The 127,586-nt window shown below is 51.8% G+C and overlaps 3 protein-coding genes and 1 pseudogene across 6 annotated transcripts; 1 reads left to right on the top strand and 3 right to left on the bottom strand.

Annotated features, from left to right (window-relative positions):
• Positions 1-11,186: 11,186 nt before the first annotated feature.
• Positions 11,187-88,949, top strand: TEX28 (testis expressed 28). 2 transcript variants are annotated; one of them, XM_017338568.3, is made up of 6 exons: positions 11,187-11,263; positions 14,305-14,443; positions 66,896-66,995; positions 71,678-72,366; positions 87,813-87,948; positions 88,521-88,949. In XM_017338568.3, exons 2-6 carry the CDS (start codon positions 14,379-14,381, stop codon positions 88,875-88,877), a joined length of 1,347 nt encoding a protein of 448 aa, XP_017194057.2. In that variant the 5' UTR covers positions 11,187-11,263; positions 14,305-14,378; the 3' UTR covers positions 88,878-88,949. The 2 variants fall into 2 exon arrangements, with proteins under 2 accessions (XP_017194057.2, XP_069922961.1); XM_070066860.1 differs by having other exon boundaries at positions 87,813-88,736.
• TKTL1 (transketolase like 1) lies at positions 14,235-51,828 on the bottom strand. The gene is made up of 13 exons (XM_008250299.4): positions 51,607-51,828; positions 46,298-46,415; positions 42,930-43,027; positions 41,187-41,378; positions 40,975-41,102; positions 37,404-37,597; positions 30,584-30,748; positions 22,995-23,151; positions 21,250-21,380; positions 19,215-19,298; positions 16,910-17,006; positions 16,043-16,162; positions 14,235-15,034 (listed from the first exon to the last, which is right to left on the bottom strand). The coding sequence occupies exons 1-13, from the start codon at positions 51,738-51,740 to the stop codon at positions 14,862-14,864; spliced, it is 1,791 nt and encodes a 596-aa protein (XP_008248521.4). The 5' UTR covers positions 51,741-51,828; the 3' UTR covers positions 14,235-14,861.
• LOC103345589 (protein mago nashi homolog pseudogene) lies at positions 72,898-75,912 on the bottom strand (annotated as a pseudogene).
• Positions 88,950-89,202: 253 nt separating the features above from the next.
• On the bottom strand, positions 89,203-99,440 carry OPN1MW (opsin 1, medium wave sensitive). 3 transcript variants are annotated; one of them, NM_001322264.1, is made up of 6 exons: positions 99,306-99,440; positions 95,507-95,803; positions 93,420-93,588; positions 92,515-92,680; positions 91,628-91,867; positions 89,203-89,399 (listed from the first exon to the last, which is right to left on the bottom strand). In NM_001322264.1, the coding sequence occupies exons 1-6, from the start codon at positions 99,415-99,417 to the stop codon at positions 89,289-89,291; spliced, it is 1,095 nt and encodes a 364-aa protein (NP_001309193.1). In that variant the 5' UTR covers positions 99,418-99,440; the 3' UTR covers positions 89,203-89,288. The 3 variants fall into 3 exon arrangements, with proteins under 3 accessions (NP_001309193.1, XP_069922406.1, XP_069922405.1); XM_070066305.1 differs by lacking the exon at positions 99,306-99,440 and adding an exon at positions 96,265-96,412 and having other exon boundaries at positions 89,262-89,399; XM_070066304.1 differs by lacking the exon at positions 99,306-99,440 and adding an exon at positions 95,930-96,235 and having other exon boundaries at positions 89,262-89,399.
• Between the last annotated feature and the right edge of the window lie 28,146 nt (positions 99,441-127,586).

Here is a 127,586-nt window from a genome sequence, read left to right as displayed (position 1 = left end):
CAACAGCCGCCTCTGCTTGCCCTGCCACGGGCTCCCACTCCCGCTCAGGCCACCTCCTGCCCTGAGAATGCACCCCAGATGCACAATGGCCAAGTCCTCCTGCAGGCAGGAGCCAGGAATCAGGGTTCCGGGCTCCAAGGTCGGCTCTGGGGTCAGCTCCTCCTCCTCCTCCCCCGCAGCCGGCCCCCTCGTCATGCCCCTTGCAGCCTTGGGTGGTCAGGAGCTGCACAGAGCAGGGGACAGAGAGGACCAGGCTCTGGACACACGGGCCAACCCCGGGCCTCAGCGAGGGCTCCCACCTCACCTCGCTGTCCCCGTGTTGCCAGGGAGGAGCCACACAGCCTGCCCTCACCTGTCCATCTGTCTGTCCTGGGCTGAACTGTTGCCTCAGGCTGGGCCGGCCTGTCCCAGGCAGACACAGCTGGATCCAGGCTCCCTCCGCCTCACCAGGCACCCAGCCGTTGCTAGGCTGCCGAGAAGGGGGGCACATTCCGGAAGCCCCTGAAGCTTCCCAGCTGGTACAGGGTGGGGGCGCAGGGCCAGGTCCTGAGGGCTCCTGAGGCTTTGCCCTCTCCTCATGACGCACCCAGGACTCTGTACCCTGGGGCACCCATGTCCTGTCCTGTCTCACCTGAGCCCCCTGCCCTCACCTAAAGGGGACATCCTGCCCCACATCTTCCCTGGCAGGACCCCTCACCTCACACTGCCCCGGGGAGGGGGGAACAGCCTCAGAGCTGAGTCCAGCCAAGCACCTGCCCCCGTCCCCTCCCTGCCCATAACACCCAGGTACCCAGGAGACCATGGGGCTTTGAGGGAAGAGGATGCCAACGTGGTGGGAGTGAGGGGGTGGTAGGAGCCAGGCCCAAGGGGTACCCTGGCAGAGGCTGCAGGACAGACCAAGTGAGGAGCTGGAGGCTACCAGGGAGTGGGCCAGGACGGGGTGACACTGGGACCTCGCCCTGGCCAGGGGCCTGCAGGCGAGGCTGGGACCCAGGCGAGGAGCACTGCAGTGTCTCCCACCCAGAGCTGCGGGGTGCGGGCTCAGTCCCACCTGGCCCCTCAAGGACCACCAGGTGGCCAGACCAAAGGGAGGTCCCCGCACCCCACCTCCCTGGTCTGGCCACACCTCGCCCACTGAGACCAGGGAGAGGATGGGCCGGTCGTCCCAGTGGGGAGCACTGCTCCCAAACTGGAAATTCAGCCTGCACCGAGTCCCAGGACCATGGGCAGGCAGTAGGGCCCCACTGCCCTCCCTCTGCACTGCCACCCCACTGCCTACATCCCAACCTCCCCATAGCCCCGTTCCCCTGACCCCACGGTGCTGGAAGGAGACCCAGGTGAGGAGAGGGGCCAGAGGCCCCTAGAGAGAGGTCCCACACACCCTGCAGGGTAGGAGCCCCAGCCACTGCAATCAGTGGTACCGGGCGCCCAGCACAGGAGACATGGGGCTCAGGGTACCTGCTCCCCAGACACGGCCTGCCACCCACTTACACCCAGGGCAGAGCGCTCACCAGCCAGGGCCCCCAGCCCTAGGTGACTGCAGCCAGAGGTGTGCGCAGGCCCCCAGGCAGCACTGTCAAAGCTGAAGAGAGTCCGTGGCGCACCGAGCCCTCAGGTCATCAGGTATTCCCGAGGGCAGGGCCAGCATCCTTAGAGTGGAGGCCCTGACTGGGCACAGCTGGGGAGGCCCTGGGGGCAAAGCAGCACAGGGCTGTGGAGGCCTGGCCTGGGCCCTCAGGGACAGGGCTACCCTGCCCTTCTTGGGCTCCCCCGCTCCCCCACTGGATCTGAGCTGTGCTCAGAGGGAGAGGCAGAGAATGCACAGCGAGTCCACCAGGCCTGAGCGAAGGCACAGGATTCCTAGGGCCCCTGGGTCAGACACACGGGTGCTGGCCATCCACCCCTAGGTGCCAACACACTGCTGGAGGGGAGGCCCAGCCACCTGCTCTCCTGCGGCTCCAGAGCTGGGAGACGGCCTTGGAGGGGCCGGCAGCTACCCCCAAGGCCCCTGGCATTCCCCGGTGTCCAGAGCCAAGAGCAACTGCGCTTGCCACCACAGCAGCTTGGGGCCGACGTAGAAGAGAGGGCAAGATCCTCGCTGGGAAGGGAGCTGCGGGACCCGCCCAGGAAGGCTGGGGCACATGTCCCAGAGAGGACATCCAATGTGCTCCCCTGCAGGAAGTGAGAAGCTCCTTCCCCACCCCACCGCCTCCTCCCTGGGGTGCCCCCCACCGCCCGAGCCCAGGCCCTGCTCACCTCGCAGGGTCCCCGTAGAACAGGGGCCTGTCAGCTGCACCCTGAGCACGAGGCCCCCACCTCTCCCAGCCCCGCCCTGCCCCTCCCGACTGCGTGGGGTGGGGGAGCTCCCGTGGGTGCAGAGGGGCGCCCGCACCCAGGGGCCGGGCTGTGGGGAAGGTGTGAGCCACGGGGTGGGGGCCCCAGAGGTGGGCAGGCTGCATAGGCTGCCCGGAGAGGAGGGCCCAGGGCCCTGTTCTGAGCAGGACTCCCCGGGCACGGCCCAGCTTCCGTCAAATGCCGGAGAGCACGCCAGGCCGGCCCCACGTCCACATGGTGTCTCTGGGCCCACTCTCCTTTCTGTGTGTGCGTTCTCTGCATTTCACCGTGCAACACCCTGAGGTCGGAAAGCCACTCCGCCGCCCAGGCCGGGCCACCAGGGTCCCAGAGTACCCGGCCGGGCAGCCTCGCTTGCACCCCAGGCCCATTCCTAAGGCCTGCTGCTCAGGACCAGGAGTGGACACGTAGGCAGCGGGCAGAGGAACCCCTCTGGCCTTCTTCCGATGGGTGGCACCCCACCCCCACCCCTCTCCCAGAGGTCTGCGCCTCATCCTCCCCTGCACTCTTCAGGGCTGACCCCAGAGACCAAGGTGGGTCACGCGGCGGACGGCGCGAGCCCTGGGAGATGAGGACACAGGGAGATGAGCTTGGCCCTGGGGCTCCCTCCTGCTCCCAGGCTTCCATGGGCGCTGGCGAAGCCCCGTCTCCTGAGCGCCCCGTGGAGAGGAGCTGGCACTCCTGCCAACAGCCCCGGAGCCCAGCTTGGAAGCGAGCAGCACCACCTGTGTCCGATCACAGGGCTGTGGCCTTGACCTAGGCGGGAAGAGAGAGGAGGACCCCGAGCAGGACGCCCGCTGCCCAGAGAACCCCTCGGGAGCCAAGGCTGGGCAAGTCGGCAGACACAGAGCGGAGCTTGCGTGAAAGGGGGCCGCTGGGCGGGACCTGTGATGCTGCCTTGGGCGCCAGGGCACCCCTGTGGACAGGGAAGGTCACTCTACACAAGCCCGGAGCAAACCAATCCCCAGAGACTGCAGAAAGCCTCGGGAAACGTCTGGAAGTTGCGATGACACGAAAAGCAGACCTTCTGCCTGACCAAACACAAGCCCCAAACCGCAACTCTGAGAGGCAAGTGACACCGTGGGGAGAAATTAGCAGCAGGATGTGACTCAGGGCTCAGCGCCTTAACTCACAGGGGGCAGGGACAAACCTCCAAGGAGAAGGCCGGGGCGGAGGGCGGAGGGCAGCACCAGGGGCCCAGGGGAGCCAGGGAAACCCAAGGCCAAGCCTTGCGCACCTGGAGCCGCGGGCGGACGGCACTGTTGGGAGGCGTCCCCACCCTCTGGGAAGGACGCTGGGTGCCCAGGCTGCGGCCCCAGCTGGAACAGGCCACCCTGGGGCCCAGCAGAGACCCAGGGGACAAACACTGGCCCCACGCAGCCCCTCCCCGGCTCTGCCCCCGTGCGGCAGCCTCCAGGGCCTGGGAGGCCCTCCCGGGCGGACAGGCAGGCCTGCAGCTTCCCCAGATCGTCTGGGCGGGGCCCAGAGCACCCATGCGGGTGAAGCAGCCTGGCACGTGCCGAGACGCACCTTGCAGCGTGCCAACGTCCAGCGGCATCCACGTCCAGGGACGCCACCTGCGGTCAGGCTGTGGGGGCAGCGGGCTCGCCAAGACCTACCTCCCCGAGGAGGAGACAGCTCGGCCCGACCCGAAAGCCCCCGCCGAGGCCCCGCTCCCGTCCTCCTGGAGAACCGGATGCCAGTGGGTGCAGGGCCACACCTGTCAAGGGACGCGGGGAAGCCTCGGTTACTTCCACGTCCCTGCCTCCGGAAGCAGCCAGACCCCCTGACAGACCCCAGGTCCCCGGGGTCCCCCGCGCTTGGTGCCAGCTGTGCGCCCACCACCCACGTCCCTGGAATCCGCCTGGCAGCAGGGGTGGGGTGGGGGGTGGGCTGCGGGCCTCCCTGAGAATCGGCCGCGGGCCACGCCCAGCCCTACTGTGTGCACTCACTGCCCGGGAGGGAGGGGGCGCTGGGAGGTGGCCAAGCCCCCGGGAGGAGGCGGGGAGGACCGGGCCGCGCCAGGGCCGGGGGCTGACAGACTCGCCAGCGCCACGGCGGCCCGCGGCGGGCGCCTTCTGCCTTCCCGTCACCCAGGGATGGGGACACCGCGTCTCTGCCGCAAATCCAGCCTGGACAGGCCTGAGCACGGGAGGGGAGAGAAAGGGACGCCCGCGGCGGGGCGGGTCCCACGCGGCCCGGATCCGCGCCCCGACTTCCCCGGAGGCTTCCACGTGGCCTCTGACCCAGGGGAGCACAGAGTGTTGGGGAAGGGGGACCCGACGCTTCTCCGGCTGGGCGGGGCCGAGGGGCCGGCGCAGCCCCTCGACCCCGCCTCAGCCTCAGCGGCCACCGCCTCCCGTCGCCTCAGCGCGCCCGCCGGAAACCAAGTCCCGCCCTCGCGCCCACCCCTTCCGGCGATCCTGGCCAATGATGACGCTCTGCCGGAGGAAATGGGGTGGGAGAGGGCGGAGTTCCGCTCGTCCCTCCTGACGGACGCTTCTGTTACCCAATGAAGCTTTCTCGGTCGCGTGCTCGTCAGAAGGTGCCAGGGGAGAGAGCGGGCCCGCCGCCACGGTCGCGCGAGAGGTTGCGGGGTCCGCGCTGAGCGCTGCGCGGTGTGTCGGGCGTGGCCTGGTCGTTGGTCCCGCCCGAGAGTCGCAGGGAGTCGGCGAGCGGGTTCAGGAGGCTGCGTCTCTGGCGGCGGGGTCTGGCCCAGTGACTGCGAGACCCTCGAGGCCGGCGCGGCCGCGGTGCCATCGACCTGCGCTGCGGGTGCCGCCGTCGGGCGGACTCTGGAGCGCGGCTCCCAGACGCCCGCACCGCAGCGCCTCCCCACAGCTACCGGGCAGCCCTCCTGCGTCACAGGAGCCGCCGCCGCTGACCTCAGGAGACGCGGCCTCCCCGCTGCTGCGCGCGCCCGGCCCGAGGCAGCTGCCTGCGCGCGTGTCCGTGCCTGTGATTCTGTCGTCAGGACGCGTCGCAGAGCATGGAACCTGGCCGCCCACCCCGCTGCGGGGGCGTCGGTCCGCGCAGCCTCACGCCCTGGTGACACACACACACACACACACACACACACACACGCCCGCCTCCTGGACCAGGGCTCTGCCCGGCTGCTGCTGCCCCTGCTTCACGGACCAGGCTCGGGAGAACCCAGCTGTCAGAGGGGACGTGGTGGCTCCTAGTTTTCCGCCTTACAATACACCGGCTGCAGCTGTGCCCTGCGGGCTGCCGTGGTCAAGTGTCCATTGCTGGCGTAAATGCCCAGGCGAGCAGGAGGGTCAAAGGGAAGTGGCTGCCTAGTTGGAAGGCCAGCCGCCCAGCCACCTTGCAGAGTAACTGAGCCCGCCAACACGGCCCCCCCCCCCCCCCGGGTGGTTTTTGGTTTTTGTTTTTTACTAAGAGGAGCTGAATGTGTTCTGTGGTCCCTTTGCGGCCATTTGGGGAGTGAACCAATGGAAGGAAGACGTTTCTCTCTCTCACTGTCTGTAACTACTTGTCTAATCAATAAATAAAATCTTAAAAAGCCTTTTGAATCCACAAACTGTCAGTATTTGGACAAGGCCATAAGCAAAGTGCAAGTTGTCTCCTCCCTTCAGAGAAAGGTACCTCCTTCTTAGATGGCGCCTTCTTTCCACTGGGTCTCATTCACAGAGATCCTTCATGTACAACATGTTTTACTACATTGTCTTGGCTTTCCGTGCCTGAAATGCTCCCGTGAGCTTTCCAGCCAGACCAGGATGCCTTAAGAGTTGATTCTGAGGTCAGAGTGCTACTTAAAGCACTTGTCATTCTGAGTGCTGTGTGGACTTCCATAGTTCTGAAGCAGGTCACTGGCAGGAGTTGAGGCTGGAAGTTGGACCCAATCACTCAGTTGGCTCCCCCTGATCCCAACACAGAATGCCTGTCTGCTTGTGACCCAGCCTCCTGTTAACGCCCTTGGAAAGGCAGCAAATGGTGGCCCAGCGGCTTGGGTCCCTGCGACCCGTGTGAGATAGCGGCTGGAGTTCTGGGATCTGGGCTTCAGCCTGGCCCAGCCCTGGCTCTTGTGACTTTTGGGAAGTGAGCCAGCAGATGGAAGCATTCTCTTTCTCCACTCTACCTTTTTTTTAAAAAGACTTATTTTATTTATTTGAAAGATAGAGTTACACAGGGAGAGGTTGAGAGAGAGAGAGAGAGGTCTTCCATCCGCTGGTTCACTCCGCATATGACCTCAACGGCCAGAGCTGCACCAGTCCGAAGCCAGGAGCCAGGAGCTTCTTCTGGGTCTCCCACGTGGGTGCAGGGGCCCAAGGACCTGGGGCATTTTCCACTGCTTTCCCAGGCCATGGCAGAGAACTGGACCGGAAGTGGATCAGCCGGGTGTCAGAGCGGTGCCCATATGGGATGCCGGCACTTGAGGCCAGGGTGTTAACCCGGTGTGCCACAGCACCGGCCCCTCAGCGAGGCATTTTCAAGACAAGGTGATCCGCAGCAATGCTGTGCATTTCGTTGCTGCCTGCTAACTTTCTGAGCAATCACCAACGTGGTCACTCAGTGGTCAGGGGACTCTGGCATCCATCTTTGTTGTGGCTTCCTTTGTCACATGCTACATTCCAGCGTCCCCCGTGTGCCTGCACCAACGTGCAGCCCCCTTTTCTCTGTGGGGTTTGCAGAGCATACCTGCACCATGGGTGCCATCTCGAGCCCCCACTGCTGTACGTTCACACTTTGTTGTTTTTGTCATTAGCAGCTGTCGCACGACTGGTGCAGCTAACAGCCTTGAACGCGTGTCTGCTCCGGGATAATTACGTCTGAGTGGAACTGCAGGGGGAAGTTCACAGGCCTTTCTAGTTCCCTCAGAGAGCCTGCGTCCCCAAAGACCCTGCCACTTTCCATCCTCCGTCCCCACAGCCTCCCCAGGACCAGGGCCGACAGTTTGCTACGTGTCACCAACACCCAGGGCTGACAGCTTGCTATGCGTCTGGAAGTGGGCTGGGAGCACGTCGCCTGTATCTGCCCAAAGGCACTGGTGCCTGCCTTGGTGCTGCTGGCTTTGGCCTTCAGTCCCCAGGTCCCTGGGTCAAGGGGGCACGTTGCTTGGAATTTCCGTGGGGGGGTGGTTCTTGTCGATGCACGTGCATTGGCCCACTGTGCAGGTCCTACTGCTGTAGTCTCGTTCTGCCTCTCCTTCCCTGTGGCCTCTGGGCCCCTTCCCTGCGGCCTCTGGGCAGTGCGAGGCTGGAGGCAGGCACACAGGAGGGATTTCAGCCCCAACCCTCCCGGGAAGGCATGGTTTTGTGGCGGGCAGCCCGCACCACCTCCCTGTGTCCCAAGTGGCTACAGAGAGTTCAGATCAACACCCAGTGGACAGTGCCAGGGCTCCCGGCAGAACTGCTGAGTGCTGTTGCCAATTCCCGGGTGACCCCGCCAGCTCAGTCAGCTGCAGCCAGGGCTGCGTGAGCCAGGGCTGTGGGGGCAGGGATTCAGGGTGGCAGCTCTCAGACCCCCAGCGCCTGTATCTGGGTGCAGTGCAGGGGCTTTCCTTGGAAAAGAAGCAAGCACGGGCCTGTCCTGCATCATGTTGGTGCACACTCGTCATCCCCGGGCACGCTCGCTCTAGGCGAGCCCAGGGCAGCTGCAGAGCCAGCGGGGCCAGCAGGCCTGAGGCCGGGGCTGGCACAGCAGGGCGCGGTGCCTGAGAGTCAGGGCTCCTGGCTCTCGCGGCCTTGTGACCTCAGCAGTGAGTGGGTGTGCGTGAGATCCCTCCCTATATCGGGAGCTCTTGCAGGGCTCTCTGGGGACAAAAGCAGGGTCGGGGTGGCAGGGACATAGGGGAGGCAGGGTCGTCCCGACCTGGGTCATTGCTGCTCCTGCGCGCAGGGGCTCCTTCCTCGGCCGCACGCGGAGGTCTCTGTGCACCCCTTGGTGAGGGAGCAAGTCGCCTTTCTGCCGAGGCTGCACTGCTGGGGTCCTGGTACAAGCTGCGCCCCCTTGGGAGATGACACTCTGTCCCTGGGGACTCCCAGAGGGGCGGGGCATGATGGGCCAACATTCTCACCTGGGTCATAGGTCATCAGTAGGGGGCTCCCAGCCCTAGAATGCTAAAGATCAGTTGTGGCTGGAGAGTCTCTAGCCCCAGGCCCTCGCAGAAGGGGAGCGGGGTGAACAGAGATCCAGCGGTCTCCTGCGTGCTCATCAGGGAGAACTTCCGTCCCCTTCCCATTCCCACGAGGCCAGAGAGCCGTTCCTGGGCATCCTTTCTCCCACCCCGGCACTGCTGTGCAGGTGCTCCGCCTCCTCTCTCCTTCCAGTCTCTGAGACTCGAGATAGGAAGGAAGGAATTCAGAAACTGCAGCAGCTTTCGCAAGCCCTGAACAAGAAGCAGACAGAACTTCGAGAAGTGCAGCAGCAGAGTCCCCGGAGTAAGCCTCTCGGCCGATGGAGGAAACACCACCTCGATGCGGCTGCAGGGAGCCGGGCACTGGGAGATGACGCCCGGGACACCTCCCCCTGCCCTGTCCTCCCCGTGAGCTGCCGACTCCGCTGCCTCCTCCTTCCCTGCGACCTCTAGCCCCTCCTCGGAGATCTGAGCCCTAGGTCCGTCTGCAGCGCCCCTCATGCTGGCCTGTGGGCTCTGGCAACCCCAGCTCTTTCTGCGCCCACCCCCCACCGCTCTGGGGGCAGTCGCCCCTTCCTGTGTCAGCTCTCACACTGCCCTGTCCCTCTCTGACCCTTCAGTCCTGGAGCCAACCCCGAGTGCCGCCTGCTGTTATTCAATTCCCTCTCCAGAGCTACTCTGCGGGTTTTCTCTGGGCTCCTGGCCGGCCCCAGACTCATACAGAATCGGCCCTGGGGGAGGGGGAGGCCCGGAACACAGGCCTGTGACCTGGCCCTGGGGGCCCCGAGGTGGCTGGGCCTGCGGGCTGCAGGCAGGGAGGTCTGAGCATGTTGCCAGCGGGGAACTGGGGTGCGAGACTGCGTGACCTGCGCTGCCTCACTGTTCACCTAGCTACCACCTCTGCTGGCTGCTAGGATGGCCATCTGAGCGCGGGCCCGGGTGGCTCAGGTCCGTGCTGCGCCCGGCAGCCACGGTGGTCATGATGGCCACGAGGATCGCGGTGTGGGCTGAGCGCTCCAGCCTCGTCCGGGGGAGGAATGAGGAGCTCAGAGTCCTGGGCTCTCCGCTCTGGCACGGTGAGCGGCCCAGAGGGCTCCCAGGACTCTCCACAATCCTTCCGCTTGTACGCACAGGACTGACTGTTCTGACCCTTAGACACAAAGTTTACTGGTGCAGGTTACAGAATCCCCAGTGTGGGGTGGGCGCTGTGGCATAGCAGCTTAAGCTGCCACCTGCAGTGCTGGCATCCCATCGGGCGCCGGTACAAGTCCCGGCTGCTCCACTTCAGATCAAGCTCTCTGCTATAGCCTGGGAGCGCGGTGGAAGATGGCCCAAGTGCTTGGGCCCCTGCACCCACATGGGAGACCAGGAAGAGGCTCCTGGCTCCTGGCTTTGGATCGGCCCTCCCCCTTTGGCCGTTGCTGCCATTTGGGGAGTGAAGCACTGGATGGAAGACCTTCCTCTCTGTATCTCTACCTCACAAGTAAATAAATAAAATCTTTTTTAAAAGGACACACGGAAGTTTCTATGATGCAAAACTCTCATTTAGGAGAGAAGTGAAATATACAGCAAGTGGAAACTAAAAAAAAAAAAAAAAAAAAAAAAAGGGAATCCCCAACGTGTGGGATTCCCAGCCTTGCCAGGTGTGTCATGGAAAACATAGGCAGTGGTTGGGGAGGGGTGGCCCCCTTCAACCTGGAATTGGGGCCTCTGGTTAGTCTCAGTAGCAGCCGAGTCTGGGGTGCCCCATGCTCACATTCCCGAGGTCGGGAGCGTTGACGGGGCCTGTCCTGCTCTCTGAGCCACCTACTGATTTGTCCATGATGGGGGCCACTGTCCTGCAGTCCTTGAGAGCCTCCCCTGCTAGTGGAATGGCCTGACCTCCTGTGGCCGGGGGACCGGGGTTCCTTTGTGCAATGTCTGTCCTGGGCTGTCCTGGGTAGCACCTTGCAGGGAGATGCTTGCCATCTGCGACACCCTCTGCAACTACCTCCTGTCACCTGACACCCATAGCTTGTGTGCAGTCAGTAGTTATGAGATAGGTACCCACTTAGGGGGGCAGGGAACATCTCCTCTCATCCCTAGATCACTAGGGCACACCTGGGTTCTTGCTTGCTTTTCTTCCTCAGCCCAATAGGGAATCACATCCCGGATGTAAAACGTCACAGCGTCCCTCATCCTATAATCAGCACAGGAGGCCTAGGCACACCATTGAGGGGTCTACGGAGCCTGTCCTGATTTCCTATGGGAAGGCAGTCCATCCCTGGTTGGTGCGTGCGTGGTGCGTGTGTCACGTTGTTAGAGCTCTGCCCAGACTCCACTGGCTTTGTTGGCCGTTGCAAATATTAATTCCCTACTTCCATAGCTTTCCTGCCCCTTTAGGAATCCAGGCAGGCGGGGCGGAATCTGCATTTCCAGCCCACTTAAACCTCTGCGCTATTCTCCACCCGACTGGTGTCCTTTGCCCTACCTCAGTTCTCCACAGCCATTCAGCTCGCTCTTTGAAGCAGTGCCAGCAAGGCAGCGCCCGGCTGCTTTCCGCGGGGACAGTGCGTCCAGGGTGCGGCTCCGCAGGTGAACAGCACCCTTGGCTCCCACTCCTGCTTCAGCCTCTGACCTCCCGGGCTTGCTCCTTGTGCTGCTGGTTACGGTGATTGGCTGGGGCTGATGACTGACGTGACAAAACCCAATGATGTGTCCAGAGACGCATCCCGCTTGCAAATGGGCGGGGCTTGCGGGCCGGAGGGCCACTGCGCGCAGGGTTGGCGGGGAGGGTGGGCGCGCGGGGCCGGCGCGAGGCAGTTTGAAATGGTGGGTAGAGGGCGTCCCAAGAGGGAACACGCGGTTCAGGGTTGGGGGTGGCAGAGCGGCGGAGAGGGAGGGTGGCAATTCAGAGGAAAATCGGGTCGGAGTGGTCAGTCTCAATACCATCTATCCCAGTGGGGCTGGAGAGGAGCCAGGGACCCATGGGGTTGGACAGCTGGGTTCCGCTAGAGCGGAGGGTGCGGCTAGGAAGTAGGAACACCAGGTAGCAGATCAGGGTGAAATGCGGACCTCTCCTAGCACTTTTAAAATCCTGTCTGCAGCCCTACTATGCCCTTCCTCAGCACCATCAGCGCCTTGCACAGATGAGCGCGCGGAGGCCAAAAGGTTACCTGCTGCCCGCGGACCTGCAGCCAACAGTGAGGCCTGAGGGCTGGTCAGGAAGCAGGCACCAGAGCCCACCCAGTCAGAGCGGCGAGCAGATTAGGGAAGCTCAAGGCTGCCTGCCTCCAGGCAGGGGCCGGGGCCGCTGCATCTTCCGGGGCGATTATGGGCCTTCATTACCAGGCTCCCAGTCACAGAACAGTGACACAGCATGCCTGCTTCCTGTACCTGGATTTATCACCTTGGCTACAGAAGCTCCAGCGCACCAAGCTCCTCCGCGTAGCCATGGCTGCTGAGCCCTTCATTGCAATTCCATTCTACTGCTTCTGCCCTGCACTTTCTAGGGAACTGGCCTGAAGCTTCTGGGTTCACTCTTGCCCAAAACTGTATTTTAGTTAGGCTGTCAGGGGATGTTTGTGTGCCCTGTTTTTGTTGTACATCTGGCACCGGCCACCTGAATGCAAGTAATCACAGCTACCCAGATTCTGTTTGTTTTTGACAGGCAGAGTGGACAGTGAGAGAGAGAGAGAGAGAGAGAGAGAAAGGTCTTCCTTTGCCGTTGGTTCACCCTCCAATGGCCGCCGCGGCCGGCGCACCGCGCTGATCTAAAGGCAGGAGCCAGGTGCTTCTCCTGGTCTCCCATGGGGTGCAGGGCCCAAGCACTTGGGCCATCCTCCACTGCACTCCCTGGCCACAGCAGAGGGCTGGCCTGGAAGAGGGGCAACCGGGACAGAATCCGGCGCCCCGACCGGGACCAGAACCCGGTGTGCCGGCGCCACAAGGCGGAGGATTAGCCTAGTAAGCTGCGGCGCCGGCCAGATTCTGGTTTTTGTAACTGCTTACCTCACAGGATGTATGCCTCCCAGATCGCACAGCACCTTGTCATCAGCTCATTTACTGCTCACACGCCATTCACACACACACACACACACACACACACACAGAGACACTCCCAAGGGTTAGCAGAATTACATGACCCAGCAGTCACTCTTGGATAGATGTACCTATGAGAAGTCAAAATACCCATCTACACACAAGTCTATATGTAACAACACTATTTACACTAGGCAAAAAGTGGCAACCACCCAAACGCCCATCAGCTTATAAATGGGTAAGATGTGGTCTGCCCATGTAGCATGGAATATCACAGGTCACCAAGAGGAATGAAGCTCTGGAAACAGGCTATGTGGCTGCATTACGCTAAGTGAAAGCAGACAGACACAAAGAGACTATTAGTGTTTGATCCCATTCATATGAAATATTCAGGACAAATCCATATAAACAAAGATCAGTGGTCTCCTGGGGCTGGCAGGGTGAGTGGGAAATGACACAATGGGTACAGCGTTTCTTTTGGGGGTGATAAAAATGCTCTAAAATTAACTGGTGATGGCTGCACTTTTCTTCAGAGTATATTAAAAACTGAATTATGAGGGTTTTTTTTAGAAACTTACTTGAAAGGCAGAGATAATTTATTTTCCATCCATGGCTTCACCCCCCAGATGCATTCAACAGCTGGATCGGAGCCAGGCCAAGAGCCCAAAACTAAAACCCTGCAATCTCCCCTGTGGGTGGCAGGGACCCAAGCACTTTACCAGTCACTACTTGCTATCTCAAGGAGCTGAACCAGGACTCAAACTCAGGCACTCTTAATATGGGATGCTGATGTCCCAAACTGCAGCGATCCCTAGCCAGATGCCCACCCCGGAATCGTTCTGTGTTGGAAACAGTGATGATAAGCGAGGTTTAACTAAGTTAGTTCAGAGGTGGGTGTTGGCACAGCATTAGGTTGCTGCTTGGGGCACCGGCACTCCTCACTGCCATCTTTAGATCTGAGTGTGGCCCTGCTTCCAATCCAGCTTCCTGTTACTGTGTACTCTGGGAGGCAGCAGGTGATGGCTCAAGTACTTAGTTTCCTGGCACACACAGAGACCCGAACTGAGTTCCTGGCTCTTGGCTTCAACCTGGCACAGCCCTTCTGGCTACTGTTGAGTTTTTGGAGCATATGCAAATAGATCTGTTTTTCAAAGCAAACAGCAATCTGGGGCCATTAAAAAAACAACTGCTCATGTACCATTTCTAAATGTTCTGATCACCCTACATCAGCTTATTTTTATAAAGTCATTTTGGAAATCTTATGGAATAAGCATATTATTATATAGGCCAGGCAAACTAGTTCAGTGACTTAAAACACTGGGGGTAGAATGAAGTGGCACCAAGAACTCCAAGTCCCACACCGGTTCTTAGAACAATTCCCGACACAAACTGGTCATGGCCCCAGAGATCCCAGATAAGCACTTCACAGGGGTTTAACGAAGTCCTAAGACACCCCAGACACAGGCAGTGTAACCTGAAGTGGAGTTTTAAATCTAAGGCCCATCCTGACCTGGCTGGCACATCCCCTGTACTGCAACCACAAGGTGGATTTGCTTGCAATTAAAAGGAGGCTCCAGAAAAGCTTTTCAGGCCATCTCTTGTATCTCTTGTTCTCCAGTGAGCGGCATATTCAAAGGCCACGAGCCTTTTCCAGGGCTGTTGGAGACCATGTGCCCTCTCTGGTTTACATACAAGATATTCCCTTAAGACTTTATTCTGGAGAAACCAAATCCCATAGAAGAAACAAGCTGAATAAGGCAGCTGCTTTTGAAATGCTTTATTAACAGTGTGGTGTGGAAACTGAAACCAGCCGTGCCCTCATCTCTTTACAGAACAGTCACCACGAGCAGCACAAGACATCGTAACAGCTTCTGCTGCTCCAGCGCCTCTGCGCCGTGGAGGGGAGATGAAGGCAGAGGCTCGCAGCAATTCCAGGGCAACCGCAGTCACACATCACCCAGGGAGCTGCAGGTAGGAGGGCAGCACGTGGGACGTACACTGGAGACATCAGTGCTACGCCACAGTGCGAGGGCTGCTGTAAACCTGGGCTCACGCCTACAACTCAACTCCCACTTCACCTATAAGGAACATACAGTCAAGCTGTCATCTCCACACTGATCCTCTACCCAGTTAGCTGTAGGCACATCAGAACACTTGTAGCAAGTAGTTGTTTCGTTAGCTATTTTGCACTTAAATGAGTTTGGCTATGTAAGTATGATTTTTTTTTTAAAGGTAGTTAAGTTGAACTAAAGAATTAGGGATGAAAAAAGATGCTAATGGTTGTACTTTTTAAGTAGTACAACAGTATAGGCTTTAAAGGATTGTTGTAGAATAAGCAGAAATGTAAGGCAAAGGGGCCAGTCTTCTAAGGCCAAAGCCAACAGGCACTTTAGCTCTTTAAAACGCATTTCACGGACACCATGATGTGTCTAGCACTGATTCCAAACACATCCAGCAGCTCACTAGGTTTCCTGCTCCGGGGCACTCCTGCCACGGCCAGCTGATGAACCACAATGTCAGGCTCCATGGCGACGGCAGCACACACAGCTTCCCCAAGGCCACCTGGGGAAGGAAGCAAAGGGAGTTAGGCTCTTTTCTGGGAGTGCCTGTTCAGCCTGGAAGCCCCATGATGGCCTTGGAATTGGTTGGTCCCCAGGGGAAAGTGTCTTCACTAGTCACTGATCCACGCCCAGGTGTGGGGAACATGTGGCCTGTGGGCTGTGTAAGGCCCATAAAACCATTTGGCCCGGCCCTGCCAAGGCAACGGCAGGTGGGACTCCAAGCGTATTCAAAACATCTCTAGCAGGCTCGTTTGTAAGTGGATCGTTTTATACAGCCCACAAGTGATGTTGTAAGTGTCCAAATGGCCCTTGGCAGGAAAAAGGGTCCCCAAGCCTGAAAGCCCTCACTGTCTGCCCCGGGAGTTCTCATTCGCAAGTAGACGTCTCAAGCTGCTGCTGTCCCTGAGCAGAGTCCCGGTGGGAAGCCTTTTGGGCTGTGCCCCTCCCAGTGGGAGGAGCCTGAGGAGGGGCTTCTCCAGTCCCCATGTGCAGCTGGAGGCCCTTCCAGAGAATTAATCACCCATCATGCTGCTGCTCTGGGGGCCCTGCCACGTGAAACTCCTCACAGCACCACACTGCTTGCCCTACCTAACCTTCCCAGGCCCAAACCCCACCCAAGCTCCTCTCCCTGGCATGCACTTTTGTGCATTCACTGTGTTCTCTGCTTGCCAGGCACTGGTCCTTCTGGGGGCAGAGGTGGCTAGTGAGCAAGCTTTCTGGTCTCCTTCCCATTCACAATGCTGAGTAGCCTCTGACCTACCCCAGTGACCGGGCCCTACGCCCTGTGCTGGGGCCACACGAATGCCATGGATGTGGCCCCACCCCAAAGGAAGCAATCTATGTGGGAAGAGACACACCTACATGGATACACTGGAAACGAGTAATGATAAAAGGGCGCTGGGTGAGTGGGAGACTGGAGGTGATAGCCATGAGCTCAGCACTTTTCCAACAAGAAAAATACACTTCCTGCCTACACAAACTCAAAAACCACTCCCCACGCTGCACACACCTTCTGGGCAGTGATCCTCCACTGTGATAATCAGGCCGCCTGTGACTCTTGCACTGGAGATGATGGTGGCAGTATCCAGGGGTTTAATAGTAAACAGGTCGATGACACGGATAAAAATACCTGGAAAATAGGGGAGGCATTTATCCTAGTGGTTAAAAGCAGGTGAGGATGCCCAAGTCCCACACTGCAGTGCTCTGGCTTTAATCTCTGGCTCTAGCTCCTGACTCCAGTTCCCGCCGGTACAGACTCTAGCAACAGTAGTGATGGGTGAAGTAACTTGGGTTCCTATCACCCAAGTGGGAGACCTGGACTGCATTACTGGCTTTGGCCTTGGCCCTGCTCAGGCCATTACAGGCATCTGGGGAGTACACCAGTGGATGGGAGCTCTGTTTCTCCAATAAATTAAAAAAAAACATAGACTTGGAAACAGCAATAATTAGCTCAATATAATAAAGCAGGCTTCAAATCCTACATGAGAGTACTTGGGTTCAAGACCTGGTTCTGCTCCCAATTCCAGTGTCCTGTTTATATATACCCTGGGGGGCACCAGGCGATGGCTCAAGTACTTGCAACCTGACACCCATGTGGAAGACCCAGATTTGAATTCCCAGTTCCTGGTATTAGCCTGGCTCAGCCCTGCCTGCTGCAGGCATTTGAAGCAGCTGAACCAGAATAGGAGATCTCCATCTGTCCGTCTCTTTCCCTCACTGCCTTTCAAATAAAATAATTGTTTTCCAATTAGAAAGTTATTTTAATAAAAAAGAACATGCAGACATAAAAGCAGAAAGACCAACTGGAGCATACCAGGTAGCTGAAGTCCTACCTCTCCCCAGCCTGAACTTCAATGTTGACACACAACCAACTGACCTTCTTTAGAAAGACCATCAGCAGCCAGTAAGGCTTCATGGAGAGTAACTCCAGCTCCAATAACTGTGACCTTGTCATTGACACTTTGGCGGACAACCTGGTATAGCAGCAACAAACAAAATGCTGTGGTTAGTATGTCTGCAGTGCATCTCAGAATGGAGGGCGCTCTGCTACACTGCCTTCTCCACTCCTAACACTCTCACTCCTTAACAATTCACAGCAGGGGCAGGCGTTTGGCTCAGCAGTTAGGACACCAGTTAAGACACCCACATCTCACACTGGAGTGCCTGGGTTCGATTCCTCTCTCTCCTGACTCCAGCTTCCTGCTGATGCAAACCTGGGGAGGCAGTGACGATGGTCCAAATTGCTGGGTTCCTCTACCTATGTGGCAAGCCAGTTTATGGCTTCAGCCAGCCCAACCCTGACTGCTGTGGGTGTTTGGGGAGTGAACCAGCGGATGGGAGCTCTTTCTCTATCCCTCAAGTAAGCAAGTTAATTAATTTAAAAAAACAATCCACTGTTTTTTAAAAGCTGAATTAGATGCTTTTAAAATTCAAGGCAAGCTCTTTGATAAGCTGTACTTTTTTTTTTTACTTTTCTTTTTTTTTTTAAATTTATTTAATGAGCATAAATTTCCAAAGTACAGCTTATGGACCACAATAGCCTCCCCCCACCCCGTGTCTTCCCTCCCATCCACAACGCTCCCCTCTCCCACTCCCTCTCCCCTTCCCCTTCACATCACAATTAATTTTCAATTATCTTTATATACAGAAGATCAATTTAGCGTATGTTAAGTAAAGATTACATTTTGCTCCCACACAGAAACATAAAGTGTAAAATACTATTTGAGTACTAGTTATAGCATTAATTAAACACCTAAGAGTAATTGTGTATTAATTACAGAGCTCAACCAATAGTTTTAAGTAGAATATAAAATGCATCTTTTGCATTGTTGTGGCTTCCCCCGACCTCCCTCCCTCCCGTGGCCCTCCCCTCACCCACTTCCTCTCCCCTCCCCCCCCCCATCACGTTTCATTTTCGGTTACCTTCATATACCGAAGATCAATTTAGTATATACTAAGCAGGGATTTCAACAGGTTGCACTCACACAACCGAACCAGGTATAGGGTATTGTTCGACTAGTAGTGTTGTTTTTGAGTTTCATAGATAAACATATTAAGGACAGAGATCCTGCGAGGGGAGCATGAACCCAGTGACTCCCGTTGTTGATTTAACAATTGGCACTCTTATTTATGACGTCAGCAATCACCCGAGACTCTTGCTATGAGCTGTCTAGGCTATGGAAGCCCCTTGAGTTCATCAACTCTGAATTTGTTTAGTCAAGGCCATATCACAGTGGAGGTTCCTTCCTCCCTTCAGAGAAAGGCGCCTCTCTCCTTGATGGCCTGATCCTTCTGCTGGAGTGTTGTTCACCAGGATCCTTCATTTAGATTGTTTTTTTGCCACCATGTCATGGCTTTCCATGCCTGTGAGACTCTCATGGACCTTTTAGTCAGATCCGAATGTCCCAAGGGTTGATTCTGAGGCAGGAGTGGATAAGCTGTACTTTATGTTCTACAAACTCTCCTACCTCGAGAAAAAGACATGCCAAAATGTCCGTGAGCCACGTCATTTATTTACTCACTCCATAGAACTTTCTGGTTTTCCCCATGCCTGGCTTTAAAAACCAGGCCGAGCAGGAGGTGGAGCTTGGTGGGCAGGCCCAAAAGGCTGGGCTCACTGCCTGAACCTGAACCCTCGGCTTGCTGCTCAGGAACTATGAACCCCCTAGCAAGCTGCTTCCCTTCTCTTACCTTCATCTACAAACAGGGCTGATGCTCTGGGCTTCTCAGGGCTTTTCTGAGAACACCAGAGGCAGGAAGTGCCCAGCAGTCAGCAACCTTTATCAGCATGCCTACTGGTGAGGCTGTACCCCCACGTGCCAAGTCAACCTCAGAATTACAGGGGCAACATAGCTCGTCCCTTTTCTATAAGTGAACCCAGCAGATCTAGTGGTCATTTGAAATGGTTTCTGTGTGTACAAATTACAGCCAAGACACTCAAGTGCCTTCCAACTGCTATTACTTTAAGAGTCTTAAGGAAAAGAGACATCATTTGGAAAGCAGAAAGGTGCAGTTCAAGTGGCAACTGGTAGAGGGTTTCTTCCTGAGAAGCAGGTAAAGGTCACACATGATGTTGTGAAAAATGAAAGCAGAGAAAGGATGGTGCTTCCGACTACTGTGGGGGTACCTCGCGCAAGGTCTAGAACAGCTGTCTCCCACAGCTGGAGACCCGAAGCCCTCACCTTGGCTCTTCCAATCTTGAAGGTTTCTTGCGGGCTGTAAATAACTGGAGTTTCTGGCTGGCTGGTGCGAATGAAGCACATTCCCTAGGGTACAGATGAAGACCAGAGCCACAGTTTAGAGACCAAAAACATGGAACTCAGAAACCTTGGAAAAAAGTTGGCGGGGAAGGGAGCCCTCAACAGTTCTTTTTCAAACTAAAAGTGGAGCAAATGCTTTGGGGTGAGGGATAAGCATATATGACCACTGGAAAACAGGTCCCAAGTCCTCTGATCGTGCTATTGAGCCAGGCCAAAGTCCAAGCAGGACTAGGAAGCTTTGCACACTGTCGCTTTTCCTGACTCAGGAAAGATCTACCAAATACACAATGACTAGTTCTGTATCCACAGAGCAGAAACTCGGGGAGGGAGCCCTGTCTCACATGGAAATAGAAATCTCAGAACTCAACGTTAAACAAAAGTTCACTTTTGTCACAATAACTTATGATACTTCATCCTCAGAAAGACTTTAGACATCTGAATAGGAAATGACTCACATTTTCCCCAATAAGATGTAAATAGGTTTTTATCATCAACTTGAACACAAACATTTAGGAGTATTTAATACCCAAGTGACTACTTAAAAGTATTTGTTAATTTACATGCAGATTTAAACATACATTGTAAACTAGTATCCCAATAAACAAACACTGCTTTTGTTTACTCCCCCACCATGAGCCAGCTTCCCTCAATGTCATTTTGAGGTGTTAACTCAGCCTCAGGAACATGCATAGGCCCTAAGGGCAGCACACCGCAATTTCTGATGAGGCAGACACGTGCAGTCATCACCGAAGTGCAGACAGTGTGCCCCCAGCCCAGAGAACTCCCCCAGGCCTCTTTTCAGTCACTCTGTCCACCCCTTGAAAGTAAACTCTACTCTGATTTCTACTATGTATTCTGATTTTGGTTCTTCTGAATGTTCTATAAATAGCATCTTATGGCATGTATAAAATCATAAAACATTTGCCCAGATGTAACAAATAAAAAACCAATCATTAGAAAAACACACACGGTGTGGGTCCACTTTTTGAAAAAAAGAATCAGGGACAGGCGGATGGTACAGCAGCTGAGCCAGCACTCAGGATGCCTGCATCCCATACTGGAGTGCTTCAGTTCAAGTCCTAGCTCCGCTCCTGATGCACTTCCTGCTAATATGCACCCTGGGGGATAGCGTGTGATGGCTCAAGTACTTGGGTTCCTGTCACCCACACGGGAGACCCGGATTGTCCTGGCTCCTGGCTTTGGTATGGCCCAGCTCTGGTTTTTAAGCAATTGGAAAGTGAACCAGAAGATGTGGAATCTGTATCAACCTTTCAAATATCAAGTAATTTTTTTAAAAACCAAGGAACGGGCTGTCCACATGTGTTACACCTGCTTCGAAAGGGAGCCTATATGGTCTGCCCCAGCCATGCCCATCTTATAGTACAGGAGTTATAGGCAAGGTGTTGGGGGTGTGGGTAGAGCTGGTGAGGGGAGTGCGCTGAGCATTAGTTGGAGGGGCTGAAAAGATAAAGACTACACTCCCTAGTCTCCCTCACAGCTAGCTTCTGGACAGACTTTCCATGCCTGAAGTCTTTTAGGAGAGCAGCAAGGCTGGGGCCTTCTGCTTCTGAGGGCAAGCCAGGACCAGAGTCTGGGGGTTGTGTGCATAGTGACTACCACCCTACTCCAGCACTGCGGTGTGTCTGAAGTCCTACGGCCCCACAGCAGCTGCCCACTGGTGGGTCAGCACTCCAGTCTGGGCCCTGCCTAGGGCCGACTCCTAGGACTCGGTAAACATCTTTCATTAACCTTCTTGTAGTTCCGAATGCTCAGAGTGCTCCTGGTTCTAGCACTGAGCCCTGAAAGAGAGGGGCTGCTAGGTTTTGTCCAGGATGCCTCTGAATCATCTGCTGAGGAATGAAGTGGGGTGGGGGTGTGGAAATCTGATCATCAGTACCAAAGTAGTGGCTGAGCCCAGACACATTTTCTGTCTGAACTAGAATCCCTTTAAACATACCCTGGTGTTGGCTGCCAGACAGACAGCATTCTCGGTAGAGACAGCATCACTTGGATAGAAAATAGTGCAGTTGGGAATGGTTCGGAACATGGCCAGGTCCTCTAGGGCCATCTGGGATGGGCTGTCCTCACCTGCGAAAGCCACAATCCAACAAAACTATGAGCATACGTAACAAACGCCACCAGGAACCTGCCTCCACCTCCCTCACTTTTGAGAAGCAATGCAACCCTTCCTGCTCTTGAACTACAGAACCCCAGAAAACAGCCAATGACACAGTCACTGTAACTCATTAGCGGGACATCCCACCTTGAGATCTCATTGCTAACCGTGTGGACAGGCTGCCCTTGAGCACTGAAAGCCGTCTCTGCGAGTTGGTCACTCAGCATTCCTGACCAAACTGATTCAGTGCACTTCTCTTCAGGTGTTGTCCTTGCTGCCACCAAGTCTCAGCCCACAGCTTTCTCCTTAGGAGAGTTCCCCCAGGCTGTCCTTTTTCTCTGCTCTTGTAAGTCATCATATGCATTTCTCAAGGCCTTCTGAGTAGTTGAGTGCAGCACCCCTCTGGAGCACCCTGAGGGCTATGGTTCTTACTCAGGGCACCCTTAGGGTATACTTGGGAACCAAGGGAGAAGCACCATGGAAAGACAAATCTGAGTGTACGAAGGACAGCTGAGCCCCTCGGCTTGGAAGGGGGCTGTCACTGTGCACACTGCCTTGCCTAGGACTGAAACCTAACCTCAGAAACTCTGCTCCTCTTTGAGTTGGAGGGCCCCAACTCCAGGAGACACTTCTTCACTGATCTAGCCCGTGGCAACAACTCTGGGCCAGTCCCCAGGCTCTGTGCCTGGCCCAACTGCAAGTTGCTGCTGCCGGCTGCCACGGCGCCCTACTCTCTGCTCTCCCTCAGCTTCACACACCCAGCCAAGTTTCCCTGATTCAGCCAGGTTATCTTATTCAGCCTCATCCCCCACGTCGTCACTTGCTCCCTAACACACACCTCTGGATTCTAGGACAAATGTGAGCCATCGTATGTATCTAGAGGGCCTGCCCCATCACAAGCTGGTCAGGTGAATCATCTCGGTCATTCATGAACACAACCCCTAGACACTCAGTTTTGCTGTTCACATGTTCTGGGACACTCCATTTCTCAGCAGCATCGGCCTCTTTTCTCAGACTCACTCAAGTCCACACTTGACTCCCCTGCCCCACCAGCAGCACATACCTCGTCCCAACCCTCTCAAGTGGCCTGTGTTCCCGCTGCCCAGAAATGTCTAGCTTGCTCAGCCAGGTCAACAGCCCCAGAACACTGGCTGCACTGGCAGCATTGCTGTTCTGCACTGACCCCACCTTCCTCGAGGGCTCCCTCTATTCTTTCTGAGCAGGCTGTCTAGCTGCTCAAAGTCCTCCTCTCTCCCCTCTGCCCACATTGCTTATCCCATTCCACTGCCGCCATACCGAGGGTGGACAGGAACCCTGGGACTCTGTGCTGTCCCTAATCCTATCTAGTAGGAGCAAGGCACAGAAGAGGTGCTCATGAAGTACTTCATAGTGAGTGCAAGGGTGTACACTGCACAGCAACACCAGGAGGTACACTTCAAAAGCCACCCAGAATATCCGAACACTTACAAAACCCAACGTAGCTTTTAAAAAAGGAGGAACTCAAAAGTTCAAGCTCAAGGTATCACACAAAAATCTTTCTTTGTAAGGAGAGAGGCTATTAAGATGGCAGCCTTTGGAACTCATACCCGCGGTCACCCCACAGTGGGAGCCAATAAGGCAGATGCTGCTTTCACAGGTGGCTCCCAACCGCAGCTGACTGAATGCTCGGGTCAAAAAGGTGGCAAAGGTGCTTGCAAAAGCTATGGTCCGACCACGGATGGCACAGCCCAGTGCCACGTTCACCTGCAACACAAAGAATGTGAGTTAGAACATCCCTGCTCCCCAGTTTAGACTGCATGGTCCCACGATGACTTTGACTCTGCATTAACCCAACTGCGGCTCTGCAGGCCTAGCCTGTTTCCTCTCCATTTCTCAATTTTTTTTCCCAAGCCTTCTCCATCCACCACTCTTCCTGCTCAGAGTGAACCCTCACCTCCCGGGGAACAGAAAGGGAATAGTTTGCCCCGCCCCTCCCCATGCATAGCCCTGAACCCCCTAAGGATGACTGGCCTGCTGCTCATCTTGAATCTTGTCTCCTCTGGTGTGCTCAAAGGTCCTGCTAATTATGCATTAGCACTTCCCCACCTGTACTCCATCACCAGCTCCCTTCCCTGGATCATTCCACTACCAAGGACACACCACTACTTTCCATCTCCACTCTGCCAGCTGGCCTTGTCTTCCCTTCACTGTCCCACGTGGGTATCTTCTTCACAGAAAACAAAAAGCTGTCCACTCACTGTCCCTGCTTGCTCATCTTCCACTCTCTTCCAGCTTTAACCCCATCTCGGCTGCCATTCCCAAGAGGGACCTTTAAGCTGCCACCTTGGCTGGCATCTCACGTGACTTCTTGTCAACATTTGGCACAACTACCAGGCCCTGCCTTCCTCCAGGCATCTCCTTCTCGAAGTTTCTGCAATGTGCTAACTGGCCCAGTCCTCCTGCCTCACCACATCTTTCCCGCAGGCTGCTGCAGTGAGTCCTCAGGGCTCCACGTTCCCTGACTTCCTCCTTTACCTTCTGGTCCTGGGAAGGTCCAATACAGTCCTGGCTCTCTGATGGTCCCTTACTATTCTGATCCACATCATGGTCATGACTTCAACTTGAAACTTACCTCCCCTTGAACTCCATGCTCATATAGTCCAGTAGACTTCAGACTGGAGAGGGTAAGCAAAGATTTTCCAAGGGGAATGTGGTCATGACTGATTCCAAAGTCAAGATCTGTGACTCACTATAGACTTGGTGCTACATTCATCTGCCAGAGAAGGGACTGTAGACTTGTTTCCCACTATCTCCTTAAGAATCATCTTCTACTGGGACCAGTGTTGTGGCGTAGCGGGCTAAGCTGCCACCTGCAATCTCGGCATCCCATGTGGGCACCGGTTCAAGTCCTGGCTGCTCCACTTCCAGTCCAGCTCCCTGCTAATGTACCTGAGAAAGCAACAAAATATGGCCCAAGTACTTGGGCCCCTGCACCCATGTGGGAGACCTGGATGAACATCTTGGCTCCTGGCTTTGGTCTGGCCCAGCCCTGGCCATTGCGGCTATTTGGGGAGTGAACCAGCGGATGGAAGATATTTCTATTTCTTCCCCTCTCTCTGTAACTCTGCCTTTCATATGAATAAAAAATAAATCTTAAAAAATCACCTTATATCAACCCAACTTCAAAAAGGCATGCCCCTCACTCACATCTTGTGAGTATAAAATTTCCAGACCAATCTAAGGACAATTTGAAATAAACATGCTGGCGTTGAGAAAGTCAAGAACTTAAATGATTGGAGGACAGATCCTTCTGTCAAGTAAGGTGATTACCAATTCTTTACTTTCGACAAAACTGAAAGAGAACCTAATAGTATTGTCGACTCTTAAAAATAAATAAAATGGTTTATAAAAGATTACCTATCTACTTATTTATTTAAAAAGGGAGGGAGGGTGGGAGGGGAAGAGAGAGAGATATCCCATCTGTGGCTTCACTCCCTAAATGTTCACTGGCGGGAGCTGGAATTCAATCCAGGTCTCTCGTGTGGGCAGCAGGAACCCAATTATTTGAGCCATTCCACTGTCTCCCAGGGTGCATAAGCTGAAATCAGGAGAGGAACTAGAAGATAATAAACTCAGGTACTATAATACGGGAGGGCCAGTGCCCCAACCAGCATCTTAACCACTAAACCAAATGCCTGTTCCCCCACAAACAATTTTAAATGAATAATCACTGTGAATTTCAACTTATAATTGGCAACAAATTTAAAGAACTGAATGATGAGGGCCAGTGCTATGGTGTAGCAGGTGGAGCTGCTGCCTGCAGTGCTGGCATCCCACATGGGCGCTGGTTCGAGTCTCGGCCGCTCAACTTCTAATACAGCTCTTTGCTATGGCCTGGGAGGGCAGTGGAGGATAGCCCAAGTCCTTGGGGCCCTGCACTTGCATGGGAGAACCAGAAGAAGCTCTGGTTCCTGGCTTCTGATTGGCGCAGTTCTGGCCATTGCAGCCATCTTGGGGGGGGGGGTGAGCCAGCAGGTGGAAGACCTCTCTCTCTGCCTCTGTAACTCTGCCTTTTGAATAAATATTTTTTTCTTAAAAAAAAAAAAAAAACCGAATGACATTCCTACAACAAAACTCCCATTTTCATCTACTTATGAGGGAACTTCAAAAAGTTCTTGGGAAACACGTTAACAGAAAAACCATACATGGATTTCAAAATTATCTTGTACTGAAATACTCACCTTCTGTTTCTATTTTACATGAACTTTTTCAAGTATCTTGGTACTTATGTGAACAAGGTTTCTTAGCATTTAACATCATTGAAATGAAAAACAGGAACAGAATTCGCTGTAAGCCATATTTCATTCAAATTATAAATATATTTATCCATTGGCATATGACGGTACTTCCAAAAGTTCATAATGCGTGTGTATCACAGAAATATGTGTAAGACAGAGATCTTCCATCTGCTGGTTCACTTCCCAAATAGCCACAATCACCAGGGCTGGGCCAGGCCTAAGCCAGGAGCTTCATCCAATTCTCCTATGTAGGTGCAAGGGCCCTAGGACTCGGACCACCCTCTGCTGCTTTCCCAGGTGCATCAGCAGGGAGCTAGATTGGAAGTAGAGCAGCCAGGGCATGAACTGATGCCTGCCTGGGATGCTGGCATTTGCAGGTGCCAGATCAATACATTATGCTACAACACTGGCCCTAGGTTTCAAATTTTTTATACCAAAACAAGCATCTTAAAAATTTTTCTATATTTATTTGAGAGGAAGAGAGAGGTAGAGAGCGAGATAGATCCTATCTTTTGGTTTACTTCCCAAAAGCTTCCAACAGCCAGGCCAAAACTGGGAGCTGGGAGCCCAATCCAGGTGTCCCACATTGGGTAGCAGGAATCCAACCACTTGAGCCATCACTGCTGCTTTCCTGGGTCCACATTAGCAGGAAGCTGGAATAAGGAACTGGAGGCAAGCATCAAAACCCAGTCCTCCAATATGGCATGCAGATGTTTTAACCAGTACCTCAACCACCAGGCTAAATGCCCACCCCAAACTTATCATTTAATTCCACTTTTCCGTGAGTAACAATAACCACAGCTCACTCCATAAGGAAAAATGTTCATGCTCAGAGGCCTACAGGTGTATGAAACTTACAAGAAGCTATCAACTTGTATACAAATTTTTGTTAAAAAGAAGGACAGGATGACCAAGAAAAGGCTTTCATGCATAAAGATAGCCTGGAGAAAGGGAAGGGAAAGAAGAACTCAAGCAGAAAATGAGGGATTTACTTTCTCACAAAGAAAACTGTCTTGGTGTAATCTTTAATTGAATACTTTAAATATTAATTTAAAATATAAAAATTTTCAGTATCTAGACAATCGCATCCTTTGCAACTATTTAAATTCACTGTTTAGATGTTGAGGCCAGCGCTGTGACAAGTAGTTCAGCAGCTGCTTGTGATACAAGCACCCCACATTAGAGCACTGGTCTGTTGATCCAGCTCCCTGCTAATGCACCTGGGCAAGGCGTAGATGGCCCAAGTGTTTGGGTCCATGAGACCCATGTGGGAGACCCAGATGGAGATTCCAGTTCCTGGCTTCAGCCTGGCCCAATGCTGACTGCTGTGGCCACGGAAGATCTCTCCCCTTTTGTCTCTATTGCTCTTCCAAATACATAAGTAACAAAATACATCTCTTTTTAAAATGTAGATTTTAACTTAATACTAGGCAAAGAGATACACTGATTAGAAAAACATATTCAGGGCCGGCGCCGGGGCTCACTAGGCTAATCCTCTGCCTGTGACGCCGGCACCCCGGGTTCTAGTCCTGGTTGGGGCGCCGGATTCTGTTCCGGTTGCCCCTCTTCCAGTCCAGCTCTCTGCTGTGGCCCGGGAAGGCAGTGGAGGATGGCCCAGGTACTTGGGCCCTGCACCCGCATGGGAGACCAGGAGAGGCACCTGGCTCCTGGCTTCGGATCAGCGCGGTGCGCCGGCCACAGTGCACCGGCCGTGGCGGCCATTGGAGGGTGAACCAACGGTAAGACAGGGAGACCTTTCTCTGTCTCTCTCTCTCACTGTCCACTCTGTCAAAAAAACAAAAACAAAAACATATTCAGGCCGGCACTGCAGCTCACTTGGCTAATCCTCCGCCTGCGGTGCCGGCACCCCGGGTTCTAGTCCCGGTTGCTCCTGTTCCAGTCCAGCTCTCTGCTGTGACCCGGGAGTGCAGTGGAGGATGGCCCAAGTGCTTGGGCCCTGCACTCGCATGGAGACCAGGAGGAAGCACCTGGCTCCTGGCTTTGGATCAGTGCAGCACGCCGGCCATAGCGGCCATTTGGGGGGTGAACCAAAGGAAGGAAGACCTTTCTGTCTCTCTAACTCTGCCTGTCAAAACAAACAAACATATTCAGTGGCTTGGAGAGCAAACAAATCTGTGGACAGCTAGCTCATCTACTGGCAACTATCTGATGCCCATATCTCCTTAGTGACCCCAGAGAGCTCCTGATGGTGCCCCCAACCCACTCTTCCCCAGTCTGGTCAACCTCTCGAGATTACAGCTCTCATGTGGTGCTCTGGACGATATACCCCCCGACCCTGGCGTCCCACTGGCCCTGTTGCTTCAGTCCGAGCCTCAGCTCCTTCACCTCGTCTCTCTCTCCCCCACTCTCCACACTGCAGTGTCTTGGAACACATACTGTTGCTTTTATGCCTAAAGCCCTCTGATGGTTTTCCAGCAAATGGCAAGGACCCAGGGATGCCAAAAGTGGCCCTTGAGACCCCTTTTGATGGGCCCCCACAGACCTTTCTGAGCAACTTCCTGTGTGCTCCTCAGGCTCCTGCAACTTGGCCTTCCCTCTGCTCCTGACCACCCCGAATTTGGGTCTGCCTTAGAGCTGGCCATGCCTTCTGCTGGGAATGCCAACCCTACACCTGTCAAGGGCACTTCTTGTCATCAGAGGTTCAGCTTAAATGTCCTCTCTTCCAACAGGCTATCCCTGGTTGTCCACAGCCACACTCTTTCTGTAGCCACCTCTTTCAGCACAGCACTGAATACTACCTGCTGGCTGCTGCTTCACTGGTTTTCTTCCAATAGTGAGAACATTTCAGCAGGCACAGAGTATTTGTAGGTGGCTGAAGCCACCAACAAGTAAGGGAGCAAGTTTTTTGTTAGGAGAGTCAATCCAAAAACTTGGAGTGCATTTTTTTCCCACCCAAAATGAAAATAGCTTAATGGGACCCATGGAAACACACACACATTCTTAAAATTGTGGTGACCTACTTCACCGAACAGGGATGCTCCAAAACCCACAGCGACAGAGTCAAGACACACCAGGGAGGAATAAGCAGGCCAGTACAGCATGAAACCCAAGGCCCACGGAGAGCTGGCTGTGAACACCAGCTACACTGGGCTGCCAGTGGAATCCAGCTAACTGTCCTCACAGGGCAATGCTGGTCCATGCTGGCAGTGCATTTCACTTTCAAAATAATCCAGAAATTTGGCTTCTCTATAAAGTCTCTTGGTTTTTAAATGCTGGCAACTAATCTGAAATTTGTTTTCCTTTAAAAATTTGTATTTGTAGCCGGCGCCGTGGCTCACTAGGCTAATCCTCCGCCTTGCGGCGCTGGCACACCGGGTTCTAGTCCCGGTCGGGGCGCCGGATTCTGTCCCGGTTGCCCCTCTTCCAGGCCAGCCCTCTGCTGTGGCCCGGGAGTGCAGTGGAGGATGTCCCAAGTGCTTGGGCCCTGCACCCCATGGGAGACCAGGAGAAGTACCTGGCTCCTGCCATCGGATCAGCGCGGTGCGCCAGCCGCGGCGGCCATTGGAGGGTGAACCAACGGCAAAGGAAGACCTTTCTCTCTGTCTCTCACTGTCCACTCTGTAAAAAAAAATTGTATTTATTTATTTATTTGATAGGCAGATAGACACGCACACACACACACACACACACACAGATCCTATCTGATGGCTCATTCCCCAAATGCCTGTGAGGACCCAAGGGTGGGGGCCAGGAACTCAACTCAGGTCTCCTACTTGAGTGGCAGGAACCCAATCACTTGAGGCATCACTACTAGGCCTCCGTTGGCAGGGAGCTGGAGTCAGGAGCCAGAGCCAGGAATGGAACCAGGTGCTCCCATATGGGAAACCAGCATCTTGACTGCTAGGCCAAATGCTCATGCCTAAAAAGTTTTAAATACTACTCGTTTCAAATAAAATCTCTCTGTGGTCACATGAAATCTGCTACCCTGTGGTTTTCTGACTAGAAGAAAACTCACTGAATTACACAGTACTATTTTTAGCTTCTGTGACTGAAAGACAGGAGATGGGTACAACAGGGCTTTGGTGTTCAAGCAGTTGCCAGCATGAGCTGCTTTCCTGGGGAGGCAGTAGGCACAGATAGCAGAACAGCTTTACCCAATGCACCAGCTCTAACCTACTGGTATTCTTGAGGCTGCAATTAGTGTAATATTTGCATACCTGTAACTTATCAGGCCTGTGCTATGTTGAGAAAAACCACATCCCAGAAGCTCTTCAATCTATGTGCCTCTGGGTGGTTTTAAGATGGCTTAGTTTGGGGCCAGTGCTGTGGCGCAGTGAGTTAAAGCCCTGGCCTTAAGTCGGTTCTAGTCCTGGCTGCTAGCTCTCTGCTATGGCCTGGGATAGCAGTGGAAGATGGCCCAAGTCCTTGGGTCCCTGCACCCACGTGGGAGACCTGGAAGAAGCTCCTGCTCTTGGCTTCAGATCAGCACAGCTCCGGCTGTTGTGGCCATTTGGGGAGTGAACCATCGGATGGAAGACACCTCTCTCTGTGTCTCTACCTCTCTCTGTAATTCTGTCTTTCAAATAAATAAAATAAATCTTAAAAAAAAAAATAAAAAGATGGCCTAGTGAGAGCCTGGACAGGGCAGAAAAAGTTCCTAGCAAGCTCAAGTTGATATGGGCCTTGACCCCTGGGGTCAGAGGGCACTAGGCCCAGAGGTCCCACTGGCTGTGGTCCTCAGTATGCTGCCCTTAGACAACCTGAAGAAGGTGCAGTCCACCACATCCCTCCTAGAACACCTAGAAGCTACCTTTCAAACTCAGTCCAACTATTTGCTCTCCAGTCCCTTTGCTTTTATGAATGGCAAAAAAACTGAATTGCAGGGTGGGCCATAACAGTCCATGAGAAGACCCCAGAGACTCAAACAGAACACTCACCATGTTTTGCTCAGCAAGAAAACAGTCAATGAAGCGCTCAGGGTGCTCTTTCTTGAATATTTCGGAGAAAGTAGCATTCTTGGTGTCACCATCCAGCACAACGACTCTGTCATTTGCATAACCCAGTTTGGCTAGAGCCAAACCACAGGCTTTCCGAGTAGCCACCTACGAGAAAGTCAAGTGGTAGCATTTCATGAAATGCATTTAGAAGAAAAGAACCATTTTGTAGATTTACAGTCACCTATGTTGATGAAGTAGGTGAACTTCCAAGGCCAGTGCTGTAGCACAGTGTGTTAAACCGCCACCTACAATGCTATCATCCCATATGAGCGCCACTTCGAGTCCTGGCTGCTACACTTCTGATCCAGCTCCTTGCTAACGCACCTGGGAAAATAGCAGAAGATGGCCCAAGTGCTTGGGTCCCTGAATCTACATGGGAGACCCAGAGAGGAAGCTCCCAGTTTCAGCCTGGTGCAACCCTGGCCATACGGGAGTGAACCAGCAGATGAAAGACCTCTCTCCCCCACTCTAACTCTGCCTTTCAAATAAATCTTAAAAAAAGGTAAACTTGGGACTCACCAGTGATCTTTTGTAAGATCATACACGTGAGCTACTAGCTTATCTTAAACCCATACCTGGTTCATTGGGTATCAACTTCTCAAAAACGTCCCCTACACAATTGATGTGCTACTTAACTTGTTTTCAGCTCATGCTCTTTCTGGTTAATATCCTCCTATTTCTAGTTCTCAAGCACGTAACACTTCATAACTCAACAGAATTTCAGATGTTAATTTGTCTTGGTATACTTTTTAAATTGCTCTGCTACATTAATTGGTCTCTCATCCAAAGCTTACAGATGCCATTTTATTTGAAAAATTTACTTCAACTCAATATATTCCCTGTCCCATCCATAAAGTTTATTAAAACTTTTAAAATTTTTTCCCAAAATACAAATGTCTGAGTGATTTTTTTAAGTTACAGAACTGGGGGCTGGTATTGTGGCACGGTGAGTTAGGCCACCCTGTGGGATGTCTGGTTTGAGTCCCAGCTACTTCGTGTTTCCGAACAAGCTTCCTGCTAACATGACTAGGAGGCAGGTGTTGGACCAAGTACTTGAGTCCCTGACACCCACGTGAGAGACCCAGAAGGAGTTCCTGGCTCTGGGCTTTGGCCTGGCTCACCCCTGACTGTTGCAGGCATTTGAGATGTGAACCAGCAGCTGGAACATCTGTCTCTGTCTCTTCTTGTCACTTTGGCTTTCAAATAAATAAATTCATAAAAATATAAATTATATAACTGATAATACTCATTGCAAAAACAAAATATCTAACGTTAGAACCATGGTATCACTAATAAAGAATTCCATTAGGATACTCCATGAGATTGGACTGAATCTATAAATTAACTTAGGGAAGAACTGACATCTTTACAATGTTAACTTTTTCATTGAAAAAGTTTGGTAATCCCCAAACTATCATACATAGAACTAAATGTAAACATAGAATTAAAATTGAGTATGACCCAGTAATTGTACTCCTAGCCATATACCCAGGAAAAAGTGTATTACCTGTACAAAGACATACACAAAATAGCCAAAAGGTGTAATAGCCAAAATAGCCAAACCAAATGTCTCAACAGATGAATAGATATTGTGGTATATATTAATACAATGAAATATTATCTGACCATGAAAAGGAATTAAGTACTGATACATGCTACAGTGTGGATGGATGTTGAAAACATTGCTAAAGGAAAGTCAGACACTAAAGATCACACACTGTATGACCCCACTCAAGTGAAATGCCCAGAATAGGCAAGTCCAGAGACTAAAGATACTCAGTGGTTTCCTGGAGCTGGAGATTAGAAACAGAGCAACTGCTAATGCATCAAAGTTCTTTCTAGGGTACTGGAAATGTAACACTGACTTTATTTTCTTGATGACTACACAATCAGGTCAGAATTGTATACTTTAAATGGGTAAATTACATGATATATGAATTACGTATCAATAAAACTGTTTAAAAAAACACACAAGGTTTGCCTTTTATTTGCCTTCTTTCTGCAACCAGGTGCTACAAAAACAATTCTTAGGAGTGGGCATTGTGCTGCAGCAGGCTGAGCTGCCACTTAGGACATGCCAGTGCCAGTTTTTTTTTTTTTGACAGGCAGAGTGGACAGTGAGAGAGTGAGACAGAGAGAAAGGTCTTCCTTTGCCGTTGGTTCACCCTCCAATGGCCGCCGCGGCTGGCGCGCTGCAGCCGGCACACCACGCAGATCCAATGGCAGGAGCCAGGTACTTATCCTGGTCTCCCATGGGGTGCAGGGCCCAAGGACTTGGTCCATCCTCCACTGCACTCCCTGGCCACAGCAGAGCTGCCAGTGCCAGTTTTAAGTCCTGGTTTCTCTGCTTCTAATCCAGCTTCCTGCTAATGCCCCTGGGAGGGCAGTACATGAAGGCCCAAGTACTCAGATTCTTGCCACCCACACGGGAGACTTGCATGGAGTTCCTGCTTTCTGGCTTTAAAAAATATTTGAAAGGAAATTACACGAGAAAGGGAGAGACAGAAATCTTCCATCCACTGGTTTACTCCCCAATGGCTATAACTGGGCGAGGCTGAAGTCAGGAACCAGGAGCTTCTTCTGAGTCTCCCATGTGGTTGCAGGCTCCCAAGTACTCAGGCAATCTTCCATTGCTTTCCCAGGCACATTAGCAGGGAGTTGGATGGGAAGTGGAGCAGCTGGGAATCTAACTGGTGCCCATATGAGATGCTGGTGTTACAGGCAGCGGCTAAACCTGCTACATCACAATGCCAACCCCTTCTGGTTTTGACCTGGTCCAGCCCTGGCTACTGCATACATCTGGGGACTAAATCAGTGGTTGGAAGATCTCTGTTATTCTGCCTTTCAAATGAATAAATCTTTTTTTTTTTTTTGACAGGCAGAGTGGACAGTGAAGAGAGAGAGAGAAAAAGGTCTTCCTTTGCCGTTGGTTCACCCTCCAAATAAATAAATCTTAAGAAAATATTCTTAGACCAGTGGATGAGAGCTATTTCTGTGCTATGCTTTTTTTTTAAGATTTATTTATTTATTTGAAAGGGTTACAGAGAGTGGTGTGGCAGAGGCGGAGGGGGAGGGGGAGGCAGAGAGGGAGAGGTCTTCCATCTGATGGTGCACTCCCCAATTGGCCACAACGGCCAGAGCTGTGCCAATCCGAAGCCAGGAGCTTCTTCCAGGTCTCCTACTTGGGTGAGGGGCCCAAGCACTTGGGCCATCTTCTACTGCTTTCCCAGGACATAGCAGAGAGCTGGATTGGAAGAGGAGCAGCCGGGACTAGAACTGGCACCCATATGGGATGCCAGCACTGCAGGTGGAGGATTAACCTACTGTGCCACAGCACCAGCCCTCTATGCTTTTCAAATAAACAAATTTTTAACAACTTAATTTTTTTAAAAAAATGCAATGTGTGTACAGTACAAAAATCCAAAGTTCTAGTGGGGCACTGAAGGAAGACACCATTTTCCCCTGATCCCATCCCACCATCCCCAGGGCTAACAGCAGCAGCTTTGGGAGGCACTCTGAGAAATGGCCAATGCACCAACATTTGGTGAGCATTTCTTATATATAAGGCGTTCATTTATTTATTTGAAAGGCAGAGTGACAGAGGGAGAGACAAGAGATCTATCTGCTGGTTCACTCCCCAAATAGCTTCCAAATGGCTGAAGGCAAGAGCCAGGAACTCCACCTGGGTCTTCTTCCACATGGGTGGTGGGGGCCCAAGTACTTAGGCCATGTTCAGCTGCCTTCCTAGGCACAGTAGCAGGGAGCTAGATCAGAAGCAGAGCAGCGGGGACTTGAACTGGCACTCCAACACAGGATGCAGGCACTGGGGCTTTCCACAACACCAGCTTTTGATCCTCCTCTTTTTTTTTAAAAAAGATTTATTTTATTTATTTGAGAGGCAGAGACAGAGAGGTAGAGACAGTTGTCTTCCATCTGCTGGTTCACTCCCCAGATGGAGCTGCACCGATCCAAAGCCAGGAGCCAGGAGCTTCTTCTGGGTCTCCCATGTGGGTGCAGAGGCCCAAGGACTTGGGCCATCTTCTACTGCTTTCCCAGGTCATAGCAGAGAGCTGGATTGGAAGTGGAGCAGCCAAGACTAGAACCGGTTACCATATGGGATGCTGGCGCTTCAGGCCAGGGTGTTAACCCACTGTGCCACAGCGCTGGACCCCCTCTTCTTTTTTTAAAGATTTACTTGAAAGGCAGATATACAGAAAGAGACACACAGAGAGAGAGACAGAGATCTTCCTTCCACTGATTCACTCTCCAAATGGCTGCAGCAATCAGGGCTAGGCCAGGTGGAAGCCAGGAGCCTGAACTCCATCTGGGAGTCTCCCATGTGGATAGCAGGGGCCCAAGCACTTGGGCCATCCTCCATTGCTTTCCCAGGTGCATTAATAGGGAGCTGAATCAGAAGTGGTGCAGCTGAGATTGAACTGGCACCCGTATGCATGCTGGCATCACTGGCAGTGGTTTAACCCATTGTGCCACAATACCAGCTACTCTTGTTATTCAACTGCAAAGGCTAACACTTCCAGAGGGGCTGAGTTACTCTACCAGATGAACAAGAAATGACTTCACCCTTACACATGAAAATAGCTCTAGATTTCAGTTATCTGGATCTATAATCAAACTAGCATCTCACCAGTCTTATTTTGTTAATATTATATATACATGTATGTATGTATGTATTTAAAGATTTACTTTTATTCACTTGAAAGGCAGAGTTGTAGAGAGAGGTAGAGGTCTTCCATCTGCTAGTTCACTCCCTAAATGGCCACAACTGGGGCTGGGCCAGGCCAAAGCCAGGAGTTTCTTCCAGGTCTCCCATGTGGATGGCAGAGGCCCAAGCACTTGGGCCACCCTTTGCTGCTTTTCCAGGTGCATTAGCAGGGAGATGGATTGAAGTAGAGCAGCCTGGACTCAAACTGGCGCCCATATGGGATGCCAGCACTGCAGGCTGGGGCTTTAACCTGCTGCACCACAGTGCTAGCCCCTAAGAGAATTTTTTTAGAACAAGAAATGATGTTGAATTCTGTGAACTAATTCTGTTTACATGTATAAATGTGATCCTACTTTTCCCTCCTCCTTTGACTAAATAATACAGTGGTGTAATACAGTGGTGAATTAGTAATTTCTGGTTTTACCATGCTGTGAAAGCAAAACAAATTCAGTAGAAGCCATACTTTAGAGATTTGATTTTCTTCCTAGATGTGTGACATGCAGCATACTATCCCCTCCAGTAATGCTGGCCCCTTTCTTTAGGTTTTTAAGTCCTGCATACTTCATGTCTGTTACAATATACCAGAATGTAGGATATAAAAATGATGGGTAAAAAACTAAAAGGCATGGTATGGTGGGTTAAACTGCCACTTGCAACACCGGCATCCTGTATGGACAATGGTCCATGTCCCAGCTACTCCACTTCTGATCCAACTCCCTGTTAATGTGCCTGGGAGAGCGGTTAAAGATGGCCCAAGTGCTTGGGCCCCTGTGGGCAACCCAGAAGAAGCTCTTGGCCTGGCTACTGTGGCTGTTTGGGAAGTAATTCAGTAGGTGGAAGATCATTCTCTTTTTTAAAAGAATTATTTATTTGAAAGACAGAATTACAAAGAGAGGTAGAGACAGAGGTCTTCCATCTGCTGGTTCATTCCCCAACTGGCCGCAATGGCTGGAGCTGTGCTGATCCAAAGCCAGGAGCCAGGAGCTTCTTCTGGGTCTCCCACATGGGTGCAGGGGCCTAAGGACTTGGGCCATCTTCTACTGCAATCCCAGGCCATAGCAGAGAGCTGGATCGGAAGAAGAGCAGCTGGGACTAGAACTGGCGCTCATATGGTATGCTGGCGCTTTAGGCCAGGGCTTTAACCTGCTGTGCCACAGCAGCAGCCCTGGAACATCACTCTGTTGTCTCTTGCTCTAACTTTGCCTTTCAAATAAATAAAAATAAGTCTCTAAAAATAGTCAAAAAACTCAAACATTTACACATGTAATTTGGTTCTCTCTAGAAAAAATATTTATTTGAAAAGCAGAACAACTGTGAGAGAAAGAGAGAGACAGACTGACATTGATCTTTCATCCACTGGTTCACTTTCCAAATGGCCATACAATAGCTAGGTCAGGGTCAGGCTGAAGCCAAGAGCAAGGAACTCCACCTGGGTCTCCCATTTGGGTGGCAGGGGCCCACGAACTTGGACCATCTTCTGCTGCACTCCCAGGATCATCAGCAGAAAGCTGGATCAGAAGTGAAGTAGCTGGGACTCACACTGGCACTCTGATATGGGATGATGGTGTCGCAAGCAGCAGCTTAATCCCCTGTGCCACAAGGTCAGTCCCTTGACTCTTTTCTGAAGAACTAGTTTTTAATTTGCCTGTCTCCTTGTCTAATCCCAAGACAGGGTTCCAAAGACCAGTCCACCTGTATCACCATCCTTAGTGTACACTCAGAATCACGGCAGTTTCATGCATTGCAGAGTATCAGGCCACAGACCAAAGTCAGGAAGCAAGAAAAAGCCAAAGAACACAAGGCAATAATAAATAGCAACTGGATAGTAAAAAAAGTCAGACCTAAGTAAGTGTGAAAGCAGATTAAAAAAAAGGGCATAGCTATTAAAAGAGGTGAGTTCATCTTTTTGGCTTATAACCATTAATTAAATGTCTCATAGTCTAGTAATTGGTTCTTCTATAGAAATCATAAGAATTCTATGTACTCAGTAGGAGATTCAGAACAATATCTTGTTCCATTATCCACCTTCTTGCTTACCCGGTCGCCAATTTCGTAAGCAGGCAAAGAGATCATCTTTATATCTGTGATGCTGACTTGAGGAGAATCCTCAATAGGGGGTTTTGGCACAAGATTGCTATTGGTCTGTATCTGGCTCTCAATTAACTTGATAATTACATCTGCTCTTTCTTTTGACACTGGTTTTCCATACCAACTTTCTGCATCTTCAACATCTGCAACAAAAACAAATAATAGTCATTTTCCCATAAATATTTAATAAGTGCCTTTTAGGTCATCTAAACACATTCTGACAATAGGGATGTCAGTGCAGGACTCACAGGATTAAGAACTTGGCACAGAGGGCCAGGGATGGTGTTACAGACTGAACAACCTGGATGAAAGCCCTCTGGCTTTGGAGGGGGCCACTTGCCCATGTAAAGTGAATGGAGGGGAAAGTGGGGAAGATGAAGCTGGAGAGACAGGCAGGGTAGACTATGGAGAGTGGGTCTTGTGGGTATAGGAGGAGGAACTGAATTTATCCAGAGCAGTTTTGAAAGTTATCAAAGGATTTGTGTCAGGGGAGTGAGTGGAAATTAGTTTGGAGGGAAGTATGCTAGAAGCGGAAAGCCCACTTGGGAAGCCACTGCAGTTCAGGGACAAGATGGGGTCTTAGCAATAATCATCACAGCAGAGAGAAACGTTACAGATGAGTATGGGGGAGGGGCACGTATGGGAAAGGCTGTGTTTTGGGAGGAAATACAGAACAATTTTATTCTAAAATGTCTACATATTCTTCCCACAAAATTGGTTAAATTTATTTGAAAGGGAGAGAGAAAGAAAAGCCACCTGCTGGTTCACTACCCAAATGTCTGCAACAGCTAGGGCTTGACAAAGTCAAAGGCAGGGACTCAACCACTTGAGCCATCATGTGCTGCCGTATGGGGCGTCCATTAGCAAGAAGCTAGACTGGAAGTAGAACAGGAACTAGAATCTAGCCGGCACCGCAGCTCACTAGGCTAATCCTCCACCTTGCGGCGCCGGCACACTGGGTTCTAGTCCCGGTCGGGGCGCCGGATTCTGTCCCGGTTGCCCCTCTTCCAGGCCAGCCCTCTGCTGTGGCCAGGGAGTGCAGTGGAGGATGGCCCAGGTACTTGGGCCCTGCACCCCATGGGAGACCAGGAAAAGCACCTGGCTCCTGCCATCAGACCAGCGCGGTGCGCCGGCCGCAGTGCGCCAGCCGTGGCGGCCATTGGAGGGTGAACCAACAGCAAAAGGAAGACCTTTCTGTCTCTCTCTCTCTCTGTCCACTCTGCCTGTCCAAAAAAAAAAAAAAAAAAAAAAAAAAAAAAGGAACTAGAATCTAGGCACTCTTGAAATGGGATGAGGGTGTCCCAAGCAGCAGCTTAACTGCTATGCCAAATGCCTGCTCCTAAAATAACTCTTTATATTTTTTGTTTTGTTTTTCTTTTTTAAAAACTTTTATTTAGTAAATATAATTTTCCAAAGTACAGCTTATGGATTACAATGGTTCCCCCCCATAACTTCCCTCCCACCTGCAACCCTCCCATCTCCCGTTCCCTCTCCCATTCCATTCACATCAAGATTCATTTTCAATTCTCTTTATATACAGAAGATCGATTTAGTATATATTAAGTAAAGATTTCATCAGTTTGCACCCACACAGAACATAAAGTGTAAAATACTGTTTCAGTACTAGTTATAGCATTAATTCACATTGAACAACACATTAAGGACAGAGATCCTACATGAGGAGTAAGTACACAGTGACTCCTGTTGTTGACTTAACAATTTGACATTCTTATTTATGGCATCAGTAGTCTCCCTAGGCTCTAGTCATGAGGAAGCCTTTTGAGTTCACCTACTTTGATCTTATTTAGACAAGGTCATAGTCAAAGTGGAAGTTCTATCCTCCCTTCAGAGAAAAGTACCTCCTCTGTGATGGCCCGTTTTTTCTACTGGGATCTCACTCGCAGAGATCTTTCATTTAGTTCTTTCTTTCTTTCTTTCTTTCTTTCTTTCTTTCTTTCTTTCTTTCTTTCTTTCTTTCTTTCTTTCTTTCTTTTTCTTTCTTTCTTTCTTCCTTTCTTCCTTTCTTTCCTTTCCTTCCTTTCCTTCCTTTCCTTCCTTTCCTTCCTTTCCTTCCTTTCTTCCTTTCTTTCTTTTTTTTTTTTTGCCAGAGTGTCTTGGCTTTCCATGCCTAAAATACTCTCATGGGCTTTTTTTTTTTTTTTTGACAGGCAGAGTGGACAGTGAGAGAGAGAGAGAAAGGTCTTCCTTTACCGTTGGTTCACCCTCCAATGGCCGCTGCAGCCGGCGTGCTGTGGCCGGTGCACCGTGCTGATCTGAAGCCGGGAGCCAGGTGCTTCTCCTGGTCTCTCCCATGTGGGTGCAGGGCCCAAGGACTTGGGCCATCCTCCACTGCACTCCCGGGCCACAGCAGAGAGCTGGACTGGAAGAGGGGCAACTGGGACAGAATCCGGTGCCCCGACCGGGACTAGAACCCAGGGTGCCGGCACCACAAGGTGGAGGATTAGCCTATTGAGCAGTGGCGCCGGCCTCTCATGGGCTCTTCAGCCAGATCTGAGTGCCTTAAGGGCTGATTCTGAGGCCAGAGTGCTATTTAGGACATCTGCCATTCTATGAGTCTGCTGTGTATATAGCTTCCCATGTTGGATTGTTCTCTCCCTTTTTTATTCTATCAGTTAGTATTAGCAGACACTAGTCTTGTTTATGTGATCCCTTTGACTCTTAGACCTATCAGTATGATCAATTGTGAACTGAAATTGATCACTTGGACTAGTGAGATGGCATTGGTACATGCAACCTTGATGGGATTGAATTGGAACCCCCTGGCACATTTCTAACTCCACCATTTGGGGCAAGTCCGATTGAGCATGTCCCACTATTGATGTACAATTTAATACTTTATCCCTTTTAGTATTTTTTTTGTTCTACTTAATACTATTGGTTGAACTCTAATTAACACACAATTATTCTTAGGTGTTTAAATTTAACTGAAAAGTGATCCCTGTTAAATATAAGAGTGGGAATAAGAGAGGGAGGAGATGTACAATTTGGAACTCTTTATATTTTTAAATACAACTATTTAAAGTTGAGATGAAAAATTTGAGGTGACAGTTTTGAAGGGTGCAAGGAGTTAGTCTTTCAAAACTTCCTACTCCCCTAGTCCCAGATCCACAGCTACCTTTCTCAGAGGTGATACTTTGCCATTTCCTATATTCTCTCAAGAGTCTGGACCTAGGCATATGCGTGTGTATGCACACCCCTAACCGTGCATCTGCTGGTACATGTAGCATACTTTCTCACTGCATAGACCACCCCCCTTCAGCCACTCTACCTGATGGGCTGTCTTAGTCCCTCCCTCACTGCTCACTTGCAGGGGGTCTGGACTCCTCCCTCCCCTAACAAGACATACTGTCTAGTGAGAGCAAGAGGAAGAAACAATCTCTAGCATCCACCATAGGCATCATCACTGTGACTTAACTCAGTCGCCTGCCTGCCTGTCTACGCCTCCTTTGCTGGGCAAACAGATGTTTTCAATAACCACAAGCAGGAAAGAAATGCTTACTTGGCATGCCCCGGCCCTTGAAGGTCTTGGCAACCACAGCAGTGGGCTTGCCCTTCACTTGAGCTGCCTGCCAGAATACCTGGCACAGTGCCTCCACGTCCCGGCCATCCACCACGTAAGTATTCCACCTGTCAAAGGAGGGAGCAGCCAGGTTACATGAGGCAAAGAGGGGCAGTACAGAAAGAAGATAAAGCAAGAGAGAACGTGGTTACCCAAAGGCCTCGCAGCGCTTCTGGTAGATCTCTATGCAGTCCTCAACGGGCAAGGTGCCACCTTGTCCCAGACGGTTCACGTCAAAGATCACCACAAGGTTGTCCAGATTATAGTAAGAAGCGAAGGTCATTGCTTCCCAGACGGAGCCTTCTGAGGTCTCACCATCTCCCAAGAGGCAGAACACCCGGTAGCTAGAATAAGCCAAGAGCACTTCAGGAGCATGCTGGGGGATGGGGAGGCTCAGTGAGCCACTCAAGCAAATGCCTTTCAGCAGAGACAGGAAGGAGTTGACCTGAGAAGCTACTTCTGGCCATCTGGTCCCATGCAGCTGCTGAGGCCATGCTGCTTTGAGAGCTCGGGCCTCAGGAGCCAGGCTCTGGGCCTTTTCTTATGCTATCCGCGAGGCTAGTTTTAGGTTCTTCTGCCACCTCTCCCTATCTACAGGCCAGAGAGCAATGGGAAGAAGTCAGCTCCCCTGAATCCCCAAGCAACATTCCCATGTACACTTTCTTGGTAAGCTCCATTTACTTTTTAAATATTTTATTTATTTATTTGAGAGGTAGAGTTACAGACAGTGAGAGGGAGAGTCAGAAAAAGAGGTCTTCCCTCCACTGGCCCACTCCCCAGTGGCCACAATGACCGATCTGAAGCCAGGAGCCAGGTGCCTCCTCCTGGTCTCCCACGCAGGTGCAGGGGCCCAAGCACCTGGACCATCCCCTATTGCTTTCCCAGGCCACAGCAGAAAGCTGGACCGGAAGAGGAGCAGCTGGGACTAGAACCCGGCACCCATATGGAATGCTGGCACCACAGGGGGAGGATTAACCCACTACACCATGGTGCTGGCCTCTGTAAGCTCCATTTTTAAGCACTGTCACCTTCTATTTCTGATCTTATAACTTAAAATAATCCTAACGACCAAAATGTCTTACCTCAGTAGCACATATCACTGGAAGCACTGAATTCCACAGCAGAAAATCATATGAAACATTTATGCCAGTAACACACAGCCCTAACACCAGTAAAATCCTCTAGTTGAAAGAAGTTATTACCCTCAGGCTCAGAACCAAGAAAGGCAACAACACATAACAAATATCAATCCACTTGTGGGGAACGGGGCTGAGTGGTTACCTGAGGAGTGGAAGTGGCACAATGCAGTACTTCTGGAGGGGTCACCAGGGGCTGCAATGGGGAGGGAACTGGCCCTTCAGGGTTCTCCCCCATCCCAAAGACCTAGCTGGCTGTTCTGCAAGATCCTAGGATAGAGAAGCTCTGGACTCACACACATCAGGTACATCAGAGGGAACTTGTGAGGTTAGATCACCATGTCCCCACGGCCAATTCTGGGACCCTCTCTGGCCCTCTTCTTTGTCTTGCTTGCTAGGCACATGCCCTGTGAGAAAGACTGATCTAATGGAACCAATCCAAGGGGAAAAAAGACCTTCATTATTAACCACTAGGGGTCTCCCAATGCAGAGGCAAATGCCCCATCTAGTCATTCCTAAGTGAAATTCACTAAGAGAAACAGGAAGGCACTGCTGTTGGAAAAGATGAGCATTCCAATCACCCTGGCTCCAGGCTCCAGGCAGCACTTCAGATCCAGTCAGAAATGCTGGGACAGTCTCCAGAAACATGCTTTCTTTCCCAATTTCCAAAAGCACCACTGTCTTCCCACACGGACAGCCCACACAGCCAGTGTGTGGTACAAGCAGGGCAGTTAATTGATTCCTGGGTAGGTGCCTTACCTGGCCTTGTCGAAGTACCTGCCAGTGTATGCCATTCCGCATGCAGCCCCCAGTCCTTGTCCAAACCAGCCTGTTGCCACATCAACAAACGACAGCCTCTGGAAGACAGAAGGGACCCAGTGAAGCCAGAAGCAGCTGCAGGACAGGAGTATCAGGCCTGCTTTTGGCACAGCATGCAGGCTGCTCCTGTGGCCCACGCAGTATGTATCATGGGAACGGCCCCCCCTGCCCTGCTCAGTGAACTCTTCACCACTCCCACATGCACCACGAGCCTCGGATCAATGTTACAAGTGGACAACAGAGCAAACCCATGGTGACCCAGATGAAGAGATCTGTCTTTCAAGCCTGGGGCGCACAGGTGATCCAGTGTGGCAAGGGTAACTGGAGCTTTGGGAACACAGAGGAGGGAGCCCATGCGCAAGGCAGAAAATGTCAAACTTGACTCTTGCCATTTTCCCAAGGCTTTTCTTCTAGTTATATTCAATGTTTTGGAGAATGTGGGTTCTTAAATAAAAACCAGAAACATTGAACTCTTAAGTTCTCTGCTTTGTAAACCTCAGGCCAACTGGTATTTGAGAAGCAGTCACCTAGAAGTACCGCTGCCAGAAAGCAATCACTTTCCACCACTACTTCCCTTCCCTTCACTAACATCCTGGTTGTCTGCACAGAGATATCCATGCCACAGGGTTGTCGCCCACTCCCAGGCTTCCAGAGACAGAAAACTGGTTCAACAGCTTCTGCCACCACCCTGCTGGCCTGGCCACAAGAATCCTTTACCTGTATCACTGCCCCAGCCTCTTCCCCGTAGCCACTTTCAACCCAGACACCAGAGGAGCCTGCTAAAAGTTAGAGGCAGCTCATCATGTCACAGCTGTCCCAAGTCTTCCAAATTTCTGTTCAAACACAGGCATTGTGGTCTTTCCGGATTACTGTGCTTCAATAGTGCCCTCTCATTCTCCTATTTACTTGTTTCCTGTTTGTCCCCCACCTCTGGTAAAGCATCTGCTTCATTCAAGCAGAGGCAGGTGCGTGTCCATCACTGTCATGGATAAACAAATGGCGCTTCTCAGTCTCAGCTGGCTCTTCCTGCTTGTTTCCCACTCTCCTCCCTGGGCTCTTAGGACCTTCTCTGGCATTCTCCATATGCTCTGTGCCCCCCAAGACTCCTGTCAGTGTTGCATCTCTACCCTAGCAGAACTGTCCCATAAAGTCTCTCTGACCACATCTCTAACTGTCTTCCTCCCTATGGTGGCCACCTCACGCCTGTAATGAGCTCAGACCAACTCTTTCCCCCTGGCTATGACGTGTGGGGCAAGTAAGACCATCTCCTAAAGGTCTCACTGAATGCAAACAATGGACCACAGCAGGCCGTAAGGTCTGCAAGAGAAGACTGGTGGGGTGTCAGCACAATGCCTGGTGCAGAAATGTCCCGTATGAGTTTCTTTCTCATTCCCACAACTCTTATACAGTGGTGGGAGGAGTGGGAGCAGACACAACCCAAGGAGTGGAGGACTAGAATAAAGATGGACACAAGGCGCTACGGACAACCACAAAAGTAAAGGACTTCTCTTCCAGACGATCTTCTCATCTCTGTTGCAGCAAAGTGTGCTTCCAGAAAAAGTTCACACAAAGGCCTTTTGGTTGGTTCCCAGGCCTGCTTGGCTGGAGAAAACAAAAGAGTTAACAAAAGCAAATCAAAGGTCTAGGGATGGAGGTTTGGCTGAAGAGAGACCCCGAGTCCCTCTACCCCAGCAGCTTTCACAGCACTGTGACAGCTCTACTAAGGGAGTCAAAGAACGTGATAGTCAGTGAGGGTGCCAAGCCTCAGCAGGCCTGCTGACGTAGCACTCTGCATTGGACAGTTATGCCCTGACCCTACAGTCACCTGAGGCCAGACCCAGTGCCTCGGAACAGCAGTGCTGAAGGCACTGCCTGCTCTGGCTCGAGTGTTCCCTTTTACTCTGTCCCTAGTCAAAGCCACCCTGCACTATGCTTCCTGCATTTTTTCCTCTTCCAATTTTATCTGCCGTCTAAATATGATGAACACACAAATTCTAGCAGCTGAACAATGCTTACTGTGCTACTGTATACCAGAAAGGCTCTTTATCCCTCTGAGGCTGATAACTTGATAGCAGCAGTTATGTGGCAAACTACACATTTTCCCTTTGAAACCAGAAACCTGAAAGCCCCTGTTGTATTTGTGTACCCCAATTTTAGCATTTTTTATTGTAAAGAACAGTTCAAGCTTATAAACAGATTATAAGCCTAGTCCAATGAATTTTCATATACCCAACTTTTAGCAGCAGACCATTTACTTCATCTTTGTCTTTATACACACAAACTTTACCGAATTTTTTGTATGTTAATATTTGAAATTTTATTTTTGCCCAAGTGTTTGCGATTACATTTCAGACACCAAAACAAGGGTAAGAATGATGACTCCCAAGTATCTAAGCCACACCCGCAGTTGACTTTGTCCTTAAACCACTCCCCAACGCCCTGGTCTGGCATTTATGTTTGGACATGGTGCTCTCCAAGGCAGGTTTTAAATGATTTGCTCCAGGACACAGTGTTCTTCAGACAAAAGCAGCCACATGTTCTCAGCTCAACCTTGTTTTCACTGTTCCTTTTCTTTCCTGCCCCCTGTATCATGAGGTAGCTGGCACTGTATCCAGTCTAATGACAAAGTGCCCCATTAGTGTCAGGTGAAAGCTATGGAGAAATGGCAGAATGCCAACTGACAGGGCGGGATGTCTCCCCAAGTCACTTGATTTCCCTCAGATGCAGCTCTTCCTTTCCGCTGATGTTGGCTGTTTCTGCCCAACAGGCACAGGCAATGAGAGCAGCGTGATCCTGCCAAGGTGAAGCTTTAGTGCTAGGTGGAACAAGGCAGGGTACCACTAAAGGAAAGAGAGGCTGCCGCGAGCCAGCACGCCTACCAGGCATGTCACATGGCTTCAGGTTGGTTCTCGTTAGAACACCTTATAAACCTTCACAACACAAAGAGCCAGAATGATCATCAGGGCCCACTCCAGGCATGCTGCCATCGGAGAAGGAAGACTGTCATCTGCTTCACTCCCCCAAAATCCCTGCAACAGCCAGGGCTGGACCAGGTCAAAGACAGGAGCCAGAAACTCAATCCAGGTCTCCCGCACGGATGGCAAGGACCCAATTATTCGAGCCATCACTTGTGTTTCCTAGGGTGTGTATTAGTGAGAAGCCAGAGCAGAGCTGACACTTCAACCCAGGCAATCTGACATGGATGCAGGCTTCCCAAGAGGCATCTCAACCACTATGCTGAAGCCCTGGCCTAGTCTGGCAGCGTTTAGAAGCATGGGAACAGGCCCTGGGCTGCCCTGCCAGCATACCTTGGAGAGGACGAGGCGGTCATTGTCTGGGTTCTCCGGGTCTGACTGTCTGTATCTCATCGTGTAGAAGAAGAGCACAGACATGATCTCAGCAGCGCTGCTGCATGATGTGGGGTGGCTGAAAGACAGACATGACACACAGATCATTTCTCCAGGCAAGTGCAACACAATGTACAGCATGTGGCCTTCTCAGACCAGAAGCAACAGTCGTTTCTCCCAGCCTAGAATGATTCCCGCCAGGGGCCACGGCCTCCCAAGTTTGCAGCCTTGAAGGAAGCATCAAAGCCCAGTAACCTCAGCTTCTCCCTGCACACAGCCACCTGCTACAAGACCACCCCCTTGTATCAGTGGAGTACCATATACTTGAAGCAAGGTCACCCCAGGCCTTGAGTATTCTTGTGTGAAGTCATCTGGTTAATTCTACATGCTGATGCAAATTCAGGAGCCACTAATCAGAAACACCATGAAGACCCCATCCTACCACCTAAAATGAATTTATTTAGGAAGTGAATCATGAAAGACAGTAATTTCTCATGGTCAAGTAACTTGGGCCTTTACTGAATGTCAAAATAAGCACTGGTCTTACAAAGCGGCCTGCATGTGAGTCTAGCTGGTCCTTCAATAATTAAAAATAGGGGAGGGCACAGCACAAGGTTATAAAAGCAACTCCCTAGAGTCTTTTCCCCATAGTATGAAGAACAAGATTTTAGGCTCATCTCAGTCATATTATCTCTTGGTTCATGCTTCATAATACAGAAAACAGACGTAAAATTCTTGCATTGCAAGTGTTCTCTAAAGCAGATGATTTGGTTTCTAAGCCATTAGAGATCATTGAGAAACTACAATCCTCTTACTAATTTTAAAAGTAAAGGGAACAAATAAATATGTAAAAAAATCTCAGGCGGCTAAAATACTTGGGTCTCTGCCACCCATGTAGAAGACCTGGACCGAGTTTCTGGCTCTTGGTTCTTGCCTGGCCCAGCTCTACTGTTGTAAGCATCTGAGATTAAAGATCTCTCAGTCTCTCTGCATTTTAGGTAAAAACGAAAATTCAAAAAGACCTCAAAAAAACATGGCTCTTAATTTTTTTAGAAGGGGTTGGCGCTGTGGCATAGTAGGCTAAACCTCCACCTGCAGCGCCAGCATCTCATATAGGTGCTGGTTCGTGTTCTGGCTGCCCCTCTTGCAATCCAGCTCTCTGCTATGGCCTGGGAAAGCAGTTAAGATGGCCTAAGTGCTTGGGTCCCTGCACCTGCGTGGGAGACCCAAGGAAGCTCCTGGCTTTGGATCAGCCCAGTTATGGCTGCTGCAGCCATTTGGGGAGTGAACCAAAGGATGGAAGACCTTTCTCTGTCTCCCCTTCTTTCTGTAACTCCACCTCTCCAAAAAAATCTTAAAATTTTTTAAAGAAAAGATTTGAAAGAAATGTTCCATCTGATGGTTCACTTCTCAAATGGCTACAATGGCTGGGACTTGGGCAGGTCAAAGCCAGGAGCCAGAAACTCCATCCTAGTCTTCTACCATGTGGGTGGCAGGCGCTTAAGTACTTGAGCCTTCTCCCACTGCTTTCCCAGGCACATTCACAGGAACTTGATCAGAAGCTGAGCAGCTGGGACTCGAACTGGCATTCCAATATGAGATGCCAGCACTTTTTAAAGAAAGATTTATTTATGTATTTTAAATGCAGAGTTACAAAACAGAGGGAGAGAGACAGAGACATGGAGAGATCTTCCATCTGCTAGTTCACTCCCCAAATGGCTGTAACAGCTGGGGGTGGAACAGTCTGAAATCAGGAGCCAGGAGATTCATCCCCATCTCCCACACAGGTGGCAGGAGCCCAAGTACTTGGGTCATCTTCCACTGCCTTCCTAGGCATATTAGCAGGGAGCTGGATTGGAAATTGAACAGCAGGACTTGAACCAATGCCCATATGGGATGCTGGAATTGCAGGCAGCGGCTTAACCTACTGTGCCACAATGCCAGCCTCTTTTAAAAAAAAACTTTGGAACCAGTGTTGTGGCATATCAGAACACTTTTCAGAATCAAAGGCGGGGTCTCTGACATGGGAGCTGGGGATCTTAACTGCTAAGCTAACTGCTCACTCCCTAGGACAAGATTTAAAAGATATCATACCAATTTTGAGGCTATGTTAAAAAGTTAATGTAGGCCAGCGCTGCGGCACACAAGGCTAATCCTCCGCCTTGTGGTGCCGGCACACCGGGTTCTAGTCCCGGTCGGGGCGCCGGATTCTGTCCCGGTTGCCCCTCTTCCAGGCCACTCTCTGCTGTGGCCCGGGAGTGCAGTGGAGGATGGCCCAAGTCCTTGGGCCCTGCACCCCATGGGAGACCAGGATAAGTACCTGGCTCCTGCCATCGGATCAGTGCGGTGCGCCGGCCGCGGCGGCCATTGGAGGGTGATCCAACGGCAAAGGAAGACCTTTCTCTCTGTCTCTGTCTACTCTGCCTGTCAAAAAAAAAAGTTAATGTAAAAATGCAATCAAACAGTAAATTTAGGAGCAGGAGTTTAGCCTAGCAGTTAGACTCCTGTGTCCCACACTGGAGTGCCCAAGTTCAATTCCCAGCTCAGGCTCCTAACTTTGGCTTTCCACCAATGCAGACCTGGGGAGGCAGAGGTGATAGCTTAAGTAACTGGGTTCCTGCCACCCACATGGGAGATATGGATTGGGTTACCTGCTTCCCAGCTCCAGCCAATGGAAGTATCTGGGAAATGAACTAGTGGATGGAAGCTCCCTCTATGAAATAATTTCTAAAGATTTTTTTTATTTATTTGAAAGAGTTACACAGAAGAAGGAGTGGCAGAGAGAAAGAGAGAGAGAGAGGTGTCTTCCATCCGCTGATACACTCCCCAACTGGCTGCAACTGCCAGAGCTGTGCTGATCGAAAGGCAGGAGCCAGGAGCTTCTTCCCGGCCTCCCATGTGGGTGCAGGTACCCAAGGACTTGGGCCATCTTCTACTGCTGTCCCAGGCTATAGCAGAGAGCTAGATCAGAGTGGAGTAGCTGGGACTTGAATCAGCGCCCATATGGGATGCTGGCACTGCAGGCAGCAGCTTTACCTGCTATGCCACAGCGCCAGCCCCTGAAATAATTTCTTTTAAAAAGATTTATTTAAAAGGCAGAGTGACAGAGAGATCTCCCATCCACTGGTTCACTCCCTGAATGGCACAATGGCAGGGGCTGGATCAGGCTGCAAACAGAACCCATAAGCTCCATCTTGGTCTTCCACGGGGATGGCAGGGACCCAAAGCACTTGGGTCACGTTCTGCTACCTCCCAGGAGCATTAGCAGGCAGCTAGATGGGAAGCTGGAAGGCTGGGACTCCAAGCGGCGCTCGGGTGTGGTGTGCCGGCACTGCAAGCAGCAGCTTCACTGGCTGCACCACCTGGGAGGTCAGCACAGAACACAGCAAATGGGGAGTAAGGGAAGTTTAATGGGGGGGGATGGGGGTGACGACAGGGACCTGACAGGCTGGATGGGGAGAGCCAGAAAGAGGAGTGGGCCTGAAAACAGGCCTTGTTACAGACTCAGGGGGCGAGGACTGGGAAAGTGAATCCCGTTAGAGCGGGGGTGGGGCTGCTGCTTATGGTTGGGCTTAGTAAGCCAGGTTTGGTCCTGGAGAGGCCAAGATGGCATCCGGGGCTTGAGATGGCACTTTTACAGTCCTCCGCTCTACCAACTGAGCTATCGAAGGACACGTGAGATGGCACTTTTAGATATGTTGGCACCATTTCACCAACACCACCCCCGAAATTTTTCTTTTAATTCCATCCTCCACAAATATTTTAAATTTCCATCAAAAGGGATAAAACTGGAAATAGTAAATGGAAAATGCAGCAACTTCGTGAGAATCAAGCAACACACTCCTGCATGACCCATGAGTCCAAAAATTAAATTGCAAAGAAAATTAAAAAACAGAAACATCAAAAACAAAAACACAAAACCAAAACTGAACAGAAAAAGCAAAAGCAGTGCCAAAAGGAAATGTATTTGTAGTTCTAAACACATTAAAAAAAAAAAACCCTCAAATCAACAAGCAAAGCAACTTAAGGAGCTAGGGAAAGAAGTAAACGCAAACCCATCAAAAGGCAAAATACGGATTAGGGCAGAAATAAAACAGACTAAGAAAACAGGGAAAAAAATCAATGAAACCAGAAGTTGATTCTTCTTAAAAAGATTAAGCAAAAGTGAAGACTGAAATAGCGCAACTCAGCAAACCAGAGGCCCATTCTGCTGCGGAAGTAAAAATTCTAAGAGCATTCTAAGGGCAAAGAACTGGTCACGCTGAAGAACTGAGTAGACTTTTACAAACAGAAAGCCCAAGACGACTACACCACAGCTAGAAAAATCACACGCCTCCAATGTACAACGGGGTAGGACAGAAATCACTCCCTAGGCGGCCAAGTACGCCGCCAGGAGTCTCACTGGGGAGTTGACCAAATGCGGAAAGAATCCACCGCCACCCCCCACACTTCGCCCTAAGATGGCGGGGTGGGCGGGGTGGGGGGCGGGCCGCGCAGGCGGCGTCAGTTTTGCTCGAGCCCAACGGTTCCACTTCCGTTCCTGCTCTCCACTAAGCCTCCTGGGAGAGCAACGGAAGATGGAGCGGGGTCCTGCGCCCACGTAGGAGACCGGAAGAAGCTCCTGGCTTCGCGTGGCCCAGCCCCGTTGCGGCCATTTTGGGAGTGACCCAGCGGATGGGAGATCCGTCTGTCTCCCGCCAATTCTCTCAAATAAATACATTTTTAAAAAATGTAAAATTAGGACATTGTGAAATTCATCCTACAAAGACAAAACGACAACAGCCCTTCTGAGTAGACAGAAAAGCCTTCGACAAGATAGCCGCGCTAGCAAACCCAGCAGTGCGTCTCTGCTCTTACTCGCCAACATCTTTCGTTTTCGGTTTACGTTCTCAGCCTCCGATAGGATGGCGCCATCATCTCCTATCGCCTGGCGTCACCGCGTACAGTTAGCCCCTGTCGCCCACTAAACTAAACCGCGGCCCGACCGTTGCCATTCCAGGAACACCGCCCATCCAAAAAGCTTCCAGATCTTTCTCTCCTAGCCAGAGAGGCCTCGGACGCCTCCAGAACTCACGCGGCGGCGGGGGGGGGGGGGGACCAACCGCCCGGCCCTGACCACGACAAGAACACTGGCTGGCATGGATCGCGCTCCTGGACAGCTGGGCATCTGTGCCCAAGCCCACCGAGGCCCCAATGGGGCCCTTCACCCGACAGCCTCGCCTGCCAGCCGGCTGCCCGACCCAGCCCGTGCTTCCATAAGGGGACCTTACCCAGAGCCCGAAGTGCATGCGACCTTGATGGAATGGATCCGCAGGCGGTTGGCCAGGTCCCGCAGCACCTGCAGCGTCTGCTCGTCGGGCTTGCCCTCCTCAGCCATCGCAGAGCTCGCCTCAGAGTCAGACATGGCTCCGCGCACCTCGGCGTCCGCAGCGAAATGCTGAGGTGCGCTCCCGCAGCCTCTGTGAGGGGATCCGTCCGCGCGAGAATTCCTCCGCGTGAGAATTCCTCCGCGAGAGGATCCCTCCGCGGCACTCAACCCTCCACTCACCCAATGAAAGGCACTGTGAATACTGCCCGTTGCATGATTAACATTGTACAAAATAATTCCAGTTCTATGTATCTTCCCTTCCATCAGTTCCAACGACTGCGCGAGCGCTGGAACTCCTTTTGGAGTGAAAAGAAGTTCGGTCGCTCATGGCGCATGTAGTTAGAGGCGAATCACGCAGGTCAGAGGTGATACGAAGTTGAGGTGGCTGCCGCGTGTATTATTTCGCGCTAAATAAAAAAAGTCACACTGGCATTTAAAACTTCGCTCAGGGTCACCCCTTTCCTGTAACAGCCCTGCTGCCAGGTGGTCTTTTCAGCCGGCAAGTGGCCTCAGCCCCGCGCGCCGGCACAGCCTCTGCGTGTGGTTCTTCTTTCACTTTCTAGAACCTTCTGTAAGGCAAGCCTCCTGTGACACTTGAAGTGGCGTTAATCCAACGGCCTCCTGTAGCTTCACAGGGAAGCCTGTGTTGGGTGGGCTCAACTATGGAACGTGCACCCTTTCCATCTGACGAGTTTTTTCTCAGGCCATGCAGCTCCGTAAAGGCTACAGTGTCAGTCTCAGAGCTTTTCCCTTTGAGATTGTCCTGCGGGAACCACCATGGCTGCCAGTGGCTCCACCTCCACAGCACTTGGCAAATTCGAGTACTTGGGACCTGAGTGTTGACTCTAGTTCAATAATGCAGAATAATTGTGTGAGTGCCCCAAGTGTCCCCTGGTTGCCACTAAGTCCCCGTGTTCATGCTGGGATAAAGAATGTATGTGTTTAAGATTTCAAGAGTCCTTGATTCACTGGCAACAAACCTGGACCTCTTTATACTTCTACTTGGAGAGGACGGCGTGCGCATGCCCCTGCGTACTCATCAACACTGGGTAATGTTAACCTTTTATGTTTTGGGCATTCTGATGCATGAGAAAATAGTATAGTCATCACTTTGACTTATAATTTCCTTGTCAATTTACAGTTGCGTATTTTTTTACATTTATTGCTGGTGATATTTCCTCCTGTCTGAGCTGTGCATTATTGCCTTTTCTGGTTTTGTATGCAATGATTTACCTCACTGATTTCTACTTCTTTACAAATTATGCTGATTAGCCCTTTATCGGAGATAATTCCAAATCTTTTTTTCTCCATCTGTTGCTTTTCTAATGGTAAAGGGCATACTGTGCTTTTAAGAAAAAAATGTGTGCATGGGCACCGGTTCTAGTCTCGGCTGCTCTACTTCTGATCCAGCTTTCTGCTATGCCCTGGGAAAGCAATAGAGGATGGCCCAAGTGCTTGGGCCTTGCACCCACGTAGGAAACCCAGAGGAAGCTCCTGGCTCCTGGCTCCTGGCTCCTGGCTTCAGATCAGCACAGCTCTGGCTGTTGCAGCCATCTGGGGAGTGAACCAGCAGATGGAAGACCTCTCCCTCTCTCTGGCTCTATCTCTCTCTGTAACTCTTTCAAATAAATAAGATAAATCTTTTTTTAAAAAGCAATGTTTAGGTTTTGCTTCAAACACTATTTTTTTAGATTTATTTTTATTTATGTGAAAGGCATAGTTACAGAGAGAGGAGAGGCAGAGAGAGAGAGAGAGAGAGAGAGAGAGGTCTTCCATCTGCTGGTTCACTCCCCAAATGACCACTATGGCAAGAGCTGTGCCGATCCAAAGCCAGAAACCAGGAGCTTCCTCCAGGTCCCCCACACGAGTGCAAGACTTGGGAGATCTGCTGCTGCTTTCCCAGGCCATAGCAGAGAGCTGGATCAGAAGTGGAGCAGCCAGGACTTGAATCAGTGCCCATATGGGATGTTGGCACTGCAGGCGGTGGCTTTTTACCCACTAGGTGACAGCGCTGGACCCAAATGTTGCTTATTTTTTAACTTTGAGGTTTTTCCCTCCATAGAGATGAAAATTTTAATTTTATAGCATTTTGGTTTGAGTTCTGCTTAGAAAGGTCTTCTCGGTCCAGCGCTGTGGCACAACAGGTTAACGCCCTGGCCTGAAGCACTGGCATCTCATATGGGCGCCAGTTCGAGATCAGCTGCTCCTCTTCTGCTCCAGCTCTCCGCTATGGCCTGGGAAAGCAGTAGAAGATGGCCCAGGTCCTTGGGCCCCTGCACCCACGTGGGAGACCCAAAGAAGCTCCTGGCTCCTGGCTTCAGATCGGCGCAGCTCTAGCCATTGAGGCCAATTGGGGAGTGAACCATCAGATGGAAGACCCCCCTCCCTCTCTCTCTGCCTCTCGTTCTCTGTGTAACTCTGACTTTCAAATAAATAAATAAATCTTTAAAAAAAGTCTTCTCTACCCAAAGATTATAAGAACATTCCTTATTGTGTCTTTCTGGTACTTTTATACTTTTATTTTTTGTTGACTTCTTTATTCTGTCTGGACTTTATTCTTGTATGTAATGTAAAGTAGCACTCTATCTTAATATTTCTCGACTAGTCTATTTTCCCATGACCACATTATTTTTTTCAAAAATTTTTAGCTCTTCTTTTGCATTCTCTCTCTCCCTCTCTCTTTTAAAAAGACTTATTTTATTTGTTTGAAAGACACAGTTACAGAGAGAGAGGTCTTCCATTCACTGGTACACTCCCCAGATGGCAGCAACAGCCAAGGCGGGGCCGATCCCAAGCCAGGAGCCAGGAGCCCCTTCCTGATCTCCCTCGCGGGTGCAGGGGCCTCAGCACTTGGGCCATCCTCCACTGCTTTCCCAGGCCATAGCAGAGAGCTGGATTGGAAGTGGAGCAGCTGGGACTTGAACCGGCACACATATGGGATGCCGGCGCTTCAGACCAGGACGTTAACCTGCTGCGCCACAGCGCCGGCCCCATCTCTCTCTCTCTCTCTCTCTCTCTCTCTCTCTCTCTCTTTAAGGAAGGAGCAGAACTTTTTTTTAAAAAAAGATTTATTTATTTATTTATCTATTTGAAAGTCACAGTTACACAGAGAGGAGAGCAGAGAGAGAGAGAGAGAGAGAGAGAGAGAGAGAGAGGTCTGCCATCCACTGGTTCACTCCCCAGTTGGCTGCAATGGCTGGAGCTGTGCTGATCCAAATCCAGGAGCCAGGAACTTCTTCCAGGTCTCCCACATGGGTGTAGGGGCCCAAGGACTTGGGTCATCTTCTTTTTTTCTTTTTAAGATTTATTTATTTATTTGAAAGTTAGTGTTACACACACAGAGAGAAGGAGAGGCAGAGAAAGAGAGGGTTTCCATCCGCTGGTTCACTCCCCAGATGGCCGCAATGGCCGGAGCTGCGCCAATCCAAAGGCAGGAGCCAGGAACTTCTTCCGGGTCTCCCAGATGAATGGAGAGGCCCAAGAACTTGAACCATCTTCTACTGCTTTCCCAGGCCATAGCAGAGAGCTGGATTGGAAGTGGAGCAGCTGGGACTTGAACCAGCGCCCATATGGGATGCCAGTACTGCAGGTGGTGGCTTTACCTACTATGCCACAGCGCCAGCCCCCAGAACGTTTTTTTTTTTTAAAGATTTATTTATTTATTTGAAAGTCAGAGTTATGGAGACAGGGAGAGATGGAGAGAGATCTTCCATCCTCTGATTTCACTTCCAAGATGACCACAATGGCCGGAGCTACACTGATCTAAAGCCAGGAGCCAGGAGCTTCTTCTGGGTCTCCCACATAGGTGCAGGGGCCCAAGCACTTGGGCCATCTTCCACTGCCTTCCCAGGCCATTAGCAGGGAGCCAGATCAGAAATGGAGCAGCCATGGCTTCATAGGCAATTGCTTTACTCACTATGCCACAACACGGGCCCAGTATTTTCTCTGCCAAGTACATTTTGGGATCAGCTAATTTAAGATTCATAAGACATCTTCACTGAGATTTTAATTGTGATTTCATGGAATGTATAAATTGGTATGTAAAGGGTGGCACATTCACAATATCAAGATGGTACATAGCCATTTATAGTCAAATCTCGGGGGTGGGTATTTGGCACAGCAGTTTAATCGCTGTCTAGAACATCTGCATCCCATATTGGAGTGCCTGGTTCAAGTTCAAGCTCCTCAGCACCGGTGCTGTGGTGTAGTAGGTTAAGCATCTTCCTGCAGTGCTGGCATTCCATATAGGCACGGGTTGGAGTCCTGGCTGAGCCACTTCTGATCCAGCTCCTTGCTGATGGCTAGAAAAGCAGTAGAAGATGGCCCAAGTGCTTGGGCCCCTGCACCTGCATGGGAGACCTGGAAGAAGCTCCTGGCTCCTGGCTTCAGCTTGGCTCAGCTTTGGCCGTTGTGGCCATTTGGGGAGCAAACCAGTGGATGGAAGATTTCTCTCTCTGTCTCTCCCTCTCTCTCTAACTCTGCCTCTCAAGTAAATAAATACATCTTTTTTTTTTTTTTTTAAGTTCCAGCTCCTCTAATTCAGACCCATCTTCCTGCTGACGCACTTCCTGGGATGCAGCAGACAATGGCTCAAATACTTGGGTCCCTGCCACCCACGTGGGAGACCTGAGTGGAGTTCCTGGGTCCTGGCTTTGGCCCAGCTCAGCCCAGCCTTGGCTGTTACAGCCATTTGGGAAGTGAACTAGCAGATGGAAGACCTCTCTGACTCTGTCTCTTTCTCACATTTTCTGTCTCACAGCCTTTCAAATTAAATGAAAATAAATAAGTAAGGAAAGTCTTTAAAATTATCATGTTTTCAGATGATTTATTTATTTTTGAAAGGTAGAGTGACAGAGAGAGCAGGAGAGACAGATTTTCCCTCTGCTGGTTCACTCCCTAAATGGCTACAATGGGTGGGGCCAGGCCAGTCGGAAACCAGAAGTCAGGAACTACATCCAGGTCCCCTATGTGAGTGGCAGGGGCCCAGTATGTAGGCCATCATCCGTGTCTTCCCAGGCACATTAGCAGGGAGCTGCATCAGAGGCAGAGCGTGAGGACTCGAATTGGCACTCCAACATGGGATGCTGGCATTTCAGGTGAAGGCTTAATCCACTGTACCACAAGCCAGCCCCAGTTTGAAACAGGAGCCAGTGAGCTTTTCTGTAGAGGGCCAGGTCTCTGTTGTCACTGCTCATCTCTGCCATTGTAGCATGAAGGCAGCCATGGGCACACGTGAATGGATGAGTGTGGCTATGTTCCAATAAAACTTTGTTTATGGACATCGAAATTTGAATCTCAAGTAATTTTCACCTGTTAGGAAATGCTCCTGATTTTTTTTTCAAGAATTTAAAAATACAAAACTCATTCTAACCTCACAACCCTTGGTTCAAAAGTCAAGTCGCTATATGAGGTTTATTACCCCCGAAAAATAACAATTCCTGGTGTCCAGCCCCCAGCTTTCCATTCCCCAGAACAAACCATTTTCAATACTTTTTTTAAAGATTTATTTATTTATTTGAAAGTCAGAGTTACACAGAGAGAGAAGGAGAGGCAGAGAGAGAGAGAGAGAGAGGTCTTCCATCTGCTGGTTTACTCCCCAATTGGCCACAACAGCTGGAACTGCGCCAATCCGAAGCCAGGAGCCAAGAGCTTCTTCTGGGTCTCCCACGTGGGTGCAGGGGCCCAAGGACTTGGGCCATCTTCTCCTGCTTTCCAAGGCCATAGCAGGGAGCTAGGTCAGAAGTGGAGCAGCTGGGACTTGAACCAGCGCCCATGTGGGATGCCGGTACTGCAGGTGGCGGCTTTACCTGCTACACCACAGTGCCGGCCCCAGGTTCAATACTTTTAACTGTTTCTTTTGGCATTTGTCTCCAGTTCTTTAAATAATTTGTCTATAGAAACCTTTCCTTGCGTTTTGTATTTTAGGAATTATTGGCTGACTTATCAACATGTAATATGATGATGTGGTGGTTCTTTCACCTGCCAACCTCCCCCCCAATCCTTCTAGTACCGTTCACAAGGGTTTTGGTTACATAACTCCTTGGTGTTTATATTATTAGGTCCATGGTAACATAAATTACTATGTAAAGGTAATTACTGTGATTACCTTTCCTTCTCTTTCAATTTTTTCCCCTTAGAGTCAGCAGTCATCTCCTCCCACCCCCGTTAGCTTATTTTTTATTACTTATCCATGGCTCAAGACTTCCCCCAACTGTCTAAATCCATCTATATGCACAAATATGTACATAATTCTAGTCATTCTCTGCAGCACTCTTGGAGTCTTTAGTGTGTTCTCCAGCTGTGAAACTGGGCCCTCCATTTTTTTAAAAAAGATTTATTTTATTTATTTGAAAGGCAGAGTTACAGAGAGAGGTAGAGAGAGAGAGAGAGAGGTCTTCCATCCATTTGTTCACTCCCCAAATGACTACAACAGCCAGAGCTGAGCTGATCCAAAGCCAGGAGCCAGGAGCTTCTTTCAGGTCTCCCACACAGATGTAGTCTTTGGGCCATTTTCCACTGCTTTCCCAGACCGTAGCAGGGAACTGGATAGGAAGTGGAGCAGCCAGGACTTGAACCAGTGTGCATATGGTATGCCTTCACTGCAGGCCGGGGCTTTAGACCACTGCGCTACAGTGCCAGCCTCTGGGCCTTCCATTTTTTTTTTTTTTGACAGCCAGAGTGAGTGGACAGTGAGAGAGAGAGACAGAGAGAAAGGTCTTCCTTTTCCGTTGGTTCACCCCGCAATGGCTGCTGTGGCCGGTGCGCTGCGCCGATCCCAAGCCAGGAGCCAGGTGCTTCCTCCTGGTCTTCCATGCGGGTGCAGGGCCCAAGCACTTGGGCCATCCTCCACTGCCTTCCCGGGCCACAGCAGAGAGCTGGCCTGGAAGAGGAGCAACCAGGACAGAATCCGGCGCCCCGACCAGGATTAGAACCCGGGGTGCCGGCGCTGCAGGCGAAGGATTAGCCTATTGAGCTGCGGTGCCAGCCTGGGCCTTCCATTTTTTTTTTAAATTTATTTAATGAGCATAAATTTCCAAAGTACAGCTTATGGACCACAATAGCCTCCCCCCCTCCCCGTGTCTTCCCTCCCATCCACAACGCTCCCCTCTCCCACTCCCTCTCCCCTTCCCCTTCACATCACGATTAATTTTCAATTATCTTTATATACAGAAGATCAATTTAGCATATGTTAAGATTACCACATTTTGCTCCCACACAGAAACATAAAGTGTAAAATATTATTTGAGTACTAGTTATAGCATTGATTAAACACCTAAGAGTAATTGTGTATTAATTACAAAGCTCAACCAATAGTTTTAAGTAGAATATAAAATGCATCTTTTGTATTGTTGTGGCTTCCCCCGACCTCCCTCCCTCCCGTGGCCCTCCCCTCACCCACTTCCTCTCCCATCCCCCCCCCTTCATCACGTTTCATTTTCGGTTACCTTCATATACCGAAGATCAATTTAGTATATACTAAGCAGGGATTTCAACAGGTTGCACTCACACAACCGAACCAGGTATAGGGTATTGTTCGACTAGTAGTGTTGTTTTTGAGTTTCATAGATAAACATATTAAGGACAGAGATCCTGCGTGGGGAGTATGAACCCAGTGACTCCCGTTGTTGATTTAACAATTGGCACTCTTATTTATGACGTCAGCAATCACCCGAGACTCTTGCTATGAGCTGTCTAGGCTGTGGAAGCCCCTTGAGTTCACCAACTCTGAATTTGTTTAGTCAAGGCCATATCACAGTGGAGGTTCCTTCCTCCCTTCAGAGAAAGGCGCCTCTCTCCTTGATGGCCTGATCCTTCTGCTGGGGTGTTGTTCACCAGGATCCTTCATTTAGATTGTTTTTTGCCACCGTGTCATGGCTTTCCATGCCTGCGAGACTCTCATGGACCTTTTAGTCAGATCCGAATGTCCCAAGGGTTGATTCTGAGGCAGGAGTGCTGTTTTGGGCATTTGCCATTCTATGAGTCTGCTGTGTGACCTGCTTCCCCCGCAGGATCATTCTCAACCCTTTTGATTCTTTCTTTCATTATTTGCTTACACTGGTCTTATTTGTGTAATCTCTTCGACACTTACCCTATCTTTTGGATCAGTTGTGTATTTATATTTGTCTCTTTACCAAGTGTGCTGGCATTGGTACCTGCCTCCTTGGTAAGATTGAGTTGAAATCCCCTGGCACATTTCCAGTTCCACCATTGGAGGTAGGTCTGAGTGAGTATGTGCCGTCCTATATATCTCCTCCCTCTCTTATTCCCACTCCCATGTTCCACAGAGATCAATTTCCTATTAATTTTTAAACGCTTAAGAATGGTTGTGCATTGATTGCAGAGTTCAACCAGTGGTCTTTGTGGGGAGCAATCCGGACTAGACTAAGTTACTCGAATTAGGACTTACTCTATGCATCTGCTCTCCCACAATATGGCGCTGGGAGAGAAGTAAACAGCTTCCGCACAGCTGCCTCCAGTTCAACCAATTAACTGTAGGACTTGCTCCTGATTGGAGAGCAGCGTACTCGGCGTGTGGGCAGCCGAGTTAGGATTGGCGGAGGAGGACTATAAAGGAGGAGAGAGACGGCATGCACCAGGAACATCTAGGGGGAACATCTAAGGGGAACATCTAGCTGAAGGAACACCCGTGCAGCCCCCCAGAAAGCCGGCCGGCGGTGTGCCGCTCCCCTGCGGAAGTGGGGAATGTGGCAGGGGGAACTGCCCTTCCACGGAGGTGGAAGGGATAGTAGCCAACCCGGGAAGAACCAGCAGCAAACCCGGGGAGGGCCGAGCAGACGAAAGAACAGCGCAGGGTCCTGTGTTGCTCCTCCACGAAGAGGGGGAGCGACATAATGGTGCCGTGACTCGGATATGAAGCCTAGGCAGGGTTCTGTGTCGTTCCTCCACGAAGAGGGGGAGCGACATAATGGTGCCGTGACTCGGATAGGAAACCTGACTCGGATAGGAAACCTAGGACGGATAGCAAACTTAGGGGGGAAGAAACGGGAAGAAACGGGAAGAATTGGGAAAATATCGGAGAGAGAGACTAGCAAACAGCCTAGGGAAAAGCCGGACGAAAAGGGTGCCGGAAGAAGCTATTGAAAGCCTAGGCATAGACTCGGATACGGACTACGGGGGGAAGCTGGGAGAAATCTCTAAGGTCGAAAGGAAAGTGAAAGCTAGAACAAACAGACTCGGACGCGGACTGTGGGGAGAGGCCAGGAGAAATGAGGGAGGAGTATTGTTGGAGGAAAGCTTGGGGAAACATACCGGGTAGAGAAAAATGTTAGGGAAATTGAAGCCGCGGGGGGCAGGCCGAGGCAGAAACGGAAGCCACTTTGGGGTTCTCAAGTTAGCCCGGGAATAGGGGGCGAAAAGCTGAAACCAGAAGCTGAGACGTAAGCCAGATTGGGATCCGTCTGATTAGCCCGGGGAGCAAAGGACGGGAAGCCAGATCGTGGGGCGGAGACGTACGCTGGGTTGAATTCGCCAGGCTAGCCCGGGGAACTTAGATTGAATGCTAGTGGCGGACACGTAAGCTACACGCTGTGTTACTCGCGGAAGCCGCCGCGTGCAGAGAGAGCACGGGGCGTGAATAGATAGGGAACGGGGCTGGCGTAGGCCGTGGTTCAGACGCGAAAGGGTTAAGCGTGGAGACCGCGGAGCGCGCGAAGCCGAGCCGCGCAAAGCCGGGAAGCTGCGCAGATGAGAGAGGCGCGCGGGCTGAAGCGGCGCAGAGCCGGGAACCCGCCGGCGGGGCGAGGTGCCGGGAAGCTGCGGGGATAAGAGAAACAGAAGTTTGGAAGTGAAGTAAAAGAGAAATGGGAATGCTGGAAGATAGAAGTGAAATGGGAGAGGTAGGAATGCCCGGAGATAGAGAAATAGAGAAAAATAAGGCCTCCCCTCAACATGCCAATTAGAAGGCTTGGATTCGGTCTGCCCGATTAGTGAGGCGATGAGCACCTGGGCGGCTAGCCGCAGGTCACCGAAGACAGGCACGAATTAACATCAGTAAAGCTTCCCCACAATGCAACAATTAGGAGGCTTGGATTCGGTCTGCCTGATTTAAGGCGGTAAGCGCCAGCAAGCAGCTCGACCAGAGTATGAGCTGCAGGTCACCGAAGATAGGCACGAACCAACACTAATAAGTCTCCCCCACAATAAGGCAATGAGAAGGCTTGGATTCGGTTTGCCTGATAGGTCTTGTAAGCCCCCTGCAGGCTCGACCAGAGCATGCGCTGCAGGGCACCGAACACAGGCACGTATCAGCGCCTAAAAACCTCCTCACAACATGGTGAAGAGAGGACCCGGATTCGGTTTGCCTGATAGGACTTGTAAGAGCCTGTGGCAACTCTAGCAAGTAGAACAGAGTGTGTGCCGCGGGACACCGAAGACAGGCGCGTATCAACGCTAAAAAATAAAAAAGGGGGATCTGTGGGGAGCAATCCGGACTAGACTAAGTTACTCGAATTAGGACTTACTCTATGCATCTGCTCTCCCACAATATGGCGCTGGGAGAGAAGTAAACAGCTTCCGCACAGCTGCCTCCAGTTCAACCAATTAACTGTAGGACTTGCTCCTGATTGGAGAGCAGCGTACTCGGCGTGTGGGCAGCCGAGTTAGGATTGGCGGAGGAGGACTATAAAGGAGGAGAGAGACGGCATGCACCAGGAACATCTAGGGGGAACATCTAAGGGGAACATCTAGCTGAAGGAACACCCGTGCAGCCCCCCAGAAAGCCGGCCGGCGGTGTGCCGCTCCCCTGCGGAAGTGGGGAATGTGGCAGGGGGAACTGCCCTTCCACGGAGGTGGAAGGGATAGTAGCCAACCCGGGAAGAACCAGCAGCAAACCCGGGGAGGGCCGAGCAGACGAAAGAACAGCGCAGGGTCCTGTGTTGCTCCTCCACGAAGAGGGGGAGCGACATAATGGTGCCGTGACTCGGATATGAAGCCTAGGCAGGGTTCTGTGTCGTTCCTCCACGAAGAGGGGGAGCGACAGTCTTGTGTAGAGCATACCGAGCAACAACAACAACAACAAAAATACTAAAGGAACAAAATAGTAAGTTTTTCCTCAACAGTCTAGACAAGGGCTGCTCATGTCATTGTCTCTCATAGTGTCCATTTCACTTCAATGGGTATCATTTTAGGTGCTCGTTTAATTGCCATCGATCAGGGAGAACATGTGATATTTATCCCTTTTGGACTGGCTTATTTCACTCAGCATGATGTTTTCCAGCTTCCTCCATTTTGTTGTGAATGCCCGGATTTCGTTGTTTTTTACTGCTGTATAGTGTTCCATAGAGTACATATCCCATAGTTTCTTTATCCAGTCATCCGTTGATGGACATTTAGGTTGATTCCATGTCTTAGCTATTGTGAATTGAGCTGCAACAAATATTGAGGTGCAAGTGGCTTTTTTCACCCCTTTAATTCCATTTGGGTATATTCCAAGGAGTGGGATGGCTGGGTCCTGTGGTAGTGCTATATTCAGGTTTCTGAGGACTCTCCAGACTGTCTTCCATAGTGGCTTTACCAGCTTGCATTCCCACCAACAGTGGATTAGTGTCCCCTTTTCTCCACATCCTCGCCAGCATCTGTTGTTGGTTGATTTCTGTATGTAAGCCAATCTAACCGGAGTGAGGTGGTATCTCATTGTGGTTTTGATCTGCATTTCCCTGATGGCTAGGGATGCTGAGCATTTTTTCATGTGCCTGTTGGCCATTTGGATTTCCTCTTTTTTTTTTTTATTTTTATTTTTTTGACAGGCAGAGTGGACAGTGAGAGAGAGAGACAGAGAGAAAGGTCTTCCTTTTGCCGTTGGTTCACCCTCCAATGGCCGCCGCGGCCGGCGCGCTGCGGCCGGCGCACCGCGCTGATCCGATGGCAGGAGCCAGGAGCCAGGTGCTTTTCCTGGTCTCCCATGGGGTGCAGGGCCCAAGCACCTGGGCCATCCTCCACTGCACTCCCTGGCCACAGCAGAGGGCTGGCCTGGAAGAGGGGCAACCGGGACAGAATCCGGCGCCCTGACCGGGACTAGAACCCGGTGTGCCGGCGCCGCTAGGCGGAGGATTAGCCTAGTGAGCCGCGGCGCCGGCCGGATTTCCTCTTTTGAAAAATGTCTGTTAAGGTCCTTGGCCCATTTTTTTATTGGGTTGTTTGTTTTGATTCTGTGGTGTTTTTTGATCATTGTGTAGATTCTAGTTGTTAATCCTTTATCTGTTGTGTGGTTTGTTAATAACATCTCCCATTCTGTTGGTTGCCTCTTCGCTTTCCTGACTGTTTGCTTTGCTGTTAGTAAACTCTTCAATTTGAGGTAATCCCATTTGTTTATTTTATCTTTGATTACCTGTGCCTGTGGGGTCTTCTCCAGGAATTCTTCGCCTATTCCGATATCTTGAAGGGTTTCCCCTATGCTCTCAATTAGTTTCATGGTGTCGTGGCGCATCTCTAGTTCTTTGATCCATGTTGAGTGGATTTTTGTATAAGGTGTAAGGTAGGGGTCTTGCTTCATACTGCGGCATGTGGACATCCAGTTTTCCCAGCACCATTTGTTGAAGAGGCTGTCCTTGTTCCAGGGGTTGGTTTTAGGTCCTTTGTCAAATATGAGTTGGTTATAGATGTTTGGATTGATCTCCGGTGTTTCTATTCTGTTCCATTGGTCTATCCATCTGTTTTTGTACCAGTACCAGGCTGTTTTGATTGTAACTGCCCTGTAGTATGCTTTGAAGTCTGGAATTGTGATGCCTCCGGCCTTGTTTTTATTGTAAAGGATTGCTTTAGCTATTCTGGGTCTCCTGTTTCTCCATATGAATTTCAGCATCGTTTTTTCTAGGTCTTTGAAGAATGACTTTGGTATTTTGATTGGTATTGCATTGAACTTGTAAATTGCTTTTGGGAGAATGGACATTTTGATGATATTGATTCTTCCAATCCATGAGCATGGCAGGTTTTTCCATTTTTTTGTGTCGTCTTCTATTTCTTTCTTTAGTGTTTTGTAATTTTCATCATAGAGGTCTTTGACCTCCTTGGTTAAATTTATTCCAAGGTACTTTATTGTTTTTGTGGCTATCGTGAATGGGATTGATCTTAGTAGTTCTTCCTCGGCCCTGGCATTGTCTGTGTATACAAAGGCTGTTGATTTCTGAGCGTTGACTTTGTATCCTGCTACTTTACCAAACTCTTCTATGAGTTTCAGTAGCCTCTTATAGGAGTTTATTGGGTCCTCTATATATAGTATCATGTCATCTGCAAACAGGGATAGTTTAACTTCCTCCTTTCCCATTTGTATCCCTTTAATTTCTTTTTCTTGCCTGATGGCTCTGGCTAAGACTTCTAGGACTATATTGAATAGCAATGGTGAGAGTGGGCATCCCTGTCTGGTGCCAGTTTTCAATGGAAATGCTTCCAACTTTTCCCCATTCAATATGATGCTGGCCTTTGGTTTATCATAGATTGCCTTAATTGTGTTGAGGAATGTTCCTTCTAACCCCAATTTGCTTAGGGTTTTCATCATGAAGGAGTGTTGTATTTTGTCAAATGCTTTCTCTGCATCTATTGAGATAACCATATGATTTTTGTCTCAAATTGTTAATGTGCTGGATTACGTTGATTGACTTTCGAATATTGAACCATCCCTGCATACCAGGGATAAATCCCACTTGGTCCGGGTGAATGATCTTTCTGATGTGTAGTTGGATTCGGTTTGCCAGAATTTTATTGAGTATTTTTGTATCTATGTTCATCAGGGAGATAGGTCTGTAGTTTTCTTTCTCTGCTGTGTCTTTTCCGGGCTTAGGAATTAAGGTGATATTGGCTTCGTAGAAGGAATTTGGGAGGATTCCCTCTCTTTCAATCGTTTGGAATAATTTGAGAAGAACTGGGGTTAGTTGTTCTCTAAATGCCTGGTAAAATTCGGCAGTGAAGCCATCCGGTCCTGGGCTCTTCTTTTTCGGTAGTGCATTTATTACTGATTCAATTTCTTCTATGGTTATGGGTCTGTTTAGATTTTCTATATCTTCACGGCTCAGTTTAGGAAGGTTGTATTTGTCCAGGAATCTACCCATTTCTTCCAGGTTCCCCAATTTGTTAGCATACATCTCTTTGTAGTAGTTTCTGGTGATTCTTTTTATTTCTATTGTGTCAGTTGTTACATTTCCATTACTATCTTTGATTTTACAGATTTGGGTCTTTTCTCTCCTTTTTTAAGTTTTATTTACACATTTATTTATTTGAGAGACAGAGAAAGAGATACAGACAGGCCTCCCACCTACTGGTTCACTCTCAAATGCCCACAACAGCCAGGGTTGGGCCGTGTGGAAGGCAGGCACCTGGCGCTCCATCCAGGTCTCCCAGGTTGGTGTCAGGGACACGAGTACTTGAGCCATCATCGCTGCCTCCCAGGGTGTGCATTAGCAGGGTGCTAGAATCGGAAGCAGAGCTGGAATTTAAACTCAGGCACTCTGATATAGGATGTGGGCGTCCCACAGAGCATTTTAACTGCTGCTTAACTGCTGCGCCAAATGCCAGCTGTGGCATCTCCTTTTGCCAGATTGGAGATTATCTTTGCCTCTCTCTGGTCCTGGGTTCCCTGCTTGCTAAATCCCATCCGCACCTTCTCATTGGGGTACTCCCTGATTTTGGTGGCACACTTTCTCTGGTAGTTTCCAGAGGAAGAATGTAGAGGAGGCAAACTATGGCTTCTTTCAGGTCTGAAGATGTCTGCTTTTTAAATATTTATGTATTACTTGAAAGGCAGAGTTATGGAGAAAGAGGGAGTGAGAGAGGGAGAGGTCTTCCATCTGATGGTTCACTCCCCAAATGGCTGCAATCACCAGGGCTAGGCCAGGCCTAAGTCAGGAGCCAGGAGCTTCGTCCGGGTTTCCCAAGTGGGTGCAGGGGCCATCTTCTGCTGCTTTCCAGGGAGCTGAAGTGCAGCAGCTAAGACTCGAACTGGCATTCATATGGTGTGCCAGTATCACAGGCGGTGGCTCAATGCACTGCGTCACAGTGCTGGCCCTTGAAAGTGTCTTCAGCCTAAACAGATAGTTGACAACCTGAGTGTAGAATTCCAGGTTGGAAAATTACTTTTCCCTAAGAAATTCCATTGTGCCCCTGTGGTCGCTGTTTGAAAAGTCTGAAGACATTCTGGGTTCTGATCCTTTGAATGTGACCAGTTTGTTTCTTCCCAACAGTCATTCCCTCAGCATATTGAAGGTATTGTACAACTGTCTTCTGCATTTCATCGATGCTGTTGAGGAGTCAGCTTGTATTCTGAAAGTCATGGTTTTAAAGGTAATTGGCATTCTTTCGCCAGCCGCTCTTAAGCTCTTGGGTGGACCTATTTTTGTTTTTCCCACGTGGGATGTATTGGGCTACTTGAATTTGTGGATTTGTGTCTTTCACCAGTTCTCGAAAGTTCTTAGGGATTATCTCTTAAAATATTGCTCCTGGGGAAGGCATTTGGCTTAGAGGTTAAAATGATGCTTAGGACACCCACATCTAGGGCTGGCACTGTGGTATAGTGGTCAAAGCTGCTGCCTGGGCATCCCATATGGGCACTGGTTTGAGTCTGGCTACTGCACTGCTGATCCAGCTCCCTGCTAATGTGCCTAGGAAAGCAGCAGAAGATGGCCCAAGTGCTTGGGCCCCTGCACCAGCATGAGAGATACAGAAGAAGCTCCTGGCTCCTGGCTTTGGCTTGGCCCAGTCCTGGTCATTGTGGCCATTTGGATAGTGATCCAGCAGATGGCAGACCCCTCTCTCTGTCTCTTCCTCTCTCTCTCTTTCTCTAACTTCGCCTTTCAAATAAAATAAATCTTAAAAAAATAAAAATAAAAAGACACCCACATTCCACGTCAGAGTGCTTGGGTTTGATCTCTCCCTCTAGCTCCTGAGTCCAGTTTCCTGCTAATGCAGACCCTGGGAGGCAACGGTGATGGTGCAAAGTAGTTTGGTTCCTGCCACACACGTGGGAGACCTAGACTGAGTTCCCAGCTCCCAGCTTTAGCCTTAGCCCGACTCCAGCCATTACAGGCACTTGGTGAGTGAACCAGCAGATGGGAGCTCACTCTCACACCCTAGCAAATAGTAAATAAAAACACAAATAAATATGAGATTCTGTCTGCTGTCTCTGACACAGTAATTAGAGTTTTGTTATACCTTCTCAAGCTTTTTCAAATTTTTGGTTTCTTTGTGCCCCTTTGCTGCATTCTGGGCATGTACTCCATTTCTGGTTTGTTTTTTTTTTTTTGTTTTGTTTTTTTTTTTGTTTGTTTGTTTTTTAACTGGCAGAGTTAGACAGTGAGAGAAAGAGAGAAAGGTCTTCCTTCCATTGGTTCATCCCCCAAATGGCCGCTACGGCCGGAGCTGCACCAATCTGAAGCCAGGAGCCAGGTGCTTCCTCCTGGTCTCCCGTGTGGGTGCAGGGCCCAAGCACTTGGGCCATCCTCCACTGCCTTCCCGGGGCCACAGCAGAGAGCTGGACTGGAAGAGGAGCAACCGGGACTAGAACCTGGTGCCCATATGGGATGCTGGCACCACAGGCGGAGGATTAACCAAGTGAGCCACGGCGCCCGCCCCCTCTGTTGAACATTTTAAAGCTTTCTAAAATGCTGAAATCTGGCATATGTATACAAAGGTGCAGAAAACATCAACATGTATTTTTTAAAGGATGACTTTCTTTTTTAAAAAAATTTATTTATTTTGAAAGAGTTACACACAGAGAGAAGGAGAGGCAGAGAGAGAGAAGTCTTCCATCCACTGGTTCACTCCCCAGTTGGCCACAGCGGCCGGAGCTGCTCTGATCCGAAGCCAAGAGCCAGGAGCTTCTTCCGGGTCCCCCATGTGGGTGCAGGGGCCCAAGAATTCGGGCCATCTTCTGCTGCTTTCCCAGTTCACAGCAGAGAGCTGGATCAGAAGTGGAGCAGCCAGGACTTGAACCGGCGCCCATATGGGATGCCGGCACTGCAAACAGTGTCTTTATACACTATACCACAGCACATCAACATGTATTTTAAGGACTAATGAGGGCCAGCTCTGTGGTGCAGTAGGTTAATCCTCCACCTGCGGTGCTGGAATCCCATATGGGCGCCGGTTCTAGTCCTGGCTACGCCTCTTCCAATCCAGCTCTCTGCTATGGCTTAGGAAAGCAGTGGAAGATGGCCCAAGTGCCTGGGCCCCTGCACCCACGTGGGAGACCCGGAGGAAGCTCCTGGCTCCTGGCTTCGAGCTCCAGCCATCGTGGCCAACTGGAAAGTGAACCAGTGGTTGGAAGACCTTTCTCTCTGTCTCTCCTTCTCACTGTCTGTAACTCTACCTCTCAAATAAATATTTTTTTTTTTTTAAAAAAAAGGACTAATGAGAAGGTGAGCACACATTTAACCACTACTAAGCCCAGGTGTCCCAGCCTCCACATGTCCCCCTCCCTCCAGCCACACCCCCTTTCTTCCCCCTTGTGGGAACCACCATGCTGACATGTATGCTGCTAATGTGCATACCTTTGTGTAGCTCTGCTACCAGATGCGAAGGCATCTGTTTGTAATACTATTTAGCATTCCCTGCTCTTGAAATTTATATAAAAGAAATCACGTGGCTTTGTTTTTGTTTGGTTTATTTTTTGTCCAGTGTTATGATTATAAAATTCATTCATGTTTTTTCAAGATTTATTTTATTTATTTGAAAGAGTTACAGAGATGTAGACACAGAGAGAGAGAGAGAGGTCTTCCATCAGCTGGTTCACTCCCCAAATGGCCACAACAACTGGAGCTGAGCCAATCCAAAGCCAGGAGGCAGGAGTTTCTTCCAGCTCTCCCACATGGGTGCAGGGGCCCAAGGACTTGAGCCATCTTCCACTGCTTTCCCGGACACATTAGCAGGAAGCTGTATCTTAAGTAGAGCAGCTGGGAGTTGAATCGGTGTCCATATGGGATGCTGGCACTGCAAGCCAGGGCTTTAAACCGCTGCACCACAGCGCCAGCCCCCATTAATGTTTTTTCGAATCCGTTCTTTATTTTCATGGCTGAATAGTAGTGCATTGTTGAATATATTACACATTCTAGTCTTGATGGAGCGGTGAGTTGCTTCCAGTAATGGTTATTGGAACATTAGTGTACCTGTCTCCAGGGGATATTGCCTATAGATGCAATTTCTGGGCCCTTCCATATGCATGTATTCGACTTTGGAATACAACCAAATGCTTTTCCAAAACGGTGGCACCCGTCTACTCTCCCAACCAGTCATGATTGAGAGTTTCTATTGCTCCACGTCATTGCCAACATTTATTATTGTTCGCCTAAGTTTTGCAAAGTGTGTAGTGGTATCACATTGTATTTTTTACGTCAAGGTATAATTTACATACAATAAAATACACATAACAAAGTTATCTACTTGTATTACCAAACAAGCACTTCTGAGTTGCCACTGAAAAAGTAGTTTCTAATGGCACATCATCGTGAAGGCACTTATACATTCTTTTTTTTTAAGAATACCCATTTATTGATTTTTTTCTAAAGATTTTATTTATTTGAGAGGTAGAGTTACAGACAGAGAGAGGGGGAGGGAGAGAGAGAGAGAGAGAGAGGTCTTCTATCCACTGGTTCACTCCCCAAACGGCTGCAATGGCCAAAGCTGTGCTGATCTGAGGCCAGGAACCAGGAGCTTCCTCCAGGTCTCCCATGTGGGTGCAGGGGCCCAAGGACTTGGGCCATCCTCCACTGCTTTCCCAGGCCACAGCAGAGAGCTAGATCGGAAGAGGAGCAGCTAGGATGCAAACCAGCATCCATATGGGATGGGATGGATGGGATGTCGGCTCCACAGGAGAGGCTTAACCTGCTATGCCACAGTGTCAGCTCCCGAGAGCACTCTTATACTTTCACAGTAGAAACAGAAAGAGGCTCCACCTAGTTGGCCTCTGTTTCTCTCTTCAAGTACCTTGACTTCCCTCTACCCTGCCTGTGGGTCCCAGCTCCCTTTGGAGCTAAGTGAACAGAGCCTCAGAGGGGTTTATGACTTGCTCAGGTCTCAGTAGTGGAGCCTGGATTTGAACTTGGCTCTGTCTCAAAGGCATTGCTGTCCCTCACTATGTTAGAAACACAGTCTTTTGTGCTACAGTAGCATTTTCCTCTGAGGCAGGAGTGAGTCTGGCTGGCTTCCATACCACATGGTGTGTGCTCAGGAAAAATGCATTGAATGCATGATTGAATGAATGATCCTATAAGCATGCAGATCTCTCTGCCTACTCTTCTATCTCCCTGGGAGTAACAATATGGCAAGCCAAAAAGGCTCATGGGAATGCATGTGTTCTCTATTTTTAAAAAACATTTATGTATTTATTTATTTGAAAGAGTTACAGAGAGGGAGAGAGAAAGGTCTTCCATTTGCTGGTTCACTCCCCAGTTGGCTGCCATGGGAAGGACTGAGCCAGGTGGAAGCCAGGAGCCAGGAGCTTCATCCAGGTCCCCCACATGAGTGGCAGGGGCCCAAGTACTTGGGCCATCTTCCACTGCTTTTCCCAGGCCATTAGCAGGGAACTGGAGCAGCTGGGAAATGAACTGGCGTCCATATGGGTTGCTGGCGTCACATGCGACAGCCTCATCTGCAACATCGGCCCCTGTGTTCTCTGTTTTATAAGAACACTTCTTTATAGATGAGACCCAAGATTGGTAATTCTTGGAAGAGAAAATAGGGAGAGAGGTCCAAGAACAGGCTGGGCAGATGTGGAGGGGAGAGTCTGGCCATCTGTGGGGCACATGGTCAGGTGCACCCATAGAGGAAGGAGTCAGTGCTGAAATGGGGGGGTCTGGAAGATGAACTCCACTTCCCCAGGCTGTGCTGTGCTGTCTTGAAAGCACCCATGGTGCACACGTGTGTCAGTGTTTATGTGTAAGGCTTTCTGTGGAGCGAAGGGAACACGTGCGATTCTCCTAGTGTTTGCAGCTTGCAGAACACCTACTTGGATTTCTTGTTTCCCCCTGCAGACAGAATATGCCAAGAGCCCAAGCACAAGCCTCCCATCCAGCGTGCCTTCCTGCAGGTCCCTGTCATCCAGCGAGGATGGCCCCAGTGGTCAGTCCAGCCTCTTGAATGGGGAGCTTGCCCGAAACTTGCAGGACAGCATCAAGCACCGCATCCTCTACCTGGCAGAGCAGCTGCGGGTGGAGAAGACCAGTCGGGATGAGAACACCATGGGCTACCTCAAGCTGGTGTCCAGAGCTGACCGGCACCAGGCCCCGCACATCCGGCAGGCCTTTGAGAAGGTGAACCAGCGCACCTCTGCCACCATCGCGCAGATCGAGCGAAGGCTCCGTCAGTGTCACCAGCAGCTGCGGGAGCTGGAGGAAGGCTACAGGCCCAAGGACTCAGTGCTGAAGGCAGAGGGCAAGCAGGGCAACAGCTGTGAGTCCCCGACGCAGGACCGGAAGGAGAGCTTGGCCGCCAGCTGGCAGGATGGTGCAGAGAGCTGCCTTGCAGGCTCCCAGCCGGGGAAGTTCCCAGAGCCAAGGTGTGGGGCCCAGCATCGGAACTTGCTGTTGCACCAAGCCAAGGGAGAGCTGAAAGAAGTCAAGCAGCTCCCCTCTAGCCTGCAGGTGTCCTGTCAGAGCCTGAAGCACAAGTATCTGATGGACCTGCAGTTGTCCCTGGAGTCCCTGCAGGAGGAGAAATGCAGGTGAGGCAAGCCTTTCTCACGCCATGGCGCGGGGGACTAGGAGCAGGTGAGGGACAACCCCCGGGCCTCCGCTGTGGGACAGTGGGAGGGAGCGGGCTGCAGAGGCAGGGTGAGGGCACGTGGGAAGGACAGGTTCATGCTTCTGTTAGCCACTGGGCCCTGTGCTGGGCCTGCACCTGCCTTGCCCCTTGCTGGCGAATAAGGATGCAGCTGGGTGGGCTCTGCCAAGGCAGTGAGACAGCAGCTGCCTTTGACCACAGTAGGACAAGTCTGCAGCACCTGGTCCCAGTTAGGGACCTGCTGTGTTCTGGCGCTGTCTGCTGGGAAGCTCTGCCTGCCCCATCTCAGCCGTATGCCTCACTGAGCCAGGGCACAAGGTGGCGTGTTGGATACTCTTGTCAAAAACGACTGCCTTCTGGTGAATGCTTTCTTCCCACCTTGAAGTGGCTTCCTTTTATTCCCCTTATAGCAAGACTAGGGCCCACCGATTGAGAAAAGTGGAGGCATACTTGATCTCTCAAGGGATCCTCCCTACTCCTCTCGGGATCCTTCCTGAGGGCCATGCGGCCCGTCTCGCCACCATCTAGGAATCCTCCCGACAGCCCAGCCAGGGAGGGTGGTGCGGGCGAACCAACGCTCCTGCCATGTGCATGAAGATGAGAGCTCTGCAGTCCTTTTAGTGTCTACATGTATGCGGATACTTCAGTGAGTTCATGGAAGGGCCAGTGCTGTGGCGTGTGTAGACTGGGCCTCTGCCTGTGGCGCCAGCATCCCACGTGGGCACCGGTTCCCGTCCTGGCTCCTCCTCCTCTAGCCTGGCTCCCTGCTGATGACCTGGGGGAGCTGTGTGAGGATGGCCCGGATGCTTGGGCCCCTGCATCCACATGGAGGACCCAGAAGAGGCTCCTGGCTCCTGGCTTTAGATCAGCCTGGCTCCAGGCATTGCGGCCATTTTGGGGGTGAACCAGTGGATGGAAGACCTCTCTCTGTCTCTCCCTCTCTCTGTGGCTCTGCCTTTCAGATAAGTGAATAAAATTAAAAAAAAAAAAAGTAAGTTCATGGAAATGGAATTAACAGGCAATTGTATTCGGGTACAAAAAGTTGTGAAATCTAGCCCTACTTTTTTTTCATACTATGCACTTCTCCTAAAGATTTATTTTATTTATTTGAAAGGCAGAGTTACAGAGAAAAAGAGAGGGAGAGAGTTCTTCATCCACTGGTTCACTTCCCAAATGGCCACAGAGGCTATGACCGGGCCAGGTGGGAGCCAGGAGCTTATTTGGGGTCTCCCACATGGCTACAGGGACCCAAGCACTTGAACGATGCTCCACTACTTTTCCAGGCACACTAGCAGGGAGCTGGTTTGGAAGTGGAGCAGTCAGGGCACAAACCAGCACCTATATGGGATGGTGGCACTGAAAGCAGTGGCCCAACCCACTATACCACAGCGCCAGTCCCATCCTCTCTATTTTTTTGAGGTTTATTTATCTGAAAGACAGAGTCATGGGGGTGGGTGAGAGAGAGAGAAAGAGAGAGAGAGAGAGAGAGAGAGAGAGAGAGAGGTCTTCCATCCGCTGGTTCATTGCCCAAATGGCCACAACAGTAAGGGCTGGGCCAGACCAAAGCCAGGAGCCAGGAACTCCATCTAGGTCTCCCACATGGGTGGCAGGGGCCCAAGCAATTGGGCCAATTTCTGATGCTTTCCCAGTTGCATTACCATGGAGATGGATCAGAAGTGGAGCAGCCAGGACTTGAACCGGTGCCCATATGGGAGGCTGGCATTGCAGGTGGTGGCTTTACTCACTGCACCACAGCGCCAGCCCCATAATGTACATCTTCATGAACTTTTTTTTTTTTGACAGGCAGAGTTAGACAGTGAGAGAGAGAGACAGAGAGAGAGGTCTTCCTTTTTCTGTTGGTTCACTCCACAAATGGCTGCTGTGGCCTGCGCGCTGCGCTGATCCGAAGCCAGGAGCCAGGTGCTTCTCCTGGTCTCTCCCATGTGGGTGCAGGGCCCAAGGACTTGGGCCATCCTCCACTGCACTCCCGGGCCACAGCAGAGAGCTGGACTGGAAGAGGAGCAACTGGGACAGAATCTGGCACCCCAACCGGGACTAGAACCCGGGGTGCCGGCGCTGCAGGCGGAGGATTAGCCAAGTGAGCCATGATGCCGGCCCTTCTTGAACTTTTTTTAAAAAAGATTTATTTATTTATTTATTTGAAAGGCAGAGTTACAGAGAGGCAGAGGCAGAGAGACAGAGAGAGAGAGAGAGAGAGAGAGAGAGAGAGAGAAAGGTCTTCCATCCACTACTTTACTCCCCAGATGACTACAGCAGCCAGAGCTCTGCCAGTCTGAAGTCAGGAGCCAGGAGCCTCCTCCTGGTCTCCCACAGGGGTGCAGGGACCCAAGGACTTGGGCCATCCTCCACTGCTTTCCCAGGCCACAGCAGAGAGCTGGATGGGAAATGGAGCAGCCAGGACTCAAACTGGCCCCCATATAGGATGCCGGCACTGCAGGCAGTGGCTTTACTCGCTATGCCACAGCGCAGGCCCCCTTCATGAACTTTTTGAAGACTGCTTGTTTATATGGGTTTCCAAATTTTTAGATCAAAATAAACTTTTTTAGTTCAGTCTTCCATGAGCTTCCTTTTTTTAATTATATGTTTATTAGGCAATAGTTTGTCATTTATAAAAAATATTATACTGGGGTTAGCACTGTGGCTTAATGGGTAAAGCCGCTGCCTGCAGTGCCGGCATCCCATATGGGCACTAGTTTGAATCCCGGCTGCTGCACTTCTGATCCAACTCTCTGCTATGGTGTGGGAAAGCAATAGAAGATGGCCCAAGTCCTGCAACCGTGTGGGGGAACCCAGAGGAAACTCCTGGCTTCGGTTCATCTATCTCAGCTCCAGCCATTGTGGCAACTTGGGGAGTGAACCAGCAGATGGAAGACCTCTCTCTTTCTCTCTACCTCTGCCTCTCTGTAACTCTGCCTTTCAAGTGAATAAATAAATCTTTAAAAAATAAAAAATAAAAAATTACCCTGACATACACAAAATTTCCTGAAAATGGTAATTAAAAACAACTGCTCCTACCCCCTCATGTTCAATCTGGATTGGTTTAATCTTGAAGTGTAGTCTGATAAGAATGAACACCAAGGCTTCAAGTCCTGGACAGGATAAGATACTTGCAAGCCTTCTGGATCCTCGGATTGATTGATATCAATAAGGGAACCAGTTTTCGATGTTGTAAAAGAAATGTGTTCCTCTCCAATGACAACTTTAAGCCCCTGCCAGCCCACTCAGTCAGCAGGGGGCTGCAAAGCAACATCTTCTTTGGTCATTTCACCATCATCAATTATTCTCTTCAGCTCCTCCATCTCCCTTCTCTGTACCTAAGCCTCTTTTCTAATCGTGACGTAATTTTTGTAATTTGTTACTGTTGGCATATCTCACTTTCCTGTTGGGTCGGAACTCAACCTCCAGGAACTCGTGGCCGAACCTGTCCTTGTGATGCCCATAGTGGCGTAGATAAGTCACTCTCCATGGCTGGTAAAAAGCAACCAAGAATGAACTTTAGAGCAAACCGTACCGCCACAGTCTGCATCCAGCACTGACGTTTATCCATGGACTTTCTTTTTAATATTTATTTATTTGACGGAAGGAGGAAGGGAGGGAGGGAGCGAGCGAGCGAGCGAGCTTCCCAGTTTGCCAGTTTACTCCAGAAATGCTGGGGGGCTGGGACTGAGCCAGGCCAAACCTGGGAGCTAGGAACTCAATCTAGGTCTCCCATGTGGGTGACAGGAACCCAATTACTTCAGCTGTCATGGCTGCCTCCCAGGGTCTGCATAGGAGGAGACGAGCCAGGAGCCAGAGCTAGGAATGAATCCCGGGAACCCTGGTGTGGGATGCACGCGTCTTAAGCCATGTCCTAAATGCTGACTAAATTACACCTGCCCCATCCATGAACTTTTTGAAGTACCCACATATGTAGAATTTGAGTTACTTTTAGGTGGGCTGCAGAATCACCTCTTAACAGTTCCATCTCGTCCCACCTCTTATAGTCCACAGTGGGATTTAAATTTCAACATGTTTTGGTGGGCATATTCAAACCATATCAGCCCCAAACTGTTGGGAGTCCTAGCTCCCAGTACCTGGGAATGCCATTTAGAAAACATCACGTGGAAACAGGGCTGTGGCAGAGGTACTGAGCAGGACTGACACGCAGTCATGCTGCAGCCAGGTGGGCCCCGACTCCAGAAGCACTGGTGCCTCGGGAGAAGGGGGCTCTGGACGGCCGTGTGCGTCAGGAGGAGGCCATGGAACACGAGGGCTCAGGATGCAGCGCCGGGAGCCAGCGAGGCCCAGAGAACATTCCCCTCACAGTCCCGAAGGAGCCCGCCCTGCCGCCCCTGGCTCCCGGACCCCCAGCTGCTGGTAAGGCTGCGGGGCCTCTGGCCCTTTGTTCCTGCAGCCCCTGGACACTCCTGAATTCACCTTGGCCTTGGGCTCTTCTCTCATCTCTCCTTGAATGGTCTGCTCAAACTACTGTGCTCCATCATGACCTCTCCACTTACTGTTCTGTGAACATTTTTATTGAGGCGCGTTTGCTTACAGTGAAATTCCTTGTAAGCGTGGCTATACGATATAATGAGCTTTTACCAGAGCCATACAGCTGGGCAAGTAAGATCCCAGTAAAGAGCTCTTCTCTCCAGAAAGTTCCCTCATGTACTCTTCCTGTCTTTGCTTCTTCCGCTCAGTGTACTTGTTTGGAGATTCATCCAAGTTTCAGAATGCGTGCAGGGCTCACTCAAGAACCGAAAGTTACTTACCCATGAGTCCGCTCCAATTGGAGCTATTGTGAAAGAAGCAGCTGTGAACACTCTTGCACGAGTCTTTCTCTAAACATACGCTTTCCTGTGTGGAATTGTTGCATACTAGGCTAAGTGTATGCTTCAGTGCTAAAGAATCTGATAGGCTGTTTGCCCAGAGTTGGTATGAAACGTCCAGTTGCTGCCCACACTTTCCAGTGTTCAGTGTGGTCAGTCCTGCAGATTTCAGCCTTTCAGGTTCAGCCACAACTTGGTGAACTTAAACTCTAAAATTCTGTCACCCTAACCCACATTTTCTTAACCTGAGCACTATAGACATTTTAAACTAAATGATTGTCTGTGGTGGGGACTTCCTGCGCATTGGAGGAGGAGTAGCCGTGGCCCTGGTCTCTACCCACTGGATGCCAGTAGCACCCTACATTCATTTCCTGTTGCTGCCATAGCAAGAGATACTCAACTTGGTGGCTGCAAATAGCAGAAATGTAGTCTTTCACAGTTCTTCAGGCCAGAAATCTGAAATCAGTGTCACAGGGAGACTCTTAGTTTGTGGCCACGATCATTCCAATCTTTTTTTAAAAAAACTTATACACATTAATAAGGATTTTTTAAAAAAATATTTGTTGGGGCCGGGGCCATGGTTCATTTGGTTAATCCTCCTCCTGTGGCTTTCTCCTTCTGCTGCTTTCCCAGGACATTAGCAGGGAGCTGCATCAGAAGTGGAGTAACCAGGATTCGAACTGGTGACCAAATGAGATGCTGGCACTGCAAGCAGTGGCATAACTAGCCATGCCACAGTGGCGGCCCCTCTAATAATTTTTTTGTAAAGATTTATTTATTTATTTGAAAGGCAGAGTTACACACAGAGAGAAGGAGAAGGAGAGGGAGAGGGAGAGGGAGAGAGAGAGAGAGAGAGAGTCTTTCATCTGCTGGTTCACTCCCCAAATGGCCACAACAGCCAGAGCTGGGCCAGACCAAAGCCAGGAACCAGGAGCTTCTTCCAGGTCACCCATGCGGGTGCAGGGGCCCAAGCATGGGCCATCTTCTACTGCCTTCCCAGGCCACAGCAGAGAGCTGGATCAGCAGTGGAGCAGCCAAGATTTGAACCAACGCCCATGTGGGATGCCGGCACAGCAGGTGGCGGCTTTACCCAATATGCCACAGTGCTGGCCTCTTTTTAAAAGATTTATGTATTTATTTGGTAGACAAAATTACAAAGAGGGGAAGAGACAGAAAGAGAAAGATCTTCCATTTGCTGGTTCATTCCCCAAATGGCCATGGTAGCTGGGGCTGGGCCAGTCCAAGCCAGGAGCCTGGAACTCCATCAGTGTCTCTCATATGAGTGGTAGGGACTCAACCACTAGGATCATGTTCAGCTGTTTTCCCATGTGCATTAGCAGGGAGCTGGATAGGAAGTGGAGCAGCCTGGACTCCAACCAGAGCACATACAGAATGCTGGCATCACAGGCAGTGCTTAACCTGTTCCCCCATGATGCAGGCCCCATCATTTCAATATTCAAGGCCAGCATCCTCAACTCTCTCTTTGCTCTGTCTAAACATGGTCTTCCCTCTGTGTGTCTAGTCTCCACCCCCCCCCACCCCCTCTCATAAGAATACATGCGATTGGGGCTAGCACTGTGGTGTAGCAGGTTAAGTTGCTATCTGCAATGCCAGCCTCCAGATATAGGCAGTAGTTTGGGTCCCAGCTGCTCCACTTCCTATCCAGTTCCCTACTAATGGCCTGGGAAAGCAACAGAGGGTGGCCCAAGTCCTTGGGCCCCCATGTCCATGTGGGAGACCCAGATGAGGCTTCTGGCTCTTGGCTTTGACCTGACCTAGTCCTGGCTGCTTCAGCCATCTGAGGAGTGAACCAGCTGATGGAAGATCTCCCTCTCGGTCTCTGTCTCTCCTTCTCTCTGCAACTCTGACTTTCAAATAAATAAATAAATCTTTTAAAAAAAGAAATACATGTGTGATTGCATTTATTTTTAGTAGACAATTTTTTTTCTTTTTAAAAATTATTTGAGAGGCAGAGCTACAAACAGAGGGAGAGACAGACAGAAAGATCTTCCATCTGCTGGTTTACACCTCAAATGGCCACAGTGGCCAGAGCTGGCTGAGCTGAAGCCAGGAGCCAGGAGCTTCTTCTGGGTCTCCCACGTGGGTGCAGGGGCCCAAGGACCTGGGCCATCTTCTGCTGCCTTCCTAGTCCATAAGCAGAGAGCCAGATTGGAAGAGGAGCAGCTGGAACACAAACCGGAGCCCATATAGGATGCTGACGCCACAGGTGGAGGCTGAAACTAGCACACCGGTGATTGCATTTAGCCCCGACAAGGGTAATCCAGAATAATCTCTACAATTCTGTACCCTTTACCTGATCACTTGTGGGAAATCCTTTCTTTGCCGTATAAACTAACATTCACAGTTTCCAGGGATTAGGACATGGTTATCCTTTGGGGGGGGGGGGTATTTGTTAGCCTACCATGTCCTACCTTTGGTCTGTGACAACCAGAGCTGTCTCCAGTCATTGTCAGATGTCCTTTGAGGGGCAGTTCATCAACAGTTGAGAAGCACTGTCCTAGCTCCGTGAAACTAGTGCCTGCAACGTGATGGCCACATCTCTGATGACCAGTGATGTTGCGCTCCCTCTAATGTGCTTATTGAGATCCTCAGCCACTCTATCCCTCCCTTCCCTACTTTCTCTTTCCTGGCACTACTCACCACCTAAAGTGATCTCCATTGTGCACATATTCATTTGCATTGTCTTGTTCTCATAAAAATGTTAGACCATTCAGGGCAGCTACCTTGTTTGAGTCACTGCCAAAAACTTTTTGGTATATGATGGCTGTTCTGTGAGTGCCTGCTTCCTGGATGAATCCCAGTGCTTTATTCCTCCCCCAAGCCGACCTAGGTCTCCCTCTGGGCCTGCCACCCCATCCCCAACATGTGCCAAGACCACATCTGCGGTGTCTTGAGAATATCAGGGCAAGACCAGAAGGGTTGATTTTGGATTGAGGGCCGGCCCAGCCTCCTCTCTCCAAGGTGTTTCCTGAATAGCCTTAGACAATGGGTCTCCAGTTTGTAATTCTCAGTTTCCACATATGGAAACTGGAGGGAATATTGATCCTCTTACTGGTGGAACTGTTTGGATAATTAACTTAATCAATTCTTGTGTTTGAGCCCCAAGTAGATGCTCATGAAACTGAATTCGTAACTTTTTTCTGCTTCCTATCTGCAAACTAAGTCCTGAGAGATTGGAAAAGAAAATTGTTAATGGTTCTTGATGAATTCAGCAATGGAGTACCCCAGGTTGAGGAGCTGAAGGCTTTGGCCAAGTTCTTGACCTGATCCTGCCTTCCTCTTCTTTCTCTCAGGCAACACCTGTTGAGTTCCTTATCTTTGCCCCCTTCTCTTCTCCACTAGCATTATGATTCCTCCACCCACCTCATTACTTGGGTTCCTTGTTGTTTTCCAGAAGCTTTGTAGGCCCACCTCCACTTAGCTGACAGTCTTCTTCCATGTCTCCTTCACAATCTGCTGGCAGAGGTTCTGAGACAAGAAGCTGCTCAAGTCACACAGCAGCTCACTCTTTGTCAGGGGCTGGGGGACAGGAGATTAGGGAGCTGCTGCTTAATCTCTGCAGGGTTTTCTTTTGGCTTGATGAAAGTGTCTGGGTATAAGTAGTGGTGGCTGTACCACATTGTGAATATGCTAAGTTCTACTCATCCACTTTTTTTTTTGACAGGCAGAGTTAGACAGACAGAGACAGAGAGAAAGGTTTTCCTTTTTCCGTTGGTTCATCCCCAAATGGCCGCTACAGCCAGTGTGTTGTGGCCGGTGCGCTGTGTCGATCCGAAGCCAGGAGCCAGGTGCTTCCTCCCGGTCTCCCATGCGGGTGCAGGGCCCAAGCACTTGGGCCATCCTCCACTGCCTTCCTGGGCCACAGCAGAGAGCTGGACTGGAAGAGGAGCAACCTGGACAGAATCCGGCGCCCCAACTGGGACTAGAACCCGGGGTGCTGGCGCTGCAGGTGGAGGATTAGCCTAGTGAGCCGTGGCGCTGTCCACTTGTTCACTTTTAAATGGAGAATTTTTTGTGATATGAATTTCCCCCCAATAAAACAGGTTAATTAAATTTGAAAAGAAACTGCTCAAGTACCAAGTGGGCAAAAACTTTGTCCTTGCTTTGTATTTCTGGCTGTGTTCACAGATCATGTATATATTGGATCTAAGTTCCCATCAGACCAAAATTACCCTCAAGTGACCACGACGAGTCTCTGTGCTTTGCTTTCCCTCCTGTATGTCAGGTCCTTGGAGCATACAGATTCTAGTTCCTCTTTGCTAGGAATGCTCTGGAATGATTTGCTTGAAGACAAGATTTGAATAGCAGAGGCTTCACTGTGACTCTGGGAGCTCTCGGCCCTGGATATCCAGTATTGGACTAACTGCCCTCAAGGTGCCCTCAAAGGCCCCCGTGGAAGGCTCATTTCTTCCAGGATGTCAGCCCCTGCAGCTCAAAGCACCCTGTGTCTTTGGATCTCTGAGGAGGCCTTGCCTAGGGTCTGAGCTGCTGTCTGAACTGGTCCCTCTCTTTCCTGTTTTATTGAGGCAAAAGGCAGGTATCCTATCAGTTCATCTGTAAATATTTCAGTGTGGATCTGAAATCAGGATCTTTTTGTCAATACAACCTAAATGCCACACATAAATGTTTTGAGAACAATTCTTTACTATTCAATATCCAGTTAGTGTTACCTGATTGCCTCCTATATGCCATACATTCCCTTTTATTTCTAAAGCGTAATTTTGCTGGGTATAGAATTCTAGGTTAGTACTTACTTCTTTGCAATAAACATTTTGAAAGAAACATTCCCTTCTGATTTCCTTTGTGCCTGTTGAAAAGGTGCTGCCAGGCTTCTTTGCCACTTCTTTGAGCATTATCTGCCTTACTTCCTCTAGTTCCTGTAGAGATTTTCTTTCATTTTGGTGGTTAGTGGTTTTGCTATGGTTATGCCAAGTGTGATCTTTCCATTCATCCTGAGTGGGGTTTGCACAACTCTTTGGATTTGTGGCTTGATGTCTTTAATTACTTTAGGAAGTTCTCCGCTGAAGATCCAAGGATTGGAATCTTTTCAAATATTGCTTCTGCTCTATTATCTCGCCCCTTCTAAGACTCCAGTTGCATGATGTTAGATCTTCTCATTCTATCTCCATTTCTCCTGGCTTGCTGGCTGTATTTTCCAGCCTTTTGTCTTCATTCTGAATATTTGCTTCTGAACCATCAGCTTCAGAGTCAAGGAAACTATTTGCCTGGGTCTAATCTGCTCTTAAGCCCATGCCACAATGCCAGCCCCTCTACATCTTCCCTCTTACCAAAAAAAAAAAAAAAAATCAAGAAATCGTTCTATGGGACAGGTATTTGGCCTAGTGATTAGGATGCTGGCTAAGATACCCTGTCCCACATTGGGAGTACCTGGGCTCTACACCCAGCTCCAGTCTCCTGCTAATGTGTACCTGAAAGGCAGTGGTGATGGCTCATGTAATTGGATCCCTGTCACCCTTGTGGGAGACCTTCTAGGCTTCTGGCTTTGGCCTGGGCCAGGGTCAATTGTTGCAGGCATTTAGGGAATGAACCAGCAGATGGGAGCTTTCTCTGTGTCAGCCTCTCTCAAATAAACAAATACATTTTAAAATATTTTTTTAAGTTAAAACAACCAAAATGGGGCCGGCATTGTGGCATAGTGGGTTAGGCCGCTGCCTGCAGTGCCAGCATCCCATATGGGCACCAGTTCAAGTCCTGGCTGCTCCACCTCTGATCCAGTCTCTGCTATGGCCTGAGACAGCAGCAGAAGCTGGCCCAAGTGCTTGGACCCCTGCACCCGCATGGGAGACCCAGAGGAAGCTCCTGGCTTCTGGCTTCGGATTGGTGCAGCTCCAGGCATTGCAGCCAATTGGGGAGTGAACCAGCAAATGGAAGACCTCTCTCTCTCTCTCTGAGTCTCCTTCTCTTTGTGTGTAACTCTGACTTTCAAATAAATAAGTAAATCTTAAAAAAAAGGCAACCAAAAGAACTGTTTCAAGATTCTTGTCCACCTCCAGCCATTGTTCTCTGCTTCCTATGCTCCACCCCTTCCTTGACTCTGGCACAGACTGTGGAAGGCATCCATGTTAGGAATACACTTAACCTCGCCAGAGTTTTCCAAACTGTTGATCCTTCCTTTAAAAATAAAACAAAAACACTGGGGCTGGTGTTGTAGTGTACCAAGTAAAGCTGCCACCTGAAATACTAGCATCCCACATGGGCACTGGTTCAAGTCCTGGCTGCTTCACTTCTGATCCAGCTCTCTGTTAATGCACCTGAGAAAGCAGTGGAAGATGGCCCAAGTGCTTGGGCCTCTGCACCTGCATGGGAGACCTGGGTGGAGTTCCAGGCTCCTGGCTTCAGCCTGGCACAGCCCTGGCCACTGCTGCCACTTGGGGAGTGAACCAACGGATGGAAGATCTCTCTCTCTCTCTCTCTCTCTCTCACTCTCTCTGTCTCAGTAACTCTGCCTTCCAAGTAAATAAATCAGTCTTTAAAAATAAATGAACGTTGCTCATCCTGAGCTTCTGTGGCACCACTGTCCCCTGGCTTTCCTCTCAGGCTCTTGCTGGTTTATCCTCTTCCACTTGACCTTCATATGTGTGTGTGTGCCTCAGCCTAGGCCTTTTCCACAGTTTATACCCTCTCCCTAGGGGGACCACCTGTCCATCTCTATCTGCCACTCAGCAAGTCAGTGCTCTACATGTACTATCTGCTTAATACCGAAAACAAACACAATGGGTTGATGGTGTTATCGTTACTGCTGTTTTGTTAATTCTCTGGAGCGCAGGCTCAATGACATGTTCAAGCAGGTGCCAGAGAGGAGACTTAAATCTGGGGCAACTTGACTCAGAACCAGTGCACTGAATCATTTCCCTTGCATCTACAAGTTTCCTCTTGGCCTCGTGTTCTTCCCTGGACCCTGTGCTTCTCACCTTCAACCTCTCTGACTTCAAGGAGGAAGTAGGGGGAGGCAGTTTCCCAGCACCCCTCATCACCTCCACCCAGAATATGTCTCTTTCTTTGGGTCACAGCTTTCATTCCCTGTCACCCTCTTTGGGGACTTTGGAAGTGCAGTCTCTCTGTCGTATGTCTGCCATCCTAGGTGGTTTCTTGGAGTCTTTCTTTCTATGATTAAACATGGTCTTCCCTTCCCAGTCAGACTTTTGTGGAGTTCTTTCCAACTCCTGTCTCCCACTCCACAGGGCTTGGTCACCCCAAGTTCCTGAATGGATTTCATCTCGACAGTCAGTTGTCACTCTGTCCCCCTTACTTTGCTTGACTGTCCAGTTATATTTGATACTGTTCACCATTCTACCCTCAAACATTTGCTAACCTTGACTCCCAGGCGGCCCCACTGTTCTGGCGGTTTCCTGTCACTTGGGCTTTTCCTTGGGTGGCTCGACGCTACTCCCTGGTGCTCCCACTTGCACGTGTGTTCAGGTGAGCTCGCCCATCTCAGGATACCTGCCCACACCTGTGCTCCTCAAGCCCTCCTGTGCTCACGCCTCCGTCTTCACTTCTCTTCTAGGTTGCCGGCCGTTACGTTATGTTCTAGCTTAACTTGCTGAAAGCCAGTTCTCAGAGGTGATCAAGAATACACCGCCAGGGCCGGTGTTGTGGTGCAGTGGGTTCAGCTGCTCCTTGGGACACCTACATCCCATATCGCAGTGCCTGGGATCAAGTTCCACGTCTGCTTCCAATCCAGCTTCCTGCTAATACACCAGGGAGGCTGTAGATAATGTCTCAAGTACCTGGGTCCCTGCCACCCACATGGGAGACCTGCATGGAGTCCCTGACTCTTGGTTTCAGCTTGGCCCAGCCCTGGCTCTTTGCGGCCATTTGTGGTGTGAACCAGCAGATGGAAGATTTCCAATCTCTCTCTCTTTCTCCCTCCCTCCCTTACTCTGTGACTCCCTAAATGCCTGCAACAACTGGCACTGGACCAGGTCAAAACCTGGAGCTTGGAACTCAATCAAAATCTCCCTTTAAGAAAAAGAATTTACTCCTTTGAAAAAACAGTTAAGTTTAGGACAAGCTGTATGGGAGAGGGTGATCTTAACAGCTTGGGGATATTTGGATATTTGGGGATGTTTTAGTCGACAAATAAACATTTTCCAGAGTGTTCCATTTGCCTCTTTGGCTAGAGGTATTGGACAGACAGCGGTCCTTGATCAAAGAAGTGAGAGAGAGGGAGGAGTCAGTCATGTTGGAGGGAAAGGACCTGGGGGTGGAGAGGAGGGGAGGCTGAGGAATGTCTTTATGAAAATATCATTGATGAACATCTTCTTTTTAAGATTTATTTATTTGAAAGTGTTAGAGAAGGAGAGGCAGAGATAGATAGACAGATAGACAGATAGACAGATAGACAGATAGATAGATAGATAAATAGATAGAGGTCCTCTAGCCACTGGCTCACTCCCCAAATGGTCACAATGACTGGAGCTGCACCGATCCGAAGCCAGGAGCCAGGAGCTTCCTCCTGGTCTCCCATGCGGGTGCAGGGGCCCAATCACTTGGGCCATCCTCCACTGCTTCCCAAGCCGTAGCAGAGAGCTGGATCGGAAGTGGAGCAGCCAGGACTCAAACCAGCACCCATATGGGATGCCAACACTGCAGGTGGCGGCTTTACCCGCTTTGCCACAGTGCCGGCCCAGATGAACATCTTCTTACTCAATAATCTATTCAGGAATACAGTCACATATTCTTGGATTGGTGCACAACCTATTCTTTGACTGCATGAGGAGCATTGTCATGAATATGCACGTGGGCAGAGTCCATGTGGTGAACATTCTCGGGGGCCAGGTCCTTTGTGTTAATGGAAAGACAGTATCAAAGAGTCTGTTTGCGTCCTGGACCCCCTGCTGCCTCCCTGTGTCTGTGAGCAGTAGCCCAGGCCCACTTCTCGACAGGGGCTCAGGGCAGAGACAAAGGACACAATTCATGCATTGCTATTAGGAAGTGGCTTTTCATGTGTTGCTTTTCCACAAATAAGCGGTGAGCTTATTAGCTAAGTAGGGGACCTCTCCACAGCTTTGTCAAGCAAATCCTGGGAGCAGGACTGAAGGGAGGCCCTGGCTTGTCCTCCCTGCCTCTGTGTGAGTACCACCCACGTTGCACCCTCCTCCTGGGCTCCCCTGCCATTCTGTGGGCTCCAGGGCTCTTGGGTGCCTTCCCTCTTTTGCAGTGCCCCGCCTCCCGCCAGCTGGTGTCAAACGTGTCTGACCATTGCCCTAAATGATGGTGCCAGAGCCCCCCCCCAGCCTGGCCCCTGTCCTTCTGACCTGTCCTTCACTGTCTCCAAATATGGATGTGCAAAAGAGTGTGTAGGTGATGAAACACTCGAAGCCCCAGCTGTCCCGAAGCTTCACATTTGCCATAGCTTCTATTTTTTAAAGAAATAAGACTGTAGAAGATTCAGCTGAAACTGTTTACTGCTCCCTAACCTCATCCCTATCCACCTCACTGTCTTCACTTGGGTGCTTATATTTTTCATACATTTTAAAATATTTATTTATTTATTTGAAAGTTAGAGTCACACAGAGAAGGAGAGGCAGAGAGAGAGCGGTCTTCCATTCGCTGGTTCACTCCCCAATTGGCTGCAACAGCCGGAGCTGCGCCGATCTGAAGCCAGGAGCCAGGAGCTTCCTCCAGGTCTCCCACGTGGGTGCAGGGACCCAAGGACTTGGGCCATCTTCCACTGCTTTCCCAGGCCATAGCAGAGAGCTGAATCAGAAGTGGAGCAGCCGGGACTTGAACTGGTGCCCATATGGGATACCGGCACTGCAGGTGACAGTTTTACCTGCTACAGCACAGCGCTGGCCCCTTTTTCACACATTTTTAAAAATAATTTCATTAGTCATATATTTCTATGCACAATAAGTGATGATGTTTTGCTTGTGTTTTTTTTTCACAACTCTGTTGAGGTATAATTTGCATGTCACAATGTGCTCAACATTAACTGCATTTCACTGATCTTTATTAAATTTACTGAGTTGTGCAATCATTTCCACAATCCAACTTTTTTTGTCCTGCTTCAACCAGCACCATTATCTAACCCCACAAGATGTTTACCGTTCCCAGAAGAAACCCTGGCCCCAGGCCCTGGCGCCCACTCATCTGCTTGTGGCTCTACAGAGGGGCCCCTTCTACATTCCGCATGCGCGGAGTCGTGCGCTGTGTGGCCCTCTGTAAGCGCATGCTGAACTCTGCTACTGCATGTTTGTGGAATTCCATAGCAGACACAGATAGTTTAGATCTTCCCTTCTACACCTGCTTTTTGTAAAACTCGTACTAAACAGTAAGTATATAGAAAATATGCCTGAATATGGGCTTGTGTGTCTGTGTGTGTGTGTGTGTGTGAGACTGATGGGAGTTTGGGGGATTCCTAGGAGACCCCGGAGGAGGGGGCAGCCCATGCCTGGCCCCAGGGCAAGCGGGGGAAAGCGGCATCACACCGCAGTCTAGTGAGGGGTGCTCCTGTCGGCGCGGGCTCTGGGCAAGGTGCTGAGGGAGGAGCGCTTTCTCTTTTGTTTCTAAGACGAGCAGTGCTGGAAGAGCAGGTGAATGAGCACCTGCAGGGGCACCTGGATGAGATTTACCACCTCAAGCAGAGCCTGGCCGCCACTGAAGAGAAAATGGCCTATTTGTCCTATGAGAGAGCCAAGGAGATATGGGTGAGAATGTGGGCTGGGCTGCAGGCGCCCTCTGAGGCCAGTGAGAACGATGGAAGAAGGAGCACCCCTCTTCCCATAGCCCAGACTGAGGCCAGAGCCACAGCCTCCCGCCACCCCCTCGCGAGAGTTCCAGGGCAACACACACTGTTGCTGCAGGGCAGGCAGCGCCCAGCCTCCACCGGGCTCCCCTCCGTACCATTCAGCTCAGCTGCTTTGGGAACTTGGGCTGTGCAGGTCTCACAGTCCAAAGCTGTTGCTGGAGCCCAGCCCAGAGTCTGTGACTCCAAGACCTGGGATGGGGACAGAATGCCCGCCTTGTATCTGGCTTCCCGCCACCCCACCCTCTGCCAGCCCCATGGCCGTGGGGAGCAGGTCCTCCGGGTCGGGAGACAAGGGATGCTGGCCTCTCACAGCAGCTCTGAGTCTCCCTGTCTGTCCAAAAAGAGCCAGCGCAGCTGTGCTGCTTGCACGTGCGCACACACACACACACACACACCTGCCACTAGCTCCATTGAGTGGCTGCGCATTCTGTGCTGCCTTGTGCCAACCAGCTGTGTTTTTGTGGCCTGCAGGAAGTCATGGAAACTTTCAAGAGCCGAATCTCCAGACTGGAAGCTCTGGAGCGAGTCGCTCAGCTGGAGATGACGGAGAACCTCCGAAGCCGCCCCAGGGAGTTTCTGTTCATCTTCATGAGCCTGCTCCTCACGCTGGCCACTGTCCTCCTGGTCCTCGTCTCCACCGTGTGTGCCTGCCCCTTGTCCCTGGTCAACTCCCGCCTGCGCACGTGCACCATCCTCGTCCTGCTCGGGCTCGGGGCGCTGGTGTGGCAGAAACGACACGCCATCCCCACCGTGGCCTGGCAGGCGTGGATCCCCTCCCGATGGAGACTGGATGCCAAGGACTCCAAGCCCCCGTCAGATGGATCTTAAGGGGCCAGGAGTGCCTCCTGCCTGAGAATGCCGAGTCCCCCCCTCCTTGTGGGTGATGAGGGCCCCCAGTGAGCACGGCCACCCCAGCCACTCGGATTCCATAGCCGCCAGCCTGGTGCGATGGAGGCACATGCCCACGCCCCCCACGCTCCGGTTTGCCTCAGTCCTTCCACGCGCCCCATAGTCCCGAGGCTTGGGCAAGATTAAAGTCTGTAACGCGCCGCTCTCGTCTCTGGCCCTCTCGAGACCCCGCGCCTGAGCACGGCAAGGCCCAGGCAGCCCGAAGTGCAGTGGCAATGTGGGAGACGTGTTCGGTTTTAGCAAAGAGAAATTACATTTGTTTCATGGGGATGGAGAAGGAGGGGACGGGTGGCCAAAGCCCCGGTGGGTGCGGCAGGTGGGAGGCAGATGTCACGCAGGTGACACTGAAGAGACGGATGAAGCCTCTGTTCTGGAGGCGCTGGAGAGCTCAGAGCTGTCCTCGACCTTCTTTCCGAAGAGTTGCAAGATGCAGTTTCGAAACTGGGGGGACAGAAAGCAGCGCTCAGCAGGGCAGGGAAGGCCGGGGCGCTGTGCTACAGCTCAGGCTCCCGCGTGCCCGAGTGGCCCCCGGCTGACGTCACACCTCCCTGCTCCCGTCCAGAGCTCTATGAGGGGATGGAGCAAAGCTCCGCTGTTCCCTGCCCGTGGTCAGTCTCCATGCCGGTCATCTCATTTAGCGATGCGGACGGTGACCAGTGTGGGTTGAACTGGGTCACCCCAAAAGAAAGGTCTGAGTCCCGACCGCTGGAGCCCAGGGATGTGTCCTCATTTGGAAATACGAGGGCACTTCAAAAAGTTGGTGGAAAATGGAATTAAAAGGTAAGTTTATTTTGGTGCAAAAAGTTTCATACCCCTGACGGTTGTTGGCAGGGTACACACTTCCCATGCGCCTCTGCAGATGTGATGAAGATGTGCGCAAGGGAAGGTGGGACACCGTCCGAGTGAAGAGGGGCAGCTGCACTCGGGCAGAGAGGGAGGCTCAAGGCGGGCATTATAGGGGTGCACCTTCGAGTCCAGCAATGGCGAGAGAGGCAGGGAACTTGGGGGAGCAGGCATTTCTCTTGTTTGAAGCCACCCAGTCTGTGGTGGCTTATTATACGGCAGCCCCAGGACACTTGTACAGGGACCAACAGTGGAGTCAGCTGTGGGACCCACGCGTACAGTGAGTCACCTCGGCAATACATGGCAAGAGGCTCAGAGGCATTGCACTTCAAGGGAGTGTGATTGCTATCTTGTTTCTGGTCCCGGAGTCTTGGCACGAGGTGAGGACTGGGTGAACAGCACTCAAGCCACCTGCCTCTGGTACCAGCAGGGCTCTGCCCTTTGCTGGTTGACTGCTAAAGACATCCGGGCCATCCGAATTTCTCAATGTGTATTTTGTATCATCACAAACTAACTGCAATGTTTTCAGAACCCAGACCATAGGTGTTGCCTAAATATTTCGGGCCTATTCTTGAATATCTCCTACCCCCTGTATCATCAGAATTCTCCAACGACAACAAAGAATTGTTAGCACTAATAACAGTAGAAAAGCCGGCAGCAGCTAAGGCCGAGGAATGTGTTCACCAAAGTCAGCCAGCATCGCCTTCCTGGGCACCCACAGTGTGCCAGACCCTGCCCCAGGGGGTACAGCAGGGAACAAGAGCTGAGTTCTCCGAGCCTCGGCCAGTGCACAGCAGGTGCTGAAAGAAAACTTCGAAAGGCCTCCCAGTGCAGAGGTTCGCCTAGGGGAGGGGGCTTCGGGAGGGAGAAGGGAAAGAATCGGGTGAAGACCATGCTTGACAAGATAGCTTTGGTTTCCAGCCAGCGACGCCAGACCTAAAAAGACACCCTTGCCACAGACAGGAAATGGGTATGGGCATGTCAACTACGTAGTTCCCAGGAATCAGGTGCAGGACTGGTCCTGCCTGTGCTGTTTGGAAATCGCCAGGATGAATGCATGCCTGAGGAACTCAGCCCTCACAGCCGCTTGGGCATGTAGGAGCCAGGGTGGGGCAGCCGTCAGATGGATGAGCAGAGGGCAGTGGGTTGGGAGGGGTCTGGTGAAATGGGAGGCCCCTGGGGGCGACTGCACCTTAATGAAGTGTCCATAATCACGAGGTGATGAGCCTCGTGAGGTCATCCAGAACCTACCAGGAGAGTCCCGAAGTCATGGGCGACTCGCTGAGGCCCAAATGCAGGCTAATGGTGGTTCCTGTCGGACGGGATCTTGGGCGAGACCACAGTGCCTGCCTGCTGAGCTGACCTGTGGCCGTGTGAAAGCCCTTTCTTGACCAGCACAGGCAAGAAGGGACTGGTTTTGTTCTTATAGAAGAACAGACTCAAAAAATTAAGAGTTTGAAAACAGGAAGAAGGTGGTCAAGAGAAGCGTGGAGTCTGTACGCTCTGGAGGGTGAGCCCAGGGTACACGCAGACCTGCACACTACACCCTAGAGCGTGTGTACTCCAGGGGAGCCCCGGGGGCCCGAGAGCAGAGCTCTCCAGCACCACAGCAGGGAGGTGCACGACACGCAGATGTGCTGGGCTGGGATCAGCACAGGGTTCCTTCGGCTACGGGCTGGGGCTGGGCCAGGTGCTGAGCCTTTTCCTGGTCATTAGCAGGCAAGTGCTCTGTGGGCTCCTTGTTCGAGATGCGATTCCAAGTGGGTGTCCCCCCGGATGCTTCCGGGCTCTATAGTCAAGCTCCACCTCCTGATGGTGTTACTTACCTGCCGATTCATGAAGACGTAGATAATGGGGTTGTAGATGGTGGCACTTTTGGCAAAGTAGGATGGTATGGCAGCCACCAGAGGGTGGAAAGAGTAGCCAGGGTGGGCAGTAGCAAAGCATGCGAAGAAGGTGTAGGGGCCCCAGCAGAGGCAGTATGCAAAGACCATCACCACCACCATGCGGGTCACCTCCTTCTCAGCCTTCTGGGTGGACTCAGATTCTTTCTGTTGCTTAGCCACCTGGAGAAAGCAGGACAGTGAGTGGAGCCATCACCCAGGGCTCTTGTCTGAAGGGGCTCCATGCTGCCATTGCTTGGGCAGTGAAGTCAGAGAGGTGGCAAGATCAGGGCAGCCCAGGAAGAGGGAGGCCTGGGGAAGAGCAGCCAGCGGTCAGCCCCACCCTGACTTGGGTCACAACCTGCCTCAGGCAGCCACAGTGGCCCTCAAGGGCTGCCTGCCAGCTTTGAGTGGCAAGCAGCTGGCCTGGCCTGGGACTTCCCCTAGACCTGGGCTCAGGGCTGAGCGTGGAGGCCTAAATGGATCACTGGAGAAAGAGCTACGAATGAGAGAGGGGACAAGATGGGAAATGGGGGGCGGGGTGGCGAGAGCAGGTGGGGTTTCTGGCTCCTCCAAAGAGCGGGCAGGCAGCCCGGCTCTCCCCATCCTGCGAGCTGAAGACGGGGGACCTGGGGCTGGAACTACCGCCTGCAGCCAGAAGTGCGCAGTGCATCCCCGAAGGCACTGAGCATTTTCTTCCAGGGGCAGAATCCTCGTATCTGAGGAGTCGCAGGGACTGGCGGGGGACAGGAGAGCACCCTGGGTGAGCCCTTGGGCCAGCCTGGACAGCCCGCCAGGCACGGCTGAGGCCAGCGGGGCACGGGGCTTACCGTGCGGATGGCCATCCACACTTGCAGGTAGCACAGCACGATGACGCTGAGTGGGATGATGCAGCACGTGACCATGAGCACCATCATGTAGGACTGCACGCCCGGGTACGAGGTGCCGCTGAACACGTCCGGGCCGCATGAGGTCTTCAGGCCGTAGGGCCAGTACCTGGGGGGGGGGGGGGTCAGCAGCCCAGGGTCACTCACGTGGATGGGGTTTGGCTCTGTTTCCTAATGGAGGTGGATTCATATTACATGAATTCCCCGTGTGAAAGTGAACAGCTCCGTGGGATCCAGGCCACTGCCAGTGTTGTGTAACCTCCACCTCTACGTCTGGAAAGAAACCCTCGGGCAGCATCTTGGTAAATCCCGGCCCGGGTGAAGGCCTCACACCTCCCCTGTACGGTTTCCGCGACGACATCAGTGCGCTCACAGTGTTGTGTGGTTAGAGCCTCTCTCCAAACACGGCTCATTCATGTCGTCGTCACATCAGACAGCAAAATGCATCGTCTTCAGCCCGGCCCTCAAACGTGAGCCCTTTGCTTGGAACTTGGCGGTTCTCCGCAAACAAGCAGCTTGGCTAAGATACCGTGGACCTGCAGGCCCACGCGTGCTTCCAACTGGGGCAGCCTCTGAAAGGGGGGCCCAAAGTGTGCAAGGAGCAGGCCTGGCACAAGGCTGCTGAGAGGGCCCTGTGGTGCCCTGAGTTCCCTTCCGGCCACAACGATGGCCCGGGCTCATGCTCGGAGGAAGGAGGGCCCATTTCTCTCTGTTGCAGCCAAGTGGAGTCAGACATTCACTGCCATTGCGTGCTTTGAGGCCTTGGAGGCCCAGCGACAGGAATTGACGTGCCCAGAAGCCACCAAGTCTGACTGGCCCCGCTCCATCCCAAACCCTTGCATCCTTACCTGCTCCAACCGAAGATGGGAGGGGCCGTCCATACAGCAGCCCAGATCCAGGAGAAGGCGATGCCTGCGATGGCCAGCTTGGCATCGAATCTCACGTTGCCGAAGGGCTTGCAGACCACCAGCCACCTCTCCCAGGAAATGATGGCCAGGGACCAGAGCCCCGTGATCCCTGCGGGGGAGAGCACCAGGCGAGGGCTTCCAGCTGAGACGAGGAGGACTGGCCCACCAGCATCACCTCTCCCTTCCCTTCAAGAGAGACGGCTGGCGCCCACCCAGCAGCAAAACCCGGGCCTCCACAGTGTTTTAGGGTTCAGGGTGATGGACAGGCCTCTCGGGTAGTTGATTTCTCTAACACCTGCTTGTCACTTTTCTTCCCCATCTCATTCTGCCTCTTCTGCCTGCTTCCTCCGTGAGCACCGACCCTAGTGGCCTAATGTCTTCCCCTCCGTTTTCCTACTTTCTTCCTCTGCCTCCCCTCCCCTCCCCCTCCCCTTGCCCCACACTGGAGTGTGTGTGCTTGACGCCACACTGGGGCTCCTGCCTCCAGCTCCCTGTTGATCTGCTAATGCAGACCCTGGGAGAAGCAGTGACGACTCAAGTACTTGAGTCCCTACCACCGCCCAGGAGACCTGGGTTGAGTTCCCAGCTCCCAGCTGCAGCCTGGCCCACACCTGGCCTTTGGTGGTATTTGGGAAGTAAACCAGTAGATGGAAGTGCTCTTTCAAATATTTAAGACTTGGGTAACCATCTTGCAGTATAATTGGCTGCCTTTGTAATCTTATGGATCTCATTTTAAGCATTTACAGAGAGGCTTCCCAGGAGGCCAAGGGTGTCCATGGCATTAAAATGGGTGCCAAAGAGCTGGCTGCTCGGTACCAGAGTGACCCAAGAGCGGACCATGAGCAGAGACAAAGCAGAGATGGGGCCGGCGTTGTGGCGTAGCGAGTGAGGCCACTGCCTGCGGTGCCAGTGTCCCATGTGGGCGCCGGTTTGAGTCCCGGCTCCTTCACTTCCGATCCTGCTCTCTGCTGTGGCCTGGGAGGGCAGTGGAGGATAGCCTGAGCCCTTGGGCCCCTGCACCCACGTGGGAGACCCAGAGGAGGCTACTGGTTCCTGGCTTCGGATCAGCACAGCTCCAGCCATTATAGCGAACTGGGGAGTGAACCAGCAGATGGAGGACCTCTCTCTCTCTCTTTCTCTCTCTGCCTCTCCTCTTTCTGTGTAGCTCTGGCCTTCAAATAAATAAATACACCTTTTTAAAAAGCAGAGACAGTCTGGGACGTGGGGGCCACTTTGGGGAGGAACTTTGCCTGGCCTTCCCCGGTCACTGCACTTGTGTACTGTGGCCAGCAGCATCTTCCCCACGACAGGCACTTCAATGGAGGGAGAGGCCAGAAGGAGTGGCGAGCAGGCTAGGGTTGCAGTGGCTCTCCCACCTCCAGCCGCCTCCTCCCCAGGCAAAGTCCCAGCTCCTGAGCATGGTGCCCGGAGCCCCCGGACCTGGGCCCGCCTGCCTTGCTCAGCTCACTTGCACTCTGCTCCCCTCCTCTGCTTCCCCGGCCGCCACTCCCTCCTGGCCTCTCCTCGCCCGTCCTTTCTGGGAGGACTGATGGCGGTCCCGTGTGGCCACTCCCTGCGTATACAAGGCCTGGCGCACAGCTGGGGCTGGAGAGAGGGATCCGGACTCTGTTTCAGAATCTGGAACTCTCTACTGGGAACTGCATCTTCCCCCAGGGGGAGCCAACACAGGTGAGCTGAGAGCGTGTGCATCCCAGATTCGGGGGCAGGGGGTACACATTCTGCCAGAGCCCTAGAGTCCTCCCCTCTCATACTGCTCTGGGACTGTCTGGCTGTGTATGTGGCTCCTCCCATGCCAATCACACAGCCCCAAACTAGCCATGGGACTCCGGGGGGTGGGGGGAGTGGACTTCAGCAACACATGTGCAGCAAGCCGTGCCCATAGAAGCCTCCAGAACCCTGCAAGCCCGTCTTGCCGCCCCTCTGGTGACCTTGGCCCAGCTTCACCTCGTAGATTGCACACGTACAGCACACCCATCTCATCCAAGCCTGGGCCCCCACCAGCTTACCACACAAGGACACAGTGTAGCCCTCCACAACACACAGAGGGTGGCCCAGCACGAAATAGCCGTAGAACTGGTTCACCACACTGATGGTGCTGGCGATGACGGTCTCTGCTAGGTCAGCCACTGCCAAGTTCACGAGGATCCAGTTCAGAGGGTGACGCAGCTTCTTGAACCTCATGGTGGCTACCAGCACCAGCCCATTTGTGAAGACAGATGCGATAACCACGAGGATCATCCAGGCACTGGTGAGGTGGTACACCCACCGGGGAGCAATGTGGAAATTCGGGCCTTCGAAGGGGCCTGGAGGCAGGAGGCACAGGGTAGAGAGGGGAGCCAGGCCACAGCGTCACTCACCGGCACTAGATCTCGATCCCATCTTTCCATGCCCCCTCCCAGGCTTCTGCGCCCTGCTGCCGCTCCCCTCACCTTGGCAAGCAGCCCATTCCCTGAAGCCAGGGGCCGGTGCCTGGGGGTCCCTCGCACTGGCACCTTGAACTTAACGGACGACTCAGGCTTCTGGTCCTGCACGTCTTTCTATTGTGGCAACTTTGGCCAGTGTCCTGGGTCCCTTCCATAGATGAGGTTAGCAGCAGCCTTCCCGAAGCCTTGCCAGCTTCCCCAGGCTCTTAGCTTGCTTCCTCCCAGGAGCCGACACAGTGAGAAGTCTGTGCCCGTGGCAGTGGCCAGTGCAGAGTCCTCTCCAGACCCCGGCTGTGCTGCACCTAACTCGCAGCCTCCAGAACAGTGACAAATGAGCTCACCGTTTGGAAGCCACCCCGTCTAGGGCCATTTCTTATCGCAGCCTGCACTACGACCCGAGAGGCTGACTCCTCTTCTTCACAGACAGCGGTCAGCGTATAGCAGGTGCGCAGAGAACGAGTGGATTGTGTCTGCCCCTGAATTCAGATCTGGAGCTCTGCTCTGCAGGCTCAGCGTGCGAGCAGATTTGGAGGTGGAGATACGCACATGGGGCGGGCCACGGGACAAGAACAGCAGAGAGGCTTCCCCAAGCCGAGGAACGCCATGGACCAGCGGAAGCATGGAAGCTGAAGACCGCTGTGGCACGCCTTCTCCCTGGGAGCCCCTGAAGGAAGCGCCCCGTCGCCACCTTGACCCCAGACGCCGGGCCCCATACTTGAGCGCCAAGACCTTCCTCTTGTGTGAGGCAGCTGGTGTGTGGTGCTGTGTCACGGCAGACCCAGGAAACCCGTGTAGCACAAAGGACGGCTAATGCATCTTGTCATGACACAGCGGCTGTCCACCCATTGTGTTGGAAGGAACTTTCTCGCCACCACTGGAAAGGGCTGCAAACCCCAGGCTCTGCTGCCTTATAGCACGGTCTCATGGCAAAACCTCAATGCTAACTAACTTAAGAAAAGCAGATTCCTTGCCTACGGCTAAGAGGGAGGTATAAACATTACCCCAGTGCAGCCGGACCCTGTGATGCCATTTGTCCCTCCCAGAACCCTGCACAGGATCTGTGAGCAGTAGGGACAGTGAGTTGACAAGTCAAGGCTGTGCGGTCTTAGTCTCTGTTGCAGACAGGAGCAGAGCGAACCAGTGGGGCTGCTAATGGACCCCAGGTCAGAGAAACCCCAAGCCACAGGCAGGTCTTCCCCGGCTGCTGCAGCAGATCTGTGTGGGCTGGGCAGCTGAGAGCAGGACTTTGGAGCACTCCCATTTGTAGGCAAGTGCGAGGTGGAGGAGGGGCCAGGAGCTTCCAGCATAGCGACCAGAGGAGCCGTCCCAGCCTGGTCCCCTCCTCTTAAGACCCTGGCTGGGACGCTCACATACTGCCCCGAGCGCCTGAGTTCGTCTTCGCTTGGCTCTGCTCCCGATCCCAGCTTCCTGCTAGTGTGCACCCTGGGAGGCAGCAGGTGAGGGCTTAAATGATTGGGATTCTGCTACCCACATGGGCAACCGAGATTGAAATCCCAGCTCCTGTGTTGGCCTGGCCCAACAGTAACTGTAGTGGGCATTTGGGAAGTGAAGCAGCAGATAGGGATGTACTTGCTCTCCCTCCCTCCCTCCCTCCCTCCCTCCCTCCCTCCCTCCCTCCCTTCTTCTCAAATAAATCAAAATAAATAAAATTAAACATATAAAAGGAGGAAGGAGTGTAGGGAAGGGTGGGCAGAGAATCTAGAATTCTTTCTAGATTGTAATTTGGAGCCCTGTATATTTTGTTACATGATTATGAAGCAAAATTAAATAGAAAGAACAATCCCTGAAAACAAAAAATAAAAACAAATGGACTTAAATGTATTTCTACTCAGAGGGCCTGCCCGAAGGGACTTGCCAGCACACTGGTTGGACTACACAGCCTAGGATCCTATAAAAATGTTGTGCTGCGGTGATCACATTCATGGTGGTAGTGTTGGTATCATTATTTTGAGGCGTGTGTGTTGAGATAAATTATGTGATATTCTCTCTCACTCTACCCAAAGCCCTGGAAAACAGGCGATCTTACCAAAATACAGCCTGCCTCTGAGTGGGCCTTCAGATCAACTAGCAACCTACAGAAAACTAACAATGAACAGGTCTGAGGAGCCATGTGTGAAGTGTGGGCCAGTCCAGGCACAAGTGACTAGTCTTCTTCAATCAATCAATCAGTCAGTAGCAGGGCTAGTGCATGGCCAGCAGCAGGCCATACGACCACTGGCTCGAGTCCCAGCTGCTCCACCTCGGATCCAACTCCCTGCTAATGCGCCTTGGAAAGCGGCAGCAGCTGGTCTGGTCCAAGTGCTTGGCCTCGGCTACCCATGTGGGGAACCTGGATGGTCAGGCTCCTGGCTTCGCTTAGCCCAGCCCTGGCCGTTGTAGCCATTTGGGGAGTGAAGCAGTGAATGGAAGATCTCGGCCTGTCTCTCCCAACTTTCAGAAAAATGGTAATGAATGAGGTCAGTCTGTCTCTCCGTGTTTCTGTGCCTTCCCGATACAATGAAAAGCAATGGATAAATGAGGCATTTCCTGAAGATGCTTGCATTTGGTTCCAAGAATCGGTGGAAAGGCTTAGCGGAGGGACGCTCAGTGATAGGCGCCAGAGTTCACTGCGACCTACTGTGGGAGATGCTTGAGGTTTTGCAAACAGAAACACCAACTCTTGGCGAAAGGCATCTCATGCGGCGGTGAAACGGGGGGTCCCTGGGAGTGTGCTGCTCCCGTCCCAGCAAGGAAAGCTGGGGCACTGCACCCCGCCCTCCCCGAGAGATACTGCCAACTCAAGGAGTGAGTGTGGCTCTGAGGAGGGCCCCCACCGGGTGCCAGGTGCCTGGGGTGGAGCTGGGGGTGGGGGGAAGAGCAGCGTCCTGACTGGCAGCTCCCCATGGGGCTGTCCTGTTGAGTTTCCAGATTTCTGCTGGGCCCAAGTGCTCTCTCCCAGGGCCGCTCAAAATGGAGAGGCTGCCCTGGGCCCCAAGCAGGGCTCTTCGCCCCCACAGCTGTGCAGCCAACTGGGCACAGCTGGACGAGATGACTGCACAGTCTCAGCCAACCTGAAGGCTCTGGAAGTCGCTCACCCTCCCCGGGGGCACCCTCTCCCGCCTGTCAGGGTCTCCAGGTGAGTTGGTGCAGGCAGGCGGATGGGACCAGGGTTCCACGCTATGGGTGCTCAGCGCTGACGGAGGGGTCCCGAAGACAGAGCTAACGAACTCTCCCTGGAACACAGGTTCTCCGAGGGCCTTGGAGCCCGTGTGGTTTGTATTTGGAAAGAACCCTCCCCCTTCATGTCATCATCAGACCTACGGGAGACCCTCTCGGCTGCTGGGCTGTGCAGAAAAGACACTGCCCTGGCCTGCCCGCTCACCTCTCGTGGAGTTGCTGTTGGTGTAGGTAAAGATGCTCGCCTGGGTGCTGTCCTCATGGCTCTCCGGCGGCTGCCCGCCAGCCAGCATCTGGGGGCCCCACGGCTGGGTCATGGCTGTGCAGAGCCCTGTCCCTGCCACCGCCAGCCCTGGCACACTGCTGGGGGTCATGGCGCTTTATACCAGCCTGCGGGATCAGCCGGGGCCTCCTCACCTTAGAAGCTCCCAAACCTGTCGCCATCTGATTGATCTCTTAATTGGGCTGGGACTTAGACCTCCTCCTCCTCCTCCTCCCACCCGTTGCTTCCCTGCTCCTAAGGTCAGCCTGCAGGGGCAGCTCAGATGGATTTGCTGGGCACCAAACTTGGAAACTTCCCATTTGGTTCAGAGAGGCGCCTGTGGGAGCCACCATGGCCCTCGCTCCTGTCTGTGTCATCTGTCCCCTCCACCTCTCCGATGCCTGCTCTTGGGGGGGTTCAGGTCTGGAACGTGAGCCTTCTTGTAGGACACGCCAGCTCAATGGGCCCAAGGGTACAGTTGGTGGCCCTGGCGCTCCTCCCTGGGCTTCTTGCTTCCAGCCATCCCCTCATCCTTGCTCGGAGGAGCCGCAGCTGCTTCAGCCACCAGGGGGCTCATGCAGGCATTGCAGCAGCCCTGGGCAGCTCCCGGCAGCTCACGTCTCCCTTGGTCTCCCAGACTGCCCCTTGGCAGAGGCGCTGACGTGCTACGTGCGCAGTTCCGGAGCCTTAGCTCCATGCGATGAACCCACCAAGAACCCCTGATCTCCCTCCACAGCCCCTACTTAGGGAGCACATCCTCCCTCCTGGCGTCCACCTGCTCCCCTCTACTCAGAACCAAACTGCAGCTCCTTCTGGCTTTGCCTTTGCATTGGCCTGTGACACTCCACAGAGACAGGACGCGGGCTGGTGGCCTTTACGGCCACTTTGGCACTGTAGGCTCCACGCTCAAGGCTCCCAGCAATACAGCCTCTCCCACAGGCTCTGGGGAAGCCTTGGCTACCTAGCTGAAGGCTGGAGCCATGTGGAGCTCCAGCTTGGCTACCCAGAGCAAGAATGGCTCTTAGCATCGGTTGGTGCCTGCCAGGTGCTGGGTGTCAGGTGAGGGGTTGCAGGTGCAGTGGAAGCAGAGTCTGGGCCGTGCCCTGACAGAGCCCACCAGCAGCCATTGCTGCCCAAGCCCCCTCCTCCCAGTCCCAGCCGGTGCACCTAGCACTTCTCCGAATCCCAAAGAGTCAAAAACAGGCATTCCAGGGGCCGGCGCTGTGGCACAGTGGGTAAAGCCACCGCCTGCGGTGCCAGCATCCCATGTGGGCGCTGGGTTGAGTCCCGGCTGCTCCACTTCCCATCCAGCTCTCTGCTGTGGCCTGGGAAAGTGGAGGATGGCCCAGGTCCTTGGGCCCCTGCACCTGCATGGGAGACCTGGAGGAAGCTCTTGGCTCCTGGCTTTGGATTGGCGCAGCTCTGGCCATTGCAGCCAACTGGGGAGTGAACCAGCGAATGGAAGACCTCTCTCTCTCTGCCTCTCCTTCTCTCTCTGTGTAACTCTGACTTTCAAATAAATAAATAGATCTTTAAAAAATAAATATTTAAAAAACAGGCATTCCCACAAAAACGTATGCGTACATTTTCATGGTAGAACTCATCAAGATAGCCATAGGAGGCAACAACCCCAAAGCCCATCAGCAGCCATGTGGTCTAGGCAAGGAACGAGGTGCAGGGCTGCACTAGCGTGTGGATGAAGGGGAGAAACACCAAGCCACACCTGGTGTGACTCTACTGTACAGTGTCCAGAGCGGGCCAGTCCATACAGACAGTGCGCTAGGGCTTGGCAGGCATGGGGAGCAGCTGCTTAATGGGTGACGAAAGCATCGGAAATCACATTGCGATGATACAGTCACTGCGCAAAACAGTGCTCTGCTCTCCAGAGAAGTGGAACGCCCTGAGCCGGGCATCCGGGCTGGCAGCTGGGGCAGAGGGTGAGCTAACTGTGCTCCAAGGCGGAATGCCCAGGGTTTGTTGCCTGGCTCCGGCTCCGGGCTTCAGCTTCCTGTTGTTGCAGACCCTGGCTCGAGCAGTTGCATTCCTGCCAACCGTGTGGGAGACCCCAATTGTGTTCCCAGCTCCCAGCTTCGGCTTGGCCCAGCCCTGGGTTGTGGTGGGCATTTGATAAGTGAATTAGTGGATGGAAAATGCTCGCTCGCTCTCGCTCTCTCTCTCTCCCTCTCTCCCTCTCTCCCCCTCCCTCTATCTTTCTCTTAAAATAATCTTAGAAATTTCTAATTAAACAGAATTACCATATGACCCAGCATTTCAACGTCTGAATATTTACCCAAATGACTTTTTAAAAAGGATTTATTTATTTATTTGAAAGGCAGAGATACGGGAAGGGAAGGGAAGGGAAGGGAAGGGAAGGGAAGGGAAGGGAACCTTCAATCTGCTGGTTCACTCTCCCAATGGCCACCCTGGCTGAAGCAAGGAGCCAGGAATTTCTTCCGGGTCTCCCAGGTGGGTGCCGGAGCCCAAGCACTTGGGCCATCTTCTGCTACCTTCCCAGGTGCATTAGCAGGGAGCTGGATCAGGACTGGAGCAGGGGCCGGCGCTGTGGCGCAGCAGGTTAACGCCCTGGCCTGAAGCGCCTGCATCCCATATGAGCACTGGTTCTAGTCCTGGCTGCTCCTCGTCCAATCCAGCTCTCTGCTATGGCCTGGGAAAGCAGTGGAGGATGGCCCAAGAAGTTGGGCCCCTGCACCCACGTGGGAGACCTGGAAGAAGCTCCTGGCTCCTGGCTTCGGATCGGTGCAGCTCCAGCTGTTGCAGCCATCTGGGGAGTGAACCAGCAGATGGAAGACCTCTTTGTGTGTCTCTACCTCTCTATGTAACTCTGTCTTTCAGATAAATAAAATAAAATCTTAAAAAAAAAAAGAACTGGAGCAGCTGGGACTCTAACTGGTGCCCAAATGGGACACCAGCACTGCAGGTGGAGCCTCCGCCTTCCATGCCACAGCGGCGCCAGCCCCTACCCAAACGACTCGGAAGCAGCATTTTGGAGAGTTACACGTACACTCATGTTTACAGCAGAATCATTCCCAGCAACCGCGAGGCAGAAGCATCCCAAGTGCCCACCGATGAATAAATGGGTAAGATGTGGCATAACACAGTGGCACACTATTCAGTCTTCAGAAGGAAGGGGCTTGGGACCCGTGCTCCAACATGGATGACCCTCAAAGACACGCTCAGTGGGAGAAACCAGGCACGGAAGAACAAATGGTGTCTGGCTCCCCTAGAGGAGTCACATTCTTAGAGAGTAGAGTGGTAGGGGCTGGGGCTGATGGGATCGCAATGAGGGAAGATGAGAAAGTTCTAGAAAAGGATGCTGGCAATGGTTGCAGAACAAAGTGAATGTGCTGAACGCCCCTCAATTAGAATATTAGATACAAATATTAAAAACTTCAAAGGCAAATGGCCAAACAGCTCCTTCCTTGTCCTGTATCGGTAGCAGCCACCAGCGGTTAAGGACAGAGCCCCCGCCCGCTGGACAGAGCTGAGAGCTGAGTGAAGGTGACAAGTCGCCGCAGAAGCCCTAATCAGCTCTCCTTCACCAAGTCCCTGAGGAGGAGTCGGCTTAGAGACTAATAGTGATGATGGCTGCGTGGCTCTGGGGAGAAAGCTAGTCCCGGTAAAGTCCTTCCTCTTATTGTCTTTCTGGGCCCAGGCACGTCTCCCTGCAGAAAGACGCCCAGGGCAACCCTGGCCCTTGGGCCCCTGCTCTGAAGTTCCCCTGCGGGCCACACTCTGCGGCCTTGGCTGCCCGGACCAAGCCCAGCGTGGACACACAGTGCAGACTGCATGACAAGGCTGTCGCCCACCTACTGGGAATGCCCAGCCACGCGGCTCCTACCCCCCTCCACCAGGATCTTCGTGAGCTGACAGGGTGGCTACTATGAGTGTCCCCTAGCCCCTTGCAAGCTAGACATGCTGGTGGTCATCGTTCACATGTCCAAGGCCATGGGCCTCACAAACTAGCTGGGTTGATGGAACAAGGTCAAATCCCTGGAGTGCAACCTCAGGTCATTGTCACTGCTAAGTCCATAGTTCTCCCTCCTGCAGGGTCCTAGTGTGCTTGGCATGCCTGTCCCCAGCAGGGTTGAAGAAGAACCAGAGCGTTCCAGGATGCAAGACCCGGAAGCGGGCCTCCTCTGAGACACCCACCCTACTGGGTCCCTTCCTTGTCCCGGGTCTGCCACGGACTGGCCAATGACCCTTCTCTCTCGGTGCTGGCTGCCTCTGTCTAGAGCGAGTAAGCAGTTCTGCCAGTGCTCTCCCCCATGGCGGGGTCTGGCAGGGGGGCAGTGCGGAGTGTGCAGGAAGCCTCCCGCCTGCCCTTGTCGGGGGCCAGACACACATCCGCCCTAAGATGCTCAGGAAGGAGATGGGGGGGTGGCAGAGGCCAGCGAGGCGGCAGGTTCCCCACCCCCCCGCACAGCAGGGTGCTAATTGATGATTAGGGCTAACAGAAGATCAAGTCCCATTTTAGCCTAAAGCAGATTACTGCCCTAGAAAGTCGCCCAGCACCTGGGAGGGCACACGCCCCCCCCTCCCCCCAGTGGAAGCTTATTCCGGGGCCCACACTCTGGCAAGAGGGTGGGGGAGGCAGGTGGGGCTGCTAGAGAGGCGGGCCCAGAACAGGACTGGGGGAGGGGGGCACAATAGAGTCAGGGCTCCTCCCCTGCCCCAGCAGGACCAGCTCGCTGGGAGGAGAGGGGCTGGCAAAAGACCAGGCCACCAAGCCATGAGGACGCGCGGCGCCCCCGGCTCTGCCCTCGCTGGCAGCGGGGGTCCTGGGCAGGCTGGGAGATTAGATGTCAGGCTAGTCTCTGGGCCGCCACCGCCTAAGGGCCTCGGTGAGGGAGAGCTGATTAGGGCTTCTGGGGTTGCCTGTCACCTTCACTCAGCTCAGCTCCAGCCCGCGAGCAGGAGCTTTTGTCCTTAACGGCCAGTGGTGCTACGGCCACAGGACAAGAAAGCGGTCACCACCGCCCTCCGTCTCCATGTTCCGCTCCTCCGGGATTTGTAAACGCTTGCCACACATATCAGGTCGGAGTACTTTGTCACTTTGCAGTGGGCCTTTCCAAGAAAGGATGCCTGAGCAAAGACTTCAAAGAGGGAGGGACGTAGGAAGGGAGCCACGCAGAAATGGAGGAAGTTATCCCAGGACAGGGACCAGCACATGCCAAGGCCCTGGGGCTGGAGTAGAGTGGGAACGGGTGAGCAGGGCAAAGAAAGCTTGGCGAGAATGGAGTCAGATCATCCGAATGGACGAGAGACAGCACTGTGTGGTGTGGCGCTGAGTGAAGACTCGCGCGCTCTGACTTCGATTCTAACATTCTCTCTGGGCGTGGGTCTGAGGGTTGTCAGAATCAGGCGCTGGTCCAGGGGAGAGATCATGACAGCACCCACTAGAGGGGGCAGAGGGTGCTGAGGGCCGTGAGAAGGCATGGCCACGGGCAGTGCTGCTTTGCCCATTGCCTGAGACTTGCACACACGAACAAAAGCGAATATTTTGAACAACGTCATCCCAGGCACTGTGAAGATTTGGAAAAAAATGCACAAACTCTTAGAAAACCGCAACCAACCAAAAGGGGCTGCGCCAGAAACCGAAGAGCTGCCAAAGACACTGAAGCCAGCGTTTCCAACCTGTCCACCAAGGAAAGGTCTCTGGTGCGTCTCTGATGCACACCAAGCTGCAAGCTCACTTCCAGGCCTTTTTGGATCACTTCCTGTGTGTCTTTATTCCCACACAGAACCAACAACTAAGAGCTAGCAAGCCTGGGTGCAAATAGCTGAAACGCAGACGGCTGGGACTTGGCTGCCTGCTCTCCCTCCCCCATTCGGCTTGCTGGCAGCTACATGGCCACCACGGAGGACAAGCACCGAGTTTTCCTTGTAGTGGAGAAAGTGCTGTGTTTCTAAATCTGAAGCACATTTGCAATAAAGTTCACCACGAATCCCCACTGTGATGCAGCTGTTCCGTGTTCAGTTTGAAAGAGCCCTCAAAAGGAGGTCTTCTCCAAAGCCAGGTCCCAAAGGCAAATGGACGATTCCACTCTTATGAGAAGACTTCAAGGCCGGCGCCACGGCTCACTAGGCTAATCCTCCGCCTTGCGGCGCCGGCACACCAGGTTCTAGTCCCGGTCGGGGCGCCGGATTCTGTCCCGGTTGCCCCTCTTCCAGGCCAGCTCTCTGCTGTGGCCCGGGAGGGCAGCGGAGGATGGCCCAAGTGCTTGGGCCCTGCACCCCGTGGGAGACCAGGAGAAGTACCTGGCTCCTGCCTTCGGATCAGTGTGGTGCGCCGGCCGTGGCGGCCATTGGAGGGTGAACCAACGGCAAAGGAAGACCTTTCTCTCTGTCTCTCTCTCTCTCACTGTCCACTCTGCCTGTCAAAAAAAAAAAAAAAAAAAAAAAAAAAAGAAGACTTCAAAAAGTTGGTGGAAAACAGAATTTAAAGATACATTTGGGGGGCCCATGCTGTGGCGCAGCGGGTTAAAGCCCTGGCCTGAAGCACTGGCATCCCAAATGCATGCCGGTTCCAGATCCGTCTGTTCTTCTAATTCAGCTCTCTGCTGTGGCCTGGGAAAGCAGTGGAAGATGGCCCAAGTGCTTGGGCCCCTGTACCTACGGGGGAGATCTGGAAGAAGCTCCAGGCTCCTGGCTTCGGATCAGCACAGCTCTGGCCATTGAGGCCATCTGGGGAGTGAACCTGTGGATGGAAGACCTCTCTTTCTGTCTCTACCTCGCTCTGTAACTCTGTCTTTCAAATAAATAAAATAAATCTTTTTTTAAAAAAAAAAAAAGATACACTTGGGGGACTAGTGCTGTGATGTAGCAGGTAAAGCCACTGCTTACAGGCGCCAGTTCGAGACCCGGCTGCTCCACTTCTGATCCAGCTCTCTGCTACGGCCTGGGAAAGCAGTGGAGGATGGCCCAAGTGCGTGGGTCCCTGCACCCACGTGGGAGACCCAGAAGAAGCTCCTGGCTCCTGGCTTCGATTGTCCCAGCTTTGGCCGTTGCAGCCGTTTGAGGAGTGAATCAGCAGATGGAAGACTTTCTCTCTCTCTCTCTTTCTCTGTACTCTGCCTTTCAAAAGCAATCTTTTTTTTAATGGATACATTTGGGGCCGGCCTTGTGGTGCAGTGGGTTAAGCTGCCCTTTGGGATGCCTGCATTCCTATTGGAGTGGCAGGTCTAGTCCTAACATCTTCACTTCCAATCCAGTTTTCTTTTTTTTCTTTAAGATTTATTTATTTATTTGAAAGTCAGAGTTACACAGAGAGAAGATTGGCAGAGCGAGAGCGAGAGCAAGAGAGAGGTCTTCTATCCACTGGCTCACTCCTCAATTGGCCGCAACTGCCAGAGCTGAGCAATCTGAAGCCAGGAGCCAGGAGCTTCTTCCAGGTCTCCCACGTGGGTGCAGGGGCCCAAGAACTTGGGCCATCTTCTACTGCTTTTCCAGGCCACAGCAGAGAGCTGGATCGGAAGTGGAACAGCCGGGACTCGAACCGGCGCCCATATGGGATGCTGGCACTGCAGGTGACAGCCTTTCCTGCTACCCCACAGCGCCGGCCCCCAGTGCAGTTTCCTACTAAGGCATCCAAGAAGGAAGCAGAAGATGGCCCACATGTTTGGGCCCCTGCCACTCACATGGGAGACCAGGATGGAGTTTAAGGCTCCTGGATATTGTAGACATCTGGGGAGTGAACAAGCAGATGGAAAAATCTCTCTCTCTTTCTGTCACCCTACATTGCAAGTAGATGAAAATAAATAAACATTTAAAAAGGAAAAATTAAACTTATTTTGATGCAAACATTTTGAAATGCATGTATAGTATCTTTTTTAAAAGATCTATTTATTTATTTGAAAGGCAGAGTTACAGACAGAGGGAAAGAGATCTTCCATCCAGTAGTTCACTTCCCCAAAAGACTGCAATGGCCGGAGCTGCGCCGATCCAAAGCCAGGAGTCAGGAACTCCATGCAGGTCTCCCACATGAGTGCAGGGGACAATGCACTTGGGCCATCTTCCACTGCTTTCCCGGGTGCATTGGCAGGGGGCTGGACAGGAAGTGGAGCAGCGGGGGCTCAAGCCGGTAATACGGGATGCTGGTGCTGCAGGTTGTGGCTTAATCTGCTGAGCCTCAACAACCAGGCCCCAGGAACTTTTTGAAGACGCTGTCATATGAGGTCCCTGGAGGGGTCCACCTCCTGGAGACAGGCAGCAGCACGGTGGCGGCCAGGGGCTGGGAGTGGGGAAAACACCGGCTCCCCGGCGCTCCCTCCACATTCGCATCGCTGTGAGGATGTCCACGAGAGCCTGCCGCTGGAGGACAATGGCGTGCGCCTGTGCTGCTGCTGCTGCTGCTGCTGCTGCGACCTTCCGCTTGGCGGTTTTGCTTCTTTGTGCGAGCGCAGCACTTTGACTTCCGTCGACTTTGCTTTTCCTGCTGTTCCTCAATCGCCCGGGTGAGCAGAGGGGGCCCCGGGCAGGCGGCCCGGCCTGGGCGGGCGCCGCTTCCTCGGCCCCCGCGCGCCCTCTGCCGGCAGCACCTGCTGCACGCACTTGCACCGGCCTCGGCGGCCGCCGGAACCGCTTTCACTTTCTGCCTAGTTTGTGTCTTTTCCCAGCCCGGCACCGCCCTGGGTCCGCGCGGATCTGCCCGCATGTGTGCCCACGCAGCATCAGGCCGTGACCAGCACGGCTGCAGCCTGGTCGGTGCGTCCCGGGGAGCAACGCGACCTTTCGTCGCGCCCCGCTGCCTTGCCACACCCTAATGGTTTCCGACCACACGCATTCTTCTGGCTTCCTCTGCCCCCGCCCTGATCTGGTTCCTGGGCCTTGGTGGGGTGTCTCGGCCGCCTGGGTTCCCAAAGTAATTGCGCGGGGTTAGGGCTGGGGACTGTTGACTCTTGTTTGTTAGTCTGGTTTTCAGGAGTAGTGGGGAAATTCGGGATTGCCCTGCCTTGCTACCGTTCCTGGACTCAGAAAGCTCACTTGTTATGTTTCAAAAATTTTACAAATAGTTGGAAAATACATATGAAGTCAACTTTGGCAGCTTAGCTTTTTATTAAAAAATGATTTATTAGAAAGGCAGAGTTCCAGACACAGGCAGAGAGAGAGAGAGATCTTCCACCTGCTGGTTCACTCCCCACATGGCCGCAACAGCCAGGGCTGAGCCAGTCAGGAGCCAGGAAGCAGGAGCTCCATCCGGGTCCCCCATGCGGGTGCAGGGGCCGAAGAACTTGGGCCATCCTTCCCTGCCTGTCCAGGCCATAGCAGGGAGCTGGGTCGGAAGTGGAGCAGCCAGGACTCAAACTGATGTCATCCTGCTTAATAATAATAATTTTCAAGATTACTAACCCTGGGGGTTCTTGCCAGTTATTCAGAAGACTCCTGAATCCTGTCTCCAGTAGACCAGACAGCATGGTAAGTTTTTAAGCTTTTTATTCAGTGAGAGAAATGTGCAGGAAAGTGAGCGCTTTATTTAGGAAACAAAGAGAGGTCTAGGAGCTAAGTTAGGTGCATACCAGGCAGAGAGCAGGCCGGGAACGAGCCACGTGGAGGCAGCGTATGGTTAGGAGCAGCCACAGGTAGCTTAGCGTGGCAGCAAAGCAATGGCAGCGAGCAGGCCACGAGCCACGAGGAGCACAAGCACACAGGCAGGACAGCAGAGAGCGGGCAGCCCGAAGGCCACAAGGGCAGGGCCCCTGTGACCAGGCCTTTTATTTACTCCCAAAGGGGGCGTGGTTACATAGTCTGATTGGCAGGTGGGCGTGCAGATGTGCTCAGATAGGGGCTTGAATTCACACAGGGGACTCGGTCTTCCAGCTCACTAACCTAATTGATTTTATCCTATTTGCCTGCGTATATCAAAACTGGCACTCACATATAGAATCCAGCATCACAAGTTGTGGCTTAACCTGCTGTGCTGGGCCAGCGCTGTGGCGTAGCAGGTAGAGCTGCCACCTGTGATGCCGCATCCCAGGTAGGCGCCGGTTCTAGTCCCGGCTGCTCCACTTCTGATCCAGCTCTCTGCTACGGCCTGGGAAAGCAGTAGAAGATGGCCCAAGTGCTTGGACCCCTGCACCCACGTGGGAGACCTGGAAGAAACTCCTGGCTCCTGGCTTCGGATCCGCACAGCTCCAGCCTTTGCAGCTATCTGGGGAGTGAACCAGCAGATAGAAGACTTCTCTCTTTCTCTCTCTCTCTCTCTCTCTCTCTCTCTCTCTCTCTCTTTGCTTTTCCTTCTCTCTGTGTGTAACTCTGACTTTCAAATAAATAAATAAATCTTTTTTAAAAAAATGTACCATTCAGTGACAACAAATTTGCACCATCTTCATTCTTTTAAAATTTTTTTTTATTTATTTGACAGTTAGAGAGAGAGACAGAGAGAAAGATCTTCCTTCCATTGGTTCACTCTCCGAATGGCCGCTACAGCCAGCGCTAAGCCGATCCGAAGCCAGGAGCCAGGAGCTTCTTCCTGGTCTCCTATGCGGGTGCAGGGCCCAAGCACCTGGGCCATCCTCCACTGCCTTCCTGGGCCACAGCAGAGAGCTGGACTGGAAGAGGAGCAAACGGGACTAGAACCTGGCACCCATATGGGGTGCCAGTGCCGCAGGCGGAGGATTAGCCTAGCGAGCCATGGCGCCGGCCCCACACCATCTTCATCTTCATTTTTTTTATATTATACCTCATCGGGTTTTTTTTTTTTTGTTTTTTTGTTTTTTTTGTTTTTTTTTTTTTTTTTTTTGCATCTTAACTGTCAGATGGTGGAAATCAAAAGCTTGATTTACACATCATATTCAGTTGAAATAATCAACAAGATGTATACGTGCAATGATGTGAAGGCAAATCCATTTGAACAGTGGCTCCTTCCTGGTGTGCAGGGACCCAGGTGTTTTGCTGTGTGCACTCCCTCCATCTGTCCCACATTTGGTACACAAAGCGACATGGCATATGTTTTGTTTCCTTCGTTCTAGATGTGTTTTTACTGCCTTTGATTCAGAGAGAAGCACGGCACACAATTTGGCACCGCACTGCTCAGGGACAAGCTAAACCAAAGCAAGCACATTGGTCAGGTCCCCTACCAACTTGTTATGAAATTCTACCTGCAATGAGTGTATTAGAATTTGCACAGGGGCCGGTGCTGTGGCATAGCAGGTAAAGCCGCCACCTGCGGTGCGGCATCCCATATTGCGCCAGTTCCAGTCCCGGCTGCTCCACTTCTGATCCAGCTCTCTGCTGTGGCCTGGGAAAGCAGTGGAGGATGGCCCAAGGCCTTGGGCCCTGCACCCGCGTGGGAGACCCGGAAGAAGCTCCTGGCTCCTGGCTTCAGATCAGTTCAGCTGTGGCGGTCGCGGCCATCTGGGGAGTGAAGCAGCGGATGGAAGACCTCTCTGCCTCTGCCTCTCCTCTCTGTAACTCTGCCTTTCAAGTAAATAAATGCATCTCAAGGCAGAATTTGCATGAGAAATCCAAGTCAATACTTCCTGGCCCCTTGCGCAGTCTGCGATCAGAAGGCAGTGGTGCTTTTCTGATGCTTAACCCACCTGCTAGGCAAGCGCTGTCTGAACTTCCATCTGCAGTGACTGTCTCTGGATTTTCTAGAAAGCTTTCTATAGACAGATATGTCACCTTACCGTAATGGCTTCTAGGAATCTAAGGTGGCCCCACGTGTCAGAGAGCCCAGGTCTAACCTGTTCCGTGGAGAAACAGGAAAAGCAAGAGCGGAAGCGTTTGTTGAATGACTAGTCAAGGTGGAATACCAAGGACAATGCTGCAAAATGGTCCATGACTGATAACAGCTGGCCCTGGCGGGACCCTGAAAGTCCTTGGTAACACGTTCGTGTTCCCCTGCATCCGAACGGGATGTGTCATCCGAGTAGGGAGGCTGGCAGCGTCTGGGGCGGGGCGGGGCGGGGCAAGGGGAGGCAGCACTGGTCTGTTGGCCGGTTCCCACACGACCTCATGTGACATCCTGGGAGCTTCTGCACCGACTGATCTCTGAGGGAGTGCTTCTCCTGTCCCCCGCGTGTGGCTGGGGGTCATGTGACTTTCTCATCTCCGCGTTCTCCTCCCCACGCCACCTCTCAACCCGCAAAGCCCCTCCTGGCCTGCACCGAGAAGGCGAGAAGGCACTCAGCGTCACCCTGCCACATTCTGCGAGGCAGAACGAATCACACGGCCAGCCTGGCTCGAGAGAGCCGTCCCCTCATCGAGGAGAAAGGCTCAGGGACACAAGGAAGTTTCTGTACAGGTGGCACTGGGGCCTCTGACAGGCAGAGTGTGCGTCGCTGACAGCAGCATTGCCACTTCCCAAACACTGGGATCCACGTTATCACGAACCAGCAACCCTAATGCTACGAGCAAGTGAGAAGACTGCAAGTCTCAGAACACCGTACGCTCTCTTTTTTCAAGGGAGAGTCGGGTTGCTGGGGGCTGGCACTGTGGCATAAAGGGTTAAGCCACCGCCTGAAACACCCACATCCGGTATGGGCACGGATTTGAGTGCCGGCTGCTCCACTTCCGATCCAATTCCTTGCTAATGCACCTGGAAAAGCAGCAGAAGCTGGCCCAAGTGCTTGGGCTCCTGCACACACGTGGGAGACCCGGAAGAAGCTCCTGGCTTCAGCCTGGCCCAGCCCTGGCCATTGCAGGCACCTGCAGAGGGAACCAATACGTAGAAGATTTCTCTCTCTGTCTCTCCCTCTCTCTCTGTAATCGCTCTCTACCTTTCAAATAAAAAAAAGTCAAGGTGCTGAAGATGCTTGTGCTAGCCTTTGCCCCCCCCAAAGGAGCATTGTTACGTTCTTCCCAAAAAGCCATACGATGACCAAAATATATTGTTTTTTTTTTAAAGATTTATTTATTCATTTGAAAGTTAGAGTTATACAGAGAGAGAAGAGGCAGAAAGGGAGAGAGGTCTTCCATCAGCTGGTCTACTCCCCACTGGCCACAATGGTTGGAACTGAGCTGATCCAAAGCCAGGAGCTTCTTCCAGGTCTCCCATGTGGGTGCAGGGGCCCAAGGACTTGGGGCATCTTCCACTGCTTTCCCAGGCCACAGCAGAGAGCTGGATCAGAAGTGGAGCAGCCAGGACTCGAACCGGCACCCATATGGGATGCCAGCACTGCAGGCGGTGGCTTCACCCGCTATGCCATAGCGCCGGCTCCATATATTGTGTTTTTTAATTGAAGTGAGATTCCCACAGCATACAAGTAATCTTCTGAAACTGTAAAACCCAGTGGCATTCACAACCATGCCCACCATCCAGCTCCAGAACACGTTCATGATCCCAAGCAGAAATGCTATATCCATGGGGCTGGCGCTGTGGCACAGTGGGTTAAAGCCCCAACCTGCAGTGCCGGCATCCCATGTGGGTGCCAGTTCGAGTTCCTGCTGCCCCTCTTCCGATCCAGCTCTCTGCTATGACCTGGGAAAGCAGTGAAAGATGGCCCAAGTCCTTGGGCCCCTGCACCTGTGTGGGAAATCCAGAAGGAGCTCCTGGCTCCTGGCTTCGGATCGGCGCAGCTCTGGCGGTTGCAGTCATTTGGGGAGAGAACCAGCGGACAGAAGAGCTCTCTCTCTCTGTCTCTACCTCTCTCTGTAACTCTGTCTTTCAAAAAGAAGTAAAATAATTCTTAAAAAAATAATAAATGCTATATCCATGAGCTCGCTCCCCGTTCCCCGCAACCCACAGCCCCTGGCGGCCCCGGATCTGCTCTCTGTGTCTGTGAATCGGCCTGCTCTGGACATTTCAGGTCAAAGAAATCAGATAACATTAACTCTTTGTGTCTGGCTTCTTGCGGGTACATGATGTTTTTGACATGCATCCCAATCCTAGCCTGCACCAAAACAGAGCTGAATCAAAGACATTTTCCTAAATATCAGTTTATCATCCCTCTGAGCCGTTCACAATAAATGTGCTCATTATTCGTGACACCCCCTCTTAATTCGGGTGTTTGGCAAATGAGCAGACCATAGTGCTCCCCAGTAGCCGTCCAGGAGAGGGGGCGGTGTGAAGCCCCTGGTCGGCATTGGTCAGGCACTTGAGATAAGAGCACAGGTGGCTGAGAACCAGAACGGCCTGTGGCCTTGACACTGTAACCAGAGTCCCAGTGTTTGACGACAGCCGCAGCAGGAAGAAACGTGATAAGCAGGAGCAATCCTCGCTCCTCCGCCGCGAAGGAGGAGCGTCTGCTCCTTCTTTTGTTGCTTAGCTTGTTTTCTTATAATTGGCCACAGTTGTGAAACAAGCGTGCCAAGGGGCCAGCATAAAAGCAGCTCTGTTAGCAGAATGCGGGCAGCTGCAAGTCCCCAGGAGGGGAGGGAAAAGCCTGGCTCTGGGCAGAGTACCTGGTGTAGACAAAACACGCGCTATTGCTCCCGGGCACCCAAGGCTCTCCATCATACAGAAGCTTTTAAAACATTTATTGACTTACACCTTTATGAGTATTTACGTGAATCTGCACACTAACCGTAAACCATGCAAAAGACAATTATACTGCTCGCAGCCATCAGGCTGTAGAATTTCAAGTACATTTTAAAACATCAGTGATTTGGGGGCCAGCGCTGTGGCGTAGCAGGTTAAGCCGCCGCTGACACCAGATCCCATGTGGGCACCAGTTCGAGTCCCAGCTGCTCCACTTCTGATCCGGCTCCCTGCTAATGCGCCTGGGAAAGCACTGAAACATGGCCCAAGCGCTTGGGCCCCTGCACCCACCTGGGAGACCCGAATGGAGTTCCAGACTCCTGGCTTTGGCCTGGCTCAGCTGTTGTGGCCATTTGGCAAATGAACCAGCAGATGGAAGATTCATTCTCTCTCTCTCTCTAACTGTGCCTTTCAAATAAATAAATCTTTTTCAAAACATGAGCAGGGCCCTCATTGTGGCACAACTAATTAAGCCATGGCTTGCCTTGCTGGCATCTCATATCAGAACACCAGTTCAAGTCTCAGCTACTCCATTTCCGATCCAGTTCCCTGTTGTGTGCCTGGAAAAGCAGTGGAAAATGGCCCAGGTCCCTGGCCCCCTGTCTCCCATGCGGGAGACCCAGATGGAGTTCCAGGATCCTGGCTTTGGCCCAACGCAGCCATTGCAGCCATTTGGGGAGTGACTCAGCGGATGGAAGAGCCCCCCCACCCCTGCCCCGTGTACTTTCGCACTTCCTGTCTCCATAAATTTTCTTCCCTTTGGAGATGGTCCAGATAAAGATTACGCACTAATTACCTCACTTTATTATTCACCAAGGTCACAAAGTCAAAATTAGAGTAGATTGACATTGAAGAACTTCACAATGACAGTTGATGGGTAAAAATCTGACAGCGATACATGACACTTTAAAACTTTAATCACTTTACAAAATGGAATAACTTGGCAGGGCTACATAATTGCTGCTATCGATGGAAGTTTGAAAGGATCAATTTTTCAAATAAGGGCAATAGTTATTATAACTCAATCTGGTTCAACTGGTGGATTTACAATTATATGACCTGAACTATTTAGTGTAAGAAAAGAGTTTAAGGGGCGGTGCTGTGGCAGAGCGGGTAAAGGCGCCACCACAGTACTGCATCCCACACGGTGCCAGTTCAGTTCACATCCCAGCTGCTCTGCTTCCCATCCAGCTCTCTGCTGTGGCCTGGGAAAGCAGCGGAAGATGGCCCAAGTGCTTGGGCCCCTGCACGCACGTGGGAGACCCGCAGGAAGCTCCTGGCTCCTGACTTTGGATCGGACAGTCTCTGGTTGTTGTAGTCATTTTGGGAATGAACCAGCAGATGGAAGATCTCTCTCTCTCTCTCTCTCTCTCTCTTTCTCTCTCTCTGCCTCCCCCTGTCTGTGTCTCCTCTCTCTCTGTAATTGCCTTACAAATCAATAAATCTTAAAAAAAAAAAGAGTTTAAGAAGTGCCATTTAACAAAGTTGCTTGTGAGATACTAACAATAAATGCATCTTGATTTTTGCAAAAGGAAAAGTGTAACCCGTGCTATATTTCACACTGTGATAGTGGGGAGAAGGCAGCAAGGTATCTTTTAAAGGAAAAGTCCACAAAGCATTTCATTTATTCAAGGGTTTGCCGTGAAGAAGTACTGAAGGAGCCTGGCTGTTTGATCACTAAAAAGGACCGGCTGCGTGATTTGGCAATGACTGGGACAAACACGGCCTTGCCACCCAAAGCCACCCGGCACCAGGCTTACATGTCCAGGACTCCTGGGAGCTGGTGCAATCTCCCAGACAGACAGTGTCCACCCATTGGCCCAGTGGAAGTGGAAGGGGTGGGACTATCCTTAGGGGACAGAGGACTGCCTCTTTGCTTTCTAATTCCCATCAAGGTCACAGGCAGCCTCTCCATTTGTCTCTCCTTTAAATATCAGTAAGCATGAGTCCTTCAAAGAGCCTGTGGAGAGGCCGGCATTGGGGCATAGCAGGTTAAGCTGCCGCCTGCAATGCTGGCATCCCATCTGGGGACCCATCTGAGTCCGGGTTGCTCTTCTTCCTGTCCAGCTCCCTGCTGATGCGCACGAAAGCAGCGGAGGGTAGCCCAGGTACTTGGGTTTCTACCACCCGTGTGGGAGACCTGGATGGAGCTCCAGGCTCCTGGCTGTTGTGGGCATTTGGGGAGTGAATCAGCAGATGGAAGATCTCTCTCCCTCTCCTTCTCTCACTCTGCCTTTCAAATAAATAAAGTTTTTTTTAAAAAAGATAGCTTTATTTTGGTGCCAAAGTTTTTGAAATGCATGCATATGAGGGGCCTTGAAAAAGTTTATGGACATGCATATTATGAAGACAGAAACTATGCACTGCACTTAACCACCATGCCAAATGCCACCCTGCTTATTTTTTCACATTTTTAGTTTAATTTTTAGTGTTAATGACAAAAACTTCTATAATTTGATTAATTTTTCACTTTTCCCATTTCAGCATTTAGAAATTACCTTTCAAAAAAAAAAAAAAAAACTTTGAGGGGTCAGCGCGGTGGCGCAGCAGGTTACAGCCCTGGCCTGCAGTGCCTGCATCCCATATGGGCGCTGGTTCTAGTCCCGGCTGCTCCACTTCCAATCCGGCTCTCTGCTGTGGCCTGAGAAAGCAGTGGAAGATGGCCCCAGTCCTTGGGCCCCTGCACCCATGTGGGAGGCCCAAGAGAAGCTCCTGGCTCCTGGCTTCCGATCGGCAAAGCTCTGGCCATTGTGGTCATCTGGGGAGTGAACCAGCAGATGGAAGACCTCTTTCTCTCTCTCTGCCTCTCTGTAACTGTGCCTTTCAAACAAATAAAATAAATCTTTCAAAAAATCATTTGGCAGCAACTAAGAGAGTGACAGACAGCACATACACATATGCAAACACAGAGACCTTCCATCCCCAAATATTCACAACACCTGGAGTGGGGCCAGGCTGAAGCCAAGAACTGGGAATCTATGTGGGCTCCCATGTGGGTTGCAGGGACTCAAGTACGTGAGCCAGCACCTGCTGCTTCCCAGGGCGCACTAGCAGGAAGCTGGAGTGGGAAGCGGAGGAGCAGGAAATCAACCCCAGGCTCTCTAGTACAGCATCTGGGCATCCCAAGCAGTGTCCTAACTGCTGCGCCGAACGTGCGCGCCCACAAATTACCTTTACGCATAGAAAAGAAAGCATGATGGTTTTGTCCCTACAGGACCAATTTATTTAAAATAGCTAAACAAGTGACAGTGTATACAGGAGGACAGGTCCACATTGTATGGGGACCAAAAGCTATACCGTTAGGGGTCTGTCTTTAAGAGAAAGAATGCAGAGCTTGGTGTTCGAGTCCCGGCTGCTCCACTTCCGACCCAGCTCCCTGCTGTGGCCTGGGAAAGCAGAGGAAGATGGCCCAGGTCCTTGGGCCCCTGCACCCGCGTGGGAGACCTGGATTGATGTCCCAGACTTGTTGCAGCCATTTAGGGAGTGAAGCACAGATGGAAGATAGCTCTCTCTCTCGCTCTCGCTCTCTCTCTCTCTCTCTCTCTCTCTCTGTAACTGCATTTCAAGGAAATAAATCTTTTAAAAAAGAAAAAGAATGCAAAATTAGTTGCAAAATTGTATATTTATATGGAAGAAGAAAAACCACAGCAAGTTATAACATTTAAAAACCTGACAAATGCCAGGGAAATCACCCAAGCCAGCCAAATACTATTGTTGTCGTCACTGTTATGTTTTCTGCTTGACCTACCCCACTGACACTGTGGCCGCGTCTCCATCCGACAATGCTTCGTTCCTCTCTAGAGGGAGCGGGAAGACAGCCTGTCAGGGGGGTTATTGGTGGGGTTCGTGCAGTCTCTTTCCGCCTCTCGTCCTCATCAGTGAAGTCGCTGCAGCAACTGCCTCTGTGGCTTCTTGCTCAGGCCAGGGGACCAGCTCTTGAGGTGTGGCCTGAGGTCTGGCCTAGCCATACGCTGGGGACTCTGCCTGTCTCGCTCTGGGGGACTGGGGGCCACGTCACTGCTCTCGCCGGCCCCAGTTCTGTCCATCCCAGGAGCATCCTAACGACCTTGGAGCCAGCTCAGAGCCCCCACCCTCCGGAGCAGCTCTCCTCTGTTTACGCTCCTGGAAATCAAGAAGTCAGGCTACTCGGAGAGGCCCACAGGGTTTGTTAAGGAAACCTGCCAGGGCTCCCCACCCTGCTGTGGCTTCTTGTCGGCTTTTTTTTTAAGATTTATTTATTTATTTCTCTGAGAGGTAGTGTTACAGAGAGAGGAAAAGACAGAAAGAGAGGCCTTCCATCTGCTGGTTCACTCCCCAAATGGCCATAATGGCGGGAACTGAGCTGATCCGAAGCCAGAGGCCAGAAGCTTTTTGCGGGTCTCCCATGGGGTTGTAGGGGCCCAAGGACTTGGGCCATCTTCCACTGCTTTCCCAGGCCGTAGCAGAGAGCTGGATTGGAGGGGGAGCAGCCAGGTATAGGAACCAGCATCCACTGCCACAGGCAAAGGCTTAGCCTACTGCACCACAGCACGGGCCCCTGGCAGCTTCTCTTAAGGGGCCAGTACTCGCATAGCCTCGGGCATCTGGGCTCACATGTTCAACTGTGTTCTTCCTGGGAGTCTGAAAGCAGTGGGAGTCGGAATTCCAGCAGCTCTCAGAGCCTGGGTACCCTCCTTCATTCAGCCCTCCCAGAAGCGGCCCGCGGCGCCTTTCCTAGTTTTCTTGGTTTTTAATTCTCATGTATTCAAAAGACAGAGAGACAGAGATAGCTTCCATCCACTGGTTCACTCCCCAAATGGCCACGATGGCCGAGATGATTTGGGCTGAAGCCACAAGCTGGGAACTCCAGCCGGGTTTCCCGTGTGCATGAGCTGATCGGAAGCAGAACCCGGGCGCTCTGACAGGATGAAGACGTCTTGAGCGGCCTCTTACCCGCTGCCCCGAACACCAACCCAGGCTGTCTTGCAAAGGAAACGCCTGTCTACGTGTTGCTACCATCACACCGACAGGTGTAAAGAGAAAGCGAGCCCCACCATTATGTTGAGTGAAATAACCAGGCCCGGAAAGACAAACATTGCATTCCCTCTGTCATAATGTGGAAGTTAGAAACCGTGGATCTGAACTTCAGATAGTGACTGAGAAAGGCGGGGGTGGCTGGGGCAGGGGAGCACAGTCACGTACAAGTAGCAAGTTCTGGTGTTCCCCAGCACAGTGGGAGCAGCTGCAGTTCACAATGCTGTAGTCTGCATTTTGTGAAGAACTACGATGCTCCAAGCATAAACGATAGGGCCAGCGCCATGGTGTAGCCAGTGAACCAGCGCCTGCCACGCCAACATCCACACAAGCTCCGGTTCAAGTCCTGGCTGCTCTGCTTCCCACCCAGCTCCCTCCTGATGGCTTGGGAGAGCAGCAGCAGGTGTTTCCCAAGTGTTTGGGTCCCTGCCAAGCACGTGAGGGGCCCAAAGGAAACTCCTGGCTCCCGGCTTTGCTGCAGCCATCAGCGGAGTGAGCCAGAGGACAGGAGATCTCTCTCTGTCTCTCTGTCTCTCTCTCTCTGCCTTCCCCCTTGTCTCTCACTCTAACTCTGCCTTTCAGGTAAGTAATCTTTTTTAAAGATTTATTTAGGGAGAGAGAGAGAGAGAAAAATCTTCCATCTGCTGGCTCACTGCTCAAATGGCCAAAACGGCCAGAGTTGGGCTGACTGCGGCCTCACCCGGGACCCTATGGATAAATAATATTTTTTTAAAAAAAGGAATGATAAGATAGAAAGGCTAAGCACTGATTTGATCAGTGCTGTCTACATGTGCTGAAATATCAGACTGCACCCCATAAAAATGTACGATTATTATATGTGAATCGAAAAGTGTATGAAACCATTGTGGAACACATGCACAAAATTAAAATTCTTTTTTAAGAAAGAATCTTATCAAACCCTCAGGCATGCTGGTGACTGTCACGGACTCGTCCTCTGAGACCACGAGGCCCTCCCTCGGCACTGTGCCCAGACAGCTACAGTCTGTGGGCTCGGGCAGGTGGACGGGCTGCCCCAGCGTAGCGCTACACACAGCGAGGTGCTCCACTGGGCTGCGGAGGGGAGCCGGGACCCATTGCTGAGGGTTGAAGGCAGCCTTGGCCCAGTTTCTATGTTTTCTTGGGCTCCCTCCGGCTGTCCAGAGTGGGCAGACAGCTGGAGGCGCTCACTCACTGCCCTCCTTTACAGGACCCCACAACGTGCTCAGACGTTGTAGATGCGGTAGGACCACCCCAGGCTGCTCTCCAGTTCCCCAGTGGTTTGTATCTCTCCTGGAAGACACAGACACGAGGCGGCGGCAAACAGGCAGGAGCAGCTGCTGACCGGCCATTGCTAGGGGACCCTGGCCCCAGAACCAGGCCTAGCACAAAGCACTGGCTCTGAGCGAACGTGCCCTGGGCTCAGACTGGAAGCACAGAGAACACACCTGGGGCGGGGCTGCAGGTGGGACTTCCGTGTGGGAGCCAGGACGCCTCACCCAGGCTTCGGGTTTCTCACCTGGAAGCCAGATTTGCAGGGGGGTCTTGTCAGTTCTGAGTCCGGGAGCACAGCCAAGATTCCCCGAAACAGGACTCCTGCAAGACAGGGGGAAGTCACAAAATGGCGTGGTCCCTGGGAGCAAGGCCCAACTCCGCCATCAGCAGCAGAAAGACAAGCTCCTAGAGGATGCTGGGACTGACTTCCCAGGCCCCGGCTCTGCTCCGACGGCAGCTGTCCTGATGCTGGGGACCCTGGGGACAGAACTCTCGAACCCGTGAAGGCAGCAACCTCACTCAAGCAGCTGATGAGCGCGTGCCCGAGAGCAGCCAGGCAGTGAGCAAAGGCAGAGCTGGCAGAGGTGCAGCTGGCAGGGACAGGAGCTTCAAGGTGCTCTTGCGGAGGTGCGGCGAGGTTAGTTTCCCAAGGGCTAAAGCCTGCCGCGTCTTTGAGAGTCGGGTGGATTCAGCCTGGGTCATGCTGTCCTAGCCACGTCTCCAAGAAGCGCCTGCTGCCGGGGTCTTAGTTATAAGTAATGGGCAGCACGGCTGGGAGCTTCAACCAGAGGCGCAGTGCGAGAAAGGCCGGTTCTTTCTCAGAACGAAGTGCCGCTGAAGCTGGCACGAATATGCTTGCTCTGAATTCGGCAGAACTAGTGCGAGTTGCAAACCTCGGCAAGGGAAGCAGGAGAAAAGAGTTTAGGGGCGGTCCCTGCTCCCCTCCTGACTCCAGCTCCCTGCTAATGTGCGCCCTGGGAGGCAGCAGTGAGGGCTCGCGTTTGGGGCCCCTGCCACCCACGTGGGAGACTTGATGGAGCTCCAGGCTCCTGGCTTCAACAGCCTGGCGAGGATCCTGCTGTTATGGGCAGGATGCACCACGTGGGTTGAGTGAGGTTGTTGCCTTCACGGGTTCGAGTTCTGTCCCCAGGGTCCCCAGCATCAGGACAGCTGCCATCGGAAAAAGTAATTTTTCATGCATCCCTTCAGAGAATTAAGAAAGGGGATACAGTCTTGTCACAAAGCAAACAGTGGGCCGGCGCTGTGGCATAGCGGGTAAACTGCCATCTGTAGTGCCGGCATCCCATATGGGAGCTGGTTCGAGTCCTGGCTTCTCCAATTCCAATCCAGCTCCCTGCTGTGGCCTGGGAAAGCAGCAGAACATGGCCCAAGAGCTTGGACCCCTGCACCCGCGTGGGAGGCCCCAAGTAGGCTCCTGCCTCCTGACTCTGGCCTGGCCCAGCCCCAACCATTGTGGCCATTTGGGGAGTGAACCAGCAGATGGAAGATTCTCTCTCCCTTTCTCCCTCTCTCTCTGTAACTCTGCCTTTCAAATAAATAAATAAATCTTAAATAAAAGAAAAAGCATCCATTCCTGATGAAAACGGAAAGTTAAGAATTGCTCCTCAGTATTTGGACTAAGACAGATTGGAGTATCTGCACTTTTCAGCTTAAAAACAGAGCTTAGAGGCCTAGGAATAAAATGAACTTTTTAAAAAAGATTTATATATTTGAAAGTTAGAGTTACAGAGAGAGAAGGAGAGGCGGGGGGTGGGGGGGGTCTTCTATCTGTTGATTCACTCCCCAACTGGCTGCAATGGCTGGAGCTGAGCTGATCTGAAGCCAGGATCCAGGAGCTTCTTCCAGGTCTCCCACATGGGTGCAGGGGCCCAAGCACTTGGGCCATCTTCCACCGCTTTCCCAGGCCATAGCAGAGAGCTGGATCAGTGGATCAGAAGAGGAGCAGCCAGGACTAGAACCGGCACCCATAAGGGATGCTGGCACTGTAGGCAGCGGCTTTACCTGCTATGCCGCAGCGCTGGCCCCAAAATGAACTTTCTTAGCAAACGATCTATGAGAATAGATACAACATTATATTTGTAAAAAGGTGAAAGCTTTCTCTTAAGAGCACAAATAAGAAAAATATAGTTACTATTTTCACCACTTTTTTAAAGCTTTATTTATCTGAAAGGCAGAATGAGAGAGAGAGAGAGAGAGAGAGAGAGAGAGAGAATCTTCTATCCACTGGTTCACAATCGCCATGGCTGGGCCTGTCTGAAGCCAGGAGCCAGGAGCTTCATCTGGGTCTCCCACGTGGGTGCAGGGGCCCAAGCACTTGGGTCATCGTTCGCCACTTTTCTAGATGTGGTGCATTAGCAGGGAGCTGGATTGGAAGTGGAGCAGCTGGGACTCACAGCCGGCAGCTTAACCTGCTTGTGCCACCGTGACAGGCCCACCACTTTACTTTTGATGTCTATTGTAAAATGTCAAAGAATCTAAACATACATCACTACAGTTGCTAAGAGAGTTTGGCAAGGTTGCTGGATACGTGGGGTTGACGTTGTGGCATAGTAGGTAAGGTGGCCGTTTGCGGCACCAGCATCCATATGGACACAGGTTTGAGTCCTGGCTATTCCACTTCTGATTCGGCTCCCTGCTACGCACCTGGGAGAGCAGCGGAAAATGACCCAAGTGCTTGGACTCCTGGACCCATATGGGAGACCTGGATGGAGTTCCAGACACTTGGCTTTGGACTGGCCCAGTCTTGGCCATTGTGGCCATCTGGAGAGTGGACCACTGGATGGAAGATCTCTGTCTCTACCTCTCTCTCTCCCTCTGTGACTCTGCCTTTCAAATAAATAAATATTTTTAAAAGATTGCTGGGTACAAAAATCAATACATAAAAATCATTTGATAGAATAGTATGAACATTCCTCAAAAAATTAAAAATAAAACTACCGTGTAATCCGGCGACCCTACTCCTGGATGTATAGACAGACATCCAAGGGAAAAGAAATCAGTCTGTCGCTGGGACGTTCGCACTTCCGTGTTTATTACTATGCACAATAGCCATGACGTGGGATCAGTCTGAGTGCCCATCCGCTGATGAATGGATGAAGCGAATGTGATATATGCATGTAGTGGAATACTTACCCTTCATTTACAGCCACGTGGATGGAGCCGGAGGTCATCATGTGAAGTGAAGTAAACCTGTACTCTCACTTGTGCAGGAATCTAATGAGGTTGATACTGGGGGCAGGTGTTGTGCACAACAGGTTAAGTAGCTGCTTGGGATATCCACATCCCATACGGGAGTTCTGGTTCGAGTCCTGGCTACTCCACGTTCAATCTGGCGCTCTGTTAATGCGCTTGGGAGACAGCAGGTGATAGCTCAAGGACTTGAGTCCAGAAACCCAAATGGAGTTCCTGGCTACTGGCTTTGACCTGGTCCAGTCCTAGCTGTTGCAGGCATTTGGGGAGCGAATGAGTGGATGGAAGATCTCTTTGTCTCTGTCTCTCTCTGCCTTTCAAGTAAATAAAAATAAATTTTAAATAAGACACAGACTTTAATAAGACGGAAAATGTTTCTTTATTTAAAAGATGTACTTATCTGAAAGTCAGAGTTAGAGAGATCTTCCATCCACTGATTCATTCTCCAGATGGCTGCCACAGCCAGAGATGGGCCAGGCCGAAGCCAGGAGCCTCTTCCAGGTCTCACACCTGGGTGGCAGGGGCCCAAGTCCTCGGGCCATCTTCTGCTGCTTTCCCAGGCACATTAATAGGGAGCGGGATTGGAAGTGGAGAAGCTGGGACTCAAACTGGCGCCCGTATGGAATGCTGGCGTCACAGACAGCAGCTTTACTCGCCACGCCACAGTACCAGCCCTGGGAAAAATTGTTCTTAAGGAAGACCATGTAGATCCATCTCCAGACATGGAGTTGTCTCCTAGAGCTACGGCAGTGAGTGCGAGTGCGGTGTGGTGTGGACACAGGGATACCAGACAGACCAGTGCGACTGAACTGAGAGCCCGGAAGTAGCTCCTTGCCTCTTGATATATGGAAATAAAAATGAAACTGCAGGGGTCAGTGTAGTAGGCTGAGCCTCTGCCTGCAGTGCCGGCATCCCATGTGGACGCCGGTTTGCGTCCCGGCTGCTCCTCTTCCGATCCAGCTGTCTGCTGTGGCCTGGGAAAGCAGTGGAGGGTGGCCCAAGGCCTTGGGCCCCTGCACCCACGTGGGAGACCCAGAAGCAGCTCCTGGCTCCTGGCTTCAGATCGGCACAGCTCTGGCCGTCGCGGCCATTGGGGAGTGAACCAGCGGATGGAAGACCTCTCTCTCTCTGTCACTACCTCTCTCTGTAACTCTGTCTTTCAAATAAATAAAATAAATCTTTAAAAAAAAACCCTAAATCTAAAGGGCAAAGCTACAGATTTTTCAGAAAAAAACATGACAACATGTCCATTAAGAGGAGTAAGCTAGTGGTTACATGGACACTTGCTGCACTATATTCAATGCACTTTATTTCAAACAGCTTTATCAACGTATAGCTTACATTCAAAAAAGTGTGTGTGCTTAAAGTATATAATGAGGGCCAGCGTTGTGGTGGAGCGGGTTAAGCCGCCTCCTGTGATGTCGGCCTCACACATGGGCACCAGTTAGGGGTCCCAGGTGCTCTGCTTCTGATTACTGCCTGCTAATGGTCTGGGGAAAGTGACATTGGATGACTCAAGTGCTTTTTTAAAAAAAAAGATTTATTTATTTACTTGAAAGGCAGAGTTACAGAGAAGCAGAGGCGGAGAGAGAGAAAGAGAGAGAGAAAGAGAGAGAGAGAGAGAGGTCTTCCACCCGCTGGTTCACTTCCCAAATGGCCGTAACGGCCAGAGCTGGGATGATCTGAAGCCAGGAGCCAGGAGCTTCTTCCAGGTCTCCCACGTGGGTGTAGGGGCCCAAGGACTTGGGCCATCTTCTACTGCCTTCCCAGGCCACAGCAGAGAGCTGGATCGGAAGTGGAGCACTGGGGACTCCAACTGGCGCCCAGATGGGATGCTGGCACTGCAGATGGAGGCTTTACCTGCTGTGCCACAGCGCCAGCCCCGACTCAAGTGCTTGGGCCCCTGCCACCCACATGGGAGATCTGGAAGAAATTCCTGGCTCCTGGTTTGGCCTGGCCTGTCCCTGGCTGTTGCAGCCATCTGGGGGGTGATGGAAGATCTCTCGCTCTCGCTCTCGCTCTCGCTCTCTCTCCTTCTCTATCTGTAACTCTGACTTTCAAATAAATAAATCTTAAAAAAGTAAAAGTATCCAACGTGGTCCATTTTGGCCTATATACCCGTAAAATCACCACAGTCCAGGGAGTGAGCAAAGCCATTGCCCCCAGAAACCTCCTCTGTCCCTCTGTGCGTCCTTCCCAGCCACTCTCCTATACCCCCAGCTCGGGCTCTCTGGGTGAGCTTGCCTGCCTCACGGTGGCCGAGTGGGGTTCCACTGCGTGGTTCTCCTTCACCCTCTGTGCATTTTGGGGAGGGTGCAGGTCACCCATCACCCCACTCAGAGTGGCCAAAGCAGGTCTACCCTTTTTTTAAGCACTAATTTTTATAAGGACTAATTAGGTTTCATTGGACTCAAACCACATGTGACATAACTTTTGTCATGAAGTTGAGGCTCAGCATATTTTACTAAGTGACCCAAGGATGGCCATGGCCTCCCCAGAATTCACAGAGAGCTTCAGTGCAGGTAGAGATGGCAGAGGGACCACCTACGGTTCATTCCGCACCCTAGGAAGGCTCTCATGAAGCAACTTTTGGGAGAAAAAAAATGATAGAAATCTACATGAAAGTGGGCGGCAGAGGGCGAAACAAGATTTTGAGAGCTGGGCAAACAGCTCCCGGAGAGGGAGAGGGAGAGGGAGAGGGAGAGGGAGAGGGAGAGGGAGAGGGAGAGGGAGAGGGAGAGGGAGAGGGAGAGGGAGAGGGAGAGGGAGCCGAGGGCCGAGGGCCGCAGCTCAGTGAGGAGGGGCTGGCAGGAAGAGGTCTCTGACAGCTGCTCCGTGAGCACCTGCCACTAGCGGTGCTACGAGGCCCAGGCAACCCTCTCGGTCTCTGTGCCACTGGGTGACTGTGCCCCTCCATTGCCCACAGGAAACTTATTCTCAGGAGAAGGCGACACAAGGCAGCACTGGCCGCTGGGTGCCAGGTGCCGCTGGGGAAAGGGGAACTCTGCCCAGAACAGGTTGACGCTGCAAAGCCCGCCCTCTGTCCTCCGCTGGGTCCCGCCGCTGTGCAGCCCGAGCCCCGTCCTGCAGGCAGGGTGTTGGAAGTGCCTTCTCCGGGGAATCTAGAAGATTCACTGACGGATTCCCCCAAGCAAGCAGCCAGGCCAGCTGTGCGTGCAGTGGACTCCAGCAGAGCCGCTTGAACGGCCCGGCCGGGAGCGTCCTGTGGCTTTCCCAGACTGCAGGATGGGAGTTGCCCAGCAGGCCACCGTGGGCTCCAGGTCCACGGCACTGCAGAGCCCTGAGGACAAAGGGAGGCGTCACCAAGCTTCCCCAGGGAGTTCCGGATAAAGCCATTTTGCATTCCGGTTTCAAATGAGAGGGCCCACAGGTGCAGCCACAACAGGAGACACAGGCAAGACCCAGGAACAAACCAGGTTACGACGCTCGCAGGTACGAGGGTGGCTTGAAGCACGGGGAATGCTCCAGGGTGGAGCCAGAGGACGGGAGTGAAGGGGCGGAGGAGCACCAGCCTTTACTGGGGTTCCCAAGGAAGAGCGAGGCTGCGGAGGGCGCGCAGTGGGAAGACTTTCAGAAAGCTTCGGGCTGTCCAGCGGTCCCCAGCTGCCTGGCACCTGGCACCTGGCCCTCCGATGACAGAGCAGAACATTGCCTCCTGGGCCCTGCGGGGCAGCCACGAGGTCTATCTACAACTGGCATTTTTGCACATCACAGGCCTGCTCCTCACTGTCTCTAAGAATTGCCTTGCTTGTGGCCAGTGTTATGCAGTGGGGAAAGCCGCCCACCTGTGATGCCGGCATCCAACATGGGTGCCAGTTCACATCCGGGCTGCTCCACTTCTTACCCTGCTATGGCCTGGGAAAGCAGAAGATGGTTCAAGTGCTTGGACCCCTGCACCCATGTGGGAGACCTGGAGGAAGCTCCTGGCTCCTGGCTTCAGATCAGCACAGCTCCAGCTGTCGTGGCCAATTGGGGAGTGAACCAGGGATGGAAGACCTTTCTGTCTCTCCCTCTCTCTGTCTGTAACTCCACCTCTCAAATAAATAAATAAAATCTTTTAAAAAAAAAAAGTATGTGGAAAGTTGGGTTAAAAGATAAGTTTATTTTGGGACAAAAAATTTTGAAGCCCATAGATATTTTTTCATTACATTCATTTTCCATAAACTGTTTGAACATTTCACACGCAGAACACAATGCAAAATGCAATGCAATGGCAGCCCCTAGTACAAGGAGCTAAAGGAGCAATTCTTTCCAAAGGGCGAAGGAAA

Source organism: Oryctolagus cuniculus, chromosome X (genome assembly GCF_964237555.1).
Source record: "Oryctolagus cuniculus chromosome X, mOryCun1.1, whole genome shotgun sequence".
In the NCBI taxonomy this organism is placed as follows: Eukaryota; Metazoa; Chordata; class Mammalia; order Lagomorpha; family Leporidae; genus Oryctolagus; species Oryctolagus cuniculus.
Note: the sequence above shows the minus strand (reverse complement) of the source record. Positions and strands in the feature narration are given on the sequence as shown.

Coding starts and splice junctions, on each gene's coding strand:
- TEX28 (XM_070066860.1), top strand. CDS start 14,379: ATGAAGGCAGAGGCTCGCAGCAATTCCAGGGCAACCGCAGTCACACAT. Junction 14,444..66,895: donor CATCACCCAGGGAGCTGCAG/GTAGGAGGGCAG, acceptor TCTTCCCAACAG/TCATTCCCTCAGCATATTGA. Junction 66,996..71,677: donor TGAAAGTCATGGTTTTAAAG/GTAATTGGCATT, acceptor TTCCCCCTGCAG/ACAGAATATGCCAAGAGCCC.
- TKTL1 (XM_008250299.4), bottom strand. CDS start 51,740: ATGTCTGACTCTGAGGCGAGCTCTGCGATGGCTGAGGAGGGCAAGCCC. Junction 46,416..51,606: donor GCATGCACTTCGGGCTCTGG/GTAAGGTCCCCT, acceptor TCTGTCTTTCAG/CCACCCCACATCATGCAGCA. Junction 43,028..46,297: donor ACCGCCTCGTCCTCTCCAAG/GTATGCTGGCAG, acceptor TCTGTCTTCCAG/AGGCTGTCGTTTGTTGATGT.
- OPN1MW (NM_001322264.1), bottom strand. CDS start 99,417: ATGACCCAGCCGTGGGGCCCCCAGATGCTGGCTGGCGGGCAGCCGCCG. Junction 93,589..95,506: donor CTACACTGTGTCCTTGTGTG/GTAAGCTGGTGG, acceptor TCTCCCCCGCAG/GGATCACGGGGCTCTGGTCC. Junction 92,681..93,419: donor CCCATCTTCGGTTGGAGCAG/GTAAGGATGCAA, acceptor CCCCCCCCCCAG/GTACTGGCCCTACGGCCTGA.